The sequence below is a fragment of the Sus scrofa genome, chromosome 2, assembly GCF_000003025.6.
Source record: "Sus scrofa isolate TJ Tabasco breed Duroc chromosome 2, Sscrofa11.1, whole genome shotgun sequence".
Classification (NCBI taxonomy): Eukaryota; Metazoa; Chordata; class Mammalia; order Artiodactyla; family Suidae; genus Sus; species Sus scrofa.
In genome coordinates this window covers 76,572,843-76,711,052 of record NC_010444.4, presented here as the reverse complement: position 1 = coordinate 76,711,052, position 138,210 = coordinate 76,572,843, and the positions used below count along the sequence as shown (strand labels likewise).

The following is a 138,210-nucleotide window of genomic DNA, read 5'->3' as shown; positions in this document are numbered from 1 at the left end:
CATCGGCAAGGGCACACGAGGTCCTTGTTTCTGCAGAGGGAGATCTTGTCCCTGCTGCCAGCCTCCCCCCAGGACCCAGAAGTGGACACTTACCCCCTTGCTTTGCTTGGAGAGGTGCGAAATCCTCCTTTTCTGCCCCGGGAACAGAGTGGCCAGCCCTGAGTGCCCCTTATCCTCAGCCTTCTCGTCCTTGGGAGGCTGGAACATACACCCGTCCCTCAGTGAGGCACCCCCCACTGCTGCCCTGGCCTTGGGCAGGTGGGGGATGTGAGACTGGGACAGGGAGCGGTGGGAAGACAGTGACTTGCTTGGGGGAGTAGCTGCCGCCTCTCCCTCCTTGACCTCAGGAGGTGTACCAGGCCCTGCTCCACAGGTGAGGAAACAGACTCGGTGCCCCAGAGCCCACCTCTCAGGCCTGCGGAGGCAAGTTCTGCAGACATGGCCCAACCCACTCTCAGGGCCTGCCTCCTGCTCCCTCTGTTCCAACCAGCACAGGATCAGAATCTGGGAGTGGAATGGGAAAGCAAAGGGCTAGGACCAGGGTCCCACTGTGAGATCCCTCAGAAGCTGTAGGTTCTATGCTTGGACTGGCAAGGCCTACTTTGTTTAGAGCAAGCTCCCTCTGGTGGCTGAGGTGAGGACACTGGAGCAGGGCACCAGAAAGGCTGAGGGTGGTAGGGCTGGGGATGGGAGGGGAGGGCGACTGAGTAGGAAAAAGACAGGGAAAGACAGAGGGGAAAGTAGGGGCCAGGAGAGGAGAGAGGCTTCAGGGAGGTGGCAGAGGGCAGCAGAGCAGGCCAGGATGGAAGGTGGTGCCCAGTACCCCTTGGCCGGAAGGCTTTCACAAGCCTGTTGCAGGACCCTGCCAGCCAAGCTGTAGCCAGCGTCCTCTTCCTGGATGGGGCGCAGGAGGCAGCAGGAAGCCAGTGAGGGGTCCTGAATTCTGAACAAGCTAGGAGGCTGACACTGAGGCTGAGACCCTGAGCAAGTCATCGCGGAGACTCCAGTCCTAGGGAAGTTGGGAAGGAGCCCAGCCCACCCCAGCCTGGGCCCGGCCTGCCCTCACCTGCCGAGCCAGCCGGCCCTTGTCCTCTGTCTTGACAGCGGTGGACTCGTTGAAAATTCGCAGGCACTCTTCCATGGGGTCAGAGTCAAAGTCGACCTCCTTCTCCAGGGCAGCGTAGTCCACATCAGAGCCCGCCCCCGAGGAGGAGGAGGATGAGGGGGAGGACTGGCCAGCTGAGGGGGGCGGGGAGGCCTTGAGGCGTTTGGGCGGCCCCTGAGCTGCAGAGAGACTCAGGCTAGAGTCCGTGTCAGAGTCGGAGTCAGAGTCGGAGCTGAGGCTGGGAAGGGCAGGTGGCCGGAGTCCCGGTGCCTGGGACCCGGGGTCCTCGTCCTCACTCTCATCCCCAAAGAGGTCGGCATGGCTCAGAGCCCGCCTCTGCAGCTTGGGGGCGTCCCGGGGGGCGCCCTCATCCAGTGAGCGGGCCTTCCGCTCTATCAGCTTCCCTGATGGGGTCTTCCCACCCGTCCTGTCTGGCGGAGGGTGGGCGCCCACCCTTGTGGGGCTCTGCCGTGGTCCCGAGCCATTGGGCCGGCCTTTCCCTGAGCTGATCACCGCAGTGGCTGAAGATGGCTTTTTCTTGGTCCCATGGGGCCGTTCCGCCCTGTGCCGGGGGCTGCTGGCCTGCGGACCCCTCTTGTCTCCACAGGGCTTCTCGGCCGGCCTCCCACGTTCTGCATCCCTATTCTTGTCTGACTTCCGGACACTGTCCTTATGGCCAGTGGCTGGCAGCACCCTACTTTTCTTCTTCTTGGGCTTCCCTTCCTTGGGGCTGCTGTGCTCCTGTGAAGGCCTGGCTGGGGAGCTGGGCTTGGCAGGGGGTGACCGGCCTGGGCCCGTGGGCGGCTGCCCAAGATCCCCCACATCGTACTGCACGGCCATCTCCTTAGTCTCCCGGAGGCTGACCTCCTCAGGCTCTGGGCCCTCCCTGGAGCCTGGCCTCCCTGGGGCCTTGCTCTCAGGGCCTGCTCGGGCTCTTGGGGGGCTGGCAGTGGTGGGCCTATCCCCAGGAGCTGCAGCAGCGTCATCGTCTGAGTCTGAGAACCTGGCATCACAGCTGCCAAAGGGGTCACAGGGCTTCTTGGGTGCAGGTGTGTAGGGCTCACTGCTGCGGGAGCCCCTGGGCCGCTTGGGGGCCCTGTCATCCTTGGCGCTGGCCCTGCTTAGCAAGCGGGCAGAAAAGTTGGACAGTGGGTCGTATTCCAGGTCTGTAGACGGCTTAGAGTTGTCCACCACGTACTTGCCACTAGGGATGGGGCGGCCATACCGCCGGGGCTGGCTCACAGCCTTGGGAACATACTCCAAGGCACTGACACCCCCTCCACCATGACCCTGACCCCGGTCCAGAGAGGCCAGCGAGTACTTGCTGCCAGAGTCAGCAGGGGCAGCCAGCGGGGTGGGCTGGTAGCCGCCATCAGGGCTTAACAGGCCATGGCCGCTGGGGTTGTAATCGAAGGACAGTGGGAAGGTGTCCCCATCCAGGCCAGCAGCGGGGCAGGCAGCAGTGCCGCAGGGTGCTAGGGCAGGGGCCTCCACTGAGCTGTGCTCCCGGGCCGTCTCCAGGAGCTCCTGGTACCGCCTCTGTTCGAGCTCCACCTCAGAGCGCACAGCCTCAATGGCTTGGTTGACCAGCTCCAGCTCCAGGATGTCTGAGTGGGGCTCATCCCCTCGGCCCAGGGCCCCATTCTCCCTCTGTGAGGAGGGCTTGGGCAGCTCGGGGTTGTATGGGTCATAACCAAGCCCTGGAATGGGAGAGGGAGAAAACAGCAGTGAGTAGGCCTGCTACAGCAGCGGCCATGGGAGCCAGCAACCAGCCACGTCTTGGTTCTTCCCAGGGCCAGCAGGGAATAACAGAGAACTAGCTTTCCAGAAACTACCAGGGAATGAGAACCACTGAGGTACTAGTGGCAACTCAAGGTTAAGAGGGGGCCCATCCATGCAGGCACTGCCCCTGGGAGGCTGCCAGGTAGGGTGAGGGGCACAGAACCCTGGCCCCAGAGAAGGCCACAGGAGCTGGGTGCTTTACCAACTGGGATGGGGTGGTGAGGTCTGGGGAGCTGGGCTTCCTGCAGCTGGGGGAGGCCAGACACCCAGCCAGGGCGGAGAGCACAGGGTGCAGAGACACCGGACCAGAGAGCTTCCCAAGCAGAGGGTGTGGAGTGGAGAGGGAACAGAAGGCTGGGCTGGCCCCAACCCACCCAGAACAGTGGCTGGATGCACGCAGCCCTGCCTGGTAACAGTGCCTGTGGGCTCTGTCCCCACTTGCTTTCCTGCCTGCAGAAAAGCCCACTAGCAGAGCAAGATGGAGAAAACAGCCCCAAAGTGTCTACTGCTGAGGAGCACCAGGTATACAGAGGGGAACTGAGGCAGAACATCAGCAGTGCAATGCCAAGGGCGTAAAAGATGTTCAAACAACATGTAACGTTGGGGAAACAAAAAGTGGGGTGGATGGAAAAGTGGGCACACTTGTGTCCATCTGAATGGGGGCAGTGGGTGGGCAGCTCCTGTTATTTGCCCAGCTCTAGAGTGTATTTCCACCCATGCTGGCACGAAACTTACAGAAAACTCACTTATGAACAGAAGTGCAGAAATTCTCAGTAAAATGCGAACAAATAAAGCCCAGTGTTCCAAGAAAGGAATAATATACTGTATTCAAACATTCCAAAATCTAAAGATAGTTCATCAAGACATTCACAGGGGAGTTCCTGTCGTGGTGCAGTAGTTAACGAATCCGACTAGGAACCACGAGGTTGTGGGTCTGATCCCTGGCCTTGCTCAGTGGGGTGAGGATCCGGCGTTGCTGTGAGCTGTGGTGTAGGTTGCAGACAAAGCTCAGATCCTGCGTTGCTGTGACTGTGGTATAGGCCAGCAGCTACAGCTCCGATTCTACCCCTAGCCTGGGAACCTCTATATGCTGCGGGAGCGGCCCAAGAAATGGCAAAAAGACCAAAAAAAAAAAAAAAAAAAAAAAAAAAAAAAAAAAAGACATTCACAGGACATAATTCTGTAAAACCTCTAAAGAAAAAAAATGAATCGATCTGATGACCTGTGGTTGTCAGATTGATGGCCAATTCTCCCAGGAGCCTCCATAAGGAATCAGTAGTGCCCATACTTGGACTGGAGTCCGGGGAGATCCATCTTGGACCTCTGACCTCCAGAAGTGCCAGAGAAAGCTCTGTGCTATTTAAAAGCACTCAGTGAGTGGTGTCTTGCTGCAGAAGCCCCAGGAAACTCCCACATCACTGAATGAGGAGGTACTTGGAAGATGGGTGATGTAGGGGCCATCAGCCAGGCCAAGGTTGCCTGGGGGCTCAAGGTAGGACAGGCTCCACTGCAGGCCTATGGTCTGTCTTTTAACTTGGAACTTATTTTTCAACTGATACTTAGGAGAAACGACGCATGTACACATGTATCTGTGCTTTAGACCACTAAGAACAAGCTGGGGATGAGCCGGGGCTGAGGGTTATACATGGGGAGATAAAACCAAGCAGTAGGAGTTCCTGCCGTGGCACAGTGGTTAACGAATCCGACTAGGTTGCGGGTTCCATCCCTGACCTTGCTCAGTGGGTTAAGGATCCGGCGTTGCCGTGAGCTGTGGTGTAGGTTGCAGACGCGGCTCAGATCCCGCGTTGCTGTGGCTCTGGCATAGGTTGGCAGCTATAGCTCCCATCGGACCCCTAGCCTGGGAACCTCCATATGCCGCAGGAGTGGCCCTAGAAAAGGCAAAAACACACAAGAAAAACAAGCAGCAAAGGCCAAAGGGGGCAGAGGGACAGGGCTGCCAGGGAGCGGTCCTCCATGCCCTCACCTTCCAGCTGCAGATGCCAGGGTGAAGGGCGTTGTGGAGGCCAGGTCAGGACATGTGGCTACTGGGCCCTCGGCCCTAAGCAAGGGTGAAGGAGCTGTCCAAAAGGAAGGCTTCTAAACCTCAACAGCAAGATCCAAGGCCCCTCTCCCAGCCCACCTCAACCCACAATGGGTCCAAAGGCACTAATGGCAGACCCACTCCTGGCCCACCACCTGCCCAGGTGAAGTGAGTAGCCAAGGTCTCCCCTCCCTGTCTAAGTCCTGGCTCAGTGAGGGGTTACTTGAATCCTGCAGGTCTCTGGGGGCCTCCAGCCCACCCACCTCACTCTCCAACCTCCCTCCTGAAGCTAAGAAGGCTCTCGTCCCACCTGGCTCCCCCAGGTGGTGGAAGTGCCCCCCAGGGGCGGTGGGCACAGCAGGGTGAGGATCTAATGGATGGGGTCCTTTCTCACCCTTCACCCGCTCTGTTGGCAAAGGGCAAAAGCCATGCACAAATAACCAGGAGTGCCCCTAACCTTCGCCATCAAGGGCAGAGTTGAGACCTCTGCACTTGGTTGTTTTTTGGGTTTTTTTGGTGTGTATGTTTTTATGGCCACACCCTCGGCACATGAAGGTCCCCAGGCTAGGGGTCTAGTTGGAGCTGTAACTGTCGGCTTCCACCACAGCAATGCCAGATCCGAGCCGCATCTGAGACTTACATCACAACTGACCGCAATGCCAGATCCTTAACCCACTGATCGAGGCCAGGGATGGAAACTGCGTCCTCATAGATTACTAGTCAGATTTGTTTCCGCTCAGCCAAGATGAACATTCCATGCATTTTGGATTTTTAAAGCATTCCCCTACCACCAAGTCTGTGCTTGGGAAGTAAGAAGAGGAAGGGGGTGCCCTAGGGCCCAGTCCCCAAGCAAGGAAGTGAGGCGCAGGCTGCAAGGCTGAGAAGGGCCCCCCCCACCCCCCAGCATCCTGGTGGAGAGTGGCCCTGCTTTCTGACGTGAAGCCTGTAACAGCATCAACTGACTTTAAGGGAAATTGGCCCCCTCCACTCCCATTAGCCTCCAGGCAGCCTGCCCGCCCAAGGTGCAAGTGTTCAGACTCTGGAGGGGGCATAGCTCCTGGCCAGGCCCAGCCCTAGCCCCCAGCCCCTTGATCTGAACATCAGGAACCCTGCTAATGTGGGATACTTTCAGACTTGGGGGAGGCTGCCTCCCCAACTCAGCTACACCAAAAAGCAAAACAGCCCTGGGAGGGACTGAAATGGTCTAGGTCAAGACCCTCCCCCAAGGCCTATTTCCCAGTGTCCTATAAGGCCACATCACCTGCCCAGGGGCTTGGCCACAGCCCCCTGGGGCTCAAGAGTGAGTGCACTGGCCCCTAGGCCCCTGCCACAGTTACCTGAGGCTGGCTTGGGGATAGGAGATAGACAATGGAGAGGGTATTTGTGATACCTAGCCCCTGCCCCAACCTGCCTCTGGGGTTTGGTCCCTCAAGGGACCAGTGGGAACTGGAGAAGCTCCCCAAGAAAATATTTTACAGGCAACTCTACAGGTGATCCTCGAGAGCTGGGGAAGGGCCATGGGGGGGCCTTAGAACATACCTTCCAATTATTGGGGAATTCATTCGAGTAGAAGCAAATGAGCCTCCTCTGGGGTTTGTACCAGGGAAGCATGCCTTTGGTAAACAAGATTAATTGGGCTGTTTTTCGGAAAGGGAGCCAATCTTGGATGGTGAGAAAGCTCTTTGAAGGCCTGGCTGATGGGGTTACACTTTCTGGGGCAGTGGGGACCCCTAGGCCCAGACCTGCCCAGCAGTCACTTGAGTGACGCCCCTTGGTGTCAGGTGGGGAAGCCTCTCAGAGGCCTCTCCCCAGACCCCTAGCCTTCTGGAGCCCCAGAGAAGGGAGAGGGCTGGTTCCCCCTCCTGGCTCTGGCCATGAGTAGCTCTCCCAGTGACCAGACCAGTGCTGATTGGCTCTCTGACCAGCTTCTGAGCAAGTGTCCAGCACAGGCGCCAGGCCTGTTTCCCCAGATCCACAGCAGGAAGAACAGACGCGGGGCCACAGTGTTCAGGGAACAGATGGCACGGAACCGACAGAGTCCACGGGGAGTTGAAGGGCAAAACAGAGTAGTGGTCCTTCCGAGTCCCAGGTGGCCACCTCCAATCCCTCCAAAGCGTCCCTTGGCCAGGAAGCAACCTCCACCCCAGGTCCCATCCATACCTCTGCTGCTCTGCTCCCACCACGACCCTCCATTCCAGAAAACACCTTGCCCTCTGAAACCACACAGACACCCATCCCATGAGCTCTAGCTACACGTGGAATTAATGACAAGTGGAAACAAGCAGACCAGCCAGCATGAAGACCCCAATGGGAGCTCATGACCCCACCACGAAGGCTCCAAGGCCATCCTCTCTAATCCTCACAGTTGAGAGGTCTGACCCAAACCCAAGATTCTCTCCACTCAGACCACAATGCCCAGCCACTCTGTCCTCTCTAGCCAGAAGGACCCTCATCACCCACCCCTCCTCTTCTGGGTCCAAAGTGATAAGCACCCAGCTACACAGGGGTCCTGCCTCCTGCTCTGTGCCCTGACAGACTTCAGCAGGGATACCTCCAACCCAGAAGGCAGTCACAACCCAAGGGGGCGGGCAGGGTGCTGGGAGGTGACTAACAATGGTCCCTGAGCAGGACACAAGGACCAGTCACAGGGCAGAGCAACTAGACTCCTCTTGGCCCCAGTAAGCTGCCCAGGTAACAGAGGCCCCAAAGGTGGAAAAAGGAAGTCATTTCCACAGGGGCAGAAAAGATGCAGCTAATGACAGGAATGCAGGGTGGGAGGCTGATGGGGGATCACAAGATTTGAGCACCCTCCATCTACACACACACACTTTGGGCTTTCTTGGGACGTGGGACCTGGCAGACAGTACCCCCCAAGGTCACCCCCCAATGGAGGCTGGAGTAACCCCCAGGTCCTCAGAGGGGCCAAGTCTGCCCCTGGGCACCATCAGCCAGCCCCCTGGGTGGGGGGACTTCCTCAAACTCCACTCTTGAACATCAGGTCAGTAGCCTTAAGCCCAGGGGTGAAGGCACTTAGCCATTCACATATTCCAGATTGGAAGAGCGACCCAGACACCAGTGGGAGAGAACCACAGTGACTACCATGAGGGGGTGCTTGGGTGCACACAGGGGCCGTCCCAGACATGCCCACTGCCGCGGCATGGCTGTGTCCAGAGAAGCAGGGTCTGGAGTCCTCCTCCCCACTTGAGGGCCTGGGAGGGTCTCCTTCTGCCCTGACAAGGCCCCCAGCTCCTTCAGCTTGAAGCCCCCACCTCGGGGAAGCAGCACAAGGTGCCACACAGCCAGATCTGGACCAGCCACTCAGGGGCAACACTGGTCACAACTGCAGGCCACCTGCCACTCTCCCCGGAGGACCAGGGGGTCTGCTCCTTTCCACTTCTCTGTCCTCACTGATGGTCCAAGATGGGTCCAAATGACATTCATGGTAAAGAAAATTTTAAGAATCCCCTGACCAGATCCCCAAAACAGGTTTCCAATGGGTGTTTCTTCCAAAGCACAGGCTTCCTGAGGGCCCCTGGTCTGGAGGCCCAGCAGCGCAGCTGTGTCAAGTAAAGCGAGGCAGGGACATAAGCCCAGCCAGGGAGACAGCACCTTCATGGGTGTTCTAAGGACTCAGGGCCAAGGTGAGTTGACTCCATCCTCTAAGAAAGTTCCCCCATATTTGTTACACTGGGGCAAATTTTTAAAGGCACAAGAGGCCCCAGATTTCTATGAGGAAGTAAGGACCAGAGACAAAAAGGGAGTAACTATTCCCAGTCAGAGGCGCTATGTGTAGTATTATAGCTACCTGTTAAAGAATCATCTGGATTACAGACTAGTGGCACTGTTGTTTCACAAGATAATGTTTGAAACTATTCCAATGTTCAGTGGCGGAACTTGCAATCCTCAGTTTGTGGTCTGCCAGCTAAAGGTGAAGATATATTCCTCCAATTCAGGACCCACCCGACGGGAAGACAAGTTCATGTACTTTGAGCTCCCTCAGCCATTGCCTGTGTGTGGTGACATCAAAGTAGAGTTCTTCCACAAACAGAACAAGATGCTAAAAAAGGACAAAATGTTTCACTTTTGGGTAAATACATTCTTCATACCAGGACCAGAGGAAACCTCAAAGTAGAAAATGGAAGTCTGTGTGATCAAGAAAGTGATAGTATTTGCAGTATAGAAAGTGCAGATAAAGATAAGGAATATCTAGTGCTCACTTTAACAAAAAATGATCTCGACAAAGCAAATCAAGACAAGGCCAACCAATACTTTTCTCCAAATTTTAAGGTGAAGCTGTACGTCACAAAAACAGTTAGAGGAGCCATCAAATCCAGAGGCTAGCAGTTCAACTTCGGTAACACCAGATGTTAGTGACAATGAACCTGATCATTACAGATATTCTGACACCACTGTCTCTGATCCAGAAAATGAACCTTTTGATGAAGATCAGCATACACAAATTACAAAAGTCTGATTTTTTTTAATAAAGAGGGATAAAACACCATAAAAAACAAACTTGAATAAACTGAAAATGGACCTTTTTTTAAAATGGCAATAGGACATTGTGTCAGATTACCAGTTATAGGAACAATTCTCTTTTCCTGACTAATCTTGTTTTACCCTATACATCCACAGGGTTTTGACACTTGTTGTCCAGTTGAAAAAAGGTTGTGTAGCTGTGCCATGTATATACCTTTTTGTGTCAAAACGACATTTAAAATTCAATTAGGATAAATAAAGATAGCACTTTCCCATTAAAAAAAAAAGTCTCCCCATAGGGTCACAGGTGGGCAGCATTGGCTTTTATCAGTCTACCTTGAAGGCAAGTACTGGGGAAGGTGACAGAGGGCTGGCCATCAAGGTGGGTCAGCCCTATCCCCTCCTGCAGGCCACTTTGGTGAGCTTTCAGGTCTCTGAGGACAAGCAACTGTGATGTGTGACCATTAACTAGGCAGGGATGGATCTAGCCTCAAGAACACACAAGGACAAGCAATGCCAGGATGTGCTGAGTGAATCTGGCTTCGGTGCCCCTTAGACACAAGCTTCCCATCCCCTGCCACCCAGCAACTCAACATGCTGACCCCTGGCTCCTTTCTGCACCCCAGCCTCAACTATGCTGCCAGCACAAAAATCTGCAAAGGTTACACCAGCCAGAATGGCCATCATCCAAAAGTCTACAAACAATAAGTGCTGGAGAGGGTGTGGAGAAAAAGGAACCCTAGTACACTGTTGGTGGGATTGTAAATTGGTGCAACCACTGTGGAAAGCAGTAGAGATTCCTCAGAAAACTAAACATAGAACTACCATTTGATCCAGCAATCCCACTCCTGGGCATCTATCCAGAGAAAACCACGACTCGCAAAGACACATGTACTCCAATGTTCATTGCAGCACTATTTACAATAGCCAAGACATGGAAACAACCTAAATGTCCATCGACAGAGGAGTGGATCCAGAAGATGTGGTACATATACACAATGGAATATTACTCAGCCATTAAAAAGAACGAAATACCAGCATTTTTTGCAACATGGATGGACCTAGAAACTATCATGCGAAGTGAAGTCAGCCATACAATGAGACACCAACATCAAATGCTTTCACTGACATGTGGAATCTGAAAAAAGGACAGACTGAACTTCTTTGCAGAACAGATGCCGACTCATAGATATTGAAAAACTTATGGTCTCTGGAGGAGACAGTTTGGGGGGTGCAGGGATGTGCCTGGGCTGTGGGATGGAAATCCTGTGAAATCAGATTGTTATGATCATTATACAACTACAGATGTGATAAATTCATTTGAGTAATAAAAGAAAACGGAAAAAAAAGGAAAAAATCTGCAAAGGTTTGTGGAATGAATAAAATATCAACCACGAGCCACAGACCCCACAATGCCTTAAGCATGTACACTCTTGCAGACACAAGCTTGGTGCTGACCAAAAGGGACAGTCCCTTCAGGACAGATGGCACCCAGCAGCCACACAGGAAAGTTAACTGGCTAGAGAACAAGTTACAAGTTGGCATGGTCCCCTGCCAGGCCTGCTGCAGGAGGAGCAATGCTGGGAGTCAGCCCCTCCTTCACCTCCTAGGCCCCTTAAAAGCAGAGCCTGAGAGCCCCCCCCAGGCCTTTTTTTTGCTCCCTCTCCCTGCCCAGAATATTGGATTGCTGCCCACCACCCTCCCCTCTTCAAGCCACCGGGCAAATTTCTATTCACCCTTCAGAGCCCAGCCCAGTAACTGCTTGCTCAGGGACAGCTGCCCAACTCCCTACAACCTCAGGAGCCAAGTGCTCTCTCCGGATACGGGCCCACGCCTGTGCTGCTCAACACCCCCTCCCCTTGCAGAGTCCCCACAGCCTGGTTCACAGATAAGCACTGATCTCAGAAGACCCCAAAGAGCCGGGGAGGGCCAAGGGCCAGGGCCTGATTTTACAGGTAGCACCAAGGCCCCGGGACACCTGCGTGTGTGTGCATGGCCACACTAAGGCCACGCCTTGCGAGATGGCCAAGTCCCAACCCCCAGAGCACCCAGGCCCACTAGTCACCCATCCTGCTCTCCTCCAACAACTAAGGCAACAGACAGGAGAGCTCTTCCCTCAGAAATGCTCTGGGCTCCCAATCCTGCCTGCAACTCATGTAGCCCGCCTGGGAAGGGCGCTCCCCATGGCCCTTTCGAGAAAGCTGGCACCCGGAGGAAGCCACAGACTGGCCACTGCAGGACCTGCCACCATGAAGGAGGCCAAATGGTCAGGAGACACCTTTGAGGAGATCCAGCTGGCACCTGCCCTGACCAGCGACCAGCCTCCAGCTCCTGCAACCCTCCTTCCACCCTTCTTCTTAGTGTTCCAGTTTTTCTTGTGACTCAGGCAGACCAACAGGAGTCTGGCTTCAGCACACGGACAGACTGAATGAACCAAACTCCTAGGCACCCACCGCTTGGCTTAAAAACCACACTCTTGTCACTAGAAGTTATTTTGTCAAGAGGATTCTGAGGCAGAGTGGGGGTGGAAGATGACGGCAAGGCAGGAACAAAGAATCTGCAGCACAGCTGAGCGAGACGGGGAGGTGCGCCGCCTGCCAGGGGTCTACGTTGTTACTCCATTTTGCAGAAGAGGTAACTGAGGCCAGGCCTCCCAGGCCAGGCTCTTGGCACCATGAAAGTAAAGCCTAAATGCCTTCATCTGGGGCCCCACTCTGCCTGTAGGGGTTGGAAGTCAGCCATGGTGCTTGCACTTCTTCTCTGAACAATGCTCTGGGGGTGACGCACACCTGAGCACCACGCACGGTCCCGAGCTCTCCCAGCTGGCTTGCTGTCCCTGCCAACCCCAACCCGAGCACCTGGGCTGCTCTGCCTCTCCTCCAGACTTGGAGGAGCCAGAGGAAGGTGGAGATTTTTAGGGCTTTTCTCTTCCTTACCGGCCTCAGCGAGCCTCTTCCCCAAATACAAAATAGGCCAGGGGCTGGGGTACTGATCAGCCGCAACACCAATGACACCCAGGGGTGGGGGGCGGGGTGTGTGTGTGTGTGTGTGTGTGTGTGTGTGTGTGTAGGGGAAGGGGACCAATCTGAGCACTGCAAGACACTCAGCAGCATCCCTGGCCCCCACCCTCTCATCACCAGGAGCACTCCCCAGCTGTGACAACCACACAGGTCCCTACATCGCCCTGTAGCCCCTGGGGATCAGGATCACATGCAGTGGGAGACATGGCTTTACTGACACTAAGCAAAGACTCCTAGGAAATACCCAAACAGCTGAGGTGCAGATGCATCCTTACTCAAATGGCCTAAGCCTGGATCTGGGAAAAAAGGCAGGTTTTTAAAGCTCGCCAGGTGCTTATTGAGGAGCTCTGAGGTGTGGGGACCACAGGTCTTTGGACGGCCTCTACCCTCACTGGGGTTTGCAAAACCTCAGCAATAGAATCCAACTTAATCAACAGGGCAGGCTCACCACTACAGGAGAAAGACACAAAGTGTTTTGTTTCCAAGGCTGGGAGGAAGCAGAGCAAGCTGGCAGAGGCGGGACTTGGGGCAACATACACATAAACATTTTTCTTTTGACTTTTTGGTATTCTCTGATGTTTCTAATGACTACTGCTGGGAGTCCAGCAAAAAGTGCTCTGAATGGAGACAAGGAGCCCAGGCTGCTGCCAGCTAGAACACAGCCCTCGAAGACAAGGGTTGCTCCTAGGCAGGGTTGAACTGCTAATAAAACCTGTTTGTGCTCCTCCTGGTGTTGAGAGACCTCTACAGAGAACTACTCTGAAAACCCACAGCACCTCTCCTCCACTCCCTCTTTACAGAAAAGTCAAGAACAAAAGAACAATAGAACCACCCACTGGATGGCAGTGAAGCTCCTCCTCTGGGAGGCTGAGGCTCTGCCCCCTGAGCCTGGCGGCACACAGCTCCCTGGGAGGGTGGGGAGGTGAGACTTGGCTCTCACCAGGGGTGATCCTGCCCCCAGGGGACACTGGACCACTCCTGGAGACATCTGTGCTTGTCACAACTGGCAGGCTCCTGACAAGGAGGGGGTGGGGGCCAGAGATGCTGCTCCACCTCCCACGGGGCTCAGGACAGCCCTGGGAGTGACCAATGCCCAGAGTTCCTGCTCCTCCTCTGGCTGGCTTCAGAGTTCCCACCTCAGGTGAAAGGCCCTGGCTGTCCTGACCAAAGACCACACTGACAGCCAGCTGGTAAAAACCCTCTGGTCCTCAAGTACCCTGGCCAGGCCTCCAGACAAGAGACAGTATTGCTCTGGGCTGGGGCTCTCAGCACCAGTCTCTCCCTGGAAGAAGGGGGAAGTGTTCACTGCAGTTCATGCTGGAAAAGAAAACATCAGATCGAGGAACGCACTTGTTCAGTCCCTGAAGGCGCCGTCATCAGGGCTGTGGGAAGTCTACCCAAGGGGAGGACAGCTAAGGGGCTGCGGTGACTGCCGCTGCAGCCCTCCTGCTTCAAGTCAGCTCACAGATAATACAACACAAAACCCCACCTCTGCAGGAAGCGCTGGTTTCTCTGGCCCCAGCCTCCCTACCCGGCTGGCTCTCCTCACGTGGAGCTCCTCTGTAGAAGCATGGCTTGCAGACTGCAAGGGGCCGCTGGGGGCCTCATCTGAGACTGGGGGGGCGGGGGGACGAAAAATGATGCTGTCACTACTACCCAGCTAGGGTCACCCTGGCCTCCCCCACAAGCAGGTCTTCCTCCAGGCCCATCCTCAATACTGCCTCTCCCAGGTCTCAGTATTACCTCTTGGCCTCAGGGGAAGATGGAGCACAATGCGTGATGGGACCCAGGTCCCACGGATGTTGACAAGAGAAACTGGCAAGAAGTAGTGAGGGTCAAGGGCCTGACAGCCAAAACTCCACCCCATGTCCCCCACTTACCAGCCATGTGTACACAGGCATGTGGCTGTCCCTCTCTGGGACCCAGTTTCCTCATCTGGGAAATGGGGATGACCATCCCGCCCACTGGTCAAGGTCAAGGATGAAGAACACGAGGGTATGCGGCAATAACTGGGGCACTCCCCCTAGTCCAAGAGCAGGAGGTAGGGGTCCTGGAGCACAGGAGGATGGATCTGAGGGCCAGAAAGAACGGTATGCCTGCCTAGCCCTTGCATGGGCCTCAGACCCTGCTGGAAGGTTCAGGAGGCCATCAACCCAAGGCCACTGGTGCTGGGTCACACAGGGCTGCACACCCCACCTGCAGGCAGGCAGCCAACACCCAGGACCTCAGCATCCCTGCCCAGCCCACACTTGCCAGAGCACCTCTGCTTGGGCTGTCTATCTGGTCACAAGTGGACCCAGCCAGAGCCTGGACTGCTGCAGAGTCTCCAAACCCAACAGGAAACAGGGTTATCAAAATCTGGAGCAGGGGGCAGCTGTAAGGGAGGGGGAGGTCTAGGTGCACACTATCCCCTGGCCCACTCAGAGGGCTACCCCGTGAGCATGACCAGAAGATGAAACAGAGTGTCAGAGAGGCCCCATGGCAAGAAAGAGGCTGAGCTGGGCTCCAACCCTGCCTCTCTAGGGCAAGGCAGAATTCCACCAGAAGGTAACAGAGGCCACCCCCCACCAGAGACGGGAAAAGGACTGCTTATTCTCACCTGCGAAACAAAATGCAGATGCACGGGGATCGGGGGTAGGCAGTGGCCTTTTCTCCTGTGGGAAGGGAAGCAGACAGGGCAACATCACCAAATGGGCTCTCAAAACCTGGCCTCTGGGAAAGTCACTGGCCATTCAAGAAATGAATAGCACAGGATGAACGCCCAAGAAGAGAGACCAGAGCTCCAGAGTTCAGAAGGCTGGAAGGCCATGTGGAGTCTGCAGACAAGTTGCTGCTGGGGGCATGGTCCCTCCCTATCTGTCCCAATGGTAAGGAGCATCACTCGCCAGGCCAGGCCAAGTCGGTCAATAGATGGATTGAAAACTGCACTGTCTTGAGTTGAAAAAGGACACCGGGAGGCCGTTGACACTCAGCTGGGGGTAAGGCACCGCTGGAAACTAAGGCACCTGTGGGCCAGGCCAGCTTCCCTCCTCAGGGGTAAGTTCCTGAGAGCAGGGCCCACAATGCACACAGCCCCAGGCCTGGCACAAATGTGGAGCCAGGCAACCAATGCTTGCATCTGGCTGGCTGTGAACAGTGGGTGGCAGGTGCAAAAAGTCAGGACAAACTTACAATGGAAATTTGAGAAAATGCTACCCCCTCCTTTTTTTTTTCTGGCAAAATGGGAGAACAAGCCCATTATTTAATCTTAGCAAGGGCGCTCCTCTTTGAAAGTTAAAAGGCTCTGAGATGGGGATTCTTTCATGGGGAAAGAGAGAGGATGCCGAATGAAGAATATGAGCCTGAAAGAAAAGGGGAGCCCAGTCCTGAAGGACAGGAGCCCCAGTGAGAGCCCGAGTTCCCCTCCGGAGTAAGGACATCCCTGCAAGCCTTTCCTCGCGGTGCCCCTCTTTTTGCCCCCATTCTTAACAGCTCAAGTCCCACACTCCCCACAAGCAGCGTGACCCCGGGCAGCTCTCACCGAACTCTGCCGCGACATTGATAATCACCACGGTACTGTAATGCTCAATCTAGAAACGTTCACTTGGAAGCCTGACCCCCACCCCAACACACACACAAGCAAGTGGATATGTTGGCACACGGCTCAACACACAGCCCAGGTTCCTAAGCAAGATCCTCTAGACTGCTACTGTAAACAAGAGAGGCCACAATCAGCGGCGCGGCGGCCGAAGAAGCGCAGAAGTAAACAAGGGCTGCCACGAGCACTCGGGGCCGGGGAGGCGGCGGGAACGGTTCCCCCGGCATGAGCTCGGGCCTGCCAACCAGTGTCGGCCGCGCTCCTTTCCCGAGCCCGGCGCGCTCCACCCTTGCGACGCCTCTAGGAGAACGGGTCCCTTCGTTGTTTACGTTTTGCACTCGTTGAAGCAGAGGTTTGCAGAGGTCGCTCAACGTGGGCCCCGGGTAGGTGGCCCGGACTTGGGGACACGTCGCCCGCGAGCGAGAGAGAAGAAGGTTGGGCGGGGAACTGGGGGCCAAGGAAGCCCGGGCGCCGGAGTGCTGAGCCCGGGGCGGGCATTACCTGCTGCGGGGGACGCCGCTCCGCCTCCCCCGGGTGCGCCCGGGCTCCGGGCCCCGCGGTGCCGGAAGTGGCAGTAGGGCCGCCGGCAGGGCCCCCCGGGCGCCCCAGCCCAATACGGGCAGTCGATGGCCCGGAAAAAGCCGGTGGAACGTAGCATGGTCCGTCCCGCGGCGGGGCCGCGGCCCGGAGCCGCCCGGGCCCACGGGCCCCTCACTGGCGCCGCGGTCGCCGCCGCCCGCGCCTCACGGACCCCGCTGCCGCCGCCATCTTGCTCCGAGGTCCCCGGAGGCCCCCGGGACGCCGCCGCAAGGGACCTCGGGAGCAGCTGCCCGAAGTGCGCCTGATCAGAAACACCTGCTCCCGCGGCCCCAAGGAGGGTCATGGACCCATGGCCCAGGACAGGCAGTCGCGGGGGTAGGGGTGGTGGGGGCGAGACGCCCTGCCTACTGTCTCCGGGAGCCTCGCCGGCGCCGCCGCCTGGCCCTCGGTGGCGGCAACAGCGCCATCTTGAGCCCCAGACCCCTGCGGCGCCTGGAGCTGTCCACGGCACGCCTGATCAAAAAAAAAAAAAAAGGCCCCCCTCATAGTCCAGCTGTGGCTTAGGTGCATTTAATTAGTTTTATTAGCACGTCTCCCTGAGGCGCCCTCTGCTGGTCAACACGAGTCCTGCGGGCGTGTCTCACCTGCACCTGGAGATCTGCACCGGAGTTACCCAGCTCAGGCTCTGAAACTCAACTCCGCCCGGGTTGACTTCGAATTAGTGCTCACGTTTTGCACTCGTTGAAGCAGAGGCTTGCGGAGGTCCCTCGACTTGGGCTCCGGGTGGACTCCCACTGGACTCTTGTCTGAAATCTCATCCCCAGGTCCACCAGCGGAACCCTATTCCGATTTACTCATTTGTCCACCAAATATTGACCCTAAACCGTATTTTATCTGTTCATCAGATAATAGATATTCAGGTGGTTTCCGCCTGTTTGTTGTGAATTGAGCCTCTGTGAACATGTGTGTATATGTATCTGAGTACCAGTTTTGTTTCAGTACTAGTTTTTCAAATGATGTAAATTTGTTTGTTGCCCTTTATTTAAATTGGGGGAGATGCTTCATAAAACTACAATTCCCAGCCTGCCCGCCAGCTGGCAATTGCCAAGGATCCCCGTGTGAGCACAGGGTGGGGGTGCAGTCTGTGCAGGTCATCTCCTCCCTCTCCCAGCCCATCTATCCTTACCTCAGCCACCTGGCCCCGGTGGCATTTGGGCCTGAGACCCCTCACCCCAGGGGTCTCTCGATGCCAGCGCCTCTTCCACCGCCAAGAGGAGGGAGGACCCCTCAGCCTGGCCCTGACAATGCTAGTGAGGTGAAGTCAGGTCACCCCTGAGCTTGCACTTACTAGATGCTTCCTCTGTACTCACTGACTGACCTTGGTTATTTACTCAACAAATATTTACCAAGGACCTACTATGTGAGTGCCAGACCCAGTGCTAGAGACATCAGTGAACAAAGCATAGATCCCCACCCTGGCAGTAGTAGCGTTCTAGAAGAGAGACAGCAGGAGATCAGTAAAGGAGATACTTAAGTACAAGGCCGAGAGTGCTCTTCTGGAGGATGGGTGATAGGGAGAGTAGGGAGCTGGGGAAAGGGGTGGTCCATGGAGTCTGATGGGGAAGTGGAATTTGAGCAGTTCAAGGAGAAAGCCAAGCAGGCATCTAGGGTAAAGGCATTCCAGGCAGAGGGCACAATATGTGCAAAGGCCCCAGGGCAAAGGCGGCACCAGGCTTGTTGGAGGAACTGCAAGGAGGCCTGTGTGGCTGCACCTGAGTGAGTAAAGGGGAGAGAGGGAGAAGGTAACAGCGGCAGAGAGGGGGCAGGGGCAGGTCATGCAGGGCCTGGTTGGCCTCAGGGAGGACTTGGGCGATTCACCCTGGAGGGAGGTGGCAGCCTGGAGCGCTGAGTGCAGAGGAGGGCAGGGCCTGACTCACAGAAAGTGATCACAGACGCCTTCTGGTGGCTCCAGCCGGGAAGGCAGACTGTGAGGGCCAGGGCAGGAGTCCGGATCAAGGGTTGGTCCAGGTGGGCCATGAGGTGGGATTAGGTGGAGGCAGGAGAAATGGACTGGTTCTGGGTATGTTTCAAAGGTAGATGTCCAGTTAGAATTCCAAATGGGGAGTTCCCGTCGTGGCGCAGTGGTTAACGAATCCGACTAGGAACCATGATGTTGCGGGTTCGGTCCCTGCGCTTGCTCAGTGGGTTAACGATCCGGCGTTGCCGTGAGCTGTGGTGTAGGTTGCAGACGCGGCTCGGATCCCGCGTTGCTGTGGCTCTGGCGTAGGCCGGTGGCTACAGCTCCGATTCGACCCCTAGCCTGGGAACCTCCATATGCCGTGGGAGCGGCCCAAAGAAATAGCAACAACAACAACAACAAAAAGACAAAAAAGACAAAAAAAAAAAAGAATTCCAAATGGACCGGATGAGGGTGGTGAGACAAAGAGGGGAGTCAGGGGCGAGCCCAAAGATTTTGGCTGAAGCTGCAGTGACTGAAGGGGAGCAGACCAGAACAGACTAGGGGTGGGGCTGAGAACATCTCGGGTCTGGCGTTGAGGACGAGGTCCAGCTGGCATGGACCAGGGGGTGTCCTCAGCACACAGGGGATCTGAGCCTAGCGGGTAGGGCCAGGGGTCCTCGGGGCCACCTGCCGACGGAGCATTCAGGAGGCAGAGGGGAAATCTCCAATCTGCTTCCGGGGCCCATGATAGTGCGTCCAAGAGAGACTGAAGGGAGGGTCTGCACGTAAGGACCTCAAAGGGACAGAGAAGCCTGACAGCTTCTTGTCCCTGGAGCGGACAAGGGTCCAGGGAGCGACATCTGTGGGCTTTCGGGCCAGAATCCAGCAGAAAGGGAGTAAAAGGGTGCCAGATGGGGGCCATCTTAGAGTAGAGGGCTCCGTGCCGAGTGGGGCGACCTTGACGGCCCCAAGGGCAGGACCTTGGGGAGGGGGTCGGACGGAGCCGGTGGCGCCATTCCAGGGGCGGCCGCCAGATGGCGAGGCTGCCGCCTTCCCGGGGCGAGAAGTGAGGAAACCGGTGCGGAGGGTCTACGCTCCCCGCACCACAGCCCCACCGGCCTTCTGGGCTCCGGAGACTGCGGAAATCTGGGATGCACTTTTCCCAAGAAAGGGTTCAGAGTTCTCACCAGTTTCTCAATGCTCTCGAGGCCCCTTTTCCTCCCAGCCCTCCACCCAATTGGGAGCCGGCAAACGTGAGCAGTCGGGCGGGGCAAGGGTGGCCGCGTGAAAGGAAGCCGGGAATGCGGGGTACCCTCGGGGGAGGAGCCTTATAGAGCCAGCTAGTAGCCCGCTAGGAGCTGGCTCCTCCCGCCCCCGGAAAAGGGCGGGCAGCGGACGCCCCCAGGCGCCGTCACCGCGCCTCGGTTGCTGGGTAACGGAGAGGGAAGGCGGGCCGGGGGTGCAGCTGCGCGAGGCGTGGGTGCTGCTGGACTTAAGCGCGTGGCTGAGGGCGAGGTACCCCCGGGCCTTAAGGCTGTCGGGCGTCACTATGCGTCCCTGTCAGTGGGTCCTTGACAAGATCCCCACCGGGTCCCGGGACTCACTGCCTCAGTTTTCCCAAGAGGAGGCTAGGGACTACACTGACCAGGGGGACAGGGGAGTCCGAGGGCCCACCGGCTTGGGAAAGACCACACAGGCTCTGGAATCGGGTTTTAAAAAAGCGTATTTAATTAAATACCGGGATGAAGCCAGGCAGGGCAGGGGCCCCCCCTCCCCCCATCTTGAGAGGCCAAACTGGCTGGAACCAGGTCCCAATGACCACCGGTCCCTCCAAGCCCCTGAACACTGGGAAGGCGCCAGGGACCTGGGTCCTCAGACCACAGTCCACCTTCTGTGGACAGGAACCGGCTGGGGCTGGGACAATCATAGGGCTATCCAGACAGTCACAAAGGGAAACAAGGCCCTGGAACCACCCCCACCCCCAACTAAGGCATCTCACCAAGGGTTTTGGGCAGATGGACCAGCCCAGCAAGTACCTGCCCAGATCCACCCGCCCAGCTCCAAAAGGGCTTCCCGCCCCCCTCCCCAGGACCCCGGGCAGCTGTCCCTGGATCCTGCCAGGGCCAGTGAGGGTCCGCACCAGTGCCATCCAAATACCCCAGCCCCCAATGAGGACAAGAAGGTTCTGGAACAGATGGGGATGCCACAGACCTCCTGCAGCCCAAGGCAGGATGGGCCCTTTCAAGGTCCGGGACGGGGAGCCTGGGTCCCCTTCCCATTCCAGGGCGGGGGGTCTTCGGTCATTGTCCAAAATGAAATCCAGAGGAAGCCACAGTGGGAAGACACCAGGAGAGAGGTGGTATTTACCCTTCCCGATCCAAAGCTCAGTCCATGCAGACCCTCCCCCCACACCCCCTAAGGACAACAGACCACTCGTGGGGCCCAGATCAAGGAAGGGATTGGCGCCTGAAAAAATATTCTACCCGGTCCAAAAAAATCGAGCTATCCCAAAGGGGTTCTGGGGTCAGCCCTCCTGCTTCCTCCCACATGGGCAGAACCTCAACCGAGGGTCTAGGGGCCCTGCTGCCCAGGGGGTCGTGCAAGGAAGAAGGGTGGGGAATGGTGCATTTCTCCCACTGGCTGTCCTGGTCCCAAATAGGAGGGACTGATTGTCACGTGATGCTGCACAAGGCCAATGTCGGGGACTCTTCCCCTTCAGGAGGGGAGCTGGTCATGTGCCAGCTCCCCCCCAAGTCTCTCTCACTCATACACTCGCACAACCACCCAGAGGGGGCAGTGCAGCCCCCACCCCAGCAGAGACAGGAAAATAAATAAGCCTGCATTCATACCCACCCATTGTACCCCCCCAATGAGTTAAACTGCTCTTTGGCAGACCCCGTTTCTTTCCCCCACCACGAGTCTCAGAAGCAAAACGGGGACCCCTATGGAAACCCTACCACCTCCCCCTTCCCCGCCCCGCCCTTGCTGCTGGGGAGCTAAATGTCCCCCCACCGTGGGTAGTGGGGCAGAACCTGTGGACACCTGAGATTGAGTACCCGAATGGGGGCAGCCGGGCTGCACCCCGTTTCCCTGAACGTCTCCATGGCTTTCAGTGGGGTGATGGGTGCCCCCCTTGGGGGGGAATGGGGGGACAGGAGGCAGCCCGGGGGTAACCCCTGGTTCACCTATGGCTCTTTGCACACTTCATCCCAACCTGGAGAGAGGGGCCTGGGGGCCAAGTCTGAACACTGGTTAAGGGGTGCCTTTCCTGGGCCACCTCCCCCAAAGCCCACACATCCCCCAAAGCAGGGAGGCGGCAAAGGGGTAAGGGGAATGCCTTCTGGCTACCCACCTGGGGTCCCTGTTTAACAGCTGGGAAGAGAGTTAACAATCATGGCTATATACAGACACGGGGCCCCAGCTACCCCTCAGGAACAAAACCTCCAAGGCCCAGATAACCCCGGTCCAGTCTCAGGCCCCCTCCTTGTCTTCTTGAAGGGGGCAGGGGCATTTTGGGGGCCCCTACGGGGTCACTGGAAGGGGCTGGACTGGCAGTCAGTCCGGCCCCGCCCCAGGCCCGGGACAGCAGACGTGTTGCTGGTGCTCCATGCCCAGGCCCAGCGGGGGCGTGCTCAGGGCGGCTGGACCAGGGCTCTACAGGACAGTGGAGGCCGGGCTGGGCACCGGGCTGGGCGCGGGGCTGCCCGCCAGGCTGCAGGGCAGCGAGTCGCTGGGCGAGGTGCTGCGGGTGCCCGGGCGCCGGAGCAGTTCCGGGCGGAAGCCGGGGTGGCGGCGAGCGTGCTTGGTCAGGTGGTCGCTGCGTGTGAAGCGCTTGGAGCAGAGCGGGCAGGGGAAGCGCTTCTCGCCCGTATGCGTCCGGTGGTGGCGGGCCAGCTCGTCGGAGCGCGCAAACTTCTTGTCGCAGCCTGGCCAGTCGCAAGCAAAGGGGCGCTCACCTGGGCGGAGGGGACAGAGGCCAGACAGAGGTCAGTGTGGGGAGAGGGGATATTCTCCCTTCTACTTCCTATGGCTAACAACCATTACAGACCCGGAGCAGGTGCCACAGGTTAAAGGAAAGAACCTAGAGTTCTCCCAGGCCTGCCTGCCCACTCCCCCACCCCCAGGACCGGCGCCACCTGGCTAACATGTGTCTCCTGGTGTACTTGCCACACACGTGCCCGCTCTGGAAAGCAAGTTGACTTTCTGTGGGGGCTTCTCCTTATGCAAACGAGTCCTGCTGAACCCCACCCCGCGAAATTCCCTTATACCTTTCCGGTGGGGCATTCCCGGCCTCCCAGGTGCTGGCGGCCCCAGTTAACCCCCTTGCTTTTGGAAATGACCACCCGGCGCGCCGGTGTGAGCGTCGTCTGGACAGCTTCCCCTGCTTGACCGCTGACCCACATGGCCCTTCTATGAGCACAGGATACCAGCAAAAGGACCCCACCCCACCCCCACCCCGGGCCGCGCTCGCGGGGTGGGGAAAGGGACGCACGGCCCACCGGGGACGCCCCAGGGTTAGGGCGCGGGAAGGGGCGGCGCCAGGAGGCAGCGCGGGACTCGCCCCGCCCCCGCGGAACAGACGGCCAGGGGAGGGGCGGGCCGCCGCCGGCAACTTCCTCCGCAGACCCCTCCCACCGCCGGGCCGGCCTCGCCCATCCTGCCCCTGCTGCCGCCATCCCTGCTCGCCGGTCCCACCCGCTTATTCTGTGGGGATCCCTACCCCAGAACAGTGCCTCCCGACCCCTCATCTGACTCGGTCGCGAACCCGCAGCCTGTGTTGTCAGGTCTCCCAGGCTGACCGGGGGCACCCTCACCACGCCCCAGTCCCAGGGGCCGTGAGCACCCCCGTTTGCAACCTTTCGGACCCAGCGCCGGGTACCTGGGACTCTGGAACCCCCCGTCATTATTTTGCCTAAAGACCAGGGGTTTTGAAGGGTGTTTGGGGGGTTGTGCAGATAGAATGTGGATACACGGGCAGGGTCACCCTTGTGCTTGAGAGACAACCCTCGTGGCACTGAGGGAGTCCAGCAGAGGAAGGGGGGACAGCCAGATGGGGGCAGGAAAGGAAGAGCCACAGGGGAGTCAGGGTGGTACCTAATGTGTACACTGGAAGGCCCACACAGAGTACTGGATGGCTGGGTCTGCAGTGACCCTAGCTGAACCTGCCTCAGGGGACCCACCTGAGAGGAAGTGTGACAGAAGAGTGTCCCCTCAAGCAGCACCCTGGTGGGGGATTGCAGAGCCAACCAGAAAGCAATGGCAGGGAGGGTATGACACACCCGCAGCCTTCGGGGAGCAGAGCCTGGATCCTCTCGGTGACCTAGTGACAGACATCTGTGATCTTAGCTCAAGGCCTGCCCTGGGGAGGAGGGCTGGGAGGGGCGAGGGGTCAGGAATGCAGAGGGGCACTGGTGGGCTTCAGAGCAGCTTCTGCCCAGGACAGAGCTAGACTAACCCCCCATCCCTTTCTCCTGGCCTCACTCAGCCAGCCCTACCACCCACAGCCACGGAGAGGGATCAAAGGTCAGCAGGGCCTCCCCGAGTTTCTTGTGGGGTACCTGTGTTACGCCCACAGCTGAGGGAGGGCCCCAGGAGGCGGCAAACCCAGCTGTGCTGATGCTACCTCCGGTGGGGGGCGTCACAGACAAGTGTGCTGCTGGGGGGAGAGCAACAGTCCCCAAGACCACAGGTGGCCCCAAATCCCTGGGGGTTGTCGTCTCCACACCTCATGCCTCCCCTGCAACAAGCCAAGAGGCGGAGTCCGCAGCAGTTGGGGGAGGGGTCCCAGTGGGGACATACTCAACAGAATTTCAGGGCTCAAAACACCCACCCCATTTGGCTCCTGAGGGCTGAAGTCTGGGGGAGGGGAGTCAGGTATGGGGTCAGGGCTGCAGCTTTAAACCCACCCGGGGCCTGGGGAAGCGATGCCCCTCGGAGGGGCACGCAGTCCGGTCGCCATCTTACAGGGCACAGGCAGGGTGCAGCAGAAGGGGAGGGGGCCATCCCACCGCTGGTGCGTCCCGCAGTTGGCTCACTTCCCCATTTCGAGCGGTGGGGCTGGTCCCACCCCACCCCCGCCCCGCAGCTCTACTTTGCAAGGAGCAGGTTACAAGTGCGGTGCCAGTGCCCGCAGGGGCCGGTCGAGAGCAGCCGACGGGAACAGCTGCCGCACGTAGCTCGGCGGTGGCAGGGACAACCGCAGCCCAGCCCGCTCCACTCACGTGCTCCCGCCGCCAGGGCCGGGGGTCGCCTGCCAGCCCCGCCCCGCGCCGCCGCGAGTAGCGCACGTGCACACGTGGCTGGCAGGACGCGGGAGCACAGGCTTCCTGCCCCCAAAACAACTTTGGGCGAATGCCTGCAAGATGCCAGGCCCTGACACCCTCTCACAGACACTGGCCGGGAGCAGGGGGCAACGCTCTCAAGGCTCAGAGCCGGCTCGCCCAGGTGCCACCACCTGTCTGTTCCGGCTAGACTGGGCGCGGGGCTAGACTGGGCGCGGGACGTGAATGGGGTGGGCGGGGCTGCAGTGGACTTGACCCTCTATTTGGGCTGGGCCTGTGGGTGAGCTCAGGACAGCCGGAAAATGGAGGCCAGGAGGTCCTGGAGACCTGTCATAGGGGAGCCAAGAGGTGGTACCATGCTCCAGGCCTGGCTCAGCCTGCCCCGCCTTCACCCAGGGAGAGAGTGTGGGACCTCCCTGGGCTGGGAAGGGGGCCAGGGCCAAGGGTCTGACAGCTAACCTGCACTATAACCTCCTGAGGTCATCTTTAACCTAAGAGTTGAAGATGGAAGTGTGGCCCGCGGCTAACACTTGCACAAATGCCCACCTACCGGGTGGGCTGCGCTGGGGGAGGGGCCCATGGAAGGAAGCATTTCAAGAGAGCTGGGGAAGCTAGAGCTGCAGCAGATGGGGGGGCGGCGGGCAAGGCGGCGGCGCAGGCGGCTTCCCAAAGGAGATAGGCCTGAGAGGCCGCAAGGAACCCAGAGGACAGAACAGAGATGCCACTGAAAGCTGAAGGACTGATGGTGAGGACTGCAGGGCAGGGCCCAGGATCCTCCAGCCACTCGCCATCCTGATGTCTTAAAAAAAACCAATCTGCGGGAAGTTCATCTGCTCTGCGACCTTAAACACTCATTAAACTTTGCACCCCACCCCCACCCAAGACTTCCCTCCTAGCCCTACTCCTGAAAGTTTTCCATTTCTTTTTTTTTTTCCCTTAAGTTTTTATTTATTTATTTTTTGGCCAATGGCAGCATATGGAGCTCCCAGGCCAAGGATCAGATCTGTGCCTTTGCTGCAGCAACACCACATTCTTAACCCACAGTGCCAGGCTGGGGATCGTCCCAGGGCTCCCAACACACCATCAATCCCATTGCCACAGCAGGAACCCCAAGTTTTCCATTTCTTTGGCTCAGCTGTGTTGCCACCAAAAGCATAAGCAGAGGTCTCCCCGCCCTCAACTCCCCATGTGGAACCTGGCAGCAAATCCCATCAACGCCCCATCAAATTACCTCCAGCTCCCACCCTGGCTCCTCTCAGCTCCAGCCCCCAGCTCAGGCGTGGACTGGTGCAGTAGCCAGTGAGTGGGCTGGTATGTGGGCTGCCCAGTCTGTGCTCTGCCCCCTGGCTCAGAGTCAAAGCTGAAATCTTTACCTTAGCCTGGGCTCCTCTGTAGCCCCACTAGCTGCTCCTCACACACTAGGTTCCTGCCACCTGGAACCTCCCCCATGTCACTCGTCACACACTAGGTTCCTGCTCCATGTCACCCTTCAGTGCAGTCTCTCTCTCCTGCTGGTGTACCTCCCCCTCCACTGTCTCCCACATCTCAGCTTTTCTTATCCTTGTGCCCAGTCTCTTAGTGTGAAATCTGCCCCATGTCCCATTGTAAAGCTGAGGGCACAGGCCTGACACACCGTGGGGTACTTAATATATCCATGCAAAGTCTACAGACCCAGAGAAGGGCGCTCAGCTCACTGGTTCCAGCAGGCGCTAATGGCTAACCAGCTAGCCACGATCTAGTCTACCCCCGTCCCTCAGGTAGGATCTGTGGCTACTACCCCCCATTTATTTAAAAGGTGGGCCCTTGCCACCAGCTCTCCTCACTCCCAGAGAACCCAGGCTACCCTGACTTACTTCCCCACCGAGATAGGCATCTCTGCCACAGAGGGGGACCCTCTCAGTCCTGGGGCACCGCTCCCACAGGCCCCCCCCCAGAGCATGCTGTTCCAGAGGCCTGCTGTTCTGGAAACAGGACTGGGTGAGGGCGGGGGCCCCCCTCTCTAGGAGGCCAGCTCTTCATGCTGGTATCATGTGCCAACTCCCGGGCCATCTGGGCCACCTTTATCAGGAAGCCTGGGTGGGGGCTGGTTATCGCCCCCCACAATGTGGGGGTGCTCCACCCCCACCCCCAGCTAAGGCACAGGCACTATGGCCAATCCCAGCTGCTCACCAAACCCCAATGCTGGAGAAGGGGTCGAAGTGGGGAGGCAGTCCTGGGCACTTGCACCCCTTGGGCATGGCACTGCCCCTCTCTGCCCCTCCAGATAAATCACTGGGACTCCTGAGCCCCACCTCGTCCTGGAGAGCTCACAAGCTTTGCTCAGATAGCCCTGGGGGGATGTGGTGACCATGTCCCCTCTGGCCTCAGTTTCCCCATCTGCTTCTCCTCCTGGGGGTCTACTCAACAAATACCACCCCCAACCCCAGCTTGGGCTGCTAAATCAACAAACAGGGGGTTACCGCAACTGTCTCTTGTCCCCCATGTCTGGGGCTTCCCCCTCCCACCCAATCCTGGACAAGCACACCTCTCTCCCTCCCACACAGCTCCTCCAAACCCCTCTCCCATCCTAATCCCTTCCTCATAAACGGATTTTCTTCAGCTGGGAGGCCTGCCTCCCCGCCCACCCCTACCCTGCCCTTGGGATTAAAGGGAACACTCACCTCACACTTACCTCCCTGGCCCCCTCCCCACCTCCCACTGCAGCCTCGCAGCAGCAGCCTCCCAATCCTCACCCAGGGCCCCTGCCCCCACCCCCTGCAGCCGGGTGGTGTCCCTTTGCTTAGGACACACCCTTCCCCACTTCTTCCAACCTCTTCCTCCTGGAAGCCCTTTCCTCCATCACCGCTGCTGTCAACAGCCCCCAGTGTTCTAGGAGCCCCATGGAAAGGGCACTGGGCCATGCCCACAGTGCCTCGCACACACAGAAAACCCTCAGCGACTTCTCAGGCTTAAGCAAACAAGGTTTTACAGGGGGTCTCAACTGGAGGTGATCCCACAACCCCCAGGGATCACTGGGTGATGTCTGAGGACATTTGTCCTTGTCACAACTGGGGGTGCACCCAGCATCCAGTGGGTGGGGGCCTGGAAGGCTGTCCAGCACCCCACAGTGGCCAGGACGCCCCAGATGGAGAATGACCCAGACTCAAAGTCGGCAGCTCAGAGGGGGAGCCCCAGACTAACAGCTCCAGATCCAGATCTAAGCTCCCGGGGGACGAGGGTCTGAGCCCCCCAGAAGGTGCTGTGTGCTGGGGGCTCTGGGACAGGGGAGCAGTCCAGAGATGGAGGAGGCTGAGAGAGCAAGTAGACTGCCAGCCTCTCCTCCGCCCCCGCCCCACCTCCCTCCAGCTCCCTCGGTATCCACGGCAACCGTGTCAACATCTCCTGCAGCTTCCAAGTCTTTCCCTGCCCCAAGCCAGAGTCAGGAGACCTCATTCTGGGCCAGGGGCTGCAGGCCAGATGCAAGGACTAAAGCACAGACCTCCACACTTCCCTGCAGCTGGCGGGGGTGGGGGGGGGCTGTGAAAGACCCCGTGGCCTCTCCTGGCTTCCCCACTCCAACCCTCTCTGCCAAATGGAACAGCGAAGATGGAGGCACCACACTCCACTTGCCTGACTCCTGCTGTGCCCGGTGGCTCATCTGTAAAATGGGGCCAGGCCAGGATGGGAATTCTCTTTACAGAAAGGAGGGCGGTCAGGCAGAGGCAGGTGGGAAAGGACACCCTCCCAAAGACCCTCAGGGAACACCGGCTCAGCAGGGTTCCTCAGTAGATCCCACCCTAGGCTAGCCCCCAGCAGTGGACAACACCATACTCACAAGCATGGCTTCCCCACCCCTCAACAGGCACAAGGGCAGCTGCCCCCTCCCCTGGGGGCTAGAAAAGGCAAAAAACCTGAACGAAGACCCTGGGCAGGGTTTAGAGGTTCTGGGGGCCAGAAAGGTGAGGAATTAATCATGAAGCACGGGGGTGCCCCAAACCCTCCAGGACCAAATCAAGGGTGCCTGGGTGCAGGCTTTCACTCCCAGAAACGTCTTTTTTATCAAGGGGGCTTCGCGACAGCACATCTGCAAGCACAGGTCCCTCAGGGGCCAAGGCACAAGGGCTGGCACCCTGCCCCCCATCACTGGGACACCCCGACTGACCCCAGGGCCTCGGTTTCTCATTAAAAACAGGAACAGCAATGCTGAGATCCAGATCTTTGACTAGGAGTCTTTCCTTCCCCATGGGCTAAGGGGGGGGCGGCCAACACTGGCTGAGGGCCTAGGGGGCTTCTGAGGACCCCAGGAAAAGCTGGGGAAATGTCCCTCAGGAGCCATAATGTGAGGTGCACTGGCCACCCTCTTTCACCAGACCCAGGAAGTCCGACAACATAAAAAAACAAAAACAACCAAACCAGGGAACTGGAGATATCAGCGACATTCAAGTGTCATGGCATCCCTGTTTCCACCACACTGCTGGGACCAACCCTGCTTACCCCCACCTCCTCCGCGTGTTCCTACAATGGGAGCAGGTCCACCGAGCCGCGCGGACACACGCTGCTGCCTAACGTGACCCCCATAAGGATCCCTCAGGGAAAAGCGGCGACAAAGCCTTTCATACAGACAGAAAACACACCCGCAAGGACTAGATCGTGTGCTATCAACTGACAGAGCCCTAAATCCAAGTGCACGCCCACCCAGTCGCCCCTGACCTTCCCAACCAAAGGAAGACCGCCAATGCTCAAACTCTGGCTGCCGACCAAGGCCCACCATCCCCTGCCTCCCAGCACAGGAGAAAATGCTGAGGATGAGACTCCATGGGGGACACTGGGGGAGGATCCACAGGAGGAAAAGGAGGCCAGAGCCTCCTGCCTCCAGTTTCCCCCAGAGGCCCAATCCCTACACCCGGGTGAGCTGAGACATGACAGTGTCGCCAAATCCACCCCCTACCGGCTCCTTCAGCAGGTGGGGGGAAATGCGGTGAGGACGTGACACCCTCAGGGATCTCCCTCCTCCGCAGACTCAGGCCCTAACCCGCATTTCCAGCCCACCTTCCGCCTATTAAAACAGGAAAAGGAAAAGGAAACGTACGCGGCACCCCCTTAACCTGGCCCCGCACCAGGCGCTCAGCCGCCCTCTGGCGTGAATCCTCGCGGCTACCCCGGAGGCAGCGCCGCGACTCCTCCTGCTTTTCTACAGATAAGAAAATCGAGGCATGGGAAGGAAAAATAACCTCACAGCTGGACGTTCCTACCATGGTGCCCAACACTCAAATTCGAAACCAAAAGAAAAGAAAAGAGAAATGAAGCCGAAAACGAAGGGGCCCGAGAGGCCCGATCCACCAGCAGACCCCGCCGCCACACGCGCCGCGCCCCTCCCCAGCTCCTGCCTCCGCGCCCGCCATCCGCTCACTGCCTGCCCGACCGCGTGGCCGCCACGCCCCCCGCGCGCGCCCCACCCACTGAGGCCCCGCCCTCCCGGCCGGCGCGGCGGCAGCACGGGCGCGCCCCCCTCCCCGCCCCCGACGCGCCACGCAGTTTCGGGGTCCCAGCGGGGGAGGGGGCACTGGAGGCCGCCCCCGCGCGGACCGAGCGCGCGGCCGGGCTCACCTGTGTGCGTCCGCAGGTGCGACTTGAGGTGGGAGGATTTGTAGTACGCCTTGGCGCAGCCCGGGAAAGGACAGCGGTGGCTCTTGGCCGCGGCGGGCGCGGCGCCGGGGGCGCGGCCAGAGGACGGGGACGAGGCGGCCGAAGAAGACGAGGCCGGCGATGCGCCCCCCGCAGCGGCGCCGGGCCCGCCGCGCAGGTCGGCCAGGATGCTGGCGGCCAGCAGGTGGGGTGCGGCGGCGGCGGCGGCGGCGCCGGGGCCTGGGCCCGGGACGACGGGGACCGGCGGCGGCGGTCCCGGGGGCCCGGGTGGGGCGGCCTCGCGGCGCGGCGCGCGCACATCTAGGCCGGTGGCCGAGCCCGCGCCCTCGGGGCCCGGCCGACCGCGGTGCACCACGGCGCCCGAGGAGATAGCCATGAGCACGTCGGCGGCGAAGTAATCCACGCACGCCACGGCTGCCGACATGCCAGGCGAAGGGCGCGCGGCGCGGCCGAGCAGGCGGAGCGGAGGCGGCGGGAGCAGCGCCCGTCCGGCCGGCAGCGGCTGCTCGAGTGCGGGAGGCGGAGGAGGAGGAGGAGGCCGGCGCGCGCCGCCGCCGCCGCCGCCCGCGCTCGGCCCGCCCCGCCCCGCCTGACGCGCCCTGACGCACCGGAGCCCGCGGGGGTGGCCGCGGCCCGCCCCGCCCGGAGGACGCCCCCTCGGGGCGCGCGGCCACGCCCCCCGCCCGGCGCGCCCTCCACCACTCTACCCGCCGCGCGAGGCCGCCGGGGGGCGGGGCCCTGGGCGAAGGAGCCGCCCCCTCGGCGCGCCCACTCGAGCCCCGGAGCACGCCCCCTCCCCCTTTCCCGAGAGCGCCTTCTATACGGGAGGTGCCTTCCACACGGGCGCGGCCGCCCGCCTCCCGGTCCGCTACCCGCAGCACCAGTTCCTCACGCCAGGAGGCTCCGCCCCGTCCCCGGTACGGTCCCACCCCCGGAGCGCGCCCCGCCCCATCCCGGCACGCCCCTCCCTCCTCGGACGGGCGCGCCCATCCCTGCTCGGCGCGCGCCCCGCCTCCTCGCGGGCTCGCCCACCCCCGCTGGTGCGCGCGGCCGGCGGGAGCCCTCCCCTTCCCCGGGCTCTTCCACCCCTGCCCGGGCGCGCCCCAGGTCGCGATGGGGAAGGGCTCCGCTCCCCACGTGGCCCGGTGGGGGTGCGGAAGCGGCCAGCCCCGCCCCCTGGCCACGTGCGCGACCCTCCCCCCTCACGTCCTCCCGGGCCTTTGGCCCTGCTAGACCGCGCTCGCCTGTGTCCCGTCGCACCCTTTTGTCCGGGGTCCCACTCGCCATTCCCTGGGATCCGAAGCTAGACGGGGGTGGGGGGGGGGTGGCCACTCCCGGCCTGGCTGAGTCGAGCGAGCCTGCGCTCTTTCCTCTTTTTGCGCCCCATTCGAGAGTCACTAGGTGAGGAGGGCTGGGGTCACAAAGGGCGGGGCTCGGTGCTTTGATGGGGCAGAGTATCCCATCCTTGCTGGGACATAGGAACGTCGCTTCCCGGTGCCCGGGATGGGGAAAGTGGGGCCTCGCCAAGCTTCCGAGGACGTCCAGCCCAAATTGTTTAATTTGGAACGCAGATGCTCGGGGTCCGCCTGAGCCGCAGGCCTGAGTCGGCAGGCGCGTGGAAATGGGGCGATGGGGTGGCCCCCTCCAGTGTGACCACGCCCCTGCCCCTTCCTAGGCGGGCCACGGGGGCTGTGCAGTGACCGGAGCGACCTCCAGGGGGCCTTCCTGCACGGGTTCCAGTCGGCTCACTAACCCTCCCTGGGTTAATGTGAACAGGACTTTATACTCACCCACCCCACCTGCAAACCCCTCCCCGCCACACCAACCCGCACACTAGCCCGACATGGCCTCATTTCAGCTCCTCGTTACCAGGCTGGTCACTGTCCCATGGGTACTCCTGGTCTAGGCCTGACCACCCTTGGTGGTGCCAGCTTGTGCCAGCTCCTTTTGGGCACTTGCCCTTGCACAAGGCTGGACAGGGAGGAGGAGCACTGAAGTACCGATTTCAGGCTGCAGACAGTACATGCAACACCATCGTTTGGAGCTGAGTCCACTCCAAAGGACCACTATCCAGGTGAGCACTGGGGGGCACTTGTGGTCAGCATTCCTACTGGCCTGGGCCTCCTGTGCCTTTGAAGCCTAGAGGGTAGACCACCTGGGCAAGCCCCCACCCTCCACCATCTCACCAGCTGTCTGGGGCCTCAGAGCACCAGCCACTGGTCTTTCCCACTCCTTAGGTCTGGTCTCCCACAAGTCAGGAAGGGCTTTGCAGGTCCCCCTCCCTGCCTCCCAGCCTACCCCAGCACGTGGGAAGAAGCAGGGCAAGAAAAGAGGCCAGGACCCTTTGTTGGTTCCTTCCACTGATGTTTATTGGACCCAGAGCAAGATACCTTTGTGGCCTTACCCTCTGGGGGCTCACAGTCTAGAGTACAATGATGTCACAGGTGGAAGGTCACAGAGCTGACAAATGAAGGAGATAGGGGCGACATCCCAGAAAGGGCTCTACCTGGGGTCTGAAGGTCAAGTAAGCAATCACAATAGGGAGAGCCATGGCAAAGAAGAGATCAGGACCATGGGACCCAGACAAAACCTCCTAGAGCCCCTGGTGGGCACCCACTCCCAGAGAAACACAGGGTCTTGGACCCATGACTTTTATTTGGGGGCCCACACTCTGCCCATGGTGTTTCTTGTTCACACCCTGGGTGGCCTGCGGACCCTCTTGCCCCCCCTTCCCTCCTCCCCATGCTCATTTCTGCCTTGTGTGCTGTCACCTTATCCTCACTATGACCCTTGAGTTGCCACCCCCATTCCATAGGTGAAGAAATCCAAGTTCCCTGGTGGCTCAGCAGGTTAAAGATTTGGTGTTGTCACTGCTGTGGTGCAGGTTTGATCCCTTGCCCAGGAACTTCCCCATGCCTCAAGTGCGGCCAAAAAAGTAAAAAGGAGAATAAGATATTAGGGGTAGGAGAGGACCCAGAAGTGGCCTGAAGCATCTGGACCATGTGCAAAGCTAAGAGGCAGCAGAAGGTTTGGGGGCCTGAGCTTCTCTCCTGGCTGGTCTCCCACATGGCAATCAGTCCTTTCTTCAAGCCTCAGTTTCTTCCTCTGTAAATGGGGGCTCATCTCCAGCCTTCCCTCACAGCACTAAGAGGCTCAGGGGTAGGGGCTCTTGCCAGGCCACAGGGCCTACGGAGCGGGGCCAAGGTGAGCAGGAGGCTGACATGGATGTGTAGAAGAGGGAGGCCTCAGGGGGGTAAGAGCATAAGGTTGGTGCTGGTGATGAGAAGGCCACATAAAGTGGGTGGTGTCCAGAGCATCAATGCCCTGGTCCAGACAGTTCAGGGGCAGATTGAAGGCTTGCATATGTAAACACGTGTGTACAACACTCGTCTATGTGCACAGATATGCTGAAAGGGCCATAGGTTTTGGGTTTTTTTGTTTTTTATTTTTTTGCTTTTTAGGGCTGGACCTACAGCATATGGAAGTTCCCAGGCTAGCGGTCTAGTTGGAGCTGCAGCCACCGGCCTACACCACAGCCACAGCAACTCAGGATCTGAGCCACATCTGTGATCTACACCACAGCTCACAGCAACGCTGAATCCCCGACCCACTGAGCAAAGCCAGGGATTGAACCCCCATCCTCACGGATGCTAACTGGATTCATTTCTGCTGCGCCACAACAGGAGCTCCAGCCTTTTTTTTTTTTTTTTTTTTTTTTTTTTTTTGCTGCACTTGCAGCATGTAGAAGCCATTTTCTTGCAGTATGTTCAAGCCAGGGGTCGAACCCATAACACAGCAGTGACAATGCTGGATCCTTAACCCACTGAGCTACCAGGGAACTCTGTGCCTTTTTAATAGGACTTTCTGTATAGTTCAATCTTTTCTTTTTCTTTTTTTGGTCTTTTTGCCTTTTCTGGGGCCGCTCCCGTGGCTCATGGAGGTTCCCAGGCTAGAGGTCTAATCGGAGCTGTAGCCGCCGGCCTACGCCACACCCATAGCAAAGTGAGATCCGAGCCACGTCTGCAACCTACACCACAGCTCATGGCAACACTGGGTTCTTAACCCACTGAGCAAGGCCAGGGATCGAACCCACAACCTCATGGTTCCTAGTCGGATTCGTTAACCACTTAGCCACTATGGGAACTCCTAGTTCAATCTTTTCTTTAAATCCATGTGCTGTATTTATTCTGTTTTCTTTAAAATGTCAGCAGGTATGCAAGCAGTGCAATTATGGGCAATGGGTGCTTTCCTTTTATAGTCCTCTGTATGAAAAATTATTTTCTAAACAACTCCCTTCCCTTTAGTGTGGACTGATCAGGGAATCCTGGGGCCCTCACCCTAGCTAATAGGTCAAGGTCAACTTCAGGGCAGTATCAGGGACCCCTGGTGGGAGGCGCTGAGGAGGGTACCTCACCTTGGCATGTTCTTCCTCAAATCAGAAGTGGTTTGACCTCAAGAAAACCTCAGATGGGCCCAGATTAGGGGGCTTTTTACCAAACACCCAACCAGTCCCAAATTGTCTAGGTCATGAAAAACAAGGGAACACTGGAGCAGTGTCACAGATTTTAACAGACTAAGGAGACACGATGTCTAAACAACAGGTGGGTTCCTGGGATGGACAGTGGGGCAGAAAAGGATGTCAGTGGGAAAACTGCTGAGACAGGAGTGAAGACCGAAGCATGTAAATGGGTAGGAGCCCAAGACTGTTCTTGGTTCTGACAAGACGGTCCTGGGAGGGCACTGTGGGGAAGGGAAGACATGACACCTTTTCTGGAAATCCCAAATTAGTCCAAGATGAACCTCTGAAAGCAAACAGGAAGAGTGGGTGCATCCACTTAGGATCCTAGCATCTGACATCGGAGGCACCCTTGGAGTCTGACATCATCACCACTTTGTAGGGAGCCAGCAAAACAGTAAATGTGGTAACTTTGACCCAGCAATTGCACTCCTGAAAAAATACCCTAAAATTATTCTTCAGGAAATAGGTGTGTCTGTGTATGGCTCCGCTGTGATAAAGGGAAGAAAGGAGAACCCATGGGGGGTCACTGTGTCATGGAGCATGTGGTCACGAGAGATCCAGAACACAGCGTCAGCAGCGGATGTGGTAGGGGGTCTGGGGAGCAGGTGATTTGGCAGCACACACCCATTTCTGCCACCTGCCTATGGCTGTGACCCCCACGTCCTGTGTGGGTCCTGCTCTTACAACACAAGAGCCCCCACACTACTGGAGCATGGAGCTGCCGGTCCAGCAGGGTGTTATACTCTGACCACAAAGCATTTTTAGAATCCAGGTACATTACAGGAGCTCCCTCGTGGCCTAGTGTTTAGGACTTGGTGCTTTCACCACTGCGGCCTGGGATCAATCCCTCCTCTGGGAACTGAGATCCCACATCAGGCTCCTGCACATCGTGGCTAAATAATAATATATTTTTTTTTTGTCTTTTTTTTGCTATTTCTTTGGGCCGCTCCTGCGGCATATGGAGGTTCCCAGGCTAGGGGTCGAATCGGAGCTGTAGCCACCAGCCTACGCCAGAGCCACAGCAACGCAGGATCTGAGCCGCGTCTGCAACCTACACCACAGCTCACGGCAACGCCGGATCGTTAACCCACTGAGCAAGGGCAGGGACCGAACCCGCAACCTCATGGTTCCTAGTCGGATTCGTTAACCACTGCGCCACGACGGGAACTCCAATAATAATATTAAAATAAAATTTAATAATAGGAGTTCTCCTGTGGAGCAGTAGGTTAAGGATCCAGTGTTGTCAGTGCAGCAGTCCAAGTCACTATTGTGACACAGGTTCCATCCCTGGCCTGGGAACTTCCACATGCCATTGGCATGGCCCCCCCCCAAAAAAATTTTTTTTTAACTTTTTTGTTTGTTTGTTTTTGTCTTTTTGTCTTTTAAGGGCTGCACCTGCAGCATATGGTGGTTCTCAGGCTAAGGGTCCAATCAGAGCTGTTGCCACCAGCCTATGCCACACCAACACCAGATCCGAGCTGCATTTTCGACCTATACCACAGCTCGCGGCAATGCCGGATCCTTAACCCACTGAGCGAGGCCAGGGATAGAACCTGCAACTTCATGGTTCCTAGTCAGAATCGCCTCCCCTGCAACACGACGAGAACTCCTTAAACTTTTTTTTTACAATCATCGCATTTTGTATTCTCCTCTGTAACCCATCCATGTTGATTTCTTTTTCTTTTTCTTTTTTTGGTCGGTCACAGCCATGGCACATGGAAGTTCTCCAGTCAGGGATCAAACCTACACCAGTTTCAATCTGTGCCACAGCTGCAGCAATGCCTGATCCTTAACCTGCTGCACAACAGGTTAAGTTGTGAGACCTTTCTTTCTTTCTTTTTTGTCTTTTTAGGGCCTCACTGCAGCGTATGGAAGTTCCAGGCTAGGGGTCCAATCAGAGCTGCAGCTGCTGCCCTATACCACAGCCACAGCCATGCCAGATCCAGACAGTATCTGCAACCTATACCACAGCAAATGGCAACGCTGGATCCTTAACCCACTGAGCGAGGCCAGGTATAGAACCCATGTCCTCAAGGATATCAGCTGGGTTCTTACTGCTGAGCCACAACCGGAACTCCTTTTTTTTTTAAGGGCCATACCTGGGGCATATGGAGGTTCCCAGGCTAGGAGGTGAATAGGAGCTGTAGCCGCTGGCCTACTCCTCAGCCACAGCAACACCAGATCCAAGCCGCATCTGCAACCTACACCACAGCTCAAGGCAACGCCACATCCTTAACCCACTAAGCGAGGCCAGGGGTTGAACCTGCGTCTTCCTGGATGCTAGTCAGATTCATTTCTGCTGAACCATGATGGGAACTCCCTCCTTTTTTTTTTTTAATTAGGTCATATTTATTTTTGTCTTTATTTCCATTATTCTACATCTGAATTTATTTATGATTTACAATTTTTGAGATTTTATTTTATTTTATGGCCACACTTTAGGGTACATGGAAGTTCCTGGGCCAGGGATTGAATCCAAGCCACAGTTGCAACCCTATGCTGCAGCTGTGGCAATGCCAGATCCTTTAACCCACCGTGCTGGGCCAAGGATTGAACCTGTACCTCTGAGGTGACCCCAGCCACTAAACTCAGATTCTTTTTTTTTTTTTTTTAGGGCCGTACCCACAGCATAGGGAGATAGGGAGGTTCCCAGGCTACAGGTTGAATTGCAGCTGTAGCCGCCAGCCTGTGTCACAGCCACAGCCACACCAGATCCCAGGAGCGTCTGCGACCTATGCCACAGCTCACAGCGACACTAGATCCTTAAGCCACTGAGACCAGAGATCGAACCTGCATCCTGATGAATGCTAGTCAGATTCCTTTCCGCTGATCCTCACAGGAACTCCTAAACTCAGATTCTTTTTTTTTTTTTTTTCTTTTTCTTTTTAGGGTCGCACCCACGGCATATGGAGGTTCCCAGGCTAGGGGTCAAGTTGGAGCTACAGCTGCCGGCCTATGCTGCAGCCATAGCAACAAAGGATCCAAGCTGAGTCTTCGACCTACACCACAGCTCATGGCAATGCCAAATCCTTAACCCACTGAATAAGGCCAGGGATCAAACCCACAACATCACAGTTCCTAATCAGATTTGTTTCCACTGTGCCACGACGGGAACTCCTAAACTCAAATTCTTAACCCACTACACCACAGTGGGAATTCCAACAGGAGACCTTTCAATCCATGTTTATTTCTAAGGGGTCAGATGTGGCCTGGGTGGTCTGCATGCACAGGAGATGCAGCCAGCCCCAGGCCAAGCCTAGCGGTGGGGGGCTGGGAGCTGGGGGCTGAGGGTGGATGTATGGCTGTCTTCCTCCACAGGAGGCACCAGGCCCCTGCTCTGAGGTACTAGAGGGAGAGCCCAGGACCCCAGCCCTTCTCTAGAAGGCAGGAGGAGGCAGGCTCTGGACTGAACCTGGTTGTCCCTCCCCAAGCATCCTTTTCATTCTCCACTCCTCGGCTGGTCCAGATCTCTGGAAAGCAGCAGATCCCAGAGGCACTTTTCAGATGGCCAGTTGCAATGGGGGTCACCCATGGGGATAACCACTCTGTGACCTGCTGAAGATAACAGGCCTTCTTCAAGACTGTCTCCTGTAAGGTGGGTCAGGTGGCGCTCTGTAGGCTTCCCAGTGCGTACTGGCTCAGCTCCTCCCAGCCGCAGCCATGACCACAGCCAGGCCCGTCCATCTCACCTGCACCTGGACACATGTGGCTCTGACCTGGGCACGGCCCTGGAGTCTGGCAGCACAGAGCACAGTGTCCAGCAGGGACACCCCTGCGTCCCAAGCTGACTTGAGCACAGGGAAGGCCAGGCCTTAGCCATCTCCCCTGAAGTGGTGATAGTCGGGACAGCAATCCCGGCAGTCCTGCACTGTCATCATTTAGATCCACTTGGCACATGGCAGGAGCTTTGAAACATAAAGAAGGGGACCCTGATGCTGGGCTGACACCCCCATCTGGTAGAATCTCACAGGTAACAGGTAAGCCCTGAACCCTGACCCTGAACCATACAGACAAGTACCTGTCCTGGGGGAATGCCCAGGCCTTCAATCTGGGTGCTTGGGGCCCTGACGGATGCATCCACCCTGAGACCCCATCTTGGATCTGGGCGCTGCAAGGCTACCCCTCCTCACACAAGCACGGCCACCTCCCCCTGCTCCTCCTGGAACCTCTGGGGCCCCCAGTTCACACCAGAACCAGAGGGGTGGGTTCCACCAGCTCAGCCTAACAGCTGGTCAGTGAAGCAGGGTCACCTGAGGAAGCGAGGGGAAGACGGAGGACTGGCCCTCGGGGGCTGGGCCCGCAGGAAGTCCAGTCTGGGTTCCATGCCCCAGACCCCACCCTCAGGGAGGCCCACACCCGGCTCAGGCTGAGGCCATCCCTGCTGCAGACACACACCCTGGGTGGCTGCATCCCCTGGGGTCTCTGAGTGCTGGAGCTACGGAGGTCAGAAACAAACAGCCTGGATTCTGCTTCTGAGACCCAGGGGCCCCTGTGTGAGGTGGGCCAGGCCCGGTGTCCATGCAAGGACCAAGGTTCCAGCAAGATGGAGTGCACCCAGTGAGAGGCAGGAGAACACTGCCGGGTGTAAACGTTTGTGTCCTGGGAAGTTCACAAAATGGAGAACCGAAAGTTGGCGGTTGTCCCAGGCGGCCTGGCCCATGGGCAGTACCAAGTGGAAGGGAAAGGGGAACGCATCCTGGAAGGTACCAATGGCTTCCCCTCATCACAGCCCCTGCCTCTGGTTCCCCAGAGCCAGAGGCTGAGACCCAGAGGAAGGGCAGAGTCCACGGGCCGGGTCAGCCTGCGAGCCTGTGGTCCCCAGGGCCTGCCTTAGCTTACCCCTTCCGTGCAATGGGCAGGCACGGGGGAGAAAAGCTCCTGTTGGCGCCAGCACCGAGCACTAGGACTATCCAAGCCAAAGAGGTAGCGGAGTGGGGAGGCACCAAAGACAACTTTTCCAAATTCTTTCTATGGCAGTGTCCTGTGGAACCAGCACTACATGGAATACCTTCAAGGCACCAACTATTTATTATGACAGTGGGGCCTGCGGACATTCAGTAAAGAAGACAGCAGGGTTTGGACTAATGGGGATGACAGGGCCTGGAAAGAGATCCACCAGCACGAAGCTCTTGGAGCACAATAAAGGTGGCCCTTCAGCCTGGAAAGAATGGCCTTTTTGGGAAACGGGGTCTGGGCAGACGATTTGGAAAAAAGCAGTTTGGGTCCCTACCTCTTTCCCAGAAGTCCTTTCTAGAATTAGACCAAAAAATTAAATACATATTTAAAAAGCAAGCCATTCCATTTACAGAACAAAACATGAAATGTTTGGGTTTTTTTTTTTTTTTTTTTTTTTTTTTTTTGTCTTTTTGCTATTTCTTTGGGCTGCTTCCGTGGCATATGGAGGTTCCCAGGCTAGGGGTCCAATCAGAGCTGTAGCCACTGGCCTACGCCAGAGCCACAGCAACGCGGGATCCGAGCCGCGTCTGCAACCTACACCACAGCTCACGGCAACGCCGGATCGTTAACCCACTGAGCAAGCGCTGGGACCGAACCCGCAACGTCATGGTTCCTAGTCGGATTCGTTAACCACTGCGCCACGACGGGAACTCCTGAAAACATGAAATGTTTTAAAATCTCGCAGTAGGAGGCTCTCTCTGAGCAGGATACAAAAATGCACAAGCTGTAACTGGTAATGACTAATAATGATTTTAAATGCCTGGAAAACCTAAGAAATTAAATAAAAGTAACAAACAAAAAGACAGTCACATACACAATCCAAGTCAAACACAAATTCAGGTTGAAAAAAATATATATATATATATATCGGCTGCACCCGCAACATATGCAAGTTCCCAGGCCAGGGATGAACTGCACCACAGCAGCCACAACACCAGGTCCTTAACCTGCTGAGCCACCAGGGAACTCCAAAATACTTTTTTGTTTTTGTTATTGTTACCTTTTTCTTTTCTTTTTTTTTTTTTTTTTTTTTTTTGTCTTTTTAGGGCTGCACCCGCAGCATAAGGAGGTTCCTAGGCTAGGGGTCAATTCAAAGTTGCAGCTGCTGGCCAAAGCCACAGCCACAGCAACACCAGGTCCAAGCTGCATCTGCGACCTACACCACAGCTCACGGCAACACTGGTTCCTTAACCCACTGAGCAAGGCCAGGGATCCAACCTGGGTCCTCATGGATACTAGTCAGATTTGTTTCTGCTGTGTCACAATGGGAACTCCCAAAATACTTAAAAAAAAAGACAATGGGCTAATTTTCTTTTTTTGTTTGTTTTTTGTCTCTATAGGGCCACACCTGCAGCATATGGAGGTTCTCAGGCTAGGGGTCCAACCGGAGCTATAGCTGCCAGCCTACACCACAGCCACAGCAACGCGGGATCCGAGCCGCATCTGTGACCTACACCACAGCTCAAGGCAACGTTGGATCCTTGACACACTGACCGAGACCAGGGATCGAACCCACATCCTCATGGATGCTAGTCGGGTTCGTTAACCACTGAGCCATGACGGGAATACCTTAATTTCCTTGATACGTATAAAAGTGCTCCTAGAAAACAACATCAAGAACTGAATAGAAAAATGGACAAATACAAATATTCCAAATATGTTGGAGTTACCATTTTGGTTCAGTGGTAACAAACTTGACTGGTATCCATGAAGATGCAGGTTCAATCCCTAGCCCTGCTCAGCAAGTTAAGTATCTGACATTTCCAGGAGCTGTGGTGTAGGTCACAGATGTGGCTTGGATCCAGTGTTGCTATGGCTGCAGTGTACTGTGGTTTGGATCCTTAGCCATATGCTGCATATGCCATAGCTGCAGCCATAATAAAGCAAATAAAATAAATACATGTATGTAATACATACAGATTTTTTTCACTTTTTTTTTTTTTTGGTTTTTCGGTTTCTTTTTCTTCCCCCCCCCTTTTTTTTCTTGCCACACCTGCAGCATGCAGAAGTTCTCAGGCCAGGGATCCAAACCACACTACTGCAGTGACCCTAACCACAGCAGTGACAATGCCAGATCCTCAACCACCAGATCTCCAGGGAATTCACTAGACTTTGCCACTTTCTATATTAATGGTAGAAATGATCAGCATAAAAATAAATCTAACAGAAGCAATGAGCTGTTTGATTATACTTCTGGGAAATACAGACAAAGTTGCAATGAAATGCTATTTTCCTTGTATTTTAGGGCCACACCCATGTCATATGGAGGTTCCCAGGCTAGGGGTAGAATTGGAGATGTAGCTGCCAGCCTACGCCAAATCCAAGCTGAGTCTGCAACTTACACCACAGCTCACAGCAACGCCAAATCCTTAACCCACTGAGCAAGGCCAGGGATCGAACCTGCACCCTCATGGATGCTAGTCAGATTTGTTTTCATTGAGCCACCACAGGAACTCCTGAAATACTATTTAAAGAGCTCATAGGAGTCCCCTGGTGGCTTAGTGGGTTAAGGATCTGGTGTGGTCACTGATGTGGCCATGGTCACTGCTGTGGCATAGGCTGGATCCTCGGTCAGGAACTTTCCCATGCTGCAAGCACAGCCAACAAATAAATTTTAAAAAGTCACATACCCATTTAGAGATTGATGGAGAGAAAGTCCTTCCACCTAGCCCTTCCTTCCTAGCAGTAAGGAATTCAGCCTACAGAAAAACTACTACTTGGGTAGGAAGACATTTGGACAAGGATACTTGACGTAGCACTGTCTGTTACAGAAAACTGGAAAAAAAAAAACTAAATTTCAACAAAGAAACAGGATAAATTACAGTGCTAATAAAATATGCTGCAGCCACTAGGACTGAATCCAGTCTATATGTTGGAACATAAACACTCTCCAAGCCACCGTGAGTTAGCGCACACTTTCACATAAACTTATTAGATACACAAGTATACTTTCTTTGCTGAAACATAAGAAATTCTTTTTATCTCTGCCCCAGAGGAAGGGAACTAGGCCTGGACGTCCGGAGTGGGAAGAACACAGAGTTTTCACCCAAAGCTCTTTTACACTCAACTTTTTTTTACTGTGTGTCCCAAAACATTTTTCTTCACTTGTAAGCCATCGCTTTGGACTTAAGGAATTTGCATCTGATGAGATGAAAAGACAATGGTCTCTGCGACAAGGGCAGCACCAGGAGTCAGTCAGTGGGAGCACTGGGCAGAGGGTCAGGGTCGGGGGCTTTGGGGAAGAAATGCTGCAGCAAGAGGCTGAGAGGGGTCAGACGTGTAGAGAAACGTTAGCCTTGCTGAGACGTATGGGCACAGAGATCACCCTGTGCAAGGACCCCGCGGCGGAAAGGACGAATGAGCGAGAGGACCCGCAGTTCGCGGCTTTCCTGAGTGCACATCCCATGTTCAGATTTGCTCCTAGACGTCCTGGATTATCAAACACGACCCTAGACTCGCAGCAAGAGGGTCCGTGGGGCTCGGGAGGGACGAAGGCACAGAACCTTCCCGCCCACCACCAGGGCCGGGCACCATCCTGGGTTAGAGACGGCGGGACCGAAATCGGGACCGGGGGCACTCCCGGCTCTTCGAGCGCCCCAGGAACAATTCCCAGTTGCGAAGCACAGAAAGCGCTGCGAGGCCTCGCCCCGCTCGGCGTCAACGCTGACACACAGCCACGCCGGCGTCTGTCAGCCCACTGGATGAGCCCTCACGGGCGGAACGGCGGCAAGGGCAGGGACGGCTGGCCGGGGTCCGAGCCGCCGCCACTTACCGCCGAGGCCACGGCTTCCTCCAGTTCCGCCGCCTGCCGCTGCGTCTGCGCGCGCCACCCCACTTCCGCTTCCGCCCCCGCTGTGACCCCTCAGCGCTGTCCCGCCCCCCAACTGGCCGAAACACCGCCCTCTCTTAAAGGGGCCGCGGAGCTCTAGAGGCCAAGGAGGAAGCACCTCCAGGTCCTGGCCTCGCCACTGCCCAGTGCCCAAACACATGCCCAGTCGCCTCCCGATCTCTGAGGCCGTCCTCACTCTAGAACGCCCCCGTCAGAAGTCTCAGGGGGCACTCCGCAGGATCCGGGTGAGCCCGGCGTCCGGTCAGGGTCCAGGGAGACCCTGGGCCATCCCGGTCTTCAAGGGCATCCCGGGCGGAGGATACAGCTCGGACCAAGGCCCCAAGGCGTGTTGTGGAAGAGCTCCGCGTGACCTCATTTCTGGGGAGACCCCACGAGGCCTCAGGCTTGCTGCTGTCTTCCACTGGGTCCAAAAGCCTGGGTTTGCTAAAGACTCTCTGGGACCCCTCTCTATGCAGGGGTCTGAGGACAGGTGGGGCGGAAATCACAAGCACAGTCTGTGTACAGAAAGGTGCCTGCCTCTCTGGGACCCCAGAGAAGTCCTGGTCCAGATCCGCCGCGGCCACTTCCACACCCAGTACTGTCTTGGAAACAGGGAGCCACCACCCTCCCCTGGCTCACTCTAGGACCCGAACCCCAACCCTCTTCTGTAGGGAGAGTAACCCGATACCTGCAATTGTGCTGAACTTTCCTGGGGGGTTGTGGACAAAGTCCAGAGCTTGCGGAGCCCCAGGAAAAGCACACTAAAGTCAAGAAAGGGAAAGGAACTTTAAAATTTTTAATCTTTAATTTGTTTTCACGTTTTTCCTTCGTTTTGCTTCCAAAAGGAAAGGAGAGCGTAGCTCCGTTGCCTGTACATTGTCCACGCCCCTGGATGAGGGGCAGGTCCCAACGCCTGCCTACCGGCTGCCTGGAGGGCAGTGCTTGGGGAGCCCGGGGATTCACATGCAGCCCCCAGCGCCGGGGCGAGGTCCGGGCGCCGCCTTATCGCTGAGGTCCGTTAGGCTAGGTGCGCTGGCTGGGCAGCTCCTGGGAGATGAAGCGGCGTAGGCGCTCCAGGTACTGGCTGTAGAGCTCGATGTCGTTGTGCCCAGCGCCCTCTACCCATAGGGGCTCCACGGCCTTGGGGCAGCGCTCGTAGAGCGCCAGCCCATGCGAGAAGTCGATCACCTCGTCCTCCGTGCCGTGGATGATGAGCACCGGCGACGTGATTTTGGACACCTTCTCGATGCTGCGGGGCGGGGCACGTTAGGCCTCCGCGCCCCACCCCCGCCGAGGCCCCACCCCTGAGCTCCGCCCCCCGCCCTCAGATCCCGCCCCGCGCTCACTTGGGGAACGCGTCAAAGCAGTAGGTCTTCTTGGTGTCAGGGAAGGCGACGCGCATGCCCGAGGTGAGCGGGGAGTGCAGCACCACCGCGGCGCACTCGTAGCGCGAGGCCAGGTCCACAGTGGGCACAGTGCCGATGCTCTGCCCGTACAGGACGATGCTGTCCGGGCTGATGCCGTACCTGGCAGCGGTGGGGTCTGGATCAGCTGTGATGCCACAGGCACACACCCCTCCCACTGCCCGCCCATTCTCCACGCAGGCTCCAGGCAATAGGGTCAGGCCCAGGGACCCTCCCCTGCCCCCAACACCGAGGCAGTCCGCTCATTTGGAAGGCAGAACCCGGACAGGAGTGAGGGAAGCTGGCCGATCACCACCCCAGGCCGCCTGGCTGTACCCTCAGTTGCCACAGGTCACACCTGGCCAGTGCCCCTGTGAGGAGAGTTGAGAGGCATTGAGGTGCACTGCACTGTAGTTCCTGGGAGCGGTCCCTAGGGCCTCGCCTGCTCCTCCTGGCCACCCCCCACCCCTACACACACTTGGCCAGGGCCACATGCAGGACCTGCTTGGGCCCTTCCTGTTCCTGCTGTGCGGAATTGGCCAGTCCCTCCTGGTGGCCCTGGAAGGGGGCACATCTTCCTCCCAGCACCCGCACCCTCACCCATCCCTGGCCCTGGGAAATAGAGGCAATCATGTCCTCTGATGTCTCAGCCAGTTTGCAGCCCCTCAGGTGCTCAGTACAACACTGAAGGACAGGAAGAGCTGCTCCCGAGGGAACAGTGGGTGGCCACCACCTCCTTCTCTGGGCACCTTCCCTACAGAGTGGCCAGGTTATAGGCACGACTCCCATATCCAGACCTTCCCTCCCCTGGTACAGCTGATCCAGCCCTACGACTCCCATGTGCCCTTTCCTGACACAAAGACCCCCCCTCACTACCCTCCCAGCGCAAGGGTCCTCCCTGGCCTACCTTTCACACACCCACAGCCCTGACCTCAAAGGGCATCCCCTCTTCCCAGCGGCCAGGGAAGGTCTGCGTCTCACCTGGGCAACCCACCTGGGTACTCGGGGGCCATCTTCACTGTTTCCACTACCAGGCCTTGCAGATGCCACCTGGCCTTGTGCCCACCACCCTGGCCACTCTTCCCCGGCCTGCTTCCAGGTTTGCAATGACCACCACTGTGCTGGGCACCAGTGCAGTCCTATCAGTCAGCTCCAGGCAGGGACCCCCAGCTGCCACCTGGCTCTCTCCCCCTGGATAAACTCAACAGCTGCCGGATGGCATGGCTCTTCTTTCCAGACCTTCCCAGCCCCAGGTCACTTCTTGGACCCAAGTCTCCTATCCTCCTGCTGACTCTGGCTGTTGGGGATGAGAGACCAAGTCTCCGGAGGTCAATGCTGACAGATGACAGAGCTCAGAACCCTCACCTACCAAGAGGTAAGATTCTGCCATCCGGCATTCCCGTCATGGCTCAGCAGAAACAAATGTGACTAGCATCCAAGAGGATGCAGGTTCAATCCCTGATTTCACTCAGCGGGTTAAGGATCCAGCGTTGCCATGGGCTGTGGTGTAAGTCGCAGATGCGGCTCAGATCTGGCATTGCTGTGGCTGTAGCATAGGCCAGCAGCTACAGCTCTAATCAACCCCTAGCCTGGGAACCTCCATATGCTGCGGGTGCAGCCCTAAAAATAAAAAAAGATTCTTCCATCGACTCCCAGACAGTGGGGACAGGCTGAGGCAGCTGAGCGTGGACACATACCTGCACAAACCCACCAGCATGGGTCCCCAGTGTCAGGGCGGTGCCAGGAGACCCTGCTCTCAAGGCCTGCCACAGGGACTGCCTGGTGCATCACTACAGCAACCATGCCCCGTCTCCCCAGGGCAGGCTGGCTCTGGTCCCCGCAGGAGCTGGTTGCCCAAGTCAGCCAGGCAGGCCAAGATGGGGCTATGCCGAGCAGGCAGTGTGTGCCACCTCCGGGAAGTGGGGGTCAGGTGATCTCCCTACAGATCAGAATAGGTGCAGGGCCACACTGCACTATACCCAGGGAGGACCCAACTTCTGCCAGTTGACAATCCCACCAGCTACCAGGGCTGCGCTGGGTAACGAGCTGCCTAAAAGAATCTTCCAGGCCCAGAGGAGCCCCACCCTCAGGATAAGGCCAAGTTCCACAATCAGAAGCCTGAATCAGAGGCCTGGCCCCACCCTGCACCCCAAGTGCTCCCTCAGCCTCGGCCTCCCAGTCCTTTTACACAGCCTTCACACGCCACCGCTGGGCCCAAGTCCTCTGCACACCACTCCCTCCAGGCAGAGCCTCCACCCCCAGAGGGATGCCTCCAGGCCCTGTCCATGCCCCTGCCCAGGCAAGAGGCTCCCAGGAGGGGCCAACCCCAGGGAGGTGAGAGGACAGCCAGCCTGCCTCCCTGCACACCAAGCACGCCTGTCACCATGCAGGGGAACATAGGTCAGGCCTCACCCTGAGGTCCAGTGTGGCCACAGATAGGGTCCCTCTCCTGCAGGGCCACCGACCCAGGCTTCCTCCCTCCCTGGAAGGCAGCCCCAGTGCCAGTATGGGTACCTTCAAACCACCAGTTTCACCCAGTCCAATCACCTGTGAGGAGCCGTGCTGCTTTCCCCCCCGCCCCCCGCGGTGCCATGCTCACCTGGTACGCAGGGCCTGCCAGGCAGCATCAATGTCGGCGTAGAGGTTCTTCTCCGAGGGCTTGCCAGAGCTGACGCCGTAGCCGGAGTAATCATAGGAGAAGATGTTGCAGTTGATGCGCGTGCCCAGGCCGATGTAGAAGCTGCTCATCTGGCCCAGGTCCACTGCATTGCCATGCGAGAAGAGAACCGTATATCTGCGGGTGGGCGGTGGAAGCACAGGTCAGGGGGCAAGGGAGCAGGGGCGGGGGAAGAGGTACCCACCAGGAGAGACAGAAGGGCATCAGGCTTCAGCCCGTGAAAGAAACCACAAGGACCTAGTCAGGTTCTCAGCACAGGTGGAGCGCCAGCACGAGCTCAGGAAGCCACAGTGCCCATCACAGCTAAGATGCCTATGCCCCTGGGCAGCAGCTGCCTCTCCTCTGGAATCATTCCTTTCGAAGGGACTCTGACAGCCCTGAGGAGGGCGGGCACCTATGTCTGCTGCACAAGACAGCAGCTTTCTGTCACCAGGACTGCCCACAAGTGAGGCCAAGCCCTGTTCAGAGGGCTGAAGCTCCCCTCCTAGAGAATGACCACGCCCTCATTTCTGCCTTGGGGCCCAAGGCAGCCCTGCAAGGCCCGCATGCCCAGGGCAGGTAACCAGGCTGGTCCTAGCCGATGGACACTTCCAGAGTCTTCCTCCTCTGGTGCCACTGGCCCCCACCCAGCCGAGCCCAGCCCAGTCCAGCCGAAAGGTAAAAGCCTGCCCTTTGGACTCAATCCAGAGCCAGAACCCGGCTGGTTTGAGGGCAGAAGCACCTGGAAGCCCCCACCTCTGCCCCACAGTAGGAACAGGGAGTCAGACTTGGCCCAAGCTGCCAGCCAGGCTACAGGTGCCCCAGCCTCAAAGCAGGTGCTGAGGCCTCAATGGGGACCAAGAGCCCTGGAGACCATCCCTGGGCAGGTAAAGACTGAAACCCGGAAGCAGGAGGCTCTATGGTGAGCAAATGGCATGACTCAGCCACTAGAAGCCACTTTGCTATGGGGTCTTTTCATCCCAAGACAGGCTGCCTGTGGCAGTTCCTTGGTGGCCAGGGGCGGATCTCATCCACTGCCCCTTGAGCAAGAAAAATCCTGGGGGCATCCACTCCGCCAGATGGGCTCATGCAAGCTCTGGTCCTAGCAGGGCACCAGCCAAAAGGAGATCCCTGAGGACGGAGCATATCCCGGGCCTGGATCTCACCTGGCGCCTGGCACGCAGCGCACGTACATGCAGGAGATGCGGTTGCCGCGGCTGCTCTTGGTCAGGAAGACCTCGATGGTGTCCAGCTCACGCTGGCTGTACTGGAAGTCAGCGCGCTCCATCAGGTGGAGCTTCCAGCGCCCAGGGGTGCCAGCTGAGGCCCGCAGGGTCCCCGAGGGGGCGGCCCCAGCCCCGCCGGGTCCAGGTTCCGGCTCAGGCATCAGCGAATAGGTGGGCTCCGGAGGCAGGAAGGCGAGCTTGGCAGCAATGCGGCCAGGACAGGGCGGGCAGCAAAAGAGGCAGCAGAGCTCGGTCACTGACAGGCCATTCATGGTGGGCACCAGGCCCTGGGGCAGGCCTCACCCGGTGGGGGACGGGAGAGGGTGCTTGGAGACAAGGGCAGGGGGCAGGGCACCCCCCAGCCACCGCCCCAGACAAGAGCCCCGTTAGGAGGCTGCAGCCCAGCCCCATTGCGGTCCAAGCTGAGCCCTCAGGAGCCTCGCAGCCTCGTGTGTCCATGTTGTGCAGAGGGAGAACCTGCAGAGGAACAGAAAGATGTGGGGTCCCTGGGGTACCACTGGGAAGGCAGAACATGTCCCAAGCCCTCAGCTTCCCCACAGTGCAGTCTCTGAAGGCTCCGCCTGCCACCACAGACCTTGGGCCCAGCCTGCCCTCCTTAGGGCACCAAGACCTCCCCAGCAACCCCTTCTGCTAGCTTTCCTCATCATCAGGCACCAATGCCTGCAGGCTGTGCTGGGCCATCAGACCTCCAGGCCACCCAGCTCTCCCCAGCAAAGGCCATGCTCCAGGCTCAGAGAAGCCCTATCACCCCCAAGGTCCCTCTTCATCTGCCACCCCCGGGTGACGCAGCTCAGTCGAGGTGAGGACAGACTGCTGATCAGAGGGACCCTGGAGCAGGCTCCCAGTGCCAGGCCTCATGTCCACAGACAGGAGCCCAGGCGGAGGAAATACAACAAACAAAGGCTCTGCAAACAAAAGCAGGATACATCTCTAGGCTGGGAAGGCCCAGAGCTCAGACAATGGCTCTCTCCTGTGCTCGGGGCCAGGCCTGGGGGTCAGCCGGCTGAGGTAGATCATGGGAGCCTGGGACTCCTTCCCAACCCAGAGGTCTGTGGCCTGGGGCAAGTGGCTTCACCTCCCTCGGCCTCAGCTTCCTCAGCTTCCTGGTCTATCAATGCAGACACCACTCTTGTCACAGAAACAAGGAACAAGATGAGGGGTAAGTGGTGGAGAGGACATGGCTCAGAGGAATGTGAGTCCTCCCTTCTGCAGAATGTTGTGAAACACTGTCTTAGACTACAGCTAGATCACAAAGGGAGCTGGCAGCATGAGACTGGAAGAAACTACAATGATTTGAGAAAAACCTACTCATTTACTCCGTTTTCCCTGCAGGCTGGAAGAGAGGGAGACACGCTCACAGCTCAGCACCAGCAGCAGAGCAGCTGAGCGCACTGCGTGTGGGGGCCATAGCGTTAGAAAACCACTGGACCAGGGCCCTGGGAGTCAGAGTAGGTCCGTACAGTCTGAAGCCCAGAAACACACCTGCTCCGTCCAGACCTGTGATCTGAGACCAAGGGCTGCACAGAGCCACATCCCACAGTCGCCAGGACTCCAGGCACATGGAGGGGAGTTGGCGGGGGAGGCAGCAAGAGCCACAGCGAGGACACGAATGGCCTCCTGGAATCCCCAGACTCCCAGGGGGATGCTGACTTTAGATGCAAGTACTTTCAGAAGGCAGCATCCATCATACTGGTTCCCAGGCAAAAGTGAGTTGGCCCCCTGAGGACACATGCCAATGCCAAGGGCATTCTGGGTTGTGACAACTGGGAAGGCAGGTACTAGCATGGAAAGGGTGGAGACCAGGGATACTGCTCAACACCCCACAGCACACAGGACACCCTCCCTCCCGCTCCAGAGAGTCAACCAAACTGAGTTTGCTCAAACATATTTTCAGAGGTCCAGGCCCCAACAGGTGACACTCCACAGGTGCTTTGGTGGCTTGGTCTAGAGTTTGGGCAGCACAGAAGGCTCGTTCTGAGAAGAAGGCCTGGCTGAAAGCCAGTGCACAGGAAGGGGGCCCCCAGCAACCTGAGGATGAACAGGAACACCAAAGTGGACAAGGCCCACTGACCAAGCCACAAACCCAGGTGTCAACCTTGACAGCTCCCTGCACCCTCAGATCCGCCCATCACAGGGCCTGCTGACTCCATTCTCCCCCTCCCACAGTCACCTGGTACATGCACAGTCTCCTTTCTCGCTGGTCCACTCCTTGGCCACCATCACCCCCACCAGAGCATTCTCCCCCAAACAGCCAAAAGATCTTTTCACAACACAAATGTGATCATGCTACCTTCTAGGGTGGCCCAGTGGCCCCACTATTATCAGGATAGATATCAAATCCTTCTCCACTGACCTGCCAAGTCATCAAGGGGCTTGGGGCCGACCTCCCCAGCCTCACTCATCTTGTACCTTACTCTCCCCAGGTGAGCCCCACTGCCCCCTCCTGCCTCAGAGCCACAGCCCACCTGGTTCCCCAATCTCACTAGACAGCTCTTGCCCCTTGTCCCACCCACCATTCAGATCTCCCTGTCAGCGCTGCTCCAAACAGGGTCAGTACCCCTGCACACTGTCATGGTTCCAGATCTCTCTCTGCAGTTCATATGTTCATGTTCAACCATATGCCCCTCAAACCAAAGAGAAACTCCATGAGGGCAGGGCCACTATTTGTTCTTGCTCAATGAAATGGCCAAAGGACCAGGGCAAAGGGGAAAACTACAGTACAGTACACCACGTCTGACAGAGAGGAGGAATGGTCTCTTTAGCCATGCAGACCTGGGACCAACCTTCTGCTGTCTTTTATGGATGTCACTGACTGCGCCTCAAGAGCCAGGCTCGGGCTGGACAGAGCACACTCAGGTGCCTCACTCACTAGGTAGGCATCGCTGGCACCCAGAGCCTAGCAATTCCATCCCAGGTGGCAGTGTCATAAGGAACAAGACAGAACCAGACAACTGCAATACTTCAGGCCGACCTAAATACGGACGACTGTGATGGCACCTCACCCAGCCAGTCAGGGTGGGAAAGCTGCAAGGAAGAAGGTGCCCTCTGAAAAGCACAGGGCAAATGCCAGGTGACAGAGAGCAGGGCTGAAGGCAAGACCCAGTGGTAACAGCAAGTTCTAGGAACTGTGGCTCCAGAGCTAGAAGGACACTGGGAAGAAGAGGTGAGCAGGGGAGTCCTGGAGAGAGCCAGGGCTGGGTCAGGCCGCACCCGTGAGCCCTGCTGCAGTTTGGACTTCATCCTGGAGTGATGAGGAATCCTGAAGGAGTCCTAGGTGGAGAATGTACCCCATGGATTAAGGGCTGTGAACGTGCCCTGGCTGCATCCTGGAGACAGGAATGGAGCAGAGGCTGGGAAATCTGCCTAAGTGTCACTGCCGGCCAAAAGACGCCTGCGAAACGGCAGAGGTGTCTTGGAGACGTTAAGGAAGCAGGGCTCCGCTCCCGCTGATGGAGAGGGCCCGGGTGTCGGGCTGGGGGACCGGTTCGCGGGCAGAGGCAGAGTCCGCGGCTCGGACGGGGCACTCCCCGAAAGCAAGGTAGCGTCTCCAGGACGGTGGGCGCACACCGCAGGTCGGAGGGCTGAACGGACAGCGGACCGGGCTCTGTCGGACTCTGTCCCGCGATTCTCAGGCCTGATCTGAGGGTCCTCCTCCCGGACCGCGGCCGCCCAGTGAGTGAAGGCTCTCGGGGGCGTCGGGCCGGGCTGCCCTGGCCTCGCGGCCCGCCCCGGCTCCCCAAACGGCCGCAGGAGGCACTGAGACCTCGCTGCACCGCCGCACCCGCCCCTGCCTGGCACTCACCGCTGCGGCCCGCGCCCCCCGGCCCCGGGGCCGCGCTCCATGGCTCCCGGCCGCCCGCCCTTCCGTCAATCCCTCGGCGCCCCGGCCCGGTTGCCTGCACCGCCACGGCCGCCGCTCCCCCGCGGGCGGAAGTGAGCCTCACTCCTGCCACCGCCCCGGAAGTGACGCGAGGTGCGCGCGAGGGACAGGGGCCGGGGGCCGCGCGGGGCGCGGGCGCGAGGCGCGCATGGGGGGAGGGGCCGCTTTCCTGGGGAGCAGGGCAAGAGTAGTGGGCGGGGACCTGGTGGGTGGGCGGGGACCTGGTGGGTGGGCGGGACCTGGTGGGTGGGCGGGGACCTGGTGGGTGGGCGGGGCCGGGCAAGTTGGACAGGTTTCCGGTGGAGACACAATTCACTGGTTCCTTTACTCATTCCCAGGCCAGTACTAGGGTGAGGCAAGGGAGGCACTCGTCTCCGAAGCAAAATTTACAGGGTGCCAAAAAACTTCTTAAGATGAAAAAATTTTTTCTTTTTAGGGTTGCACCCGTGGCAGCAGAGATGCAACCGCGGCCTACGCGACAGCAACACCAGATCCAGATCCGAGCTGTGTCTGCGACCTACACCACCGCATATCCTTAACCCACTGAGCCATTCCAGGGATCGAACCCACATCCTCTTGGACACTGGTCGGTTTCCGTACCACTAAGCCACAAGGGGAACACCGAGATAGAGGAGTTTCTATCGTGGCTCAGTGGAAATGATTCTGACTAGTTTCCATGAGGATGCGGTTTGATCCCCTGCCTTGCTCAGTGGGTTAAAGATCCAGTGTTAACTTAAAATAGATTTACAAGGAGATCCTGCTGAATAGCATTGAGAACTTTGTCTAGATACTCATGTTGCAACAGAAGAAAGGGTGGGGGAAAAATGTAATTGTAATGTATACATGTAAGGATAACCTGACCCCCTCGCTGTACAGTGGGAAAATAAAGAAAATTATTTTAAAAAAATTAAATACATTAAAAAAAAAAAAAAGATCCAGTGTTGCTGTGAGCTGTGGTGTAGGTCACAGAAACGGCTCAGATCTGGCGTTGGCTGTAGCGTTGCTGTAACATTGTTGTGGCTGTGAATGTAGCCAGTGGCTACGTCTCCAATTGGACCCCTAGCCAGGGAACCTCCCTATGCCGCAGGTGCGGCCCTAAAAAGCAAAATAATCATCATCATCATCATCCTCATCCTGGGAATTCTTGTCGTGGCTCAGAGGTATTGAATCCAACTAGCATCCATGAGATTGGCCTCGCTCAGTGGGTTAAGGATCCAGCATTGCTGAGATTCAATATGAGTCACAGACATGGCTCAGATCCCACGTTGCTGTGGCTTGTGGTGCAGGCTGGTGGCTACAACTCCAATTCTGATACCAGAAAGATGATAACAGAATCCGGGTTCTTATTCACGGCAGTGGAAGAATGAACTCCACGAACAGAGGCAGTAAGCAAGCAAAGTCTTTATTAAAGGAAAGCAAACAGCTCCCAGGGTTTCTGGGAGGGGGGAGAGGAGCCCCCTTTCTCTATTGTCCTATAGATTTTTTTTTATTCCTTAAAGATGGGGGGGGGTACCAACCTTGGGTCCAGAAAGATGTGGTTTTCTCCCATTGGCCTTGTTTAATTACCTGCAGCAGTCCTTGTCCAATAGGGTCTTAGGCGTGTAAATATCCCATAAATCTCGTAGTTTCTTTGCCCTTTTCTTCCCGTAAACTGAGTCACAGGGGATTAGGGATTAGTGTCAATCCGGGCGTAGGTACACTCCCTATAGCAAACAAGGCCTGTGGGGATGTTACTCCCTGGAGTCCTTAAGCCACAAATGTTAATCAATGGCCATATCAAAGAATGCATCAAAGCCCATGTTCCTACACTGACTACCTGAATTAATATTCTGCCTCAATTTGACCCCTAGCCTTGGAACTTCTATATGCCACAGGTTCAGCCCTGAAAAACAAACAAACAAAAAAACCAAAAAAACTTGAAGGCGTTCTTATTGTGGTGCAAGGGGAACGAATCCCACTAGTATCCATGAGGATTTGGGCTTGATCTCTGGCCTTGCTCAGGGGGTGGGGGATCCAGTGTTGCAGTGAGCTGTGGTGTAGGTTACAGACTCAGCTTGGATCCCACGTTGCTGTGGCTGTCATGTAGGCCAGCAGCTGCAGCTCCAACTAAACCCCTAGCCTGGGAACTTCCATGTGCTGGGAATGTGGCCCTAAAAAGACCAAAATGACATTTTGTTCACCATGGATTCTTTTGCACTGTTTTTTTTTGACTTCCTTATTTGTTGTGCCTGAGGCAAAGGCCCTGTGCTCCTCACCCAGCCCCTCCCACTCAGCTCACCCTGCCGGAAGTGAGGCAAAGGTAGAGCTGAATGAGGATGAGGGTTGGGAGCAAAAGAGCAGTATGATTGAAGGTGACCCAGGAACTGAAAGGATGAAAATGCAACCTGACTCTCCCAGAACCCAGGAAGTTAATAAGAAGCTCTAAATGCCCTCGAATTCCAGACCCTGTTCCCTATAGGTAAAAGATCATACTTTTTGCTGTTTTAGGGCTTGCTTTCTGCTCTGTACAAAACTTTGTGGAAGGGGAAAAACAGGCCCCTGAGTATGTGCCTCTATGCTTGAAACTTCTTGAAACTACTTGAGATAACAGGGAAAGGGTTCCTAACTGCTTGTTTGGCTTCTGTAAACCTGCTTGCATAAGATAAAAAGAGGAGAAGTCAATCGCCTAACCGACCCCAGTAAGATCGGGCGTGCCACAAAATGTTGAAAATTCTGATAAATATATCTTGGCGACAACATGTCTCCCCTGCCCAGGAACAGGCACAAACATGTAACTCCAAAACAATTTAAATTAATTGGTCCACAAAGCGCAGGCTCTCGATGTTTTAAAATGATTGGTTTGTGAAGTGCGGGCTTTGTTGTGAACCCCATAAAAGCTGTCCCGACTCCGCACTAGGGGCCACAGTCCTCTACCCCTGCGTGGCGTATGACTGTGAGCCCCAGCGCGCTTGGAATAATCCTCTTGCTGTTTGCATCAAGACCGCTTCTCCTGAGTGATTTGGGGTGTCGCCTCTTCCGAGTCCAGACGAGGGGGATTTTCCTTCTGCTGGCCTTTCATTTGGTGCGTTGGCCGGGAAACCCCGCGACCACCCCTCACACCCAAGAACCGACTTGGAGGTAAAGGGATCCCCTTTGGAATGTGTGTGTGCGTGCCGGCCGGCGTCTCTGTTCTGAGTGTCTGTTTTCGGTGATGTGCGCTTTCAGTTTGCAGCTGTCCTCTCAGACCGTAAGGACTGGGGGACTGTGATCAGCAGACGTGCTAGGAGGATCACAGGCTGCCACCCTGGGGGACGCCCCGGGAGCTGGGGAGAGCCAAGGACGCCTGGTGGTCTCCTTCTGTCGGTCAGAGGACCGAGTTCTGTTGTTGAAGCAAAAGCTTCCCCCTCCGCGGCCGTCTGACTCTTTTGCCTGCTTGTGGAAGGCGCGGACGGGTCGCGTGTGTCTGGATCTGTTGGTTTCTGTTTCGTGTGTCTTTGTCTTGTGCGTCCTTGTCTACAGTTTTAATATGGGACAGACGGTGACGACCCCCCCTTAGTTTGACTCTCGACCATTTGGACTGAAGTTAAATCCAGGGCTCATAATTTGTCAGTTCAGGTTAAGAAGGGACCTTTAATTCTGAGATTATCCTGGCTGTTAAAGCAAATATTTTTCAGACTGGACCCGGCTCTCATCCTGATCAGGAGCCCTATATCCTTACATGGCAAGATTTGGCAGAAGATCCTCCGCCATGGGTTAAACCATGGCTAAATAAACCAAGATAGCCAGGTCCCCAAGTTCTGGCTCTTGGAGAGAAAAACAAACACTCGGCTGAAAAAGTCAAGCCCTCTCCTCATATCTACCCCGAGATTGAGGAGCCGCCGGCTTGGCCGGAACCCCAATCTGTTCCCCCACCCCCTTATCCGGCACAGGGTGCTGCGAGGGGACCCTCTGCCCCTCCTGGAGCTCCAGCGGTGGAGGGACCTGCTGCAGGGACTCGGAGCCGGAGGGGCGCCACCCCGGAGCGGACAGACGAGATTGCGACATTACCGCTGCGCACGTACGGCCCTCCCATACCGGGGGGCCAATTGCAGCCCCTCCAGTATTGGCCCTTTTCTTCTGCAGATCTTTATAATTGAAAATCTAACCATCCCCCTTTCTCGGAGGATCCCCAATGCCTCACGGGGTTGGTGGAGTCCCTTATGTTCTCTCACCAGCCTACTTGGGATGATTGTCAACAACTGCTACAGACACTCTCCACAACCGGGGAGCGAGAGAGAATTCTGTTAGAGGCTTAAAAAAAAAAAAAAAAAATGTTCCTGGGGCCGACGGGCGACCCACACAGTTGCAAAATGAGATTGACATGGGATTTCCCTTGACTCGCCCCATTGGGACTACAACACGGCTGAAGGTAGGGAGAGCTTGAAAATCTATCGCCAGGCTCTGGTGGTGGGTCTCTGGGGCGCCTCAAGACGGCCCACAAATTTGGCTAAGGTAAGAGAGGTGATGCAGGGACCGAACGAACCTCCCTCGGTATTTCTTGAGAGGATCATGGAAGCCTTTAGGTGGTTCACCCCTTTTGATCCTACCTCGGAGGCCCAGAAAGCTTCAATGGCCCTGGCCTTCATAGGACAGGCAGCTCTGGATATCAGAAAGAAATGTCAGAGACTGGAAGGGTTACAGGAGGCTGAGTTACGTGATCTAGTGAAGGAGGCAGAGAAAGTGTATTACAAAAGGGAGACAGAAGAAGAAAGGGAACAAAAAAAAGCGAGAGAAAGAGAGGAAAGGGAGGAAAGACGTAATAAACGGCAAGAGAAGAATTTGACTAAGATCTTGGCTGCAGTGGTTGAAGGGAAAAGCAATAGAGAAAGAGAGAGAGATTTTAGGAAAATTAGGTCAGGCCCTAGACAGTCAGGGAACCTGGGCAATAGGACCCCACTCGACAAGGACCAATGTGCATATTGTAAAGAAAAAGGACACTGGGCAAGGGACTGCCCCAAGAAGGGAAACAAAGGACTGAAGGTCTTAGCTCTGGAAGAAGATAAAGACTAGGGAAGACGGGGTTCGGACCCCCTCCCCGAGCCCAGGGTAACTTTAAAGGTGGAGGGGCAACCAGTTGAGTTTCTGGTTGATACCGGAGCGAAACATTCAGTGCTACTACAGCCATTAGGAAAACTAAAAGATAAAAAATCCTGGGTGATGGGTGCCACAGGGCAACGACAGTATCCATGGACTACCCGAAGAACAGTTGACTTGGGAGTTGGACGGGTAACCCACTCGTTTCTGGTCATCCCTGAGTGCCCAGCACCCCTCTTAGGTAGAGACTTATTGACCAAGATGGGAGCACAAATTTCTTTTGAACAAGGGAAACCAGAAGTGTCTGCAAATAACAAACCTATCACTGTGTTGACCCTCCAATTAGATGACGAATATCGACTATATTCTCCCCTAGTAAAGCCTGATCAAAATATACAGTTCTGGTTGGAACAGTTTCCCCAAGCCTGGGCAGAAACCGCAGGGATGGGTTTGGCAAAGCAAGTTCCCCCACAGGTTATTCAACTGAAGGCCAGTGCTACACCAGTGTCAGTCAGACAGTACCCCTTGAGTAAAGAAGCTCGAGAAGGAATTCGGCCGCATGTTCAAAGATTAATCCAACAGGGCATCCTAGTTCCTGTCCAATCTCCCTGGAATACTCCCCTGCTACCGGTTAGAAAGCCTGGGACCAATGACTATCGACCAGTACAGGACTTGAGAGAGGTCAATAAATGGGTGCAGGATATACACCCAACAGTCCCGAACCCTTATAACCTCTTGTGTGCTCTCCCACCCCAACGGAGCTGGTACACAGTATTGGACTTAAAGGATGCCTTCTTCTGCCTGAGACTACATCCCACTAGCCAACCACTTTTTGCCTTCGAATGGAGAGATCCAGGTGCGGGAAGAACCGGGCAGCTCACTTGGACCCGACTGCCCCAAGGGTTCAAAAACTCCCCGACCATCTTTGACGAAGCCCTACACAGAGACCTGGCCAACTTCAGGATCCAACACCCCCAGGTGACCCTCCTCCAGTACGTGGATGACCTGCTTCTAGCGGGAGACACCAAACAGGACTGCTTAAAAGGTACAAAGGCACTACTACTAGAATTGTCTGACCTAGGCTACCGAGCCTCAGCTAAAAAGGCCCAGATTTGCAGGAGAGAAGTAACATACCTGGGGTACAGTCTGCAGGACGGGCAGCGATGGCTGACGGAGGCACGGAAGAGAACTGTAGCCCAGATACCGACCCCAACCACAGCCAAGCAAGTGAGAGAGTTTTTGGGGACAGCTGGGTTTTGCGACCTTAGCAGCCCCACTCTACCCACTAACCAAAGAAAAAGGGGAGTTCTCCTGGGCTCCTGAGCACCAGAAGGCATTTGATGCTATCAAAAAGGCCCTGCTGAGCGCACCTGCTCTGGCCCTCCCTGACGTAACTAAACCCTTTACCCTTTATGTGGATGAGCGTAAGGGAATAGCCCGGGGAGTTTTAACCCAAACCCTAGGACCATGGAGGAGACCTGTTGCCTACCTGTCAAAGAAGCTCGATCCTGTAGCCAGTGGTTGGCCCGTATGCCTGAAGGCTATCGCAGCTGTGGCCATACTGGTCAAGGACGCTGACAAATTGACTTTGGGACAGAATATAACTGTAATAGCCCCCCATGCGTTGGAGAACATCGTTCGGCAGCCCCCAGACCGATGGATGACCAACGCCCGCATGACCCACTATCAAAGCCTGCTTCTCACAGAGAGGGTCACGTTCGCTCCACCAGCCGCTCTCAACCCTGCCACTCTTCTGCCTGAAGAGACTGATGAACCAGTGACTCATGATTGCCATCAACTATTGATTGAGGAGACTGGGGTCCGCAAGGACCTTACAGACATACCGCTGACTGGAGAAGTGCTAACCTGGTTCACTGACGGAAGCAGCTATGTGGTGGAAGGTAAGAGGATGGCTGGGGCGGCGGTGGTGGATGGGACCCGCACGATCTGGGCCAGCAGCCTGCCAGAAGGGACTTCAGCACAAAAGGCTGAGCTCATGGCCCTCACGCAAGCTTTGCGGCTGGCCGAAGGGAAATCCATAAACATTTATACGGACAGCAGGTATGCCTTTGCGACTGCACACATACATGGGGCCATCTATAAGCAAAGGGGGTTGCTTACCTCAGCAGGGAGGGAAATAAAGAACAAAGAGGAAATTCTAAGCCTATTAGAAGCCTTACATTTGCCAAAAAGGCTAGCTATTATACACTGTCCTGGACATCAGAAAGCCAAAGATCCCATATCCAGAGGGAACCAGATGGCTGACCGGGTTGCCAAGCAGGCAGCCCAGGGTGTTAACCTTCTGCCTATAATAGAAACACCCAAAGCCCCAGAACCCGGACGACAGTACACCCTAGAAGACTGGCAAGAGATAAAAAAGATAGACCAGTTCTCTGAAACTCCGGAGGGGACCTGCTATACCTCAGATGGGAAGGAAATCCTGCCCCACAAAGAAGGGTTAGAATATGTCCAACAGATACATCATCTAACCCACCTAGGAAATAAACACCTGCAGCAGTTGGTCAGAACATCCCCTTATCATGTTCTGAGGCTACCAGGAGTGGCTGACTCGGTGGTCAAACATTGTGTGCCCTGCCAGCTGGTTAATGCTAATCCTTCCAGAATACCTCCGGGAAAGAGACTAAGGGGAAGCCACCCAGGCGCTCACTGGGAAGTGGACTTCACTGAGGTAAAGCCAGCTAAATACGGAAACAAATATCTATTGGTTTTTATAGACACCTTTTCAGGATGGGTAGAGGCTTATCCTACTAAGAAAGAGACTTCAACCGTGGTGGCTAAGAAAATATTGGAGGAAATTTTTCCAAGATTTGGAATACCTAAGGTAACAGGGTCAGACAATGGTCCAGCTTTTGTTGCCCAGGTAAGTCAGGGACTGGCCAAGATATTGGGGATTGATTGGAAACTGCATTGTGCATACAGACCCCAAAGCTCAGGACAGGTAGAGAGGATGAATAGAACCATTAAAGAGACCCTTACCAAATTGACCACAGAGACTGGCGTTAATGATTGGATAACTCTCCTGCCCTTTGTGCTTTTCAGGATTAGGAACACCCCTGGACAGTTTGGGCTGACCCCCTATGAATTGCTCTATGCCCCCCCCCCCCGGCAGAAATTGCCTTTGCACATAGTGCTGATGTGCTGCTTTCCCAGCCTTTGTTCTCTAGGCTCAAGGCGCTCGAGTGGGTGAGGCAGCGAGCGTGGAAGCAGCCCCGAGAGGCCTACTCAGGAGGAGACTTGCAAGTTCCACATCGCTTCCAAGTTGGAGATTCAGTCTATGTTAGACGCCACCGTGCAGGAAACCTCGAGACTCGGTGGAAGGGCCCTTATCTCGTACTTTTGACCACACCAACAGCTGTGAAAGTCGAAGGAATCCCCACCTGGATCCATGCATCCCACGTTAAGCCGGCGCCACCTCCCGATTCAGGGTGGAAAGCCGAAAAGACTGAGAACCCCCTTAAGCTTTGCCTCCATCGCTTGGTTCCTTACTCTATCAATAACCACTCAAGCTAATAGTAAACGCCTTGTGGACAGCCCGACCTCCCATAAACCCTTATCCCTCACCTGGCTACTTACTGATTCCAGTACAGGTATTACTATTAACAGCACTCAAAGGGAAGCTCCCTTAGGGACTTGGTGGCCTGAGCTACATGTCTGCCTTCGATTGGTAATCCCTGATCTTAACACCATGTCCACACCCCCCGATATACTCCGTGCTTACGGGTTTTATGTTTGCCCAGGACCCCCAAATAATGAAAAATCTTGTGGTAACCCCAGGGATTTCTTTTGTAAACAATGGAGTTGCGTAACCTCTAATGATGGATATTGGAAATGGCCAACCTCTCGGCAAGATAGGGTAAGTTTCTCTTATGTTAACACTTATACCAGCTCTAAACAATTTAATTACCTAGATTGGATTAAACAGAAAACTACCAATTGCTCTCCTTCAGACCTGGATTACCTGAAAATAAGTTTCACTGAAAAGGGAAAACAGGAAAATATTCAAAAGTGGATAAACGGTATGTCTTGGGGAGTAGTGTACTATAGAGGCTCATGGGGAGGAGAAGGATCTATTCTAACTATTCGCCTCAGAATAGAAACTCAGATGGAACCTCCGGTTGCTGTAGGACCGAATAAGGTATTAGCCGAACAAGGACCTCCAATCCAAGAACAGAGGCCATCTCCTAATCCCTCTGATTTCAATACAACCTCTGGATCAGTCCCCACTGAACAGTTGGGCCTTGCTTAATTAATAGGTTTGTTGCCTTTGTTAGAGAATGAGTGAATGCAGTCCAGATCGTGGTACTTAGACAGTAGTACCAAGGCCTTCCAAGCTAAGGAGAAACTGACCTTTAGCCTTCCTAGTTCTAAGATTAGAACTATTAACAAGAGAAGAAGTGGGGAATGAAAGGATGAAAATGCAACCTGACTCTCCCAGAACCCAGGAAGTTAATAAGAAGCTCTAAATGCCCTCGAATTCCAGACCCTGTTCCCTATAGGTAAAAGATCATACTTTTTGCTGTTTTAGGGCTTGCTTTCTGCTCTGTACAAAACTTTGTGGAAGGGGAAAAACAGGCCCCTGAGTATGTGCCTCTATGCTTGAAACTTCTTGAAACTGCTCCTAACTGCTTGTTTGGCTTCTGTAAACCTGCTTGCATAAGATAAAAAGAGGAGAAGTCAATCGCCTAACCGACCCCAGTAAGATCGGGCGTGCCACAAAATGTTGAAAATTCTGATAAATATATCTTTGGCGACAACATGTCTCCCCTGCCCAGGAACAGGCACAAACATGTAACTCCAAAACAATTTAAATTAATTGGTTCACAAAGCGCGGGCTCTCGATGTTTTAAAATGATTGGTTTGTGAAGTGCGGGCTTTGTTGTGAACCCCATAAAAGCTGTCCCGACTCCGCACTAGGGGCCGCAGTCCTCTACCCCTGCGTGGCGTACGACTGTGAGCCCCAGCGCGCTTGGAATAAAAATCCTCTTGCTGTTTGCATCAAGACCGCTTCTCCTGAGTGATTTGGGGTGTCGCCTCTTCCGAGTCCAGACGAGGGGGATTTTCCTTCTGCTGGCCTTTCAGAACCTCTTTGAAGATGGTTAGGGCAGAACTTGCTGGGAGGAACAGAAGCAGAGGCTGGACCAGCCTCACCCTTGCAAGCCTCCGCCCTTTGCAGGGTGCCTTTCCTTTGGCCTGTAAGCCTAGTCCAGCTCAACCTCTCCACCCCCCACCCCTCCTCCACCCTGTAGGCAGCCCCAGCCCCTCCCCTCCCCAGGGAGTCTAATCTTCAGCTTCTTTGCAGAGATAAGCCTCCCAGGCCAGCCCTCCCCTACAGCCCCATTCCTGGGTCAGCTGGCTAGAGAGGACTCAGTCTCAGGAATGGACACTGTCCAGGGGTGGTTTCCAGCCTGTTTCCTCTGGCTGCTTGCCTGGGACCCAGCTGCCTCCTCCCACAACTATGAGCCCTAGGGGGCCGTCGTGGGATGTTCCAGTCCCCCCCAGCCTGGGCTGCCCCCCTCTAGGCTCCCGGTATCAGCTGTTCTGCTGAGGTCCAAAGGTCACAACTAGGGCAAGCTCCTTCCAATTTCCTTGTGCCAGAGCAGGAAGAGGCCTGTCCACAGTCTCCTTCCCTGGCCCCTTCTCCATCTCCAGCCCCTTCCCCTGGACTAGAAAGGGCCAGAGATGTGGCTGCACCAGAGCTGAGCTCCACCAGGACTGAAATGCCCCAAAGAGAATATCTGCAGACCTGCCCTGAGCAGAGTAGGGGGCAGGTGGTGGACCCAGGAGGTGGGGGTAGGCCCAAGTCTCCACTCAAATATGACTTGCCCTGCTCTCACCTAGTTGCCCCACTGACCAAAGGCGCTGCTGTGAATGTCCCAAGGTCTCAGAAGGTCAGTAACTCCTCTCTCCTCCCTATCCCAGAGCCCCTGCTTGGTGTTGGCCCATTTTTTCCCACCTCTTTTGCCCCTGTTCTCTGCCCCAGCCCAGCCAACCTTGCCAAAATTGTTCCTACCCCAGGGCCTTTGCACGTGTGGTGGCCCTAATAGACACAGGGCTGGCTCCTCCTCCTCTTCAGACACTCACTCTAATATCACCACCTCAGAAAGCTCTCCCTGACCACTGTTAGAAATTACAATAACTCTGGCTCCGGTCGTCAGTGTCAGAAAGTGAGACAAATGGAGTTCCCATCATGGCTCAGTGGTTAATGAATCCGACTAGGAACCATGAGGTTGCGGGTTCGATCCACAGCCTTGCTCAGTGGGTTAAGGATCTGGTGTTGCCATGAGCTGTGGTGTAGGTTGCAGGCATGGCTCGGATACTGTGTTGCTGTGGCTGTGGTATAGGCCGGCGGCTACAGCTCCGATTCGACCGCTAGCATGGGAACCTCCATATGCCGCGGGAGCGGCCCAAGAAATGGCAAAAAGACAAAAAAAAGAAAGAAAAAAGAAAGTGAGACACGTGGACAAGGAGAAATCTCGACAAGGCTCTTTACTTCTGCAGAAGAGAGCGGGCACTCCAAAAAGTGTGTGTGCTAAAGAAAGGATGCTCCCCTATTTATCCCTAACACAGGTGATGTACCTGTCCCCTTCCCACTGGTCAGGTTAGGGTGCACACTCTTCCCCATAGGCTAATTTGAAACAAATTGTTACTGGGAGAAGAAGGAAAGGGGAGGGGTGGGGGTCACAGGAAGGTGAAACCAGAGCAAATTAGAGTAATCAAGATTTCCTTTGATAGAAAAGACATTATGTTACTTTCCATACCACCCCCCACACAAAAGTCCCCACCACACACCCAATTTATTTTCATCATAGAACTGGCTATCAGGAGCTGCTGCCATGGCTCAGCAGGTTAAGAAACCAACAAGTGGAGTTCCTGTCATGGCTCAGTGGTTAACAAACTGGACTAGTATCCATGAGGACACAGATTTGATCCCTGGCCTTGCTCAGTGGGTTAAGGATCTAGTGTTGCCATGAACTGCGGTTTAAGTTGAAGACGCAGCTCGGATCCTGCGTTGCTGTGGTTGTGGCAAAGACCTGGGGCTACACCTCCGATTCAACTTCTAGCCTGGGAACTTGCATATGCCTGCATATGTGGCCCTAAAAAGACAAAATACCAGAGTTCCCATCAAGGCTCAGTGGTTAATGAATCCAACTAGGAACCATGAGGTTTCGGGTTTGACCCCTGGCCTCGCTCAGTGGGTTCACGATCCGGCATTGCCATGAGCTATGGTGTAGGTTGCAGACATGGCTCGGATCCTGTGTTGCTGTGGCTCTGGCATAGGCCAGTGGCTACAGCTCTGATTCGACCCCTAGCCTGGGAACCTCCATATGCCTCGGGAGCCGCCCTAGAAAAGGCAAAAAAAAAAAAAAAAAAAAAAAAAGAACCCGACTAGTATCATGAGAAGGAAGCTTTGATCCCTGTTCCTGCTCGATGGGGTTAAGGATCATGCGTTGCCGTGAGCTGTGGTATAGTTCGCAAATGTGGCCTGGATCTGGCGTTGCTGTGGCTGTGGCGTCTACGTCTCCAATTCCATCCCTAGCCTGGGAACTTCCATAGGCCGCACATGCGGCCCTAAAAAGAAAGAAAAACAAAACAGAAAAAGAATTTGCTGGAGTTCCCATCATGGCTCAGTGGTTAACGAATCCAACTAGGAACCATGAGGTTTCGGGTTCAATCCCTGGCCTTGTTCAGTGGATCAAGGATCTGGCATTGCTGTGAGTTGTGGTGTGGGTCGCAGATGCGCTCGGATCCCCGCGTTGCAGTGGCTCTGGCGTAGGCCAGTGGCTACAGCTCCGATTGGACCCCTAGCCTGGGAAACTCCACATGCCACTGGAGCGGCCCGTGAAATGGCAAAAAGACAAAAAAGACAAAAGAAAAAGAACTTGCCATCACTTTACTGTTTCCTTGTTTATCATGTCTTCTCCATATTCCATGGGCTCCAAGTTCTCCGGGGCAGGAACCGAGGTTCTTGTCCACCATGGGCCCAGCTGTCCCCATGCTGCCTGATGAATCAATGGATGCATAACACATGGGAGAGGGTTAATTCCCAACCCAGAGGACGGCTCTTGAGAAGGTGGAAGGGGGCTCCATGAGCTTTGGGGTGTTGCCGGCAAACCTCAAGCCAGGGTGAGGTGCTGTGCTTTTCCTCTCTCCTGTCCTGAGACACTCAGCCCAAAAGGAAAATAACTTGATGACAGTAACCAGTGATCTTAAAAACAGTCCCACCTGGGAGTTCCCGCTGTGGCGCAACGGGATCAGCAGGGTCTCTGCAGCGCCAGTACCCAGGTTCCATCCCTGGCCTGGCACAGTATTAAGGATCCAGCGTCACCACAGCTCCCATGTGAGTCTCAGCTGTGGCTGGGATCTGATACCTGAACCAGGAACTCCACATGCTGCAGGGCAGCCAATAAATAAACAAATAAAACAATCCCACCTGGAGCAGTGAGTTCCAGCCCTGTGCTGTCCAACTTGGAGGCCAGCAGAGCTCTCACACCTATTTCAATTAAATTGAAGGAGTTCCCCTTGTGGCTCAGCAGAAATGAATCTGACTAGTATCCATGAGACCGCAGGTTCAATCCCTGGCCTCACTCAGTGGGTTAAGGTCCAGCATTGCTGTGAACTGCATTATAGGTCGCAGGCAAGGCTTGGATCTGGTGCTGCTGTGGCTGTTGTGCAGGCCAGAGGCTACAGCTCCAATTCGACCCCTAGCCTGGGAACCTCCAAATGCCCTGGGTGCGGCCCTAGAAAGATAAAAAATTAAATAAAAAATAAATTAAAATGAATTAATTCCCTGGTGCCTCAGTGGGGTCATCATTACCACTTCTGTGGCTCAAGTTCAATCCCTGGTCTGTCATTTCCAAATGTACAGGCAGGGCCAAAAAAAAAAAAAAAATGCAGCCCTGAGGTATGCAGATAAATACAAGGCTGTTAGTCTTTTTATATGACTTTATGGGTTTTTGGGTTGTTGTTGTTGTTTTGGTTTTTTTTGATGTGTTTGTTTGGCACAGAGATTGAATTTGCACCACAGCAGATAAACAAGTCACAGCAGTGACAACTCTAGATGCTTCACCTGCTGAATTTGACCACGGAACTCTCGATTTATGTTTTTACGGGCAATATATTTACATAGTTCAGAATTCAAAGAATTCTTATGAGGATGTAGGTTCGATCCCTGGTCTTGCTCAGTAGGTTAAGGATCTGGTGTTGCTGTGAGCTATGGTATAGGTTGAAGATTCGGCTTGGGCCTGGCTTTGATGTGGCTGTGGTGCAGACCAGCAGTTGCAGCTCCAATTCAACCCCTAGCCTGGGAACCTCTATATGCCAAGGGTGTGGCCTTAAAAAGACCAAAAAAATTTTTTTTTCAAAGGATTCTAAAATGCCATGCATACAACATCTTTCTCCCAGTCCTATTCCCCAGGAAATGGACAACCTAATTTCAAAATAGCCAAGATTTCCAGTTGCTCCTGTTTCAGTGCCGAAAGTCTCAGGCATCTTGGTCTCCTGTGAGCAGGTGTAAAGAGACCTTCCCCACTTTTCTTTTTTTTCTTTTTAACACACAGAGTGGCTTTCAGCCACACTGCACCGATGGTCCCTTCTTCCACCTTGCAATCACCTCATGCAACCCCCAGGGACTGGCCCACTGACCATATACTCAGTTCCCTTTTAATGGACGTGTAGGTTGTTTCCACAGTAGGTGAAACAAAAACCACGTGGGGCACATCCCACTCGTGGGCACGACTGGCAGGGAAGATCCCAATAAGAAGGTTCACAATCAGAGCTCCTGTCGTGGCGCGATGGAAACAAAACTGACTAGGAACCATGAGGTTGAGGGTTCAATCCCTGGCCTCGCTCAATGGGTTAAGGATCCGGTGTTGCCGTGAGCTGTGGTGTAGGTCACAGATTGGGCTCAGAGCTGGCATTGCTGTGGCTGTGGTGTAGGCCGGCAGCTACAGCTCCAATTTGACCCTTTGCCTGGGAACCTCCATATTCCACAGGTATGGCCCTAAAAAGACAAAAAAAAAAAAAAAAGATTCATAACGATGCCTCCAGGAAACAGAGAAATGGTAGGTTCCTCCTCTAAGAAAAACACACCATGGTGGGGATGGGAGGACACTGGGAAATGAGGTTATGGGTGATTTTTTTCCTCTTCTTCACATTTGGATGTGTCTTCTGAGTTTTGCTGGGCAAAGGATGTTTCACTGTTAGGATTAGCCAGAAGCTGAAATACAACTAGATGGGTAAACAAAGACTGTCTATTAAAAATTAATGTTTGTGGGGAGTTCCCTGGTGGCTTAGTGGGTGAAAAATCCGGTGTTGTCACTGATGTGTTTCAGGTTCATTCCCTGTCCAAGGAATTTCTGCATGCCATGGGTGTTGCCTCTGGGGGGGGGGCATTTCTAGGGCTGCTTCTATGGCATATGGAGGTTCCCAGGGTAGGGGTCTAATCAGAGCCGTAGCCACCAGCCTACACCAGAGCCACAGCAACGCGGGATCTGAGCCACATCTGTGACCTACACCACAGCTTACAGCAATGCCAGATCCTTAACCCACTGAGCAAGGCCAGGGATTGAACCTGCAGCCTCATGGTTCCTAGTCAGATTCATTAACCACTGAGCCACAGTGGGAACTCCGGGTGTTGCCTTAAAAAATTTAATGTTTGTGCTTCTTGGTAAAGATCCAAAAGAATTGAAAGCAAGGACTCAAACACATACCTGAACATGAATGTCCATGGCAGCATGATTCTCAGCTGCCAAATGTAGAGGCAACACAAGTGGACCAAGGGATGAACAAATGTGGTCCATCCACACAGATTATGACTCAGCCTTAAAAAGGAAGGGGATTCTGACACCTGCTTTAAGGTGGCTGGACCTCGAGGACGCGATGCTCAGTGAGAGAACCCAGACACAGAAGGACAAAGACTGTTGGATTCCACTCACATGAGGTCCCTAGAGGAGTCAGATCCACAGTGACAGGAAGGGGATGGTAGGGCAGCGGCTGGGGGAGGGGTGGGGGAGTCAGTGTTTCATGGGGACAGAGTTCCAGTTTGGGAAGATACGCAAGTCCTGGAGATGACAGTGGGGATGGTGGGGCGACAATATGCGTGGGCTTGATGCCACTGGGCTGTGCACTTAAATGGCGGAGATGGTGAATTTATGGTGTGTGTATTTTAGCACAGGAATACATGATAAAATACATGAATAAAACTTTGTGAAACCAGGAGGTGGGGGGAGAGCTTCAGGTGGTTGGGGCAGTGCCGGCGTCATGCACTAAGACCCATGCTGTTACCCTGGGCCCAGAACTCAGAAGGGCCCCACCTGCACTTTACCGCTCTCTGACTTGTGTCTTGAAATTCCTAATCGTATTTGAACAAGGACATCTGTATATTCATTCTGAGCTGCGATCTGTACGAGGTGCAGCCAGTTTTGGTTTGGGGTACAGACAGGGAGGCAGGCCCAAAGTCAGGGTCTGGGACCCTGGACTTGATGGAGAAACACCCCAGGAGGCAAGTTTGTCCTCGCCCCAACCCCAGGGGAGAGAGTGAGACAGAGTCAGGAAGTGGGCTTCTCACATAGCAAGGAAGGAAATGGGGGGGGAGGGGGCTCCTGAAAATAGCACCACTGCTCACCCAGCTGATTGGGGGTGGGGGTGGGGGAGGGGAGCTTGGCCAGAGATAGGAGACCCAGGGGACTTTTCAGAGGAAGCCCCCTCCCAGAACCCAGCCCCCTTCTATACAGTCAGACCTAGCACCCACCTACCCAGCCTCAGAAGTTGGGTTTCCAAGCAAAGAGATGCCAGAGAGCCACCCTGGCAGCTTGGATTAGGGTTCTTCAGAGAAATAGAACCAGTAGAATATATGTGCGAAATACAGATAAACGGTTGTACAGAAAGAGATGTAGGAGTTCCCGCTGTGGTGCAATGAGATCTGCAGTGTCTTGAGAGCACTAATTTGATCAGTGGAAGCAGGTTCAATCCCTGGCCCCACACAGAGCATTAAAGATATGGTGTTGTAACTGCTGTGGCAAGGGTTCAATCCCTAGCTTGAGAACTTTCACGTGTCACTAGCACAGCTGGAAAAAAAGAAAAGAAAAGAAATGCACACAAATATATACAAGCCCGTACTCTGTGACCTCCTTCCAGTCCCATTCTTGGCACCCTCTTAAGAGGCTCCCTTCTGCCCTGTCCCAGTTCTTCCCCTCTGAGAGGTCACCAGTGGCTGAATTTCATCACCATTGACGCATTTTGCCTGATTTTATACTTTGTGTGAATGGAGTCCCACAACTGCTTCCCCCCTACATGCTTCATCACTCCACACTGTGGCCCTGAGGTGCAGTACAGAGTTATGTGCTGCTGGCACTCGCCTTTTTCTTTGCTGCATAGTATTCCACCATGTAAGCACATCACCAATTCTTTTTCTTAAACAAAAATTGTTTTGACTGTACCTGCAGCATGTGGACTTTCTGGGGCAGAAGGTGGAGCTCCTGCTGTGACAATGCCCTCCTTAACCCGCTGCTCCAAAAGAAACTCCAAGAATCTGCATTTCTAAAGGACCTCAGGTGATGCAGGTGCTGCTGCTGGTAGGGATCCCTTTTGGAGACACTGCTGTCTCGCCACCCCGCCTCAAAGAGAGCGGCCTGGAGACAAAAGCTGCCTCCTTCTGATGCTAAAAGCCAGAGATGGTGAATGTGGTATTTGGGGGAGGCATTAAATAACTGCAATTCCTTATCTGGCCTGAAGCCAGGGATTCAGACCTTGCGGCCTTTGGTGGGTAGGTGGCGCCAGTGCTCACTTGATCCTTGGAGGGTTGCGAAGGGGTGCCCGGCTCACTAGAAGTTGCCTGGGCGATCCCATCCCACTTGCCCACTGAACAATAATAACGTGGGCCATTAACATGCATTGAGCTCTCACTGTGGGCCAGGCAACGGGGATATCACCATAGACAAAATTTCCAGCCATTGTGGAGCACTCTAGATAAATGAGATATCACCAGCTGATACAAACACTCGAAAGATAATAAAATACAAAGTGGGCCAGAAAAAACAGCGAGTACTAGAGATGGGGGTTTGGCTCTGACCCTCCCACTCCATGTGGCCAGGGATTTGGGGAGGGTCATTGGGAATGTGTGCCTGGTGGAGTGCATTTCCAGCCTCCTGTCATGAGAAGAGTTGCAAAACTCAGAAACAAAGGTTTGTGGTCTTCCTAGCTGTGCCAGGACCTACTTTTGGCTAAGCTGGAGTCCCAGTGGACAGCTAGGCAGAACAACTTGGGATGTGAGTGGGGGAGGTGCACACAGAAACCTATCCTATTATTTTATCAGTTAAAATAATCAAAAGGACATGGTTGTAATGCAAGAGAGAGAATTGGGTGGATAGGAGACTGCATCTTTAGACTGGGTTACCAGCAGTACTATCTTATGGAGTTTTGGGATTTTTTTTTTTTTTTTTAGGGCCACATCTGCAGCATATGGAAGTTCCCAGGCTAGGGGTTGAGTCAGTGCAGCATCTGTGACCTACACCACAGCTCACAGCAACACCAGATCCTTAACCCACTAAGCAAGACCAGGGATGGAACCCACGTCCTCGTAGTTACTAGCCAGGTTCATTACCACTGAGCCACCACGAGAACTCCTAGAGTTGTTGGAAGGACTAATTGAGATGACATCAAGAGTTTATTTTATTTTATTATTTATTTATTGACCATGCCTGGGGCATGCAGAAGTTCCCAGGCTAGGGATCAAATCCATACCATAGCAGCGACAATGTTAGGTCCTTAACTGTTAGGCCACCAACTCTTGATATACAGTGTTTAGAAGTGTGTGTGGTTCCAAATAAGTGCTTAGTAAATATTAACTACTCTTCATTATTATTGCTATTTCAGCATCTGAGGCCTCAGAATGCAGAGAACCAGGTAGGTTATAATTGTGTATAAACTAAGGGTTAAAAGGTTGTGAGCAAAGAGGTTGGGTTTTAGAAATTTGTGACATTTAGGTTTGCTTTATAGAAACAAATGGTTTCCGGTCTGGGGGAATTGCCAGGTGACAGATGGTTGGCAGCCGATCGTGCGGGCGCGCGCGCCATGGAGCCCTCTTAGAGTCTGGGTAGGTAGACAGGGACTCACTTATTGGAAGTGTCCTGTAACCTCCAGGAAGCAGAAGACAGCAACTTTCCCCTGCTTGTCAGGCTCTAGCAGCCTTTAATCTGACTTCCCTGGGCAGTTGAAGGAAGTCCCCCCAAACCCATTTACAGGAAGATCTCCACAGAGGCGGGAAACACCTGGGGCCCATACAGCTGCCCATAGCAACCTCAGAAAGTCAACAGGATGAAGAACCTAACGGACAAAAGCTACACAACTTGGCTCAAGGAATGTTGATTTTGGCCCCAGCCCTGGAAGATAGCAGACACTTGGAGGGCAGCCCACTTCTCTCAGGACTCGTTTTCATTTATTGACTGACGACCTTGCAGCCCAGGGCTTATGGCTGGCAGCTGACCCAGGCTTCTAACTGACTCCAGCACTCTTTGCTGCTCATCTTACAATCAGGGGGGACCGATTCCATCTCTTTGCTGCCTTTTGGTGCTGGACATTAACCTACCATCATGAATTTTGAGGGTCAACATTACTTGTGAGAGGTGCTAGATGATGAACAAAAGGGACAGTATGAGTCAAAACTCTTGGTCTATAAAAGACACAAGTCACAGTTGCTGTTGTGTCTCAGTGGGTTAAGAACCCGACATAGTGTCCATGAAGTTGAGGGTTAGCTCCCTGGCCTTGCCCAGTGGGTAAAATACCCAGTGTTGCCCCAAATTGTGGCATAGGTCGCAGATGTGGCTTAGATCTGGTGTTGCTGTGGCTCTGGTGTAGTCTGGCAGTTGCAGCTCCAATTCAACCCATAGCCTAGGAGCGGCCACAGGTGTGGCTCTGGGAAAAAAAAAAAAAAAAATGCTGAAGTCATGACTCAAATTAGCTTAAACCAAAACAGAAAACACAAGAAAGCCCAAGGGCTATCTGATTCTGGTATGGCTGGATCAAGGTGCTTAAACAATCCTGTGAAGCCACAGACTACTCTTTCTTTTTTTTTTAGGGCTGCACCTGTGGCATATGGAGATTCCCAGGCTAGGGGTCTAATAGGAGCTGTACCTGCTGGCCTAGGCCACAGCCACAGCAACGCAAGATCTGAGCCACACCTGCGACCTACACCACAGCTTATGGCAACGCCGGATCCTTAACCCACTGAGCAAGGGCAGGGATCAAACCTGCATCCTCATGGATACTAGTCAGATTCATTCCGCTGAGCTACAACGGGAACTCCATGGACTACTCTTTCTTTCTGTGGTCTGTCCTCTTCTGTTTTGGCTTCATTCTCAGACAAGCTCAACTGTTGGGTGACAAGAAATGACTCCTGGAAGCCCCAGGCTCCCACCTTATGGCACCATGAGAGACTCTGCTTTACATTCAGATAAAGTCCTAAGACTTGACTCTCATTGGCCCAACTCAAGTCACATGTTCATTCCTGAAGCAATCACTGTGGCAGGGTGGAAATTCTCTGATTGATGGGGCTAGCTGATAACCTAGAACCACAGGCATTCAGAGTGTGAGAGAGATAGTTCTCCACAAACACTGGGGTGCCCTGTCCAGAAGGGTGTACAGGGTCATAGGTGGGTAGAACACAGACACCACTTACAGGTGCCCAGCCTTTGTGGGACTTCCAGGAAGGAGATGTCAATCCATTTCTATTCCCACTCCAATCCTAGTCCTGGAAACATAAGCACAGACAGCTCCCACATCATACTAATCTGTGACTGATGCTGAAGAACATGGAGGTGTTGGAAGGCCCCTGCCCTGTTTATTGACTCATCCATCATTGGCCACCTGGGTTGTTGCTTCCAGGTCTAGGCTACTGTGAGTAGAACTCCTATGAGCATTCCTGTGAAAGTTTTTTTTTTTTGGTCTTTTCAGGGCTGCGCCTGTGGCAGATGAAAGTTCCCAGGCTAGGGGTCGACTCAGAGGTGCAGCTGCTGGGCTATGCCACAGCCACAGCAACGCCTGATCCAAGCCTGCTGATGGGAGCCACATCTGTGACCTACACCATGGCTTGCGTGGATCCTTAACTCACTGAGCGAGGCCAGGGATTAAATCCACATCCTCATGGATACCAGTCGCGTTCTTAACCTGCTGAGCCACAATGAGAACTCCTTCTGGACAAGCAGTTGAATCCCTGTTTGTTTTTTGTTTTGTTTTGTTTTGTTTTTGTCTTTCTGCTATTTCTTTGGGCCGCTCCCGCGGCATATGGAGGTTCCCAGGCTAGGGGTTGAATCAGAGCTGCAGCTGCCAGCCTACACCAGAGCCACAGCAACGCGGGACCCGAGCTGCGTCTGCAACCTACACCACAGCTCACGGCAACGCCTGATCGTTAACCCACTGAGCAAGGGCAGGGACCGAACCCGCAACCTCATGGTTCCTAGTCGGATTCGTTAACCACTGCGCCACGACGGGAACTCCTGAATCCCTGTTTTTAATTCTTTGGGGTATATACCTGGGAGTCAATGCCTGCCTCCAGTTTCACCTCCTCTGCTGTATCTATGCCCATGGCTAGGTGGTACCAGAGCACAAGTGATGCCCCTGTACTAAGCAAACAGTTGTTCTGTGTTGTGCGCCCGGCTCTGCCCCCTCCACACTGCCTCCCCTCTCCCAGACTGCTTCTCTCCCCCACTCAGCGCTGTTCTTTGGATGCACTGACTTGGTGCATGACTTCCTCAGGAAAGATTTAGTGGGCCTTTGTTGCTTTTCCTCCCCAAGGTGGAGTTCTTTGTGTTGGCACAGATATGCACGTTATAGGATACTGTATGGATAGCATGACAGTAGGGTCCCTGGACTAGGGGAACTCATAGGCAGACGGGTGGGTTGGGGGCCTGCCAGCATCTCTCAGTCTGCAAAGAAAGGATTTCAGAAATCTTGTCCGTTCCTGTCCTGAAAGGAGATGAAGGCGGCAGGCAAACAAGAGGTAGGAAGAAAAGGATCATTTCTTTTCTCTCCTTTTCTTTTTTTGGCTAAGACCTCAGTATACAGAAGTTCCTGGGCCAGGGATTGAACTTGGGCCACAGCTGTAACCAGAGCAACAGCAGTGAAAATGCTGGATCCTTAACCCACTGAACCACATGGGAACTTCATGAGTTTTTCTTTTCTTTATTTTTTTTCTTTTTCTTTTTTTTCTTTCTTTCTTTTTTTTTTTTTTTTTTTTTTTTTTTTGGTCTTTTTGCCTTTTCTAGGGCTGCTCCCTCGGCATATGGAGGTTCCCAGGCTAGGGGTCTAATCGGAGCCGTAGCCACCGGCCTATGCCAGAGCCACAGCAACACAGGATCCGAGCCGCGTCTGCGACCTACACCACAGCTCACGGCAACACCGGATCCTCGACCCACTGAGTGAGGCCAGGGATCGAATCCACAACCTCATGGTTCCTAGTCGGACTCATTAACCACTGCGCCACGACAAGAACTCCCAAGTTTTTATTTAGAAAAGAAAAAGTAGGAGTTCCCGTCGTGGCGCAGTGGTTAACGAATCCGACTAGGAACCATGAGGTTTGCGGGTTTGATCCCTGCCCTTGCTCAGTGGATTAAGGATCTGGCATTGCTGTGAGCTGTGGTGTATGCCAGCAGCTACAGCTCTGATTAGACCCCCTAGCCTGGGAACCTCCATATGCTGCAGGTGTGTCCCTAAAAAGACAAAAAGACCAAAATAAATAAATAAACAAACAAATAAATAAAAGAAAAAGAAAAGAAAAAAAAGAGAGTGACCAGCTTCAAGCAGTATGATTTCCTGGAGTGCTTTTTTACACAGGAATAGATGGGCATGCCAGGCAATGCTTTGCAAATTAAGATGAGAAACACATGGGGTTGGACTCTCAGAGGCCTGCAGGGTTGAAGAGCTGTGCTGCAGTGGAGACTCCAGGAGAGGTCTCCCGTCCAGCCACTCTCTTCCAAGGGTAGACCTTTGTGGGATCCTGGCAGGGGCACTCCTAGGTTCTTGCAGGAGTGGAATAGGGAGAAAATGGAAAGGTAGAAAAATTTCCCTCTTCAGGGTCCTTTTAGACCTAAACCTTTCTTCTTGCTTAGCAGTGGGGTTAAACTGGGGTCTTCCTTACAGTGGACATTTGCCAGTCTGTTTCGAGGGTGCCTTATGCATTGTAGGGTGTTGAGCAGCATCCCTGGCCTCCAAGTTTTGCTGTCAGGAGCACCCCTAATCCTAACAACCATAAATATTCCTAGACAGTGCCCAGGGTCCCTTGGGAGTGGTGGTACCTATTGCTCCTGGTTGAGATCTGGCTTACACCTGTTTAACTAGGATGAATAACTGAATTTGCTGATAAAATAAGCTTGTTTTGCCTTGGAGTCAAGAGGTCCCCTTTGCCTACTGTACAGATGGAAAAATGAGACTGGAGTCTGCGGCCCTAGAGGATAATTGGAACCTGACCGCATCCAGGTATCTAGGGACAGCCCCTCTGGAGCCACGTGGCAGCAGCAAACTGGACTCAGGGAGTGACTACAGCGGGTGTCGTGTGCCCCTCTGACTCAGTCTCTTCACTCTGCTGATTTCCCAAAGGGCCTCCAAGGTTCGACTTTTCCCGGCCGTCCAGTGGGTCTCGAACCCTCGAAACAGAGCCAGCCCCGCTCTAGCGGGTCACCTGAGCGGCGCATAGGGGAGAGGCGGAGCGAGGCGGCGGCGAGCGCGGCCTTGTGGGGATTGTAGTCTCGGCCCCGCCTTCGCCTCGCGCCGACCCCGCCCCTGGAACTACGCTCCCGTCGTGCCCCGCAGCGCCAGGCGGTGGTGGAGGCGGGGCAGGTGGGCTGGTTGCTAAGACTTGGTGAAACGCCGCGCTCCTGCCGGTATCCTCAGGTAAGCACCGGGTCTCGGGCTCTTGCGACCCAGGCTTCCGAGGAGGGCGAGCGGGGGGGGGGGCGGGGGGCGCGGCTGCGGGGACATCGTTTGCGCGGGGAGCGAGTGGGTAGCCAGGCCCTGTTTCTGCGCGCCTCGGGCGGGAGCTGGCAGCGACGCGTGTACGCGTGCGCGGAGGGCCGTTGGGCCGCGGGGACGCGGCTCTCCGCGCGCATCTACGTGTTGCGCGTGCTTCTGCCCCTGCGGTTTGTTGTGAAGACCTGGTGCCGCAGCTGCTTTCGGTGCGCCCTTCCCTCGTGTCATCGCGGCCAACCCTCTGCCTCCTTAACAGCTTCCCACCTTCCTTGGGTGAAAGGCCTCAGTCTTTCTGAACGTCCTAAACCGTGACAGTCCTTCCTGTTTCTTACGGAATGTGTGAGCGGGCAAGGCCTTCTTAAGTTCTAGCCTCGCGTCTCTCCCACACGCCACATGCCCGAGGTTTTTGAACTTTCCTGCAGAAGCCTGCTTTTAGGGAGGCGATTGTCCGCAGGTAAACACGCAAGTTATCCCATTAAATTCGAGTTTTGCGTTAATAACGAATATATGTGTATATGTTTTTTAGTGTATTTCCTAAAGATTGCATGGGACACACTTTTGATAAAAATTATCAGCTCAGTGACTGTGGCATAGGCCAGTGGCTATAGCTGCGATTCAACTGGGAGCCGTCGTATGCCATGGGTGTGGTCCTAAAAAGAAAAAAAAAATTATCAGCTCACTTGGCATTTGAATTTATCAGGGTGAGACCCCCACCCCCACCCTGATAAATTGTTTTCTGGAGACGCTATGCAGACTTGGTGGCCTTCCACCAGTGGGTGTGGTGGAGACTTCAGTACTGGATGTCTCCAGCACCCTCTGCACAGGACTCCCCACCCTGCCTCATCTGCCGTCCAGGCCCAGCTGTGGGTTACTCTCTCCCAGGAGCCTTCCTGGAGTCTGCCTGCCACAGTCAGGACTGGGCCCCTGAGGAGCTGTGCCCCAGAACAGGGCCATGCCTCGCATGGATTTTTGCACTTTCTGCCCCTGACGGCATGGTAGTGGTGGATCCTGTTTCACTGAGTGGGAAGCTGGGTTGGGGTCAGGACAGGTACCCTAGGTCTTAGCCAGGAAGGTGCGGACTTGGGGAGGACGTGAGGCAGGGCCCGGACACAACTAGTGGTGAGATAAGGCCTCTCTCTGGGATTGGGTGTCACCTGCAGAGCCTCAGCTCACTGAATAAGCACCCTATCCCTACTCCTCCTGGAACCCTGGGTGCAAGTGCCACAGGAATTCCTGAGCACTGGATGAGGAGACTGGCTCTTAAGGGCCTGGCTTGCTGGTCCAGCAGACCCTCCAGGGGCTTCCCCAATGCAGTGAGCCCTCCCTGGCAGTCCATGCCTGCAGCAGAGGCTGCAGCTGTCAACGTAAACTCCCTAGCTGTAGGCAGAGGGAGTTGGCCAAACCCAGGTCAGGGCTGAGCTGGGCAGGACCAGTAGAGAGCGCAGCAGGGAGGGGTGTGGGGTTTTGAGAACAAAAAGAGGAACAGGTCAGCCTCGGACCATGTTTAGGTATCTGGAGGTGTTTAAGCAAGTCGTGGATGTGGGTGCTGTTCCCAGATGGGCTGCTCCCTTTGTTGAGGGGGGGTCACTCTCTGCAGAACCTGCTTCTCATCTGTAAAAGGGGCTCAGGACACCGATCGTACAGGGCTCAGAGGGCAGAATCAGGGAGCTCTTGGCCACCTGGCCGAGAGATCAGATCCTGGCTCTGCCCTCCTAGCCAGTCCCTTGGCCAGTAGGAAGCCGATAGCCCTAGTCTCCCTCTGGGGTCACTGAATGGAGTTGGGGAGCCCAAGCTCAGAGGTATGAGGACATGCTGTGGGTACAGCACCAGCCTTGGTCAGGAGGTGCTGGGCCTTGTTTGGGGTCTGCTGACCTAGCAGATGTCCCCCCGTCGCCAGGAACAGCAGCTTTACTGAGATACGATGCACACACATTGTGTGGGTTACCCACTTAAAATCTATGTTTTAGCATTTTTAGTATATTTATAATGTGTGACTATCATCTAATTCCAGAACATTCCACCACCCCAAAAGGAAGCTCTCTTCCCCCATCACCAGTCACTCCCCTTCCTCCTCCTCACCAGCCCCTGACAACTAGGAACCCACTCTTTGTTTCCGGATATGCCTGTTCTGGGCATTTCCCATCCATGGAATCCCACACTGTGTGTCCTTCTGTGTCTGCTTCTCTCACTGAGCATCGTGGTCTCCAGGTCTGTCCACGTGGTAGGAGTGTTCGTGCTTCTCTCCTTTTCAGGCTAAGTGATGTCTCATTGTGTGGAAGGACTGCATTTGGTTTTTCCATTCATCTATCAGTGGATGTTTGGATTGTGTCCACCTTCAGCAAAGCAAGCTGCAAGCCACATCTGTGACCTACACCATAGCTCACGGCAATGCCGGATCACTAACCCGCTGAACAGTGCCAGGGATTGAGCCCATATCCTCATGCGTACTAGTCGGGTTCGTTACTGTTGAGCCATGACGGGAACTATTGTTCACCTTTTGCTGTTGTGAATCGTGCTGCTGTGAATGTGCGTGGGCAGGTTTCCGTGTGGATGTGTGTCTTCACTTTTCCTGGGCACATACCTGGGAGAGGAGTGGAGTTCAACTGGTGCCCTCCTGGGTTTTCATTCACCCTCCCCTAGGAGCTGGCGTCCTGGCCAGCAGTGTCCTGGTGGCAGCCTCCTTTATCTGTTGCTTGCTTTGTTTTAATCAGATAGGGGTTGCACTCTTGAAGGGACAAATGGGACTGTGTCTGTCTTTTGCCTGGGAGACAGTGGGAGCTTTTGTGGTCTGGAGCCGGCCATAGCCTCCCCGGCACAGTGTGTACCGGGAGCAGATTTGGAGCTGCACTGTGGACCCTCCTGAGGGCCCCGCCTGGCACAGGGGTCATGGGTGCCCGAGGGACCTCTCCACGCTTGCTACTTCTCAGAACTGCCACCAGCACCCATTCCTGTGTTCGCCAAGCTTGTATGGCGAGCTTCAGACAGGTGGTGGTGGGCAGGGACCTTGTGTGCCCTCTGGGGAGCCATGGGTCAAGGAGTGAGACAGGAGCATCTCAGCAGTAAATCCCCAGTAAATAGGAAGTGATCTCAGCACTTCCTAGTTCATGGGGATGAGACGGCAGGGGCTGGTCCGCTGCCAGACGCCACCAGGGTGCTCTAGTTGGTGTGGACGGGCAGTGGCCCCCAGGTTTTCTGCGGTTGTGTGAAGATGATCTGTCGTTCATCTTTGATGCCAGCCAAGGCAATCCTGGCTGTAGGAATGTAACGCCAGGCATGAACGTAACAGGAATTTTTTAGAAGACACATTTTTTTTTTGTCTTTTTGCCTTTTTCTTCTCCTGGAGCATATGGAGGTTCCCAGGCTAGGGGTCCAATCAGAGCTGTAGCCACTGGCCTACGCCAGAGCCACAGCAACGTGGGATCTGAGCCACGTCTGCGACCTACACCACAGCTCACGGCAACACCGGCTCCTTAACCCACTGAGCGAGGCCAGGGATCGAACCCGCAACCTCATGGTTCCTAGTCGGATTTGTTAACCACTGTGCCACAGTGGGAACTCCCAGAAACCATGTTTTTGAAAAGTGCGAAGAAAAACAGGTGGAATGAATCTCAATAATGCATTTCTTTATCCCGACACCTGCAGAGTATACCCACTGTAGCAGGTAGTCAACACAATCGTCTTGGTTTCCGTGGGGAGCTGATTCCAGGGCCCTTTGAGGATAGCAAAATCCGCCGATGCTCCAGGCCCTTGTGTAAGATGGTACAATTGGTCCAGCGTGTCCATGGATTTCCTGTGGATGCAGAGAGCCGAGAGCTGACTGTGGGAAAAAACCTATGAGATGGTTTACATTTTTCTTGTACTGAGTCTCTGAGGTCAAGTGTGCATTTTCACTCATGGCACATCTCAAAGAGAAAGGGGAAAAAGCCACCTAAGCAAGGGTGAGTTAAGCTCCGTACAAACCAAGCGTTAGTAGGACGTGAGTAAGAGCATGACCGCTGCTGCATAGCACTTGGGCTGGAGCTCTCGGACCACCCTCCAGACGCAACACGCTCCCGGACCCACCCCTCCAGCTGACCAGGCCTCCCACAGCCGAGGATGATGCTCTGCTCCGGTCTCTGTCTCCCACAGTCAGAACCATACCGAGGATGGACCCCGCCCTGGGCATCATGGAGCTGCGTGGGGATGTGAAGGCCGGGAGCCCTGAGGGAGAGCTGGCATCGTGGGAAGCCCTCCCAGTCCTGTCTGAGCAGCAGTCGGGGGACGTGGAGCTGGTACTGGCCTACGCTGCACCTGTCCTGGACAAGCGCCAGACCTCACGCCTCCTGAAGGAGGTGTCAGCTGTCCACCCGCTGCCTGCACAGCCTCATCTTAAAAGAGTGCGTCCCAGCCGAGACCCTAGCCGCCCACACACGCTGGAGATGCTGCTATGCCTGGCGGGGCCAGCCGCAGGCACACGATCGCTGGCCGAGCTCCTTCCGACACCAGCCGTGGACCCCTGCGGCCTGGGTCAGCCCTTTCTCGTGCCCGTGCCTGCCCGGCCGCCGCTGACCAGGGACCAATTTGAGGAGGCGCGCACCCACTGGCCCACGTCCTTCCATGAGGACAGGCAGGTGACCCGAGCCCTGGCCGGGCAGCTCTTCTCAGCGCAGGAGCGAGCTGTGATGCAGGGCCACATGGAACGGGCTGTGTGGGCGGCACAGCAGGCGGCCTCCAGGGGCCTGAGGGCTGTGGGGGCAGTGGTGGTGGACCCGGCCTCGGGCCGTGTGCTGGCCACAGGCCACGACTGTAGTGGCACGGCCACCCCCCTACTGCATGCCGCCATGGTATGCATTGACCTGGTGGCGCAGGGCCAGGGCCGTGGCACCTATGACCTCACACACCACCCTGCCTGCTCCTTTGCCCCAGCTGCTGCCCCCGAGAGTGTCCGTGTCGGCTCTGTGCGCAAACTGGAAGAGGACATGGATGGCCTTCCCTATGTATGCACCGGCTATGACCTGTATGTTACCCGTGAGCCCTGTGCCATGTGCGCTATGGCCTTGGTGCACTCGCGTGTGCGACGCGTCTTCTATGGGGCACCCTCGCCCGATGGTGCACTGGGCACCCACTTCCGCATCCATGCCCGGCCTGATCTCAACCACCGCTTCCAGGCCTTCCGCGGTGTGCTGGAGGCCCAGTGCTGCCAGCTGGACCCTGATGCGTAGGTGCCTGGCTCTGGACTTCCTCAGCCTCCCTTGCAGTCACCAGGGGCTGCTGTCCCACCACAGTTTAGAAACACTTGCCTCCCAGCCTGGAGCCCACACGCACTGTTCCAGCTGGCTCATGGAGCGCATTCCTGCCTGGATGAACCCTTCCCTGGGTGTGAGCATGGCAGGTGTCCCGCCAGGCCATGTAGCTGGGCGCCTTCAGACTGGAGCCCCCGGGTCCACTGGGATCGTGTCTTCTTTTCTCAGGTGTCAGGTATCAGCTCTTATGTGTGAAAATAAACAAGTTAAAACCAGGTTGGTGTCTGTTGACAGAGATGTGAGGTCGTGGTGGCTAAGGGTCCCTGGGTTCGCTGGTTGCTTTGCTGACAACTGGGTTTGTATAGTAGGCGGCGAGCTTCTGAGCCGAGTAGGCAGAGCAGGGCCTCCAGAGTCTGGAAGGCTGTGGCTGGACTCCGATGAGAAGTCCCATCACCCTGGACCCAGCTGACTAAGGCTCCCTCCAGGCCACCCACTTCCCATCCTTCACAGAGGCCAGAGGGCCAGGTGGGGGTCTGCCACAGCATGGTTGGTGCTGGAGCCTGTGTATGTGTGAGAAATTCAGGGCAGCCATTTGTCCTCCCACCAGATGTGTTTTGACTGACCAGGTGCAGCAGGGCCCTGAGACATCCCTGTGCTGAGCCATCCTGGAGCCCCAGCCAGAGGATGCTCATGTGGGCAGGGCATGTGGGGGGCTCTCCCAGAGCTGGGATGGTGGGCAGGCCAGTGAGCTACTAGGCCTGCAGTCAGCAGGGCAGGGCTGGGCTGAGGATCCCCATGGGGCCCTTGCTGAGCAGGGGCCAGGGACAGGCCTGAGGAACTCCTGGTCACTGGAACCTTCTCACCTGGACCACCGCTAGGCATGGCTTCCTCACTCCCTCTGGTGCCAGGCATGACCATGTTGCCTGGCCCATTTCCTGAAGCTGGCATAGTCTGCCTACAGGTCCCTTGATTAACTGGTGAATCCTGCTCAGTTACACACCATCGTGGTACCTCTGTGAGAGGCTGCTCTGTGACACCAAGCTCTTGGGCTCCAGGGCAGGGCTGCTGGGTGCGAGGCCTGTACCTGGGCATTTCACTTGGGTTGTGATGGGGTCCTTGGCCCTGTAAGACCCTCAGGAGTGAAACCCGCAGGCCAGAGAGGTTGTGTGATTTACCCGAGGTCACACAGCGTTCGTTGAGTGTGGACTTAGTTCTTGGTGACTCAGTGACTCCTCGTGGCCTTAGGAGGCCCTCAGAGCCACCCATGGATAAAGGGGACATTTGGGGGCCGGGAGGATGAGAAGGCAGGGGGTGGTGGTGGGAGGAGTGTCTCTGGGATCCTGGAAACATCCTAGCTCTGGCCCGGTGCCTCTTCTCCCATTGGTGTACAGGCTCCCAGGAGCCCTGAGGTGAGGAGTTGATTAGGGTCACAGATTTGGGGCTGGGCTGGTGTTTGGATCAAGAGCCCAGACACCCCTGTGAATGGTCTGGTGGTTAGGATTCTACCTGCAACAGCTGCCTAGTCCTGCAGCTTGTGTTGGGGTCACCAGCAGCCGTGGGGACCCCCTGACTGTGTCTGTCTCCCCTCCAGGTGGCAGCAGGCTTCCACTCCGCCCTGTCGTCACTGTGGAAATGTCAGGTGAGTCTTTCCCCTGACTGGCAGTGGGGGGATTACCAGCTTCTTGGTCCCTCTGGGAACTGCCCAGGTGGCTGGATGCACTGTGGCCCCCTGCAGGCACAGCCTCGCTCTCCTCCAATTTGGGTGTTGGGGTCTCCCTGGGCATGGGCCAGATGACAGGGAGACACGTCTTCATGGTGATCATCTGGCAGCAGAGAGCCTGTGGGGTGCTGCTCAGAGGCCAGGAAGAGGGTGGCTCTGGGGAGCCAATGGTGCTGTGCTGTGTGTGGGTGGGGCAGTGGCCCCTGTGGGTCTGTGCAGGTGCTGCCATGGCAGCATGTACGCCAAAATGGAGCCACACGGAAACACCCACGGCCTCTGTGTGGGGATGGTGTGCACAATATGACGTTCCATGTTTCAGAGCTTGAAGTCCCACTTCTGAGACCTGGGAACATGACCTTAGACCTTATTAGAGATTTTATGAGGTCACGTTGGTCCTAAGACAGTGTGACAGACGTCCTAAGAAGGACACCTGGACACAGACACACAGAAGCTGTGGAAGAGGGAGGCAGAGGTGGGATGTTTCCACAAGCCCAGGACTCTGGGGTCCCAGAAGCTGGAAGGGGTGGGAAGCACCCTCCCCTAGAGCCTCCGGAGGGAGCGCGGCCCCACCACACCTGGATCTTGGTCATCTGGCCTTTAGAATGGGACAGGATACATTTCTATTGTGTTAGTTTAAGCTCCCCAGTCTGGTCATTTTTGATGCCACTTTCCCCACTGAGTGCATGCGTTCCGAGTGCCAGGACCTTCCCTGGCCTTACAGGTGTGACTGTTCCAAGAAATCGCCACGAATGCAGTGATTTACACAGAATCAATGCTCTCACAGTCCTGAGGTCAAGGGTCTTATTTGGGCATCACAGGGCTAAACCCAGCCCTGGGCAGGGCTGGCTCCTCTGGAGGCTCCAGGGGAGAGTTGGTTCCTCTTTTCCACCTTCTGGAGGTGCCGAATACCTGGCTCTCAGCCCCTTCCTCCATCCTCACAGCCAGCAGCTTGGCATCTCTTCCGACTCCTCCTCCAACCCTCCTGCCTCCCTCTTAGGAGGACACTGTGTCAACACTGGGCCCCCAGCAAATCCATGGGTCACCACCACCTCAGGGGCCTTCACTTAACCCCACCTGCAAAGTCCCCTCTGCCATATGAGGTGACATATCCACAGGTCCTGGATCCAGATGGGGATGTCCTTGGGGGTGTTACAAGCTGATCATAGCCTGAGTTTTGTCCCTGCTCCCTGTCCCTGCAGGAAAGGAGAACAACTTCCCCCCGCTGCCCAAGTTCATCCCGTTGAAGCCCTGCTTCTACCAGAATTTTTCTGATGAGATCCCCATCGAGCACCAGGTCCTGGTGAAGAGGATCTATCAGCTGTGGCTGTGTAAGTGGGGGGGATGGGGGGTTCCCATACTACCCCAAGACCCAGGCCCTGGAGTGGTCCAGGCCAGGATGCTGCTTGGGCCCGGGTGCTGAGAGGGTTTTGTAACAAAGCTCCTTTCTGATAACTCCTGTTCCTGGGTAGCTGGGTGGCTGGGCGGGACCCCTGCCCCTTCTCTGGCCCTGCGCTCTTGGGAGCAACTCCCCAGGAATGGGAGGAGTGTCCCGGTTTAGCTTTCCTCCTCCCCCCAGTCTACTGCGCCACCCTGGGCGTCAACCTCGTCGCCTGCCTGGCCTGGTGGATTGCTGCCGGCTCTGGAGCCAACTTCGGCCTCGCCTTGGTCTGGCTGCTGCTCTTCTCCCCTTGTGGCTACGTGTGCTGGTTCCGGCCCGCGTACAAGGCCTTCCGGTGAGTCTGGTGTGGGCAGCCCTCAGGGAGTGTGCATGCTGACAGTCACCTCAAAACCCAGGCCACTACTGTACAGCACCGGGAACTGTGTTCTTGTGTTAGAATATGATGGAAGGTAATATAAAAAAAGAATGCGTATAGGCATTCCTGCTGTGGTGCCATGGGATTTGTGGCATCTCTGGAGCACTGGGACATAGGTTCAATCCCCAGCGTGCCCCAGCAAGTTAAAGGGTTGGGCATTGCAGCTGAGGCATGGGCCACAGCTGTGGCTCACATCTGATCCCTGACCTGGGGTCTCCATATGCCACGTGTCTAGGGGAAAGAAAAAAATAATATATGTGCATATATGTGGGTGACTTTGGTGAGAGTAGAAATTGAAGGAACGTTGTGAATCAACTATACTTAAAAGATTTTTTAAAAACTGAGGGGAGGGAATTCTCTGGTGGCTCAGCAGGTGAAGGATCTGATGTCGTCACTGCTGTATCTTGGGTCACTGGTAAGGCATGGGTTCAATCCCCGACCCAGGAATTTCTGCATGATGTGGGCACAGCCAAAAAAAAAGGGGGGGAGTGGGACCCCTCACCTCCTTGTTGGGTGCCATGTCGGACTGCACCCTGGCCTGCTGCCCTGGCCCACACGTTAGCACTGGCCCTTGCTCTTGTCCAGTTTGGATGAGTTTACGTCAGGTACAGATGATGGCTCATGAGTCAGATCCAGCCACTGTCTTTTAATAACTTGGAGGTATACTTTATGCAACTCATCTATGTGACAATTCAGCATTTCCAGTATCTTTACAAGGTTGAACAACCATCACCTCTAATTCCGGAACATTCCATCTCCCCAAAGAGAAACTCTGTCCCCATCAATAGTCACCCCCATCACCTCCCCAGCCCCTGAAAACCAGGAACCCACTCTCTGCGTCTGTGAATGTGCCTGTTCTGGACGTTTCCCATCCATGGAATCCCACACTGTGTGTCCTTCTGCGTCTGCTTTTCTCACTGGGCGTCATGGTCTCCAGGTCTGTTCACGTGGTAGCAAGTGTCAGGGCTTCTCTTTTTCAGGCTGAGTGATGCTCCTTGTGTGGCAGGACCACACAGTGTTCTGTTGATGTGCGTTTGGATTGTTGCCCCCTTGTGGCTCCTCTGAGTCTTGCTCTGTGAACATAGGCTCCCAGTCAGCCCCCTGCTACTCAGCTGTGTGCCCCTGGGATTGGTCCCTGAATCCCAGACTTTCAGGCTGAATCAGAGGGGGTCCCTGATGCCCTCTTGAAGGCAGGAACCAGAAACTCACTCTCTAGTGCTGAAGATAAAGGGGTTGTTGCTTGAGCCCCCCAGCTGGCTCAGGTGAAGGGGCATAGGATCAGGGACCCCTGCAGGCTTTGGACACAAGGCAGCTCTGCCTCCCCCACTCTTCCTCCCGCACTGGGTCCCTTCCTTCATGAGCGGCCTGGGAGAGTCCCCCTACAGCCCTCCCTCCCTTGTCCAGGGCAGCAGACCTGGTTCCAGCACAGAGAGCATCTTGAACCTGATGTTTACCTCCCAGATTGACCCCTGATGACCGTGTGAAGGCCACGTGCCATGTGCGTGTGGTCAAGACTTCAGTTCCAAGGAAGGTGTCTTACATTCCCTCCGTGAGGGATGTGTCGAGCATGGCGTCCTCGGAGGAACCGCACGGGGCCCTCATGGTCAGAACCTGAGGAGGAAGACGTCCTAATCGCCGCCCCGTCTCATTCTCCTCATGCCATGGTAACGGCTATTTTCCTTCCTTCCAGATCTGACAGCTCCTTTAATTTCATGGCGTTTTTCTTCATCTTTGGAGCCCAGTTTGTCCTGGCCGTCATCCAGGCCATCGGCTTCTCAGGATGGGGCACATGGTAAGCAAGGGCCCCAGGAGCCCTGATGACCGTCCCCTATGATACATGTTCACTGTGGAAACATGAGTCCTGCTGGTGCGGGTGGAACACTGTGATGAGGTCCCCAGCCCAGACTCTGACGGCTGGAGGAGGGGTGACGTTTCTCCCTGCTCCGTTAACCCTCCATGGAGGTGCCAGGTCCTGGCATCTGCTCCAAGGTCACTGGGGCCCCTGTGTGGTAGTCCTGCCCACTTTCTGTCAGCTTGTGCAGGGCCACCTGGCTACAGCTGCCCAAGGGGGACCAGGGAAGTGTGGTCACTGTTGTGTCCTGTGGGTCAGAGAGCAGCTGGAGGGCCTGCCGCACCGTCTTCTGTTTGTTTGTTTTTGGGGTTTTATACAAGGCCGCAGAAACAAATAACTCCGGACTTAGTGACTTAAAATGAAACAAGCTTATCATCTCACATTCTAGAGGTCAGAGGCCAACTTGGGCCTCATGGGGCAGGTCTGGTTCCTCCAGAGGCTGCAGGGGAGATTCAGTTCCTCCTTTTCCAGCTTTTGGAGGTGCCGCATCCCTGGCTCACGGCCCCTTCCTCCATCCTCACAGCCGGCAGCATGGCATCTCCCATCTCTCTGTCTCTGACCCTCCCTCCTCCCTCTTATGAGGATCTCGTGGTGACACTGGGTTCCCGGGGAATCCAGGGTCACCCTTATCTCAGAGGCCTTCACTTAACCCCACTTGCAAAGTCTCTCTGCCACAGGAGGTGACACATTGCAGGGCCCTGGAGCAGAGTGTGGCACTGTGGAGCCTGCGGGTCTCAGGCGTCAGCGTGGGGCGAAGATCGGGTGGTTTCCCTTCCCGCCCTCTGTGCTGCCACGCTGTCTCGATGACTTCTGGTTAAGGTTTCCTCTAAAGTATCAGGGCTTCAGAGCTGAGAAGTTGCTGGGTCACGCCCTCGAGCATTCTTCCCCTGGGTGGGTTTTCTAGCTCCTGGTTGCGGGTTCCTGTTCCCATTGATTTCGTGGTCTCTGTCCCTGTCACCTTGCCATGTCCTTGGGCATGGCCACCAGGTTACTTGGACCCCCCCCGAGCAAAGCATCTCCCTGAGTTCCTGACGTTGCTCTCTCTGCTCATGGGGAGCAGATGCTCGGTGTTGGCCCCAAGTGCTGGATTTCCTCCTGGCCGACGGCTTCCTAGGTCTGGGTCTGGGGTCCCCAGGACTCACCCCAGGTGCAGGAATTCACTGCAGGACCCCCAGGATTTGGCAGATGGTCATCCTCCACCCAGCACGGCCGAGACTCCAGACTCTGGGAGCAGAGCAGGTGCCTGTGTAGACCCTGTTTTGGCATTGACGGCATAGGGACAGGGAGCCCTTAGGTCTGATTCCAGGTGCCATGGTCCCATGCCTGCCTTCAGCCCCCTTCTGTCCACCGCCCCCACCACCCAGCTTTTCTGGTAGAACCGGGGGTCTGTACCTTCCCTGGTGGCCCAGCCTGCAGAAAGGGAACAGCAGGAGCTGACTCCCTTCTAGGGGGGCAGCTCACCCCAAAATGTCCTCTCTGTGAAGTGGAGAGGAGGGTGAGGGTGGTAGTGCTGATAACAGTATAGTAACAATAACACCCCTGCTTGTGCAGGTGCATCTGAGCAACCCCTACCCCCACCCCATGGCTCCAGGCTGCTCCCTGTAAAGGAGTCTCCCAGCCCACTCCTGTAGACAGGGACAGGCCTGGGTGGGGGGATGGGGCTTGGGATTAGAGACCTTTGCTTCCTGCCAGTGTGGGAAGCAGCCCCAGCTCTGGTTTCTTGGAGTGTCCCCTATGATGACCTCTTGGCTCCGCAGAGGCAGGAAGAGGAGACGGGGCCCAGCCCATGGCCTCCTGGGGGGGCACCAGCAGGGACTTGGGGCCCAGGGGCTGCAGCCCTGCCCGACTGCATTCACTGTGACAGGCCAGCTTGTCCCTCCCCTGCCTGAGGTCCGTCATTGCTTGAGGTCTCCCTTCTCCAGGGTTTTGCCCTCGGTTCCTTCCTTTTCAGCTCAAGGTAGCTGCAGTCCTGCAGGTCACCTCCAGGGGGTAGCTGCCCATGCTGGGGTCAGTGGTTTCCGGTGGCGCTAAGGGGATGCTCCCAGCCTGTCCTGGGCCCGCGAATCTGTCATTGTCTGCTCTGCAAACACTTCTCTGTGAATCCGTAAAGGAGAAGGACTTTTTTCTTTTTTTCTTATGGTCGTACCTATTGCATGTGGCTGCTTGATGTGGCTCTGGTGTAGGCCAGCGGCTACAGCTTCGATTAGACCCATATGCCGTGGGAGCGGCCCAAGAAATGGCAAAAAGACCAAAAAAAAAAAAAAAAGAAATGTCTTACATGTAAAAGACCATGATGCTCTTTTGCACTTGGAAACCAACAGTGACCCCAGTACCACAGATGCTGACATGTGTCAGTACTGTCCGCTTGTGACCTTTCCACGGGGGCTGCATAGAGGTTCTCAGAGCCAGAGCCGGCACTGCCCTCCACCCCAGTGCCCTCCCTGCCAGCATCTGACACTGCCTCACCATAGCTGCGTGGGTACAGTGCTCTGACACCCTCAGGCTTCATTTGAGCTTCCTTAGCATTTCCCAGAAGGTCCTTTCCCCTTCAGGCTTCCTTGTGGCTTATTAAAATGTGGCCTTAGTGGTCAGTTCACATCAGACTCAGGTGAGGTGTACACGTTCCTTGATCCGGGGTGTCAGTTGCCCTGTAGTTCCCACCGAGGGCTCTACTGTTATGCCTTCACAGCCCAGGAAGTCACACTTTGTTTTTTTGGGGGGCTATGCCTGTAGCATGTGTAAGTTCCTAGGCCAGGAATCAAACCCATGACATAGCAGTGGTGCAAGCCACTCAGTGACAACACAGGATCCCTTTTTTTTTTTTTTTTGTCTTTTTAGGGCCTCACTTGCAGCACTTGGAGGTTCCCAGGCTAGGGGTCGAATCAGAGCTGTAGCCGCCAGCCACAGCCACAGCCACAGCATCGCCAGATCCAAGCCACGTCTGCCACCTACACCACAGCTCATGGCAATACCAGATCCTTAACCCACTTATTGAGGCCAGGGATTGAACCCGCAACCTCATGGTTCCTAGTCAGATTTGCTTCCACTGTGCCACAACGGGAACTCCAACACAGGATCCTTAACTTGCTATATACTACCAGGGAACTCCCCAAAAGTCACCCTTTTAAGTGCATGACTTGGTAGTTTTTAGTGAATTTACAAGGATACAGGTACATCTCCTGTATCTAATTCCAGAACATTCCACCTCCCTAAAAGGAGACCCTGTCCTCATCAGAAACTCCCACCCTCCCCAGCTCCTGACAACTAGGAACCCACCCTCTGTCTATGTGGACCTGCCTGTTCTGGACATTTCCCATCCATGGAGTCCCACACTGTGTGTCCTTCTGTGTCTGCTTCTCTCACTGAGCATCGTGGTCTCTAGGTCCGTCCACGTGGTAGCAAGTATCGGGGCTTCTCTCCCTTTCAGGCTGAGCGAGTCTCCATGTGTGGAGGGACTGGTGCGTTGTTCATCTATGGGTGGACATTTGGGTTGTTGGTACCTTTCTGCTGTTGCTGATAGTTCTGCAGTGAAGGTTCTACAAGTGCCTGTGTGGTGTGGATGTGGTGTGTTTTCATTTCTCTCAGGTACACACCTGGCTGACACGGCCCAACCCTCCCACAGCTTTTGCAGGCTATGTCCTTGTGCATGTTCTGTCCCCATCTCCCTGGCTTTAGCCCCTCCAGCTCCTGGCCCAGCAGCCCTGGGGGAGTACCTGGTGCCCCTCATCCCCTCCTCAGCCCTCATCTGCAGGCCTGTCGTCCTCTTTGCCTGGCCTGGCAGGTGCAGCAGGTATTCACGTGACCGTCTGTGACTGATCGAGGCTCATTTATCCCCGGCTGCTCCTGAGCCCATTATCCTGGGCAGTCAGTGAGGTGGTTTTCTGGAAGCTCCAGCTGCCAGTCCCTGCTGGGCACATCTGAAAGCTGGGGCTTTGGAGCAGCTCCCTGTTCTACATCCCCATCCTCCCCAGCAGCTGCGATCCCTCTTGTTCGGAATGCCAGATCCCGTGCGAGATTATTTTTCCCCAGGGCGACGCTCTCGCAACCCTCCCCCTGCCCAGGAGCCCACAGGACAACATTCAGTCACCCCTGGCCCTGCCCAGCTGCCTGCCCAGCACCCGCCCAAGCCCCTGGCTGCCCAGCTCTGCTCACTCCCCTCAAAGTGCAAAGCAGTGTGCACTTATACATGAGAAGGTCTCTCCTGGCATCACAGAAGGGGCAAGGCTTGTGCTCATATGTGCATGTGCACACGGGTCATATACGTGTGTGCCTACACACGCATGTTTTTATAAATACTCTCTGGCAGGATCCGTAGCAGAGGAGCTCACTGATTCCCTCTGGGCTGGGCGGGGGTTGGTGGGAGAGAGACTGTTTATTGTGTATGTTTTCAAGGTTCCTGAATCCTGAACTGCATGGCTTTATTACTTGCTAAGGAAAAAGAGTCTCAAAAATACTGTATTTCCTGCCTCCACTCCCAGAGGCAGACATGGAGAGAAGGTGGGTTCGTCCATGTACCGTCTCAGGGCATACCCACTGACCCTCAACTTTCTCTTGTTTCATGTCTCTTTAGTATAACTTGTGTTCGTGTTGTTCCCAGCCAGTGGATGTTTAGCTTATCCCCAGCTTTTCCTTATAACAAATAATGCTATGGCATAAATTCTTAGAAGTAAAACAGGTGGAGAAGGAATAAGTGTGTAAGTCTTGTTATAGGTCGGGCCCCATCACTGTCCAGAGCAGAAGAGTTTTGGACTTCCCTGGTGGCCTCCCTAAGGATCCAATGTTGTCACTGCTGTGGCTCTGGTCACTGCTGTGGTGTAAGTTCAGTCCCTGGCCTGGGAGCTTCTGCATGCTGTCAGCAAGGCCAAATAGTACAGTTTGCACCTCTGTTCCCTCACACTCCATAGGTGCCAGAACGATGGTGGAAGAACATTACCTTTCCTCACTTGCACGTCTTCCTTGGTGGGTCTGAGCACCATTTCTTAAGTTTACTGGTTTCCTGATAGTCCTTGTGTGAATTGCCCATTTCTCTCTGTCATTCATGTTTTTATTTTTACGTATTTATTTATTTTTTTAAGGCTGCACCCATGGCATATGGAAGTTCCCAGGCTAGGGGTCTAATCGGAGCTACAGCTGCTGGCCTACACCACAGCCACAGCAATGCCAGATCCAAGCCACGTCTGTCACCTACACCACAGCTCACAGTAAGGCTGGATGCTTAACCCACTGAGCAAGGCCAGGGATCAAACCTGCAACCTCATGGTTCCTAGTTGGATTTGTTTCTGCTGCGCCGACAGGAACTCCTGTCATTTCGTCTTTTTTTTGTTGATTCTTCAGAGCTCTTTACATAGGTGGGATAGCAGGTAACTTGTCTGGTATTTGCACTGGCTCCCATGTGCCCTCTCGTCCCTTGCAGTGGTTGGCTGGCAGCGATTGGGTTCTTTCAGATCAATGTCGGGGCCGCCGTGGTCATGCTTCTCCCCGCCATTATGTTCTCCGTGTCGGCTGCCATAATGGCCATTGTGATCATGAAGGTAAGTCCTTCATCCCAAGATGTACAGCTTCTCAAGCATCCTGACCCCTGACCTCCTATCCCTCGGGGCTCGTCTTATCCCTGTTTTGCACTGCGGTCTGTAGGCATCAGCCACGTGAGAGTCATCCTGGGACCACATGGAAAGTGATGAGGCTGATGATGTGTCCGCCTAGCCTTCCCAGAGGTGACTGTCTTGTCCATCTGCCTCCTGGGCGCCCAGCAGCACTGCATGGAGAAGCCTGCCCTGTGTTTTTGTCTTTATTTCTTTTTTTAGGGCCACACTTGCAGCATATGGAAGTTCCAGGCTAGGGGTCCAATCAGAGCTGCAGCTGCCAGCCTACACCACAGCCACAGCAACGCAGGATCTGAGCTGCATCTACAACCACAGCTCACGGCAACATCGGATCCTTAACCCACTGAGCAAGGCCAAGGATTGAACCCACATCCTCATGGATCTTAGGTTCATTACTGGTGAGCCACAAAGGGAACTCTGGCCCTGTGCTTTTGAAAGTGGGGTTCTGAGTACCTCCTATCCTCCTTGCCTCAGGATCCCAGCTGTTTGGCAGGTTCTGAGGCCGTGCCCTGGGCCTTCTGGTTCCCCCATGTTTGACCCCAGTGTCGTTTGTCTGCATGGAGGACCCCAAGGGCTAGGAGGAACCAGCGGGAAGTAGACCCCCCTGGAGGCTTGAAGAGATGCCAGACAGAGGCTGTGGAAGGGGCGGGGGCAAGTGCAATTCCGCCAGGAACTTAGCACAGACAGAGAACTAGAAAGCAGTCAGGCCGCAGATCCCTCTATGCAGGGAAGGGGCTGGAGGTCAAGCATGTGCCCAGAGCACAGCTGACCCCATCAGGGTCCTCAGCACCTCCCAGGCTTGGGAGTCCAGCAGGAGGCAGCTGCACAGACAAGCCCTGCCTCGGACATAAGGGGGTCTCTCCACTGTTCTGCTTTCTCTATCCTGCAGGTGCACAGGATCTACCGAGGCACTGGTGGAAGCTTCCAGAAGGCACAGACAGAGTGGAGCACGGGCGCCTGGCGGAACCCACCATCTCGGGAAGCCCAGTACAACAACTTCTCAGGGAACAGCCTGCCTGAGTACCCCACCGTGCCCAGCTACCCAGCCAGTGGCAGCCAGTGGCCTTAGGGGGATCCCAGCTCCTCCTCCCTGTCCACTCTTGCTGCCCTGGGTTTGGTGAGACCCCTGCACAGCTGGGACAGCAGGCCCCAGGGACTCTTGGGGACCTGGGCACACCATCATCTCATCTCCAAGAGCAGAGCCCCTTGTGGGCCCTGTCCACGAGTTGCCTGGCCTCTGCTGCCCTGCAGAAGGACACCCTCTTGGTTCCAAATGCATTTGGCCACTGTGACGTTTGCTGTGCTGCAGCTGCGTCCTGTCCCCTTGGGGTCTCAAGGGCAGATCCGGGCTGAGGACTCTGAGAAGGGCTCTGGCCTGGTGTCCATCCCCCCATCCACTGTCCAGGCAGTTGCCCTCAGCCTGGGCCCAGGCAGAGGGAGGCCTTCCCAGCACCAGGCTCACCAGGCAGTGACTTGATGTGTAGCCAGGTCCTTAATGTTTGTTTGTTTTTGCCTTTTTTAGGGCCACACCCAGGCTAGGGTTCTAATCGGAGCTGTAGCCGCTGGCCTACGCCACAGCCACAGCAATGCCAGATCCAAGCCATGTCTGCGACCTACACCACAGCTCACGGCAATGCTGGATCCTTAACCCACTGAGTGAGGCCAGGGATTGAACCCACAACCTCCTGGTTCCTAGTTGGACTCGTTTTCACTGTGCCATGACGGGAACTCCAGGTCCTTTTTTTTGTTTGTTTGTTTTTCTTTTTTTGTCTTTTGTTTTTTTAGGGCTGCACCTGTGGCATATGGAGGTTCCTGGGCTAGGGGTCGAATCGGAGCTGTAGCCGCTGGCCTACACCACAGCCACAGCAATACCAGATCCAAGCCATGTCTGCGACCTACACCACAGCTCACGGCAATGCTGGATCCTTAATCCATTGAGTGAGGCCAGGGATCGAACCCGCAAACTCATGTTTTCTAGTCAGATTCTTTTCTGCTGCGCCAAGATGGGAGCTCCGGTCCTTGATGTTTTTGACATCAAGCAGAAGAGCCTGCAGGGAGAGCCAGAGGCCCATTCACTCTCAGTGCCACGATCTGAGCTTCTCCCTGTCTGTCCGTCCATCCATCAGCCAGCTTGCCTCCAGCCTCCATGCCTGTGTCCATGCTTGTTCTAGGATACTCTCTTCTCCATGGCAGGGGTCTCAGAGCTGGGACCCTCAGGCTGGACCTCATTAGACCCAAAACCGGGGTGACCCCTTGTAGGGGGAAGGGGAGCCACTGACCTGTCTCTACTTGATGGGAACAGGAAGATGGGGCATCTCCATGGAGCATAGACTCTTGGCTGCCATGCACACCCCACCCCCACCCCTACCCACCCCTGCTGCTTTGGGGACAGCAGTTGTTGCTTCTTGGGAAAACAAGGAGATGTGACAAATCTGTGCCTTATTGACAAGCCATTCCTCTTCCTTCCCCCTTGGTCCTTCCAGCTCCTTTCTGACAAGCAGCCAGCACCTTTGTAAATGAACGGGCTCCCTGAATGCTGCCCCTCGGCTCATAGGGGCCCGGCCTTCAGGGCAGCACCAGAACTTCCCAGAGGCCTCCCTCCATGCCTGTGTCCACTGGCCTGGCTGCCTGAGCTCCACACCCCATGGTGTCTGAAGGTGGCCACAGCCCGCTCCTGGGTCTGGGCCCCTGACAGCCAAGGCCCCCCGGGGATGAGAAAGCTGGTCCTGTCAAGTCTCAAGCTGGCCTCCCTCAACCAAGGTGTGCGCCGTGCTCACCCAGGCACTGCTGGTGATGGGCTGCAGACCAGGTGTTGGGGTTTGCATGCAGCTCCCACCTCTACCCCTTGCTCCTCGCTGTACATCGTGCTTTTTGTTACGTGAAAATATCCAGGAAATAAATCCGTCCTTTCTGCATCAGGTGAGCCGCCATGAGGGCAGTTTGTGGCATGTGTTTTCCCTGCCTGGGATCCCAGGGCACAGCCTCTGACATGATAAACCATGACCAAGCTGTGTGTCTGGGCCCACAGCCTGTCTACGTGGCCAGATGCCCAGCATTGGGTTGGCTCTGCCTGAGGCCCTGCCCTGAACCCTGTGTCCATGCACCCCGGTGCCGTTTCTTCAGTTGCCACTTCCATCGCTTCGTTTTCTTCATGCTCAACAGCTTTCATTTGAAAAAGGAAATTTGTGGAAAATGAGATGCCAGTGCCACTTGCATAAAGGAGACATAATGGGAGAAGTGGCTGAAATATGGACAGCTCACTCTGCAGAGGCCCCCAGCCCAGCTCATGTGTGGCTCTGGTGGCAGAGTGGACACCTGTGTGGACCCACGAGGGAGGGTGGTAGGTCTGTTACTCACAGGATGCCAGCGGAATGGCATTAACTCTGCAGAGAGAAATCAGATGAAACCCAAGGCAAATGGCTTTTCCCCCAAGTTCATATGAAGTCCTCACCCCACACCTCAGAATGGGACTGCTTTGGGAAGAGGGTCTTTGCACAAATGATTCGCCAAGGGGCTGTCACACTGGAGCAGGTGGTCCTAATGTAGCAGGACCAGTGTCCTATTAGAGGGGACCTCCAGGAATTACCTGGTGGTACAGTGGGTTAAGGATCCGATGTCACTGCTATGTCATGGGTCTGATACCTAGCCCGGGAACTTTATGCTGCAGGTTCAGCCAAAAATAAAAAGGAGGGGATGTTTGACAGACACCAGCAGGGACCACATGGAGACAGGCAGAGACAGCATGATGCTGCTATGAGCCAGGATTGTCTGTGACACTTGGAGGCTAGGAGAGAGCTGGGGGGATGGGGCAGGCTGTCCCTCTGCAGGAATCAGCCTGTTATACCTGCTCTCTTGGGCTCTGCCCTCCTGAGCTGGGAGGGGATAAATGTGAAAGCCATGCAGCTGCCCCTCAAATACTGAGAAAGAATATCAGGGACATGAGGAGGTTGCAGGTGCTGGGCTGTAGGGAACACGCCTGGGGCATGGAGAGCAGTGCTGGGGTGGGCAGGCAGGCAGCGCAGATGGAATTTGAGGCCTGGATAGGAGGTTGGATGGTGGGCACTTGGGTCTGGGGACTGGATCTGTGCTGTTGGCTCAGAGATGTAGGATATGGGATGGGATGGAAGTGAGAGAGGTCCAAGGCGAAGTCAAGAAGGGGGCTGACTGCTGGAGCAGCCATAACAGGACCAGAGACCCGGGCCCTAAACAAAGGTTTCACCCATTATAGCTCCAGGCCTAGATACCCGGGGTCCGAGAGGTCCCAGGGAGGGTCCTTCCTCGTCTCCCAGCTCCAGGCTGTGCCTCTGTCCTCACAGCTCCCTCTAGTCTCAGACAAGGACACCATCCTGGGATCCAGGGCCCATCCACATCCAGTTATGATCTCAGCTTCCTCCTTACCTTTATTGCATCTGAAAAGATCTCATTTCCAAGTATGGTCTCGGGTTCCAGGATGTGGGGCCACCACTCAGCTCCTCTGGGGGACCTTGGCCATCAGAGCAGGAGGAAGAGCAGAAGGTAGCCTGATGTGGGCACATCTGCCAGCCAGGCCCTGCCAAGGCTGTAGTGAGGGGCCTGGCTGCTTAGCCCAGGAGCCCTTGCACCCTGAAGGCCTCAGTTCCTGCACAACTGCCCCTCATGGGTCCTTTTGGCCTCAGTTTCCCTTCTGTGGCTCATGGTGATCAAAGAGAACTCCGGTCCCAATCATGGGTGAGCTTGTGGTGTCAGGCCTCACCTGCAGTTGAACACTCTCTTCCATTGGGGTTGGGGTGAGGGTGCTGGCTCACCCTCAGAACATGCATGTCCAGGAGTTCCTGTCGTGGTGCAGTGGTTAATGAATCTGACTAGGAACCATGAGGTTGCGGGTTCGATCCCTGGCCTTGCTCAGTGGGTTAAGGATCCTGTGTTGCTGCGGCTGTGGTGTAGGCCGGCAGCTACAGCTCTGATTAGACCCTTAGCCTGGGAACCTACATATGCCGTGGGAAGCGGCCCTAGAAAAGGCAAAAAAGACAAAAAAAAAAAAAAAAAAAAAAAAGCATATCCAAGGCCTTGTCCCACTGGGGGAGAGGCCAGGCTGCAGAGAGGGCTAGTTCAGTTCAATTCGACAAAATGCACTGGGGCACCTGCTTGTACCTATGGGCTGGCACCAGACACCAGGACGCAGCCCTGATCCCATCCTGAGGTGTCTTCATGGAGCTGCCTCTTAAAGGGTAAAGGAGCAGAAGGGGGCGCTTCCTGCCTGTCTCTTCCCGGAAATCCACAGCTATTTGGGATTTACTTGGAGGCTGGGATGTTGTGTGACTTTCTGGGATGGGGGAGTGGGGTAGGGGGCAATGGAGAGACTAGCACATCCTCTTTACAATGTTCTTGTTATTTCATCGAGAATCCCAAAGGGGCTGTTTGCCACCCCAGCTTTCCCAAATGGTGTCCTCATGATCAAAGCCAAAAGGAAGCAAGAACATGTGGACCACATTTGAAGTGGGTTGAAAAAGAGGAAGCTTGAAAGGCTGTTTGCTTTTTCAAAGATCTCAAGTGATTAGAGAGATATATATTCATTTGAGGCAGGAGGTCCTGTGCTGGCAATTCTTTATTCACTAATTCATGGACTCTCATAATGTACCCAAGGGGGTTATTGTTAGTTATAACTTAGAAGCAGAGGAGGACCAGAGGGGGTCAGTGACCTACCCATAGTCACACAGCCACTGGGTGGCACAACCCAACCCCAGCTATGGCCTTTCTACATTCTTTTTTTTTTTGTCTTTTTGCTATTTCTTGGGCCGCTCCCGCAGCATATGGAGGTTCCCAGGCTAGGGGTCTAGTCGGAGCTGTAGCCACCGGCCTACGCCAGAGCCACAGCAACGCGGGATCCAAGCCGCATCTGCAACCTACACCACAGCTCATGGCAATGCCAGGTCCTTAACCCACTGAGCAAGTGCAGGGACCGAACCTGCAACCTCATGGTTCCTAGTTGGATTCGTTAACCACTGCGCCACGACAGGAACTCCCCTTTCTACATTCTTTCAGCTGCACAGGCCACCCTATCTTTTACAGGATCAAGGCTGGAGCTTCCTTTTAAGGCTCAAATATCTCTGGAGAAGAGGCCACCATGTCCCCTGCTCCCCTGGAAGCTGAGCAACTGAAAGCAGATTTCCTTAAACATTAAGAATGGAGGAGTTCCTGGAGTTCCTGTCACAGCTCAGTAGAAACGAATCTGACTAGTATCCATGAGAACACAGGTTCTATCCCTGGCCTCACACAGTGGGTTAAGGATCTGATGTTGCCATGAGCTGTAGGGATAGGTTGCAGACATGGCTCAGATCCTGCGTTGCTGTGGCTGTGGCATAGGCCAGCAGCTGTAGCTCTGATTGGACCCCTAGCCTGGGAACTTCCATGTGCCACACCTTTGGCCCTAAAAAACAAAAACAAAAAAAAAAAAGAAGACACAACCATACAAAATCTACAAGATGTAGCAAAAGCAGTTCTTGGCGGGGAGTTCATATCAATACAGGCCTTCCTCAAAAATCAAGAAAAATCTCAAAGAGTGTATAGAGGAGTTCCATGGTTAATGAATCCGACTAGGAACTATGAGGTTTCGGGTTCAATCCCTGGCCTTGCTCAGTGGGTTAAAGATCACTGTTGCTGTGGGCTGTGAGCTGTGGTGTAGGTTGCAGACACGACTTGGATCCTGCTTTGCTGTGGCTGTGGTACAGGTCAGCGGCTACGGTTCTGATTCGACCCCTAGCCTGGGAACCTCCATATGCCACAAAAGCAGCCCAAGAAATGGCAGGATTTAAAAAAAAAAAAAAAACTGGATAGAAGAGGAGAGTTGGACCAGGGAAGTCTGAGGAAGTAAAACCTGGAGTTCTCCAGAATCTGGGAGGATTGTGGAGTTGTTTCATTCATTTATTCACCACACACCGTGACCACACAGACTGAGTGCCTGCTGTGTGTGCCTACAGACCCAGCAATGAGCAAAACAGATGTGGTCTCTGGTTTGGTATGGCTGGTGGAGGAGGGTGACTTGAAACAAACACACTCCTTTATGTTAAGGCTCAGGTTGGAAGGGGTCAGCTTGTACCGAGAAAGGACAATGGGGGAAGAAGCTTGGGCTTCCTGGAGGTAGTGACATTGCAAGTGGAGCTGAAAGAGGAGAACTGGGTCAGAAGAAGCCCTAAACTGTTGCCATTCTGCCATCTCCTTCTACTTTAATTCTCCTTCCCCAAATTTGTCTGCTGGACAGCAGGACAAAAATCAGAGACCATGCAATCTTCCATCTGCCAAATCTAGCTTTTAGCCTTTAGGGTCTGGCCCTTGGTCACTCTGCTCCAAGCAAGCTTATAACACCATCTGAAACGGTCATGTCCATTTATTCACTGTCCTGTCCATCCCCTCGCTCAGGACTGAGAACTCGCTGGGAAACCGTGCCAAGAGTTTAGCTCACCATTCTATTTTCAGAACAGCTGGCAGGCATTTAATAAAGACGTGAATGGATGAGTTTCCCTCAACACTAAAAATGCCCCGCAGGAGGCACGCGGGCCACGCGGGTAGGCCCTGTCCTGGGTGATGCTGGGCCTCACTGCGGGGTTCTTGCCAAGCTCCCCCTACCCAAGCTTTTTCTAGGTCCAGGATGGACTGACAGTATATGAGCAAGTACTCTACACTGCACTTGTTGAGCGTCAGCTGCTTGCTAGGGCCTGTGCTCAGGCGGCAGGCCCAGGCGGAAGGTCCAGTTGGACCAGTGCCTTGAGTGACACCCTCCTTGGCTCCTCGATTATGTCACAGCTCCTTCTGGCTCGGAGAAGCACCGCCCCGTCGCTAGCCTATCACTCTACACAGCTCTCCCCACCCCAACCAGCAAGTCTGCCGCAGGACTCCCCGGAAGTTGGCTTATCCACGCGCTGACCACGCCCGCGGCACCGCCCGACCGTGACGTCAAGTGGCGAGACCTTGACGCCACAGAAGCGCGGTGGGGCGGTGTCTCAGTGACCAGCCACGCGTCTCCATGGCAACGGCGGGGGCGGGCCAAGACCGCGGGCCAGAGCCCCGCCCCCCAGAAGGGTTGACTGGGGACCGCTCCTTCCCCGTCCGTGCGCGCCCTCCCAGCCGCGCACCTCCGGCGGTCCCCCCGGCTGCGGCCCAGCCACCCTGGAGCAGCCGCAAAGCGTGGCGGCCGTCGCGCAGTGTCGCCCGCTGCCGCAAAGCGGCGGGCGCGCCGCCGGGTCCCGCCTCGCGCTGTGACGTCACGCGCGCGCCCTACGGCCTCCGGCGGCTGCGCAGTGGGCGCCAGGCCCTCCCCCGCGACGCTGGCGGCGTAAGCGCGGGCCGCGGGCGACGCTGTGAGACCGGGGCGAGCCGGGCGCCCGCGCGGCGGGGACGGCCCGCGCCCAACATGCGGAGGCCGGCGCCGACGGCGCGGGAGCGGGGGCCCAAGCGGGCGCCAGAGCCGGAGCGCGAACAAGGTCCGGAGCGGGGGCCCGCGCCGCGCTGCTGAGGGAGCCCGGGCCGCCCAGCCCGGCCGCCCGGCCGCGGGGCCACGGCCACAGCCACAGCCACAGCCACGGCGGAGGCCGTCAGGTAACGACGCGCGCGCCCTCGCCGGCGGTGCGGCCACGCGCCCCGGTCCTGCGGCCCCACCCCCACGGATCCTTGGATCCCGCCGCCCGTACACCCCGCGCTTCGGACCCCCGCATCCCGCAGACCCCCGGTCCCCCGGCATTCCCGCACCCCAGGGGCCCCCAGAATCCTAACTCTGCTCTTGTGGAACTGTGCATTCCCGACTTTGCTCTCCCACTGACCCCTAAACTGCGACCCCACTGCCCCTATGGCCCACTAGCCCCCACACTCTGGACTCCAACCCTTCTCCCCTGTACTCCAGACCTTGCCAGTGACCCCCAAAATCAGGCCCTGCAACCTCTCGTTCCCACTCATCCGCACACTACAGACCTCACAGCTCCTTACTGATTCTTCATTCCAGACCTCAGTATTCTTCATTCCAGACCTCAGTATTCCAGACCTCACTGTTCCCTCGCTCCAGACTTTGTTGTCCTCCACTCTCCCTCAGTCCCACCCCTCCTCCCTTCTTCACTGCTCCCTAGTGCTCAAGCACACTGTCCACTTCCCATGTCCTTCTATTCCTCCAGCTCTCTCTCCTGGGCCCATGGCTGCTGCCTACGCTGCCGCACACTTGCCCCTTTGTGGCTCTGCAGGATTTGGGGGTGAGCCGGGGGCTGGGGGCAGAGGGGAGGAGCAGCAAGAGGGGTCTGGTCTGGAGGATCTGTTTTGGGCTGCTCAGGAACTCCTGGCTCTCGCCTGGCTGCGCCTCCCCCTTCCGCCCTCGCCACCGGCTTTGTTTTCCGGAAACACTTCAGATGGGGGGGGGGTGTAGCGTCTGTGCCCTGCCAGGGACAGCACTTCCCCTGTCTTCTCTGCCCCAGTTTTCTCAGGGGACACTTTCACGTTCAGGGCTGGGGGCCTTAGAGAAAGCCCTGCTGTGACGTCTGGGGCATCATCCTGGGTAGGCTTTGGGCAGCTGGGTTATTCCCTTGGCCTCCGGATGGCATTGTTTGCAGGAAACAGCCTGGAGGGTTCTGTGCACGTAGGTGGAGTCCAGTATGTTCTCCCCTGCCCCCTCCACCGGGAGACCTAAGCTTGGTCAGTGTCTGGGACTCTGAGGTGTCCACATATTCATTCTGTGGGGCCTCAGGGGCCCTCTCTGCCTTCTCGGGACACAGATAAGCTCAGTTGGCATTTCCCAGCCTCCAGAGACTTCTGTAGCTCTGGGCGTGAGAGATGAGTGGGAAAGTATAGGGGCTCTGATCTGGGGGGCAGAACTGACTGTAGGAGGATTGATCTGATAGTGAAGGGGGTGCTTGCTGGGGCTGGAGGCAGCCCCTGAGAACAGACTGATCTGGACTGCAGGTTTGAAAGGGGGAAGTTTGTGGTTGTCATCAGGAGCTTGTTTTTCTATGTTGTCTCTTCACCAAATTGTGGCCTGCTCTGGGCTCTGCAGGCATGTGGATGGGTGGATGGGTGGGGGCTGAGGACAGCACCCACAGGTGCACACATCAGGGCCCCAGATGTTCATTTCCGCCCCTGCAGTGATGTCTGTGGCCCTGCCTCCAGAGAACGGAATTAAGGAGGCCGCATGGAAGTGGTGGGTGTAGGTTGAGTCTCCTGCTGCCGGGGATGGGGGCAACTGGCTCCTGGGCTAGGGGGTCAGTTGTGTCCACTGCATTTGGCATTGGAGGGAAGAAGATCTGAAGGAGCTGATGGACCCTCATCCACACAGTAGTGGTCAGGTACGCATCTGACATTTCTGTGTGCAGGTGACTCTCAGGTCTTCTGGGTTTCTTTGATTTCCCTGAAGCAGGCTGGGAATGGGTGTCTCAGTACCTGGCTCTGAGCTGTGACAGTAGACCTCTTTGCACACCGACTACTCTGAACCTCCTCCTTTTCACTACGTAGTAATTATCTCTTGGTTGCAAGAGGAAGTAGGTGAGGTTTTGTTTTTGTTTTTGTTTTTTTTAAACTGAAAGCTATCTTCTCATCCCAGCTCTGGGGAAGCCAGCCAGCCAGCCGAGGCATTCAGGACAGCTGCAGGGCCACCTGTGTCCTTGAGGATTTACTGGTGGGTCTGAGCAAGTGCTTAGGGTGGGCCCAGTCATTGCAAAGCTACACTAGGGACAGTGGCATGTTTAGTGGACATCCTGAGTTACTACAGAGCAGTCCCAGGCCACCTCAGCAGGAGGGTTTCTCTGTGTGGTTGTGGGGTGGTCGGGTCTCTTCTCTGGGTGGAAACTTCTTGGGTCTTTCTCCCTTGAGGTCCTTGGAGGCCTTACTGGGAGACATTACCAGGCTGCGGGCTGGGGAGGAGGCTGGCTGGGGCGTCATGACCGGGGTGCCAGCCTTCATCAGGGTGGGGGGAGTGAGCCACTTTTGTTTTAACCCTAATGGGAAACAGGCCCTTGTGAAGGAACCCTGTGTGCTGGTTGGGGTCATGTCAATGTCAGTGTCCATTGTCTGCTTAGGGCTGTCAGCCTGATGGGGGCTTTGCTGTCGTGATCTAGGCAGTGAGTGCGCTCACCCCGGAAAGTTCTGGCCACTGGCTTGGAAAGGTTCCCTTTGGGTGGTGTTTTTCCATGCCTGAGACCAGGCCTCATAGGTGTGGCAGGTCTCCCCTTCAGGCAGCTTCACCCCTGCCCCTCTCTGTTCATGAGCTTTGGAGGGCTGTGCTGGGTGACCTCCCTCCCTCTAAGTTCCCGTCCTACAGACAAGATGGAGTAAGGCCTCAGTGGTCTCCGGTAGAAGGACCTGGGGTCTGCTGAGGCCGGCCATGGACCTGTGATCCTGGGGACGCCTGTGCCCACTGGCCAGAGCCTGAGTGGAAAAGTGGTGGTGGAAGCACCCATTCCTTGGGCTCCTATGGCCCGCAGGGGCCTGTGAACACCTATCCTGTTTCCCTCCTGCTCTTTCTTCCACGCAAGGAAGGAGGATGGGAGGGACTCTCAGGGAGGGTAGTTGATGGTGGTACGTTTGTTCCTTCTCAGAACCCCAACGTCCCCCTGGATCTGGGCCCGCAGTGCCCAGTCCTTTCTCATGCAGCCCTTCCTGTGAGTTTCTTCCAGCAAGCGTCAGGAGTTAGGTTGCTTGGTGGGATAGGCCGAGGTACACAGTCCTCTTGCAGCTTTTATCTGCTTAAATTCCAGAGGACCAGTCCCTCGCTTCGCAGTGGGAGACTGAGCCTGCAAAGCATGCGAGTGCGAGGGGTCCTGGCGGGCACAGGGACAGGGGCCCCTCACTTGGGCAGTGACCAGGGGATAGGAGGACAGTCTCATTGTGCCTAAGCCTGTGGGGTGAGACTTCTCTTCCCTGCCGCTCCCCCCAGCACCGTGAGGCTACACTGCATCCTGGGAAGAGTAGAGCTGCCTGCTCTCCTTGCGGTGGCTCAGAGCCTCCCCTGCCAGGGTGCCCCATCTGGCCGAGGTCATGCGGGGTCATCCTGGGTCATGGCGGGATCACTGTTTACAGTAGAAATAGATGTATGCTGTTAGGTGTTGCAACCTTTCATTGACCTGTGATGTACTTTAGAGTTTTAAGAAGTTGCGCTTGATGGTGACTCCTCAGTTACCTAGAATCTCCTCCCTCCTGGAGGTGGTGTTAGCCAGGCTTGGTGTGATCCTCTGGAATGACTGTCATCTTCCCTCCCTCTGAGGACTTGGGGTTGCAGGGCAGCAGTGCTCATTGTGGGACCTCGATTCAGAGGTCACCTGAGATGACAAGCATTTGAGGGGCTCTCCCATAGTCATGTGCCCTTGCCATGGTCCCAGGGCCAGGCTGGTGGGCACAGTAGGGCTCTGCTGGGCGCCCGGGAGGTGACCCAGCCAGGACTGCAGGGCAGGTTGGTGGAGTGTGGGCTGAGATTAAGAACCCCAGGCAGAAAATTCTGGAAAGACCAGGTGCTTTGGGGAGAGAAGGGGTGGAGGGTGTGGTGGGGGGAAGTTAAGTGGGAACAGGCACCTGAGGGCACTCTTCCTTGCTGCTTCTGGAGTCGGCCTAGGTATTGTTCTGGGCACTGTACTGAAGACTGGTGTCCTTACAGAAACTTCAACACAGTGGGCTAGGCTGCAGAAGGCTGGCTTGCCGTGCAGCCAGCTGCTTGTGTTGCTTAACATGGACGGGCCAGGAGGTTTCGGATCAGTGCAACAGCCCCCAGAAACCCTCGTGCTGCCCCTTTTCCCCCCGCCAGCTCACACCAGCAGGTGGCAGTTTGGGGCACGCTCAGCCTTGGCCTGGGCCTGCCCTCCCCGCCTGCCCTCCCCTGGAGGGCCATAGTCATGGGCTGCCTTTTCCTTAAGCCGCGACCATGAATCTAGTGGGAATTTGTGTCAGGGACACTTCCTAGACCCACCTCTCCCCTTGTCACTGTGGACGACACCATGGATGTTGGGCCGGTCATTCTCTAGAGCAGCCCTAGTTGTGATGACTGCAAATGTCCCTGGTGTTGACAAGTGTTGGGGAGAAGGCACTGTGGTGAGCTGCAGCTAGGGACCTGTGGGTGCCTGTCTCAGGGCTCCCTGCATGCATCTCTGGGCCCCCACGGGCCTGCCTTTGCCCCCAGGAATTGAGAGTGTGGAGGCGGGTGGGAGGGAGCCAGTGGGCGGAGGCCTGGGGACATACAGCACATCTGGACCTGAAACTGTCTCATCTGGGTGGCCTGCCAGGGTTCCCTGCGGGCACTGTCTTCCCACTCACCTCGGGCCACCCTGCTGTCCTGAGATGATCCTTTGCTCCTTCCTGGTCTCGACCCTGCCCTCCAGGCTGCTGCTTGGGAGACCTGGGCCTCCTCTGCAGGTGTTGCAACCCTGGGGTTGCATCTGTGGCTGGTGGAGGGTGGGGAGCCAGTTAGGAGACATCTCCCCTAGTGTTTGGAGATTACCGGGCCGCAGTGGATGCTCCTTTCCCTCCCTCCATAGCTGCTCCCTGGCTCATACCCCTTGCCTGGTGCCTCTCATGCCGGGCTGCTTACCTGTCTGAAGTGGTCACAGCACTGCCGCCTTGTGGGCAGTGCAAGTGTTTTGGAGGCACAGGTATGTCTCAAGATCCCGAGCAATGCCTGTGGCCCAGCCTAGCCCCCAAGGCACATAGGACTCTGCCTTGTGGAAAGTGGAAAGCTTGCCACTGCCTGTGTAAAAAGCAGAAAGCGACAGGTGATGTCCTGTCCATTTTGTTTGACTTGGTGTATTTGAGGTGTGATCAAATGTTTAAATACATCTTGGTGTGAGACGGTGTATGTCCTTCTTTTTTTGAGTGTGTGTCTTATATAGGCCTGGCTCATCACCATTTGGAAGCTAAATGTTCATTGGAAATCTTGACTTTAACAAATATGGACTCGAGTAGAAAACATCAGTGCTCTAGAGACCCAATGAGAATCCTGTGGGAGGCTGTCAGCACTGCTGTTATGCGAAGCCAGATGTTGCTGTTAAGAGTGCAGGGTGGCCAGTGAAATTGTAGTTTCAGGCAAACCACTAGAAATTGCTTAGCATAGGCGGGAGTTCCTGTCGTGGCTCAGCGAAGACGAATCTGACCAGTACTCATGAGGTTGCGGGTTCGATCCCTGACCTCGCAACCTCATGAGGGTTAAGGCTCCAGTGTTGCCCTGAGCTGTGGTGTAGGTCACAGACTCGGCTTGGATCTGGCGTTGCTGTGGCTCTGGCATTGGCCAGTGGCTGCAGCTCCGATTGGACCCCTGACCTGGGAACTTCCACGTGCTGTGGGTGCAGCCCTAAAAGAAAATAAATTGCTTAGTGTAAACATGCCCCAAATAGTGTGTGGGATATACTTGTGCTAAAACTTTTTTATTGCTTATCAGAATTTCCTTGTTAACACGGTACCTGTTTTTATCTATGTTTGGGCACCCTAGGCTGGTGTCAGCCTGCTGTCTGGGCTCAGGGAAGGTGGGCTGCGGTATGCGGTGGGTGCTGGCCGACGAAGTGTGGGGTGGAACCTTGGTGATGAAGTGGGGGTGTTCCCAGCCAGCTGCAGGCCCTGCCGTGGCCACGCCTCTCATTGTCTGGGGCAGGCCAGGCATCTAGTGATTGCACCCTCTAGGCAGCAGGGCTTCTGCATCTCTCCGCTGATCTTGGGGACCAAGTTCTGCTTGCTCACAGGCTGAGCTGCCGCGTCTCTCTGGGCCTCCTGATGCTGAGCTAGGTGCCCCAGGACCTGGGGACTAAGCCTGTGCTGGGCAGTTGTGGGGGGACCTCAGCCCAGGGATGCTGGGAAGGACTGAGCTAGAGGCAGTGAGTCAGCCCTTCCTCCCCTCCCCACCTTCTCACTGGTTTCTGCGTCTTTTACTTCCTGTGGGCACACACCTCTCTATTTCTCTGAGATATTTACAGCTGTGTCTGTCACAGAAGCTGCTTAAACCCTGGGAGCAGGAGGTGTGGCTCTGGCAGCCGCCCCGCAGGTCAGACTTTGATCTGTGTTGGATGAGCCCTGTTCTCTGGGCCTCTGCCAAGCCCTGCTCTCCGTGCCCCTCCAGATAGCTTTGCTGAGGTCCCAGGCTTGCCACTGTCTCTAGTTGGGATACAGTGCACCAACCATAAAGCTCACTAGGGAGTACGTCTTGGTGGTTTTAATCGTGCAGCCATCACCTCTAATTCCACAGCACTCCATCAACCCAAAAGATTGGAGATCTCGTGGCCTTAAGCCCTGGAGGGACATACAGGGAGGAAATGAAAGGCTCAAAGCCCTTAACAACCAGGAACCTACTCTCTATCTCTGTGGATGTGCCTGTTCTGGATGTTTCCCATCCATGGAATCCCACGCTGCGTCCTTCTGTGTCTACTTCTTTTACTGAGCATCGTTGTCTCCAGGTCGGTCCATGTGGTAGGGGTGTTGGTGCTTCTCTTCTTTTCAGGGCTGAGTGATGCTCCCTTGTGTGGAGGACACGTGTGTTTATTCACTCTTCAGTTGACGGACATCTGGGTGGTATGTGCCTCTTGACTGACATGAGTTGTGCTGCTGTGGACATGCAGGTGTAGGTTCTGTGTGGACGAGTTTTCAGTTCTCCCAAGTGTGCACCGTGGCTGGATCGCATGATAACTCCATGTCTAACTTTGGAGGAACCGCTGACTGTTTTCCGTGGCATTTGCACCATCTCATGTTCCACCTGCCGTGGCTGAGGGTCCTATTTCTCCACGTCCCCACCGGCTCCCCCTCCAGGGTCTGCATCCTGGCCTCACAGTGTCTCTCCTGTCCTGGGTGGGGTCTGACCTTTTATCTTGATATCTCTGCCTCCTCAGTCTGTGAACTCTGGCCAGTTTCTGGAAGACTCTTTTCCCGCTGCCCTGCACTTTCTGGAATGCCAGCTGTGTGGAGCATGTGGGCGCTGCAGCTGGTCCTGCCCTTTGATGTCACAGACAGGCCGGCCTCCCTTGCCTGCCATTCTAGAGTGACTGATAGGCCCACGGGGCCACGGGTACAGGCCGTGTGATACCCCAGGCCGCTGCCTTGTTCTCGGTGTTTTTCAATAGCAAGACACTCCCACGTTGAGAAAAACAGACATGACGGCAAAGCCTAAGGGATGTTTTTGAAAAGTCACTCAGAACCCAGGAGATGGGCACTACTCACACCTGAGTGAGACCCTTCCAGTTGCCTGAAGAGCAGGAGGTGTTTATGAGTGGGGTCCGGCCACTCTCTGTAGACCCTCCCCCTTCAAGAGGCTGTGCCCCACGGCCCGGTGCTCCCACTGCTGTGGACAGAGCACCACTGCTGCCTGTTAGCCTCCAAGTGGGGTCACGGTGCACCAGCTTCAGGTGAGGGTTGGGGTTGTCTGGGAGGGAGGCCTGTAGGAAAGCCTGAGGAAGCTCCAGGTGGGACACAGGTGCCAGGGTTGGGCAGGGGCTGGCTGTCCCTCCTGGAAGGCAGCTGCCTTGTGCGGCAGCTGAAAAGAGGGCAGAGTCCTTATCCAGGGACCTGCTGGCCCTGGGGCACATGTATGGGTGGGGAGCCAGTCTGGACTGGCTGGGTGGGTGACACTCCATCTGCCCCAGTGAAGCTGGGGAGATGGGCAGTATTGTTTTCTGGTGGGTTTGCAGGTGCTTTGGGCCTTTCATTTCCTCCCTGTGTGTCCCTCCAGGGCTTAAGGCCACGAGATCTCCAGCCCGTGTGTCTGCTGGCACTGCCCTTCGCACTTGGAGGCCATTCACGCTCCTGAGGGTGGTCCAGGCCGCTGGCCCCAGGCTAGAGGATGTGGTGAGAACTGCCCCTCACCTTTCCCTCACTGTTCTCAGGAAAGTTGGCCCCTACTTGCAGGGGGCAGGATGGGATTCCAGGTGTGGAGTGGTGGGGGAAATGCCTCTGCCCTGTGGGCACACGCTCTGTAGGCTGCACATCTGGCTTCCTTGCTGTGCAAGGAGGTCCTCCCTCACCTGGCTGGGGGGCCGGGTTTGCATCAGTGCAGGTGCCCTGCCCCCATGCTCTGGCTGGCTCCTTTTTATCTCTGATAGTCTGAGAGGCAGAGGCCAACTGAGGCTTACTGAGGCCTTAGCGTTTCCTCGTTCTCTGCCCTTCGTTTCTTCCACCTGTGTGTTCCTTCACCAGATGGTCACTGTGTTTTTGCCTGGGACCACTACTGTGCCCTTGAGGAGCGTGTTTAGTGGCTCAGGCGTGCTGTCAAGGCAGTGAGCATTGTGGTGGAGGTTGAGGAGCTGGGCGGTGACCTCTCTGGGTGACATGTGTTAGGAGCGGAGCAGGTGCGGAGGTCCTAAGGCAGGAGCCTGCCCACCTGTCACCTAGATCATGTGGGTATCAGGGAGGTGACTCCCAGAGGAATTGGTGAGATATTTCTTTATATATTTATATATTTATTTATTGGTGAGATTTTTAAAAAATTAAATACACTGTTTTAGGTCAATTTCAGATTTACAGAAGAGCTGAGAAACAGTTTCTTTTGGCCCTGTGAATAGTCACTGTCGTTCACGACTGCCTTAGCCCCAGAGCTGACATGCCAGTGTTGAAACGTCATCCTTAACCAGAGTCTGTGTTTTCCTCCATTTCCTCTCTGCCCCAGGACCCCCGTGACATTTGGTTGTGTCCCCCCCCAAGTGTGACAGTCTCACCATCCTTCCCAGGGATGTCCCCAGGCTGAATGTGTTGGGGTTTTCTTGGGATTGCACTGGGGCTATGTGTTATGGGGGTAGGGTGGGGAGACCTCAGGAGAAGTGCCCTTATCACCCATCACCACGCCAGGGGTCTCTGCTGCTGCCTTTGGCCTGCCCTCCTGGCTCTTTCCCCTTTTTCCCCCTTCTCTCCCATTCTGGAGTCAGAAGTCACAGGCTCCAGCTGAGGGTCCTTCCTGCCTCTCCCAGCTTCCAGTAGCTCCAGGTCCTTTGTGGCCCATAGCCACCTGTCTTGTGTGTCTCTCTCTCTCCTCTCCTCACCAATTTCCACTGGACGCACCCTGATTTACAAATACAGTCACATCCTGGATTCAAAGGAAGGGTGGGAGGGTCTTTGGGGGCACAGCTCAGCTCCTCCCAGGATGGATGCTCGGTAATGGGCCTGAGCACACCAGGGCGGGGCTCACCCTCCATATGAAGGTACGCATGGGGCCTTGGCTGAGAGGCTGTGGTAGGGCCGAGGGGAGAGGCCAACGGCTGCCATGTTGGAAGTCTCCAGATCTGCTTCCTCTAGGATGGTGTGCGCCAGCCCTGGGCAGTGCTGAGCTCCTGCCCCATGCCTGGTGCCGCTGAGGGCTCTCCTGTGCATTTGGCTTCTGCTAACTGGTGATTCTCAGGCTGGGCAGTGCGCGAGTGCGAGGGCAGGATAGTCAGTCCTGGTGTGTGGCAGGGTCCAGTCCCGTCTACCCCTCTACCACCGGTGTTCCAGTGCAGCAGCTCTGTATGTCCCAGGTACCGTCCCAGCGTCCAGGTGTCTCTGCCGAATGCTCCTGTGGAAACACCTGGTGACTGCTGGGTGTGGGGCTGAGGCTGAGGAGCTTGTTTTGGGAACCTGGCCTCTTGCTGTGGAAAGGTTGCAGGGAAGCTGTTCTGAGTCCCCTGATCCTCTTGGGCTCACCTGTAAGTTGGCAGCACCTGCGTCTCTCTCCACACCTGCTCTTCATGACCATGACCACCCACACCCCCCAGCGTGATGTTTGACTACCTTCTAGAAGTGCTTTTCTTGATGGGTTGTGGGGTTCTTCTCCAGCAGGGTCTGGGCGGGAGCCCTGCATATCTTCTTGGGGTGGTGGGCCAGCTTGTGCCACACAGGGGCCTTTTCCTCATGGTTACTAAGAAATGACTTCAGGCCATATGTTCAGTCATCGTTGGTGGTTTACCTGGCAGCCTCTGGAAGGGGAGGTGCCCTGGGGGAGGGTACCCCCTCCTCTACCATTCATTTAGGGTGTAAATCAGTGTGTTGTGACCCCATTTCTGCTTAATTCATCTTGATGATGACCTTGTCCCAGGGGTCACTCACCATTTTAGGGCCTCTTCCTTCCTCTCTGCTGTCATAGCACGTAGCAGTGACCTCAAGCGTCTCAGCTCTGCCCTGGGGTCAGCATGTCTCCAGAGTTCAGGTCGCTCTTGGAGAGTGGTGCATAGACGCCTACATCTGGCACTCGGGGGCCTCATAGCTGCTGGGGTGCTGTGCCCTGGGCCCAGGTGACTCCTGAGGGAGGGACGCATGTGTCCAGAGATGCCCAGAGGCCGCAGCCAGGATCGCACCAGAGTCCTGGCACCTCCCAGGTGGCACCTGTGGCAGAGTCTGCAGAGCACTTTGGGGCCGGCCTGCTCCCAGGGAGGCAGGCTGTCTGCCTCTGCCCTAGACTTGCCCTGGTCCTGGGCTGGGGCTGTGCCCATGATGTCAGCCAGGGACTGTGACATCACTGGGTGGAGACGGTCAGAGAAGGGGGTTCCTGGAGCCTCCACCAGGGGACCTGGCCCCTGGCCCTGACAAGATGGAGGACCTCCAAAAGAACATGGCAGGTAGCTCACCTGATCTGGAAGGCAGCACCAGGGGCTGCCTGGGGACTGGCCTGGGCAGCGAGGGTGGCCTGATAATGAGGGTCTGGCTGGAGCCTACTCCCCTGGAGGTCCTCCCTGTGTGGGGGTAGTTCTGAGTGCCCCTGGGGGGAACTGGGCCCATTGTTTGTGTTGAGACTGCCTTTGTTTTAGGGCCCGGTGAAGGTTCTTGGAAACCCTCCACCGTGATTATTTTTAGCTCCAGTGCCTGGATTTCAGAGACACCTGCTTCCACATCTCCCCAGGTGTGCTGAGCCTGCTGACTCCTAGGCTCCATCCCTGCTCCCCCCAGGCCAGTGTGAGACTCGCTCCTGCTGCCCCCTCTCAGGTCCTTCTGGCCTGCACATGTCCCAGGAGAGGACTCAGAATCCCCCTGTGTGTGGGTGTTGGGCGTCCCCCCAGGGCACACTGGGGGTGGCAGCTCTTGTTTGTGGGGTGAGCAGGGGCTGGCGTCTTGGGGCCTGCCCCTGGGAGGGTCAGGGTCAAGGGCTTCTCACCGGCTCCCTGGTGCTCACTGTCCCCTGCAGGCAGTGACCCACATGGTGGCTACCCGCCTGCTCTGCTGTAAGGGAGCTGATGGGGCAGATATAAAGCAGTGCAGATGGCCACGTGAGTGGTGAGTGGTGGTCAGGGCCTCTGGTCTTGCATTGGGGGCTGCGTGGGCCAGCTCCAGATGGGGCGTACACACTCTAGAATTTCTCCTTTTGTGCCTGGTTGCTGCCCCTCTGCAACTGCTGGGACCACAGTGGACACCAGGGCTTGGGGTCCAACACAGGGCACTGGATGTGGGCTGTGCCCAGGCTCTTGGGTTACATGGGTCCCTGCAAGGGCCTCCTTACCCTCACCTGCCACTGCCAGAAGGGTGTGGGAGGGCCCTGCTGCACAGTGTGACCAGGAGGATGGGCCTGCAGAGTGGGGCTGGGGTGGTCCCCCGGGTGGGGCCCAGCTCGCTGGAACTGAGCCTGAAGTGTAAGCACTCAGTTAACAGCAGGTGTCGCCGATGTCATGTTAGGCTCACCCAAAGGACCTGCCAGACCTGGGGCTTCCTTCCATCCTGTAGGGGCTGGGAGTGAGGATATGTGCTAGGGCTTTGAACCAGCCCCAGGGCATATGTCTCTTGGCTTGGTGGCTTTCAGAGGGAGGCCCTGGGGGCCTAGAAGAGTTTGCTCCCGGGGTCATGAGGCCAGGTAGACAGGATGGTGGTGCCTCTTTGGAGTGGGACGTAGACCGGAAAGCGGGGATCATTGTCCAGAACGGAGGCCAGCCAAGGCAGGCATGGGGGCTGCTATGTGCCGACAACCAGGGAAAGGCTCCGGGAGGGGCCCCTCTTGTCGTGGGGCCACAGAGGCAGGACGTGGACCGGGAGGCTGCACCCCAGTCTGTTCCCACTCTTGTCTGTTCCTGTGTTTGGTGTCCCTGGTGACCAAGCCCACCTGGTCACTACATTGGCATGTCTCAGGTGTGCTGGGAGAGGCTTTCCTGTCACTTGGGAAACTCTTGTGTCCCTTTGCCCCTCGTGTGTCTCGCCTGGCCTCGTCTGTGTGGAGACCACCCTCAGGTGCTCTTTCTGGACCTCTGTCCACACAGCTACCTTCTTGCTTTGGTGTGTCCACCTGTGGGGACAGCCCCTCAGGTGTCCTGCTGCTGGAGTCTGCCTGTCACTGTGCTGACTGCTTCCTTTGGTTGTGCCGTGTATGGGTGGGGAGTGAACAGTGGGCATGCAGTGGGCATCCTCCGGAGATAGCAGGACCAGAGGGGGAATGCAAGTGTCTCTTTATAATCTGAAATTCACGTGGCTGACGCGCTGGTGTGTTTCCACGGGCCTTTATGTGTGTGTGTGTGCACAGCATGTGTTTTTAATTACTTTCTGATGGGAGAGAAAACCCGACTGGAAATCACTCCTAAGCATCTGTTAGCAGGACAGTGCATAGATTTCTCTGTCCTTTCAATGGGGAGTCTGGGGGGATGTCAAAGGAGTGAGGATAATACATACAGGTGTGATGTCCAGGAACGAGAGGTGCCCGCTTGTGTGCTGGTGTTGAGGCAGTGGACCTAGGGGCACAGGGCACCAAGGGCTGTGGCTTCAGTTTTCTGACTTTTCTGAGTTTTTACCAAGTATGTGCATTTTCTATAAAAATCCCATGCCAGCTGGTTGCCATTTCAGGGAGTGCCCCTTTCAGCCCCAAGTGGCCTGTCAGCAGCCCCAGAGCCGAGTCACGCAGGCTCTACCCTAGGCCCCTAAGTGCACCCCCCCACCCCCTTCCGTGGCAGCTAGTCCTGGCCCTGCCTCCCCTCCATGCCTCACCTGCTGGGTGCCTTTCCTGTGATCCTTTTTGCACCCACAGTCACTTTTTTTTTTTTCCTTCTATGGCTGCACCCATGGCACATGGAAGTTCCTGGGCCAGGGATTGAATCCAAGCTGCAGCTTCGACCTACACTGCAGCTTTGGCAGTGCTGGATCCTTTCACCCACTGCACTGGGTTGGGAATTGAACGCACACCTCTGTAGCTACCTGGGCCACTGCAGTCAGGTTGCTAACCCACTGTGCCATGGCGGGAACTCCTCCACTCACTCATTTAAATAAGCATGTCTGGCCCCTTCCCTGTGTCTGGCACTGGTCTGGGGGCTGGGGTGCTCTCTCAGTCCAGTGGGGGAGATGAGTCCCTGGAGGTAAAGTGGGAATGGTTAGGGAAATGCAAATCAGAACCCCTGCAAGATCCTCCTTCCCCCTGGGACAGCTGTACCAGAGCTGGGAGGATGCAGAGAGTGAGGATGGGAGTAGAAGATGGGGCAGCTGGCAGAGAGGTATCCTGGCAGCTCCTCTGACGATTAAAATAGAGTTTCCACCGGACCCAGCAGTTCCAGCCCTAGGTATGTGCCCGAGAGGAAGGCAAGCACTCGTCCTCATGGAAACTTGTACACAGATGTCCACAGCAGCACAGTTCACTGCAACTCAAAGTGGATCCAAACCAGGTGTCCTTCAGTGGATGAGTGGATCCCTCCACACACAGCTGTGAAAAGGAGAGAAACACTCACTACCATGTGGACAGATCCCCGAGACCCCGAGGCTCAGTGAGAGAAGCAGACCTAGAGGGACACACGGTGTGTGACTCCACGGATATGGGAAATGTCCAGAACAGGCATATCCACAGAGTTAGTGGTTAGTTGTTGTCAGGGGCTGGGGAGGGTAGAGTCAGGGTGAGTGTTGATGGGCTGGGCTTTCTTTTTTTGTCTGTTTTTGTTTTTTCTTCTTTTTAGATCCACACCTGCATCATATGGAAGTTCCCAGGCCAGGAGTCGAAATGGAGCTGCCACTGCCAGCCACAGCCACAGCCACAGCAACACCGGATCCTGTAGCTGTTGGTCTACATCACAGCCTTGGCAACACTGGATCTAAACTGCACCTTGCAGCAATGCCAGATCCTTAACCCACTGAGTGGGGCCAGGGATCATATCCGCATCTTCATGGATACTAGTTGGGTTCTTAACTCACTGAGCCACTATGGGAACCCTCTCTCTTCTTTTTTTTTTTTTTTTTTTAACCCCAGTGAATTTTATTATAGTTGCACAACCATCATCACAATCTAATTTTACAGCATTTCCAACCCAAACCCCCAGCCCATCCCTACCCCCCTCAGCTTGTCTCCTTTGGTTAACCATAAGTTTTTCAAAGTTTGTGATTCAGTTTTTGTTCTGAAAATAAGTTCATTGTATCCTTTTATTAGATTCCACATATAAATGAGAACATATGATGTTTGTGTCTCACTGCCTAACTTCACTTAGCATGATCATTTCTACATCCATCCATGTTACTGCAAATGCCATTATTTTATTCCTTTTATGGCTAAGTTAATATTCCACTGTGTATACATACATCTGCTTTATCTACTCCTCTGTCGATGGACATTTAGGTTGCTTCCATGTCTTGGCTATTGTATATAGTGCTGCATTGAAGATTGGGGTACATGTATCTTTTCGAACCATGGTTTTCTCTGGATAGATGCCCAGGAGTGGGATTGCTGGATCATATGGTAGTTCTATTTTTAGATTTTTACAGAATTTCCATACTTTTTTCCATAGTGGTTACACCAGTTTACATTCCCACCAACAGGGTAAGGGGGTTCTCTTTTCTTCACATTCTCTCCAGCATTTATTGTTTGTAGACTTTTTTTTTTTTTTTTTTTTTGGTCTTTTTAGGGCCACACCTGCAGCATATGGAAGATCCCAGGCTAGGGGTTGAATTGAGCTGCAGCTGCTGGCCTATGCCACAGCCACAGCAACTTGGGATCCGAGCTGCATCTGTGGTCTACACCACAGCTGACAGCAATGCTAGATCTTAACCCACTGAGCAAGGGCAGGGATCGAACCTGCAACCTCATGGTTCCTGGCCAGTGTAAGGGGGTACCTCATAGTTGTTTTGATTTGCTTTTCTCTAATAATTAGTGATGTTGAACATCTTTTCATGTGTTTTTTGGCCATCTGTATGTCTGTTTAGATCTTCCGCTCATTTTTTGATGGGGTCATTATTTTTTTTGGTATTGAGCTTCAATGGGTGATTGTATATTTTGGAGATTAATCTCTTTTCAGTCACTGCATTTGGAAATATATTCTCCCATTCTGTGGGTTGTCTTCATTTTGTTCAGGGTTTCCTTTGCTGTGCAAAAACTTTTCAGTTTAATTATGTCCCATTTGTTTATTTTTGTTTTTATTGTTGTTACTCTAGGAGGTGGATCTGAAAACATACTGCTGTGGTTTATGTCAGAGGGTGTTCAGTCTATGTTTTCCTCGAACAGTTTTGTAGTATCCAGGCTTATATTTAGGTCTTAAATCCACTTTGAGTTCATTTCTGTGTATGGTGTTAGGGAGTGTTCTAAATTCATTTTTTTACATGTAGCTGTCCAGTTTTCCCAATACCACTTATTGAAGGGACTGTCTTTTCTCCATTGTATATTCTTGCCTCCTCTGTCATAGATTAGTTGACTGTAGGTGCATAGGTTTAATTCTGGGCTTTTAATGCTGTTCCACTGATCTATATTTCTGTTTTTGTGCCAGTACCACATTGTTTCCTTGTTTTTGTTTTTGTTTTTGTTTTTCTTTTTAGGGCCACACTTGCAGCTTAATGGAAGTTCCCGGGCTAGGGATCAAATTGGAGCTACAGCTGCTAGCCTATGCCACAGCAGCATGGGAATCTGAGCTGAGTCTGCAACCTACACCACAGCTCATTGGCAATGCCACATCCTTAACTCACTGAGCAAGGCCAGGGATCCAGCCTTTATCCTCATGGATCCTAGTTGGGTTTGTTAACTGCTGAGCCATGAAGGGAACTCCAGTACCATACTGTTTTGATGACTGTAGCTTTGTAGAATAGTCTGAAGTCAGGGAGCCTGATTCCTCCAGCTCTTATTTTTCTTTTTCAGGATGGTTTTGGCTATTCTCCATCTTCTGTGCTTCCAAACAAACTTTAAAATATTTTGTTCTAGTTCTGTGAAAAATGTCATTGATAATTTGATAGGGATTGCATTGAATCTGTAGATTGCCTTTGGTAGTGTAGTCATTTTGACAACATTGATTTTTCTAGTTGAAGAGCATGGTATATCTTCCCATCTGTTTGTGTTCATTTTTGATTTCTTTTATCAGTATCATATAGTTTTCAGAATACAGGTCTTTTGTCTCTTTAGGTAGGCTTATTCCTAGGTATTGTATTCTTTTTGATGGCAGCAGTAAATGGGATTGTTTCCCTAATTTCTCTTTAGGGAAAGAGAAATCTTTGTTAATATACAAAAATGCAGTCGATTTCTGTGTATTAATTTTGTATCCTGAAACTTTACTAACTTCATTGATGAGCTCTAACAGTTTTCTGGTAGGGTCTTTAGGATTTTCTAAGTAGTGTCATGTCATCTGCAAACAGTGATAGTTTTACTTCTTCCTTTCCAATTTGGATTCTTTTTATTTTTATTTTTATTTTTTTTGTCTTTTTGCCATTTTCTTGGGCCACTCCTGTGACATATGGAGGTTCCCAGGCTAGGTGTCGAATCGGAGCTGTAGCCACCGGCCTACGCCAGAGCCACAGCAACTCGGGATCTGAGCTGCGTCTGTGACCTACACCACAGCTCACGGCAACGCTGGATCCTTAACCCACTGAGCAAGGGCAGGGACCGAACCCGCAACCTCATGGTTCCTAGTCGGATTCGTTAACCACTGAGCCATGACGGGAACTCCAGGATTCTTTTTATTTATTTTTCTTCTCTAATTGCTGCAGCTAGGACTTCCAAAAAATTATGTTGAATAGGGTGGCAAGAGTGGACACCCTTGTCTTGGTCCAGATCTTAGGGAGAATTCCTTCAGCTTTTCACCATTGAGATGATGTTAGCTATGGGTTTGTCATATATGGCCTTTACTATGCTGAGGTAGGTTCCCTCTTGCCCACTTTCTCTAGGGTTTTTATCAGAAATGGGTGTTGGATTTTGTCAAAAGCTTTTTTTGCATCTATTGATAGGATCATATGATTTTTATCCTTCACTTTGTTAATGTGGTGTATCACACTGATTTGTGTATATTGAGAAATCCTTGCATCCCTAGGATAAATCCCACTTCATCATGGTATATGATCCTTTTAATGTATTGCTGGATTCTGTTTGCTAGTATTTTGTTGAGGAATTTTGCATCTTTGTTCATCAGTGATACGGACTTGTAGTTTTCTCTTTTTGTTGAATATTTGTCTGATTTTGGTTATCAAGGCGATGGTGGCCTCATAGAATGAGTTTGGGAGTGTTCCTTCCTCTGCAAGTTTTTGGATAAGTTTCAAAAGGGTAGGTGTTAACTCTTCTGTAAATTTTTGTTAGCATTTGCCTGTAAAGCCATCTGGTCTTGGACTTTAGTTTGTTGGAAGTTTTTTGTCTTTTTACCATTTCTTGGGCCGCTTCTGCGGCATATGGAGGTTCCCAGGCTAGGGGTCGAATCAAGGAGCTGTGGCCGCTGGCCTACACCAGAGTCACAGCAACGCGGGATCTGAGCCACATCTGCAACCTACACCACAGTTCATGGCAACGCTGGATCCCTAACCCACTGAGCAAGGCCAGGGACTGAACCTGAAACCTCATGGTTCTTGGTTGGATTCATTAACCACTGAGCCACGAAGGGAACTCCCTTGTTTGTTGGAAGTTTTTAAATCACAGTTTCAGAGTTCCTGTCGTGGCACAGCAGAAACAAATCTGACTAGGAACCATGAGGTTGCATGTTGACCCCGGCCTCATTCAGTGGGTTAAGGATCCGGCGTTGCCATGAGCTGTGGTGTAGGTTAAAGACTTGGCTCGGATCCAACGTTGCTATAGCTGTGGCATAGGCCAGCAGCTATATCTCCGATTAGACCCCTAGCCTGGGAACCTCCATATGCCACAGGTGCAGCCCTAAAAAGCAAAAATCAATTAATTAATCACAGTTTGAATTTCAGTACCTTTTTTTTCTTTCTTTTTAGGGCTGCACCCACTGCTTGCAGAGGTTCCCAGGCTAGGGGTCGAGTTGGAGCTGCAGCTGCTGGCTTACGCGACAGCCACAGCAACGCAGGATCTGAGCCTTGTCTGCAACCTACACCACAGCTTATGGCAACACTGGATCCTTAACCCACCGAGCAAGCCCAGGGATAGAACCTGTATCCTCATGGATACTAGTCAGGCTCATTAACAGTGAACCATGATGGGAACTCCCGTCTCTTTTTCTTGATGAGTCTGGCTGTGTTTTTTATTTGTTTTTGTTTCGGCTTTTTTAGGGCTACACCCGCATCATACGGAAGTTCCCAGGCTAGGGATCGGAGATGCAGCTGCTGGCCTACACCACAGCCATAGCAATGCAGAGGAATCTGAGCCATGTCTGTGACCTATACCACAGCTCACGGTAACACTGGATCCTTAACCCACTGAACAAGGCCAGGGATTGAACCTGTGTCCTTATGGATACTAGTCTGGCTCGTTACTACTGAGCCACAACAGGGCCTTATCAGTTTGTTTTTTTTTCTCTTTTGTCTTTTTGAGGGCTGCACCTGTGGCACATGGAGGTTCCCAGGCTAGGGGTCCAATCAGAGCTGTAACTGCCAGCCTACACCACAGCCACAGCAACACCAGATCCAAGGTGTGTCTGTGCCGCAGTTCACAGCTATGCTGAATCCTTAACCCACTGAGCACTGAGCGAGGCCTCATGGTTCCTAGTCGGATTCATTTCTGCTGCACCATGATGGGAACTCCCAGTTTCGTTGTTCTTTTCAAAGAACCGGCTTTTAGATTCATTGATCTCTTCTGTGGTTTTCTTCATTTCTTTTTCATTGATTTCTGTTCTGATCTTTATGATTTCTTTCCTTCTGCTAACTTTGGGTTTTGTCTGTTCTTATTTCTCTAGTTGCTTTAGGTGTAAAGTTAAGTTGTTATGTCTTTGTTGTCATTTGCTTCTAGGTAGTTTTTAATTTCCTCTTTGATTTCTTCAGTGATCCATTGATTGTTTAGTACCATGTTGTTTAGTCTCCATGTGTTTGTGTTTTTTGCAGTTTTATTTCTCATTGATTTCCAGTCAAATAGCATGGTGGTTGGAAAAGATGCTTGATATGATTTCGGTTTTAAATTTACTGAGACTTGATTTGTGGCCCAGAATATACTCTATTCTAGAGAATGTTCTGTGTGTACTTGAAAAGAATGTACATTCTACTGCTTTTGAAAGGAATGTTCTGTAAATATCTACTGAGTTCATCTGGTCTAATGCATCATTTTCGGGGGTTTGGGGTTTTATTTATTTATTTATTTATTTGTCTTTTTAGGGCCGCACCCACAGCATATGGAAGTTTCCAGGCTAGGGTTTGGATCAGAGCTATAGCCACCAGCCTACACCACAGCCACAGTAATGCCAGATCCAAGCCATGTCTGCAACCTATACCAGAGCTCATGGCAACATTGGATCCTTAACTCACTGAGCAAGGCCAGGGATCAAACCTACATCCTCATGGATACTAGTCAAATTTGTTTCCATTGAGCCACCATGGGAACTCCTAGCTTTCTTTTGATTCCCATTTGCCTGGAATATTTTCTTCCATCCTCTCACTTTCAATTTGTGTGTGTCCCTAGAACAGAAGTGGGTCTCTTGAAGATAGCATACATATGGGTCTTTTTTTTTTTTTTTAATCCATTCAGCCAGTCTTTGTCTTTTGGTTGGGGCATTTAGTCCATTTATATTTATGGTAATTATTGGTATACATGTTCCTATTGCCATTTTGTTCATTGTTTCGGATTTGTTTTTGTTGGTCTTTTTTCTTCCCTTCTCTTGTTCTCTTGTGATTTGATGAGTATCTTTAGTGTTGTGTTTGGATTGCTTTTTCTTATTTGTGTGTGTGTCTCCTGTGGAATTTTGGTTTGCAGTTACTGTGAAGTTTTGATATAAGAGTCTGTATATATAAGATTGTTTTCAGTTGTTGGTCTCTTATTTGCAAGTGCATCTCCAGTGTCCTGCATTTGTACCCTCCTCATGGTTTCTGCTTTTTGGTAGCATATTTGTGTGTGGATGATTTCCTACCTTTACCATATCTATGCCTTTACTGGTGAGCCTTGTCATTTGCAACATTTTTGTTTCTAATTGTGGCTGTTTCTTTCCACCTAAAGAAGTTCCTTTAGTATTTATTGTAAAGCTGTTTTAGTGGTGCTAAAGTCTCTTAGCTTTTTCTTGTCTGTAAAGCTTTTGATTTCTCCTTCAAATCTTAATGAGAGCCTTGCTGGGTAGAGTAGTCTTGGTTGGAGGTTTTTTCCTTTCATCACTTCAAGTAATTTGTGCCATTCCCTTCTGGCCTGCAGAGTTTCTGCTGAAAGATCTACTGATAACCGTATCAGGGTTCCCTTGTATGTTATTTGTTTCTTTTCCTTAGCTGCTTTCAGTATGTTCTCTGTCTTTAATTTTGATCGTTTGATTAATATGTGTCTAGGAGTGTTCCTCCTTGGGTTTATTTTATGTTATACTCATTCTGCTTCCTGGATTTGAGTGAGTGATTTTTTTCCCATAATAGGGAAGTTTTTGGCTGTTAACTCTTCACATATTTTCTGTGGCCCTTTCTCTCTTTTCCTTCTGGCACCCCTATGAAATGGATGTTGGTGCTTTTAAAATTGTCCCAGAGTTCTCTTAGACTGTCTTCTTTTCAATCTTTTTACTCTTACTTGTTTCATGTCAGTGATTTCCACCAGTTTTCCACCTTGCTTATTCATTCTTTTTTTTTTTTTTTTTGTCTTTTGTCTTTTTGTCTTTTGTTTTTTGTTGTTGTTGTTGTTGTTGCTATTTCTTGGGCCGCTCCCGCGGCATATGGAGGTTCCCAGGCTAGGTGTTGAATAGGAGCTGTAGCCACCGGCCTACGCCAGAGGCACAGCAACGCAGGATCCGAGCTGCGTCTGCAACCTACACCACAGCTCACGGCAACGCCGGATCGTTAACCCACTGAGCAAGGGCAGGGACCGCACCCGCAACCTCATGGTTCCTAGTCGGATTCGTTAACCACTGTGCCACGACAGGAACTCCCTTGCTTATTCATTCTTATGTCTCCTATATTCTGCTCTTGGTTCCTTCTAGTGAATTTTTTGTTATTGTATTTTGCATCTCTCCTTGTTTAATATTTAAATCTCTTTCTTTGCTAAATGCGTCTTATAATTTATCAGCATTTACCTCCAGTTTATTTCCAAGAATCTTTACTATCATTGCTCTAAAGTCTTTTTATGGAGGGTGATAAATCTCCAGATTACTTTGCCATTTTTCGTTTTTTTTTTTTTTTTTCTTGTTCCCTTATGTGAGTCATAATTCTTTGCCTTTTCATTTTGCATAGGTTTTTGGCGTGATCTTCTTTTTGCAGACAGTAGGGTTGTAGCCTCTCTTACTTCTGATGTCTACTGCCCTTGTGGCTGAAGTTGGTACAGGAGGGGGGGGTGTTGCTGCAGGCTTCCTGCTGGGAGGGACTGGTGTCTGCCCACTGGTAGGTGGAGCTGATTCTTATCCCTCTGGTGGGTGGGACTTTGTCTCTGGGTGTGATCAGAGGTGGCTATGTGCCTTGGGGGTCTTTAGGCGGCTTGTTTGCTGATGAGTAGGGCTGTGGTCCCATTTGGTTTGTTGTTTGGCCTGGGGCTTCTCAGCCCTGATGGGTGGGGCCAGATTTTTCCAAAATGGCCACTTCCAGCAGAGTTCACACCGATGATTATTCCTGAGACCTTTGCCTCCAATGTCCTTCCCCCACAATGAGCCAGAGTCACCCGCTGTTTTCCCCAAAGAGCCTCCAAGAACCACAGACAGGTCTGACTCCGATTCCTGTGGAGTCTTTGGTTTGCCCTGGAACCAGTGCACATGAAAGCACGTGTGTGCCTTTCAAGAGTGGGGTCTCTCTTTCCTCCAGTCCCATGGAGCTCCTGCACACAACCCCCACCTGCCCTCAATGCCAGATGCTCCAGGGGCTCCTCCTCCCGAATCCAGATTCCCAGGAGTGGGGACCTGACGTAGGGCTCAGAACTCTCACTCTCATGGGTGAGCCTCTGTGATATAGTTACTTTCCAGTCTGTGGGCTGCCCATGCTTATATCATGTAATTGCTCCTCCTAGGGTCTGGGTATTGCCTCTTCTTTGTCTTCTGGAAGAGGATATCTTTTTTTTTTGATAGTTTCCTTCTATTTTGTTGAAAGTTGTTTAGCAGCTGGTTGTAATTTTGTTGTGTTTGTGAGAGAAGGTGAGCTCCAGTCCTTGACTCTGCCATTTTAATCCATTTTTTGTTTTGTTGTGTTTTGGCCACACCCACAGCATGTGGCAGGTCTCAGGCCAGGCATGAAAGAGCCTCATAGCAGACCCCAAGTGCTATAGTGACAATACTGAATCTTTAACCCACTGTGCCACCAAGGAACTTCTGTGGTTTCTTTTTGGAATGTTCTGGAATTAGAGGTGATTGGTGCACAGCTCTGCAAACGTAAATCATTGTTTAATAAAAACCATTGATCTGTCTACTTTATTTATTTTTTTACTTTGGTTTTTTGGCCACACCCGCTGCACGTGGAAGTTTCTGGGCCAAGAATCAAACCACAGCTGTGGCAGTGCCAGATCCTTAAACTGCTTCACCACTTTCTTTTTTTTTTTTTTTTTTTTTTTTGTCTTTTCTAGGGCCGCTCCCATGGCATATGGAGGTCCCCAGGCTAGGGGTCTAATCGGAGCTGTAGCCACCAGCCTACACCAGAGCCACAGCAACGTGGGATCCGAGCCGCGTCTGCGACCTACACCACAGCTCATGGCAACGCCGGATCTTTAACCCACTGAGCAAGGCCAGGAACCGAACCCGCAACCTCATGGTTCCTAGTCGGATTTGTTAACCACTGCGCCACGACGGGAATTCCCCTGCTTCACCACTTTCTGAACTGTCCACTTTAGAAGGGGATTTTAATCTTTATTTTTGGCCACGCCCATGGCCCATGTGGTGGTTCCTTGGCCAAGGATCCCACCGGTGCCACAGCAGTGACCCAAACCACTTCAGTGACAGAGTTGGATCCTTAAACTGCTAAACCACTATGGAACTTCTGTTCTGTGCTTGGCATTTCTTGTGGGAAGTTTCTGCTGCTATGGACGTGCCCTGGGGAGCAGGGCTGAAGTCTGTGGGAGTTTGTCTTTGATAGAAAACTTAAGATTATCATCCTTTCAGAGACCCGCCTTTGGACTAAACCCCAAGTACTCTAAAGGGGCTCTTGCTGTGTTTCCCAGTGTACAGATGGAAAGAGGGCAGCCCTTCAGGTCCCAGCCATGCCTGTGACCTCCTGGGCTTGTCATCCCAGAGGCCCTGTGCCATCGCATGTTCTGGGCAATGCCTGGCTTGGGGATCCTCACGGGCCCCCTTTTCTGCATCTGGCCCCTGTTGCTGATGGACATGCACATCGCACACCCTCACCTCCTCCGGTCTCTTGTCCACCAGAAAATGGCCCCCAAAGCCAGCCAGGCCTCATCCCTGCCTGACCAAAAGCTTGAGGCAGCTCTGGCAGCACCTTACCCAGCAGGGTCTGCCTGCTGGGCACCCCAGGAGAGGAGAACTGGTGGGGCCCACTGAGTCCCACGGGTGCTTTTGTCACCATGCACCTTGATTGGTTGGTGTTTGTTTTTTTGTTTGTTTGTTTTTCATTTTGTCGAGGAATAGTTGATTTACAGAGTCGTATGGCAGCTAAATCTTCACTTCAAGGAGGAAGACCTAGGAGTTCGCATTGTGGCGCAGTGGTTAATGAGTCTGACTAGGAGCCATGAAGTCACGGGTTGGATCCCTGGCCTCGCTCAGTGGGTTAAGGAGCCAGCATTGCCATGAGCTATGGCGTGGGTCGCAGAAGCAGCTCGGATCTGGCCCCTTGCTGTGGCTCTGGCATAGGCCAGTGCCTATAGCTCCGATTAGACCCCTAACCTGGGAACCTCAGTATGCCGTGGGAAGCAGCCCTAGAAAAGGCAAAAAGACAGAAAAAAAGGAAGACCTAAAGTAGAGCTGCAGACAGTTCCTCTCCAGGGCTTGGTGCTGTTCACAGCAGAAGGGCTGCCGCCACAACCCAGTTCTAAGTTTACTCCTGAGGCGTCAGGCGGGGACAGGCAGGTGGGCTGCAGAGGTGGGATGGATGGACAGAGTCAGCTGGGGTAAAGCGATGAGCACGACTTGAGTTTGGAGTATTTCCTCTTTTTAATGTAATTATTTCCAATCAGTTTAACACTTGACTCCCAAATTCCTGGCATTGAGCAGCCGTCACCCTGCAGGTAACTGTCACAGGCAGGGAGTGACGTTTGGAACTCTGAGATGGCCCAGGTGGAGGCCACCTCAGGTGGGGATGCCAGCCTGCTCTTGTCACTGCCCTGGGCTCCCAGGCTCTTCTTCATGGTCTACCCTGGCCTCAGGAGGCTCCTCTGGAGCTGCAGGCTTGCTGTCCCTTTCAGAAAGGGCAGGGCTGGGCACTGTCCTAGGTGGGGTGGGCACTGCTGGCAGGAGGAGTTAGGTCAGCTAGGCTGCCCCTGGTTCACTGGTGGTCCCTCCACAGCACTCCATGGGGGGCTCCAGGTACCTTCAGGGGTTTGCATGAGCTGCATTCAGGCCTTTGTCACCACCCTAGTACCACCGCCCACTGGCCCCAGGAGGGCTGCCCTACCTGGTAGTGAGGAATGGCCCCTGCACACCGTGGCCTGTGCCCACTGCCGGGTGTGAGGCCACAGAGCAGCCTGACAGATTTTAGAGGGGTTGGGGCGGGGGATGTTATAGGAGCAGATTCGTATTTTCTTTCTAAAAAGATTCCTGTGACTTTGGTGTAAAAGCGGCCAGAGGGGACAGGAGGAGACAGAGCTTGTGGGAGGGCACTGTTACTGTGGCCAAGAGGAAGGGGATGACTTGAGAGGCCAGGCCAGCAGGTAGGGGAGAGCCCCCATCTGTCTGAACAGCAGGGTGACTGGCTCAGATTGGGGTAGGAGAAAGGATGAGCCAGAGCCATAGACAGACCTGGGTTGCTTCTCAGGGTACCTGCCCTGAATGTCCCGATGCCCCAGCTTGTTGGCTGGCCTTCCTTGCAACCCAGGGGTGGTTGGGGTGCCCTCAGTTCTTTCCACAGCTTCAGCTTTGTGGAGAAGAGGCTGGGCTGGAGCTGCCCAGCAGCACATACCGCCCATGCCCAGTCAGGCTGGGAGCCCACCCAGTCCCCTCGGGGCCTCCATAGCCTCTCCCGCCCCCTGGCTCTTCACGGACCTTGCTAGCCCACCTGACCACAGGTCTCAGGCTCCTGAAGCCAGGCCCGGGGACTTTGATGCCACCTCAATGTTTGGGTGGGTGTAGGATGGAGGAGGGTCCCCAGATCAGGGACAGGACCTATCTCCTGGCCTTGGGTGCTCTCTGCTCTTCTCAGGAACAGTCCCAATGGCCTGGGGCTCCCCACCTGGCTTCAAAGTGCTAGAACCTGTCTCACTTGATTGGGTATCTTTTTTTTCTGCACGGCCATCCTCTGGCCCCAGAAGGTTACAGGCCGCAGAGATCTTTCCAGAATGTGGTCCTGCCCCTGGAGCCCCCTCTTGGCATTGCTCTCAGTTAATGTCCTGTTCTGGGTCCCCCTTCCGGGCTGTGCTCTGGATCCCAGGGTGCTTCCCAGGCAGGCAAATCACAGCCTTCTAACTTGTGCCTCTGTTTTTCCACCAGCCAAGCACCACGAGATTTGAACCTTTGGGACCTGTCAGCAGCATGTGTCCTCCCCTGTTGTGCGACCCCAGGGCCACCGAGATGAATGCCATGGCCGGGCCCTCCCAAGCGCCCGCGTCTCACTAGCAGGGGCCCGCCGGGCGCCATGGTGTGCTAGCCCCGAGAGCCGCCGCGACCGCAGGTCTCCGTGGAGCCGGGATTTGCACGGCAGCAGAGTCACCGTGGAGAGGCCAGGGTACCACAAACTTATGGATTTTGACAAGAAAGGAGGGAAAGGGGAGTCGGAGGAGGGCCGGAGAATGTCCAAGGCCGGCGGCCGGACCAGCCACGGCGTCCGGAGCTCAGGAACCAGCTCGGGGGTCCTGATGGTGGGCCCCAACTTCCGGGTCGGGAAGAAGATAGGCTGTGGCAACTTCGGGGAACTCCGGCTAGGTGAGCCCCGCCCATTCACTTTGGGGGACTTGGTGGGGGGGAATTGTTGGGACTGGGGGCACAGGTAAGTGGGTATGAATTCCTGCTCCTCCAGAGGAAGCCGTGCAGGAGGGCTGGACCAGGGCTTGCATATGTGTCCAGGGATATTTGTGTTGGGGCTCCAGGCCCACCATGCTTGGGAGGGCCAGCGCAGGTGTCCAGGTGCATCTCCGCCTCAGCACTTAGTGTTTGGGAGTTGTGGGCAAGAAAGCCCCCATCGAACGGTCAGTGCCCACTTTTCAGCCAGTGTTGCTGGTGTCTGATGTGCTCAGTGGTCCCGCAAGGCCAGGTGGAGAGGCTGGTCCTAAACCTGAACGCTGACCACTTCAGAAGCGCTGGGGTTGGACTTGGGCAGCAGAGCCTCCCTGCCCCAGGCTCTGGGTTTCTGAGCCAGTGGATTTTTCAAAGGCCAGGGCCCAAACTCTGCTGATGGGAGGGGTAGGAGGTACGGGAGAAACAGGGCCCCTCCGCAGAGCATGGGGCCCCACACATCCAGCCTGACCTGGACCCATGGTTGGCCAACTCTTTAGCTTCTCCTGGTTGGGGTCTCCTGGACTGGACTCTGCTGCCCCATTAGGGTGTGCACAGATGTGTGCTCACAGATGTACGCATACACACAGGTAGGCACACACATACTCACGCCCCTGGGTCCAGTCCTATCCTACAGCTTGGGGCCATGCTGTATATAGCTTTGGGGACCCAGATGGTTGTCCTGGGGCCAGTCATTGGCACTGGGAGTAGCAGCCTAAGCAGCACAGGTCTGGATCTACAGATGGCTGAGCATGCATTGAGTGCTGTAGGGGTAGCAGTTTTTAGGTTAAAACCCCTTTTTAGAAGTAAGTTGGCCCCATATCCGAGGATGCGAAACCCTTGGGTACAGAGGGCTGAGTGTATTTGTTCTACTGCACCGTTTATGTTAAGGGCTTGAGCAGCTGCAGATTTGGGTATTCATGGGGGCTTCTGGAACCATTCCCCATGGATTCCAAGGGACAACTATGTTCCCTTCAGCCTGGCTCCTTCTGCTCAGTGCATGTTGTTTCCCGTGCATGTAGTCAGTTGCCTTTTGTTATTCTGACCATTTGTATGATTGCACCCCACTTGTTCAAGCATCCTCCTTCTCAGGGACTTTCGGCTGTGCCCAGACTTGGGGTGTTGTGAATAAACCTGTGCTGAGCATCCTTCTTCAGGTCTCGAGAACGAGGGTTTTCATTAAAGTGCTGGGTCATGTGTGCTTATGAGAAACCACCAGACTAGTTTCCAAAGTGGCCATAATGACTTTAAACTCTCGCAGACAGCGTGTGAGAGTTCTGGGTTTCCTCAACAACACTTGCAGTTGTCAGGCTTTTCCATTTTGAGCATGTTAGTGGGTGTAAAGTGGTGCCGCATTGTGGATTTTATTTGCATTTCCCTGATGACTAATGTTGAGCATTGTTCCCTGGTATATAGCATGTCTTGTTTTCTGGCAGTTTCAAAAATTTTCTTTTTATCTTTGGTTTCAGGTTTTGATTCTGACTTGTTTAGGTATGGTTTTTGTTCTCTTTATCCAGCTTGGGGTTCATTCGTCTTCTAGGATCTGTATATTGACATTTTTTCATTAAATTTGGGGAAACTTTACCATTTTTCCCTCAAAATTTTTTTCTGCCTCTGTTTACTGTCTTGTCATTCTCATGCTCCAATCACACATCTGGTAGGAGTATCTGATGCTTCCCACAAGTCCCTCAAGTTCTTTTCAGTTTTCTTTCAACCCATTTTCTTTTTTCAGTCTAGATAGCTAGCTTTTATTGCCCTATTAAAGGATCACCCTTCTTTTTTCCTGCAGCATACGATGTATGATTTGATACAGCCACTAAATTTTTCATTTCATACACGGTATTTTTCATTTCCATTTGATTCTTCTATTTTTCTGTTGAGATTTCCCATCTGTTCGTTAATTTTTGTCTTTTCATTTAAATCCTCTAACATGCTTGTAGCTATTTTTATTTTTTATTTTATTTTTTAAAGACCAAGTTCATTTTGAAATTCCCGTCATGGCACAGTGGTTAACGAATCTGACTAGGAACCATGAGGTTGCAGGTTCGATCCCTGGCCTTGTTCAGTGGGTTAAGGATCTGGTGTTGGCGTGAGCTGTGGTGTAGGTCGCAGACGCGGCTCGGATCTGGCGTTGCTATGGCTGTGGTGTAGGCTGGTGGCTACAGCTCCAATTGGACTCCTAGCCTGGGGACCTCCATATGCCACGAGAGCAGCCCAAGAAATGGCAAAAAGATTTAAAAAACAAACAAACAAACAAAAAAAACGAAGGTCATTTTATTGTTTTCTTTTTGTGGTCGCCCCGTGGCATATGGAGTTCCCAGGCCAGGGATCCGATGCGACCCAGGCATTTTGCGACCTATGCAGCAGCTGAGGCAACGCCAGATCCTTCATCCACTGTTCAGGGCCAGGATTGAACCTGCATCCCAGTGCTCCCAAGACTCCACCAACCCCATTGCACCACATCGGGAACTCTGCTTGTAGTGATTTTAAATGCCAGTGTCAGAGTTCCTGTTGTGGCTCAGCAGTAACAAACCTGACTAGTATCCATGAGGATACAGGTCAGTCCCTGGCTTTGCCCAGTGGGTTAAGGATCCAGCATTGCCATGAGCTGTGGTGTAGGTTGCAGACACAGCTTGGATCCTGCATTGCTGTGGCTGTGGCGTAGGCCAGCAGCTATAGCTCCAGTTTGACCCCTAGCCTGGGAACTTCCATGTGCCTCGGGTGCAACCCTAAAAAGATTTTTTTTTTTAATGGATTAAATGCCAGTGTCTTTGGTGCTTTTGATTGTTTTTCTTTTGTATGTTCTTGTTCCTTTTCTCATACATCTAGTGATGTCTTAGTATATATCACCAGACTGTGGATGCCCTATGTGAGGTCTAGATTGTGCTTCATCCTGGTGACTCATCTTGACTCCGTCAGGGACTGGTTTTCAGCTTTGATCAGGTGGGCCGCAAGCAGACACGACTCAAGGGATGGAGTCGCCCCCTCCCAATGTGTGGGCTTTCTGGGTGCTCAGGAGTTCAGGGAGGCTTCCATGCTCTGTATGGCTGAGACTCCAGCATCTTCCTGCCTTCTGCAGCCCCCCGGCATCTCCCTTCTGCTCACAGCCCCCCTGGTGTTGTCCTCTGTCAAGCTTTGCAGACTTGTCTTTGGCACGCACTGCTTAGCTGAGCATTGGTGAGGCTTTTGGAGCTCAGAGTACCCGACACAGATTTCAGATGCCCGCATACGCACACCCATGTACTCACTTGAAACCCAACTGGACTCCAGGACTTTGGCTCCCCCAGAATTCATGTGTTCAGTCAAAACACAGTGTTTCTTCAAGGAGACACAGAACAGGATTGCCAGTTGCCAGAAAGGGTCAGTAAGACATCATCAGAGTTTAAAATAATCTGCCTATCCAAGAACACTGTTAGGAGCACACCTCAGACTGGGAGGCGATATTTGCTGAGCAACATTGGACAGAGCACTGGGATCCAGGACACAGGAAGGGACAACGACTCAGGAATAAAAAGATAGACCCTGCAGTTAAAACTGGACATGAGAACTGAATAGACATCTCTTAAAAGCAGACGGATAAATGGCTGGGGGGGCACAGAGGGTGCCTCGTCTCTTCAGCCCCAGGCAGTGTGGCCCACAGGACACCTGCTATGCATGTGTAGCTCAAGCCAGCCAACCCACTGAAGAAGTGACCTGGCTGCCTGCGGAAAGGCCCATGTGCAGTGTTCAGTAGTGGACACTGGAAACAGGCCGGGTGTGTCCTGGGCTGGGGCAGGATGCACCTGGGCAGGAAGCCAAGGGAATCAGAGAAAGCGTGGCTTTGACTCCTTGGGAGGTGAGGTGGGATTGGCCAGGAAGGGGCAAGGGTGAGGGGATACCCTCTGTGTTGATGGGTCAGGGTGGCATAGGGGCACAGATCTGCCAAAGCTCATCAGTTGCTGTGCATTTCATAGGTAAATGTTGCCTGCCAGGGGAGAGAGGACTAGGTATATGTTGAACTCATTCTGCAGGCCGGAGTCTTGGGGGGCAGGGTACTGATGTCTGCAGCTTTGAAAGGCCTCAGAGATGAGGTTAACGGGTGATGGGTGTGCAGCTGGGCGACAGGACAGAGCACATTGTGAATTGTGTGATCCAGGCAGCTCACTGCACGCACTTCTTCCTGTTTCTTTGTGTTTAAATGTTCTTGATAAAATGTTTGGGGGAAACATGCCTACATTTTAAATCAAGAGCCAGGACCAGAAGGAGCTTTCTGCCCAGCTAACGGGTGTCTGTGTCTCATAACCTAGGGAGTGGAGTCTGAGGTGGGACCCATGCACTCACCCCCTCCAGACTATGGCAATGAATGGAAGCAAAGATAGAGAGATTGGAGGGAAAGAGAGAAAGCTGTGGCCTGTCCCGGGTGGCAGGATCACGCACGCACATGCACATGCAGAGCCGAGTAATGTCTCAGGACACCTAGAAAGGAATTAGCTTATTTTAGTAAGGCTGCTGGATATACTGACACATTAGCTCTATTTGTCTGCTGGAGCAACGATTGGAAAATACAAATTGGAGAATAGTAGCAATCATAAGAGCGCCAAAACCCATCAAGTACTTCCAGAATAAATCTCCTGAAGGCTGTACAGCTCTCGACACTGAGCGCTATGAACGTGGCTGAGAGAAGTGAAGCAGTTCCTGAAATGTGGACAGCTGGTTCCTCTGCAGACTCTGTGACACCCTGCAGGTTGCTGGGGAAGCTGACAAGCTGACTAAACTGTGATGGAAACCGACCAGGGCTGAGCTGAAGACCCCCACACCAGGCACCACAGTGATGAGACACTGGGACGGGACAGTGACCGGGTACTGACTGATGGGCATGAGGGCCCTCACCTTGGCCTGTAGGGTCATACACAATGGTGTCTCGGCCACTGCATGGGTGGGATGGGACTGCCCAGCCCAGGTATCACCCAGACATCCCACTGCAGAAGGGTGGAGAGTAATCTGGGGCCTCTTCCCATACAGGATCCTCCCAGGGATAAGACCTGGCTGCATAGGGACTCAGGCATAATGTTGTGGCACGCTGGCCGGGGGCCGTGTTGGTGCTCAGACCCAGGAAGGCATCTGAGGGTGCAGGCAAGCCAGCCTGCGAGGGGCCGAGATGATGATGCAGTGTGCACGGGCGCCTCACAAACATGCAGAAGGGCCCAGGTGGACCTGCAGCCCCTGAGTGACACAGATGGTCACCTAGCAGCAGTGGCTACACTGAGGTTTGGCCGATGCTAGGAACTGGTTTTAGGTGAAAAGCTGAACTCCTCCACCAGGTTCTGGAGCTCGTAGTTTTGTAGCTTGGTGAGGTCAGGTGTGTTGGCTCAATCTCCATAGGCACCTGGAGGTCTGCATGGGCTAGCGATGGGCCAGGGAGAGACCTCCTGCCCCAGGCATGTCTTTCTAACCCAGGGATGCAGGTTATGCCGTGGGCCTGCTGAGCTCTGCTGCAGGATCCCACAGAAAGGATCCTGTAGAGGGCTTGGCAGCAGCCCCTTGATTGGGCAGAGGCAGGGTTGGCCATGGGGGGCAGGTGCCTGGGGGAGCTCACAGGGCTGGAGGAGACAGTGGGAAGGCAGGGTGGGGGCCCAGGAGACAAAGGTGTGTGGCAGATGGGGGTGCCCACAGTGGGCAGGGTTGCCTTGCGGGCATCCTTTTCCCTCCCAGGTCCAGGAGAGCTGGGCCAAGCTCAGGGTGGGCTACTAGGGAACAGGAGGTGCCTCTTGGAGGGGTGGGTCATGCGGGTCTCCTGCGTGCTGGGGTCCTGCCCACCTGACCTGATGTGCCTCTCCTCCCACAGGAAAGAATCTCTATACAAATGAATACGTAGCTATCAAATTGGTGAGTCTGGGCCCTGACCCCAGCCCCCAACCTGGGCCGGCCCCTTGCTGGCCACCAGCAGAGGCTGTCCCCATGGCCTGGATCCCACGTGGGAGGAGGGCAGGCCTGCACCCTTGATAACGTCCACTGTTGCCCTCGCCCCTCCCAGGAGCCCATCAAGTCCAGGGCGCCGCAGCTGCACCTGGAGTACCGCTTCTACAAGCAGCTCAGTGCCGCAGGTACCCTGGAGCTGTGTGTGTGTGTGGGGGGGTGCGATGGGCGGCCCACTTGGGCATTGGGCATCTCCTGAGCCTGAGTGTCCTCTGCCCTCAGAGGGCGTCCCTCAGGTCTACTACTTCGGCCCATGTGGGAAATACAACGCCATGGTGCTGGAGCTGCTCGGGCCCAGCCTGGAGGACCTGTTCGACTTGTGTGACCGCACGTTCACGCTCAAGACGGTGCTCATGATCGCCATCCAGCTGGTGGGGCTGGGGAAGTGCCGGCGGGGTGGGGGCGGCGAGGGGCGGGGCGGGAGGGAGAGGCTGCGAGGGGGCGAGGGGCGGGGCATATGGAGAGGGACGGGGCAGGGGCTGGAGGGCCGCCCAGGAACAGCTGAGGCCTGTCCACAGATCACGCGCATGGAGTACGTGCACACCAAGAGCCTCATCTACCGCGACGTGAAGCCCGAGAACTTCCTGGTGGGGCGGCCGGGCACCAAGCGGCAGCACGCCATCCACATCATCGACTTCGGCCTGGCCAAGGAGTACATCGACCCCGAGACCAAGAAGCACATCCCGTACCGCGAGCACAAGAGCCTGACGGGCACGGCGCGCTACATGAGCATCAACACGCACCTGGGCAAGGGTGAGCTGCATGCGGGCTGGGCGGGGTGGGTGTGTGTGTGTGTGCAAGGGCCGGGCTGACCTGCTGTCCCCCCCGCAGAGCAGAGCCGCCGTGATGACCTGGAGGCGCTGGGCCACATGTTCATGTACTTCCTGCGTGGCAGCCTGCCCTGGCAGGGGCTCAAGGTGGATTGGGTTCTGGGGTGGGGGTTGGGGGCTCCCTGCTGGTGCTAAGGCGCTGACCGCTCTCCCTCTTACCCCCACAGGCAGACACGCTCAAGGAGCGCTACCAGAAGATCGGGGACACCAAGCGGGCCACGCCCATTGAGGTGCTCTGTGAGAGCTTCCCAGGTGAGAGGCGTTCCCCCATCCCCTGTCTCTACACACCCCTGTCCAGGGCTCCCTGCCCTAGGTGGCCCCTGTGCCTCTCTGACCTCCAGCCCTGTCACTCCGCAGAGGAGATGGCCACTTACCTGCGCTATGTGCGGCGCCTGGACTTCTTTGAGAAGCCGGACTACGACTACCTGCGCAAACTCTTCACCGACCTCTTTGACCGCAGTGGCTTCGTGTTTGACTATGAGTACGACTGGGCCGGGAAACCCCTGGTACGTTGTCGAGGAGGGGCTGTACGGGATGGGGGTCTAGTGGGGGTGTGTGTGTGGGGGGGTCGGGGGAACGGCCTCTGGGCCTCAGCTGCGTCCTGCCCCCTTGCAGCCCACGCCCATCGGCACGGTCCACACCGACCTGCCTTCGCAGCCTCAGGCTCGGGAGAAAGCCCTGCTTCATAGCAAAAACCAGGTGAGCTGCTTTGCTAAGGATCCTCACAATGGGGGGTGGCAAAGCGAGGACACATGACTCCCCTGCCCCCTCTTCCCCACCCAGGCACTGAACTCCACCAATGGGGAGCTGAATGCCGATGACCCCACCGCTGGCCACTCCAACGCACCCATCACAGCCCCCGCAGAGGTGGAGGTGGCTGATGACACCAAGTAAGGCCCCCCACGGCAACTGGCGGCAAAGATCCCCTGGGCCGCCCCCTCACGCCCAGCTCCCCCCTCCCCCGCCCATCCTCCATTACCCTCCCAGCCTACACCACCTCCCGCTCTGTGTCTGCCCCTTCCAGGTGCTGCTGTTTCTTCAAGAGGAGAAAGAGAAAATCGCTGCAGCGACACAAGTGACCCTGGGCTGGTGGCCCCTGAATCCTCTCACTGCAGCCCCTCGGGGCCAGCTTGTCCACGGCCGTGTGGCCACAGCCGGATGCAGACTGCAGGCCCAGCAGAGTTGCCGCCCCCCCCACGTGGGGTCACTTCTTTCACATAAGACTTTGGTCGAGATTTTTACACCTGTGTCTAGTCCTTCCCTCCAAGAGCATTAACTATTTAAAACAAGGAACAGAGAAAACCAGAGCGGCCGCCCTGCCCTGCGCCCGCCTGTGTCCACTGAGTGAGTAGTGCGGCCCTGCCATCCAGCCTGCCGCCCCGTTAGTGTCATAAAGTGCAGCTTGTCTCCCTCGATCCAAAGGCCGTTTTCTCGAGGGGGCGCTGTGGGGCGTTGCTGCTGGGGGTGAGTCTCCCCTGGGCCTCCCCAAACCAAAGGGGAAGGTGGGGAGGGGATGGCCCCCAACCAAAATGCTGCACCAAAGCCTGGGCCGGCGGGCACGGTCCGAGGGATGTCCTGCCGACCTGCTCACGAAGCCGTGGGACCGGAACTGGGGGCAGCCACCTCGTGGCCTGTGGGCGGCACAGGCACGCAGGCTCCTTGTGTCCGCTCTGTGCTGCCAACCAAGCGGTGGAGACAAGCGCCTTAAAGCCTGTCCCAGCCCCGCAGGTGCGTGTGGAGTGGGCAGCTCCATGGGTGTGGTCCCTGTGGTCCTCTGGGGGCCCGGGTGCTGCACAGGCAGAGCAGCTGGGGACTTCCCCATGGTGTGTGCGTCTAGGTCTTGCTTTAAAAAGTGTACAGAAATGGCACTTCCGTTTCTCCGATGCTTCCTGGAAGCCATAGAACTTAGGGGCTTTTTTAAAAAAATAAAGGAAAATGAAATCAGTTCCGAATGTGGTGTCCAGTCTTTCCCAAGGAGCTTGGCTGAGCCAATGGCAGCTCAGATACACAAGTCTCTGGGAAGGGACAGCTAGGAGGTGGGACAGTTTGGGGAAGGAACCAGGTAGTGGCAGACCCCTTGCTCAGGGGACAGTTGGAAACAAAAGAACAGAACTAAAGTGAATGTAAGAACCAGGTTTGGTTTATGTAAGAACCAGGGTAGGGAAAACAGCCAGTGAAACAGAAACCATAAACGCGGGAGCTAAAAGGACCTGGTTCTTTGCCTGAGTCTATACAAGCGCACAAGTGCATTGAAACCCTGACTTAGATAGCTTCCCTTCCAGGAGCAAAAACCTTCCAGCTGTCTCTGGATGATTGAGTCTGGAGCGAACCCAGCAGCACGAAGTGGGGGCCTCAGTCACAGCAGAGGAAAATGATCTCAGTAGCTTTGGACTGATTGTGTGTCCTTCAGCATTTGTATGTTGCCACCAAATCTGCCGTGGGACGGTGTTAGGAGGTGGACCTTTGTGATGGGTCCAATGCCCTCCTGAGAAGAGGAGGAGATCAGAGCGCGCTCTGCTGTGTGAGGACACAGTGGGCAGGCGGTCATGCAGGGACCGGCCACACTGATGTTGGACTGCAGCTTCCAGAAGAGAGAGCAGTGCTGTGTGTGGTGGTATTATCGCAGCCCCAGCTGGCTAGCAGGACACCCGTGGCAGCAGTCCTCAACACAGCGTAACAGGTTCCGTAAAATCCCCAAGTCCCCATGGGAGGCTGGCCTCCCACTACCCTTGACCCCCGCCCCTCATGTGGGAGCAACAGCAGGGGGCTGCCAGCACAGTGGCCAGAAGTTCACAGCACAACCAGAACAAGTCCCACACCCCCACGGAGCAAGCCCCAGCCTCCTAGGGAGATGGCATGAGGCCAGTGAAGGGCAAGACTGTCCCCAAAGCATCAGATGCGAGACCATCGTGGGTCAGAAATCCAAAACGAATGACGGACGTGGACAAAAACAGACGCCAATCAGATTCGGGAAGAAAAGGTAAGAGCAAATGATTCTAGAAATGAATAAAGCACAAGGGGCCTGAGGCTCCAAGGAAAATTTGAGAAGAGGCCTGGGAAGCAGGAGATCAAGAGCTTGG

At 54.9% G+C, this 138,210-nt stretch overlaps 8 protein-coding genes and 1 pseudogene across 12 annotated transcripts in view; 6 read left to right on the top strand and 3 right to left on the bottom strand.

Moving 5' to 3' along the window:
* Positions 1-16,784, bottom strand: part of REXO1 (RNA exonuclease 1 homolog) — a 24,758-nt gene extending 7,974 nt beyond the window's left edge. For 2 of the 4 annotated variants that reach the window (XM_021084215.1, XM_021084214.1), the window contains exons 1-3: positions 16,506-16,767; positions 1,067-2,805; positions 94-198 (exon numbers count right to left, since the gene is read on the bottom strand). In XM_021084215.1, the coding sequence (XP_020939874.1) occupies positions 94-198; positions 1,067-2,805; positions 16,506-16,662 (2,001 nt within the window). In that variant the 5' untranslated portion in view covers positions 16,663-16,767. Of the gene's footprint in view, positions 1-93; positions 199-1,066; positions 2,806-14,307; positions 14,998-16,505 lie in introns of those variants that run through there. The other 2 variants (XM_003123002.4, XM_021084216.1) reach the window with 2 other exon arrangements.
* LOC102158101 lies at positions 8,377-9,966 on the top strand (annotated as a pseudogene).
* On the bottom strand, positions 20,230-30,834 carry KLF16 (Kruppel-like factor 16). Its single transcript, NM_001164009.1, is given in 2 exon segments — positions 20,230-22,460; positions 30,372-30,834. Coding segments are annotated over 2 exon segments (765 nt in total). The 3' UTR covers positions 20,230-22,158.
* On the top strand, positions 30,833-31,717 carry LOC110259663 (basic proline-rich protein-like). The gene is made up of 2 exons (XM_021085146.1): positions 30,833-30,920; positions 31,059-31,717. Exons 1-2 carry the CDS (start codon positions 30,833-30,835, stop codon positions 31,715-31,717), a joined length of 747 nt encoding a protein of 248 aa, XP_020940805.1.
* ABHD17A (abhydrolase domain containing 17A) lies at positions 44,492-52,980 on the bottom strand. The gene is made up of 5 exons (XM_003122999.6): positions 52,823-52,980; positions 48,940-49,476; positions 47,717-47,911; positions 45,061-45,240; positions 44,492-44,963 (listed from the first exon to the last, which is right to left on the bottom strand). Exons 2-5 carry the CDS (start codon positions 49,269-49,271, stop codon positions 44,738-44,740), a joined length of 933 nt encoding a protein of 310 aa, XP_003123047.3. The 5' UTR covers positions 49,272-49,476; positions 52,823-52,980; the 3' UTR covers positions 44,492-44,737.
* Positions 59,203-62,974, top strand: LOC110259374. Its single transcript, XM_021084212.1, has one exon. It carries the CDS (start codon positions 59,613-59,615, stop codon positions 61,158-61,160), a length of 1,548 nt encoding a protein of 515 aa, XP_020939871.1. The 5' UTR covers positions 59,203-59,612; the 3' UTR covers positions 61,161-62,974.
* SCAMP4 (secretory carrier membrane protein 4) lies at positions 76,739-96,069 on the top strand. The gene is made up of 7 exons (XM_003480843.4): positions 76,739-76,855; positions 83,744-83,791; positions 85,072-85,200; positions 85,449-85,605; positions 87,377-87,478; positions 92,952-93,069; positions 94,031-96,069. Exons 2-7 carry the CDS (start codon positions 83,785-83,787, stop codon positions 94,208-94,210), a joined length of 693 nt encoding a protein of 230 aa, XP_003480891.1. The 5' UTR covers positions 76,739-76,855; positions 83,744-83,784; the 3' UTR covers positions 94,211-96,069.
* Positions 76,771-82,427, top strand: ADAT3 (adenosine deaminase, tRNA specific 3). Its single transcript, XM_021084211.1, has 2 exons — positions 76,771-76,855; positions 81,059-82,427. The coding sequence occupies exon 2, from the start codon at positions 81,076-81,078 to the stop codon at positions 82,129-82,131; it is 1,056 nt and encodes a 351-aa protein (XP_020939870.1). The 5' UTR covers positions 76,771-76,855; positions 81,059-81,075; the 3' UTR covers positions 82,132-82,427.
* Positions 101,422-137,074, top strand: CSNK1G2 (casein kinase 1 gamma 2). Of its 2 annotated transcripts, none has more exons than XM_021084209.1 (12): positions 101,422-101,712; positions 127,845-128,276; positions 134,170-134,210; positions 134,359-134,428; positions 134,523-134,671; positions 134,819-135,053; positions 135,132-135,217; positions 135,298-135,382; positions 135,488-135,636; positions 135,746-135,829; positions 135,914-136,020; positions 136,155-137,074. In XM_021084209.1, exons 2-12 carry the CDS (start codon positions 128,093-128,095, stop codon positions 136,207-136,209), a joined length of 1,245 nt encoding a protein of 414 aa, XP_020939868.1. In that variant the 5' UTR covers positions 101,422-101,712; positions 127,845-128,092; the 3' UTR covers positions 136,210-137,074. The 2 variants fall into 2 exon arrangements, with proteins under 2 accessions (XP_020939868.1, XP_020939869.1); XM_021084210.1 differs by lacking the exon at positions 101,422-101,712 and adding an exon at positions 102,468-103,436.

Coding starts and splice junctions, on each gene's coding strand:
- LOC110259663 (XM_021085146.1), top strand. CDS start 30,833: ATGCCAGGCGAAGGGCGCGCGGCGCGGCCGAGCAGGCGGAGCGGAGGC. Junction 30,921..31,058: donor GGCCGGCAGCGGCTGCTCGA/GTGCGGGAGGCG, acceptor CCCCGCCCGGAG/GACGCCCCCTCGGGGCGCGC.
- ABHD17A (XM_003122999.6), bottom strand. CDS start 49,271: ATGAATGGCCTGTCAGTGACCGAGCTCTGCTGCCTCTTTTGCTGCCCG. Junction 47,912..48,939: donor CGCTGCGTGCCAGGCGCCAG/GTGAGATCCAGG, acceptor GCCCACCCGCAG/ATATACGGTTCTCTTCTCGC. Junction 45,241..47,716: donor TGGCAGGCCCTGCGTACCAG/GTGAGCATGGCA, acceptor CACCGCTGCCAG/GTACGGCATCAGCCCGGACA.
- LOC110259374 (XM_021084212.1), top strand. CDS start 59,613: ATGACCAACGCCCGCATGACCCACTATCAAAGCCTGCTTCTCACAGAG.
- ADAT3 (XM_021084211.1), top strand. CDS start 81,076: ATGGACCCCGCCCTGGGCATCATGGAGCTGCGTGGGGATGTGAAGGCC.
- SCAMP4 (XM_003480843.4), top strand. Junction 85,201..85,448: donor GATCTATCAGCTGTGGCTGT/GTAAGTGGGGGG, acceptor TCCTCCCCCCAG/TCTACTGCGCCACCCTGGGC. Junction 85,606..87,376: donor CCCGCGTACAAGGCCTTCCG/GTGAGTCTGGTG, acceptor CCTTCCTTCCAG/ATCTGACAGCTCCTTTAATT.
- CSNK1G2 (XM_021084209.1), top strand. CDS start 128,093: ATGGATTTTGACAAGAAAGGAGGGAAAGGGGAGTCGGAGGAGGGCCGG. Junction 134,211..134,358: donor AATACGTAGCTATCAAATTG/GTGAGTCTGGGC, acceptor CGCCCCTCCCAG/GAGCCCATCAAGTCCAGGGC. Junction 134,429..134,522: donor CAAGCAGCTCAGTGCCGCAG/GTACCCTGGAGC, acceptor CTCTGCCCTCAG/AGGGCGTCCCTCAGGTCTAC.